The following is a 118,850-nucleotide window of genomic DNA, read 5'->3' on the forward strand; positions in this document are numbered from 1 at the left end:
GGAGGCCCCAGTCCCATTCTTCCAAGTCTAAACCGGCACCTCTCTTGGAGACCACGACCAACAGGTGGGGCTCTTGTTCAGTAGACATGGAATCGACCCATGGTTATATTTTAACACGCCCCCTCTGGCTCTTCTTACTGACCAGGTTGCTGGTGTTTCACATGATGGTTCCATCACTCTTGGTAACCACCATGACCAGCTGGGGCTTGTGGAGAACCACCTGTGTTATACGAACGAGGACCAGAATGGTTAGACTGTCTTGTGTTTTTAATGCTTAATTATTTATAGTGTAATGATAATATACACTGAGTATTTCCAATCGTTCCGTCTTGAGCAGAACCCCTGTCATTTTTGTTCCAGTGTTCTGACTAAAATTCTGAACCGGTTCAACATTTTTTAACTGTTCATATAGTTCCTTTGCGTTAATTCCTTACCTCTTGAAATCAACATAGTTCTTACATGTATCTCATTAATTTACTCAACCAATAAGCATGGATAAAGTAGCTTGCTATGGAATGGGTAAGCTAGATGTTTACGTGTACGATAGAAGGAGATGTGCAGACGCAAGATGCAAATGAAAATCCACAGGGGGGAGAGAGTGAGGGGTGGACCTGGAAGTGGATTGTCTTAAAGTGCTGAGCATCATGATGTGATGTGTGTTGGAAAAGGCTAATAATATCATCATAACTTCAATAAATTGCAGAATTATACACTGAGTGTACAAAACATTGAAGAACACATTAAGAATGTGCTTTTTCCATGACAGACTGAGGAGGTGAATCCAGGTGAAAGCTATGATTCCTTATTGGTGTCACTTGTTAAATACACTTCAATAATATGATATCCAGACCATCACCCGAAGGACGTCCAACCAACTTGACACAACTGTGGGAAGCATTGGAGTCAACATGGTCCAGCATCCCTGTGGAATTATTTTGAGTCCATGCACTGACGAATTGAGGTCATTCTGAGGGCAAAAGGGGGTTTCAACTCAATATTAGGAAGGTGTCCTTCATGTTTTGTACACTGAGTGTATACCAGACAAAATGAATCATCTTTGGGGAATGAAAAGGAACATTATTAACCAGTTCTCAAGATTTGAAAATAATGGTTCTGTTCCGGAACCCAAGAGATTACTTTCATTCTCGGTTCTGTTTCTCTTCCTCTTTTGTAATATTTTTATTTTTCGGTTTTTCGTTTCTGTTCCCTGAACCGGTTACAACCCCTGCTATAGACTCACCATGAACAACACCATCACACTGAGTAATCTTGATTCTTTCTAAAATGAAATGGATTTAATATTCTAATGTTTCAAATTCGTATTTTATTTTATTAAGTGCTGTATCATAATAAGGTGTGTCTGTCTACTTGCACGTTTTAATGTACAGTGAAATGCCTTTCTTGCAAACTCAACAATGCAATAATCAATAACAATGTATTACTAGAAAAAAACACATGAGAAATAAGAATAAGAAATACACAATAAAGTAAGTAAGTAAACATACTATATACAGGAAATGTTTAAAAAGTCAGTTCCAATACCATATTTACATGTGCAGGGAAACTGGAGTAATGGAGGTAGATATGTATTGGAATAAGGAGACTAGGCAACAGGATATAAGAAAAACAGAGCAGCAGCAGCTTGCATGTGAATGGGTGTGTAGTCAGTATCTAATCAAATCAAATGTATTTCTAAAGCCCTTTTTACATCAGCAGATGTCACAAAGTGCTATACAGAAACTCAGCCTAAAACCCCAAACAGCAAAGCAATGCAGATGGCTAGGAAGCACGTGGCTACGAAAAAATCACAAGATGGGTAGGAACCTTTGAAGAAACCTAGAGAGTAACCAGGCTCTGAGGGGTGGCCCGTCCTCCTCTGGCTGTGCTGGGTGGAGATTTTCAGGGTACATGACCATTAAGGCCAGATCATTCTTCAAGATGTTCAAAGTTTCATAGATGACTAGCACTGTCAAACAATAATCACAGTGGTTTACAGGGTGCAAAAAGTCAGCACCTTCGAATGTCAGTTGGCTTTAAATTGTCAAGTATTCAGAGATCGAGACAGTAGGTGAGAGTGAGTGAGTGAGTGAGTGAGTGAGTGAGTGAGAGAGAGAGTGAGTGAGTGAGAGAGAGAGAGAGAGTCGAAAACAGCAGGTCTGGGAAAAGGTAGCACATCTGGTGAAGAAGTCAGGGTTCCATAGCCGCAGGCAGAACAGCAGAAAGGATCAGCAGCTCGACCAGGTGGACTGGGGATGGGGACAGCCAGGAGTCTTCAGGCCAGGTAGTCCTGAGGCATGGTCCTAGGGCTCAGGTTCGGGTGGAGAGAGAGGACCTACTGAAGAGATGAGTCTTCAGTAAAGACTTAATGGTCGAGACAGAGTTTGCATCTCTCACATCCATAGGCAGACCATTCCATAAAAATAGCGTAAGTGTAGGTATATACGACCTTATGTAAAGGAATGAATAAGAATATGTACATAAAAATATATGAATGAGCCGAACGGCATAGGGAAGATGCAGTAGATGGTATAGAGTACAGTATATACAGAGGTGTACATATGAGATAAATAATGTAGGGAATGTAAACATTATATAAAGTGGCATTGTTTAAAGTCGCTAGTGATACATTTATTACATGCATTTTTTCATTATTAAAGTGGCTAGAGATGAGTCAGTATGTTGGCAGCAGCCACTCAATGTTAGTGATGGCTGTTTAACAGTCTGATGGCCTTGAGATAGAAGCTGTTTTTAAGTCTCTCTGTCCCAGCTTTGATGCACCTGTACTGACCTCGCCTTCTGGATGATAGCGGGGTGAACAGGCAGTGGCTCGGGTGGTTGTTGTCCTTGACAATATTTTTGTCCTTACTGTGACATCGGGTGGTGTTGATGTCCTGGAGGGCAGGTAGTTTGCCCCCCGGTGATGCGTTGTAGAGACCTCACTACCCTCTGGAGAGCCTTACGAATGTGGGTGGAGCAGTTGCCGTACCAGGTGGTGATACAGCCCGACAGGATGCTCTCGATTGTGCATCTGTAAAAGTTTGTGAGTGTTTTTGGTGACGAGCCGAATTTCTTCAGCCTCCTGAGGTTGAAGAGGCGCTGCTGCACCTTCTTCACCACACTGTCTGTGTGGGTGGACAATTTCAGTTTGTTCATGATGTGTACGCAGAGGAACTTAAAACTTTCCACCTTCTCTACTACTGTCCCGTCGATGTGGATAGGGGGTTGCTCCCTCTGCTGTTTCCTGAAGTCCACAATCATCTCCTTTGTTTTGTTGAGATTGAGTGGGAGGTTGTTTTCCTGACACCACCCTCTGAGTGCCCTCACCTCCTCCCTGTAGGCCGTCTCGTCGTTGTTGGTAATCAATCCTACCACTGTAGTGTCATCTGCAAACTTGATGATTGAGTTGGACTCGTGCATGGCCACACAGTCATGGGTGAACAGGGAGTACAGGAGAGGGCTGAAAACGCACCCTTATGGGGCCCCAGTGTTGAGGATCAGCGAGATGTTGTTACCTACCCTCACCACCTGGGGGTGGCCAGTCAGGAAGTCCAGGACCCAGTTGCACAGGGCGGGTCGTGACCCAGGGTCTCGAGCTTAATGACGAGTTTGGAGGGTACTATGGTGTTAAATGCTGAGCTGTTGTTGATGAACAGCATTCTCACATAGATATTATTTTTGTCCAAATGGGTGAGGGCAGTGTGCAGTGTGATTGAGATTGCGTTGTCTGTGGACATATCGGGGCGGTAAGCAAATTGGAGTGGGTCTAGGGTGTCAGGTAGGGTGGAGGTGATATGGTCCTTGACTAGTCTCTCAAAGCACTTCATGATGACGGAGGTGAGTGCTACGGGGCGATAGTCATTTAGCTCAGATACCTTCGCTTTCTTGGGAACTGGAACAATGGTGGCCCTCTTGAAGCATGTGGGAACAGCTGACTGGGATGAGGTTTGATTGAATATGTCCGTAAACACACCAGCCAGCTGGTCTGCACATGCTCTGATGACGTGGCTGGGGATGCCTTCTGGGCCGGCAGCCTTGCAAGGGTTAACACTTTTAAATGTTTTACTCACGTTGGCTGCAGTGAAGGAGAGCCCGCAGGTTTTGGTAGGGGGCCGTGTCAGTGGCCCTGTGTTGTCCTCAAAGCGAGCAAAGAAATTGTTTAGTTTGTCTGGAGGCAAAACATCGTGGTCCGCGCCGGGGCTGGTTTTCCTTTTGTAGTCCGTGATTGACTGTAGACCCTTTCACATACCTCTCGTGTCTGAGCCGTTGAATTGCGTCTCTACACTAACACTTAGCTTGTTTAATTGCCTTGCGGAGGGAATAGCTACACTGTTTGTATTCGGTCATGTTTACGGTCATTTTGCCCTGATTAAAAGCCGTGGTTTGCACTTTCAGTTTTGCGCGAATGCTGCCATCAATCCATGGTTTCTGGTTGGGGAATGTTTTAATAGACGATGTGGGTACAACATCAACGATGCACTTGCTAATAAACTCGCTCACCAAATCAATGTTATTATCCGACGCTATTCGGGACATATCCCAGTCCACGTTATCAAAGCAATCTTGAAGCGTCCAATTGGTCGGACCAGCGTTGAACAGACCTGAGCACAGGCGCATCCTGTTTTAGTTTCTGTCTATAGGCTGGGAGTAACAAAATGAAACAAAATGAGTCGTGGTCAGATTTTCTGAAAGGAGGGAGGGGAGGGCTTTATATGCATCGCGGAAGTTAGAATAACAATGATCTAGGGTTTTGCCAGCCAGGGTTGCGCATTCTATATGCCGATAAAAGTATTGTTGTTTTGTTTTGTTTTCAAATTAGCCTTGTTAAAATCCTCAGCTACAATAAATGCAGCCTCAGGATATGTGGTTTCCAGTTTACATAGAGTCAAATGAAGTTCTTTCAGGGCCGTCGATGTGTCTGATTGGGGCGGGATATACACGACTGTGAGTATGACTGAAGAGAATTATCTTGGTAGATAATGTGGCATTTGATTGTAAAGAATTCTAGGTCAGGTGAACAAAAGGACTTGAGTTCCTGTATGTTGTTATGATCACACCACGTCTCGTTAATCATAAGGTATACACCCCCGCCCTTCTTCTTACCAGAGAGATGTTTGTGTCTGTTACGGATACAGGTATCCTGTGTGTGTATCCTGGGTGTGCGTGTTTCTTTTCTCTCATTCTCCCCTCACAGGTGAAAATCATCACTCCCCAATCAGTCAACAATCAACCCATCAATCAGAAGACACACCTCCTCCTGTTTCCTACCCTATCACAGTTCCTTCCCCATGGTTTAAAAACCCCATCATTTGTTTGTTCAAGAGCTCAATCTTTGTAATGCCATGTTGGTAGATAGCTGTTCTTGGTAGATTTCAGGAGAGCTCAATCTTTGTAATGCCATGTTGGTAGATCGCTGTTCTTTGTAGATTTCAGGAAAGCTCAATCTTTGTAATGCCATGTTGGTAGATCTCTGCTCTTGATAGATTTCAGTAGCACAATCTCTTTGTAAATGCCATGTATGTAGATCTCTCTCTTTGTGTATTAATTAACCTCTTCTTTTGTTTGAGCACCTCCAAATCACTTTCATCTCCTGTGAGTATTGTTTTTGCTTATGGTGTTTGCTGGTGGGAAAAGGGGAAACCAAGACAAGTCGCCCATGGGCATACACTACCCGTAGGTAAACTTTGTTAAAACACACTAGTTAGAACTGGGCGGACCACCCACTGTATTTTTGGTTAGTTAGTTAGCTGTTGTTGAAATAGGCTAGTCTAGCTTAGGGGTGTTTTGAATACTTATTGTTTCTTTCCTTGGGTCCAGCTCAGCCCCTTTTTCCTGCTCCCCCCATTACCGTGTGTTTTACAATAAACCCTGAGTTTGACGGTATAATTTCAGTTGTCCTGGTTATTACGTTCACACTTTTACTTTGTCACAATTATAATTTACATGAGTTATGTTACGGGTCTCACTACCATCCCCCTAGACTGTCGGGCCAAAAGGGATTCGTAACATAAGTGGAGCCTCATCCGGGATCTGTCTTTACTGACACCCATGCCGCTCATGTAGATTGTTGTAGTGGTATAGTTCAGTGTTGAGCGTCATAGCTGAAGTAGCATTAGTGTTTGCTATTTTCGTTGGCTCTTGTGAAGTAGTGTAAGATGGCTACTATTGATTTGAAGTCCTTTTTGGATAACCCTTCGTGGGAGGTTTTTGACAAATGTCGTAGAGTTGATTTAATGACCTTGGCTGACCATTACTCAATATCGATTCCGCAGAGTGTAGTTAAGGCGGAGGTTAAACAGCTAGTGTTAAATGTATTGTTGGAAGAGCAGGTGCTTGTGTTACCGCTGCCTGAGCATACTACCACTGTAGGGGATGTTACTGCTCCTGTAAGCCCATTGGTGTCTGATAATGAGGGCGAGGCTAAAACACCAGCCACATTGTCCCATTTTGAACCACTCTCCCCACTGTCAAACGGTGATGCCAGGAGGGATGTCCGTTTAGCACAGTTACAACTAGAGGTGGAAGAGAGAGCCCAAATTAGGCGAGAGACTCTCCAGTTGGAGATGTGTAAAATTGAGGCAGAAAGAGAACAGCGGCATTTAGATTTGGAGATGGGTAAAATTGAGGCAGAAAAAGAACAGCGGCATTTAGATTTGGAGATGGGTAAAATTGAGGCAGAAAAAGAACAGCGGCATTTAGATTTGGAGATGTGTAAAATTGAGGCAGAAAAAGAACGAGAACGAGAACAGAGGCAGATGACGTTTAAAATGCGCCAGATGGAACTGGAGGCAGAGACAGCGAGGCTAGCCTTCGTTCCTGCTGTCACTGTTAGTGCGTCGTCCTCACCCGCTGTGTCCTCAAACACGTTTGACATTAGTAGGCAGATAGCCTTAGTACCTTTGTTCAGAGAGTCGGAGGTTGACTCCTATTTTTGTGTATTTGAGCGTATAGCCGTAGCATTGAAGTGGCCTGAAGAGGTATGGTGTCTATTACTTCAGTGTAAATTAACTGGTAAAGCCCAAGAGGTTTTGTCAGCGCTACCTCTAGAGGACAGTTTGAATTATGAAGTAGTCAAAGCTACTGTTCTTCGTGCCTATGAGCTTGTGCCTGAGGCATACCGACAGAGATTTAGGTCTCATAGAAAGTCTTCTAGTAAGACTTATGTGGAATTTGCTAGAGACAAGGGAAATCTGTTTGATAAATGGCATGCTGCTAGTAAGGTAACTGATTTCAACTCTCTTCGGGAGTTAATCTTGTTGGAAGAGTTTAAAAATTGCTTACCCGAACGCATTGTAGTTTACCTAAACGAACAGAAAGTATCCTCCCTGGCAGAAGCGTCTGTGTTGGCAGACGAGTTTGTGTTGACGCACGAGTGTGTTTTCGGCTCAAACTGAGAGTAGAACCACTGAGTTTCCTACCTTTAGCCCTAGTCGGCCAGCAGTAGTATATCAAGCACGGCAGAAGAATGAGCGTTCCTGTTTCTATTGTCATAAAGTGGGACATATGATTAATGATTGCTTCCTGCTTAAACGCAAACAAGGGATGCCTCTTCGTGCCAAGCCGCCAACAGGTGTTGCTCTAATTCGTACGGTTGTGAGGTCTGCAACAAAACAGGTGCCTCAGGGTAACTGTAGCTTGAAAGACCCAGTCCCCGACCGCAGTTATGAACCATTCATTTTCGAGGGGTTTGTGTCCCTAACGAATGACGAAGCGTCTCAGCGTCCGGTTAAAATCCTTAGAGATACTGGTGCGGCGCAGTCGTTTATATTGTCTGATGTGTTGCCCTTATCTGACGATACATACTGTGGTTCCAGTGTGTTAGTGCAGGGTATTGAAATGGGTTTTGTCCCAGTGCCGTTGCACTTTGTGAAAGTACACTCTGAGTTAATCAGTGGAATATTCAGAGTGGGGGTACGTCCTAAGTTGCCAGTGAAAGGTGTGACCTTTATAATGGGTAACGATATTGCCGGAGGAAAGGTAGTACCCGTATTGGAAGTATTGGATAAAAGTGACCACTCTCTCTCGAATGAGTTGGCACAGAGTTATCCACATGTGTTCCCCGCTTGTGCTGTCACTCGTGCTCAGGCACTACAAGAGGGTGACGTGATAGATTTGTCGAACACTGTTCTGTTCAAAGAGGATGATCAAGAGGATGGATTGTGTGATACCTCTGAGAAGCTGATCACCTCTGACAAACAGCCCAGGAAAGAATCAAAGTACGTTGAACTTATTGCTGATGCAATACAGTTACCAGTCACTCGTGAGCAGCTGATTGCTAACCAAAAGGTTGACGACAAACTTGTTAAATGTTTTTCTAGTGTTGTCTCGTTAGAAGAGGTGAAGAAGAAGAATGTGGCTTACTTCATTGATGGTAATCTCCTCATGCGTAAATGGAAATCCCATGTTGACGCGGGTGGAGATTGGAATGCTGTTTACCAAATAGTGATTCCTACAGCCTTTCGACAAAATGTGTTATCCCTTGCTCATGATCACCAGTGGTCTGGTCATTTAGGAATTACAAAGACGTATGATCGGATCCTTCGACATTTCTTTTGGCCGGGTTTAAAACAAGATGTGGCTCAGTTCTGTCGGACATGCCACACCTGTCAGATAACAGGAAAACCAAATCAGGTTATTCCTCCCGCTCCTCTGTGTCCTATACCTGTCATAGGTGAACCATTTGAGCATGTGGTGGTTGATTGTGTCGGACCGTTACCGAAGACAAAATCGGGTAACCAGTTTTTGTTAACGATAATGTGTATGGCTACAAGATACCCCGAGGCTATTCCTCTGAGAAGGATTACAGCTCCGATAGTGAGTAAAGCCTTAATAAAATTCTTCACGACATTCGGGTTACCTAAGGTGGTACAAAGCGATCAAGGTACCAATTTCCTATCCAAGCTCTTCAAGCAGGTGTTGAAATCCTTATCAATTACGCACCGTGTGTCAAGCGCCTATCACCCAGAGTCTCAGGGTGCGCTTGAAAGATGGCATCAGACACTGAAGTCTATGCTACGTAAATATTGTTTGGAATCTGAGAAAGATTGGGATGAGGGAGTTCCTCTAGTTTTGTTTGCTGCTCGTGAAACTGTGCAGGAGTCCCTAGGTTTCAGCCCGGCTGAACTAGTGTTTGGTCACACAGTAAGAGGACCAATGAAAGTCCTTAAAGAACAGTTCTTGTCCCAAGAGTTGTGTACCAGAGATGAGAATGTGTTGGACTATGTTAGTCGCTTTCGTGAGCGCCTACACCAAGCTTGTGCTCTCGCAAAGGAAGCTCTGTCTTCCTCACAGAGGAGCATGAAAAGACACTATGATAAAGAGGCTGTTTCTCGTCCACTACAGCCAGGTGACCAAGTACTGGTGTTATTACCTGTTCCAGGATCTTCACTGTCAGCTCGTTTCTCTGGTCCTTATTTAATTGAAAAGAAAATAAGTGAAACTGACTATGTGCTTCAAACTCCTGATAGACAACGCCAATCTCGTGTGTGTCACATTAACATGTTGAAAGCTTACCACACCCGACCCATCACACAGTTAGTTCAAAAACTGAGGAAGGTACTGCTGTCTCCTCTGCTACTACTGCTATGATAGTGGACTGTCAAATTGATGATGTTGATGGCTTGGAGTTGCGCAATACTCAACAGCAGTGTGTTAGATTGCCCAACTCAGAAATGCTGCTGTCTATCCAGTCAGGTCTGGTTCATTTAACGGATGGACAGGCTAATGATATTGTGAGGCTACTACACAGTTTTCCATGTCTCTTTAATGACGTTCCTACTCGCACAAATGTGTTGGAACATGACATTAATGTTGGAAATGCTACACCTATCAAGCAACACCCATATCGTATCAACGCTTCCAAGAGGAAGATAATGAGGGATGAGGTGAGATATTTGTTGGAGAATGACCTGGCTAAGCCAAGTTCAAGCCCTTGGAGTTCTCCTTGCATTCTGGTTCCTAAACCTGATGGTACGTCCAGGTTATGTACGGATTATCGAAAGGTAAATTCTGTCACAATGCCAGATTCGTTCCCGTTACCCAGACTGGACGACTGTATCGACACTATTGGTGCTGCTAAGTATGTAACCAAGTTGGACCTCTTAAAAGGTTACTGGCAGGTTCTGTTAACTTCACGTGCTTCTGAGATTTCTGCCTTTGTGACCCCAGACAACTTCCTTCAGTACTCAGTCATGGCTTTTGGGATGCGAAATGCACCAGCCACTTTCCAACGACTGGTTAACTCCGTATTAGCTGGCGTTCCTAATTGTAGTGCATACCTTGATGACCTAGTGATTTATTCGTCTGAGTGGTCAGATCATGTTGACTCGCTAAGGGTAGTATGTGAACGGTTGGCAGCTGCTTCTCTAACCCTGAACTTAGCAAAGTGCGAGTTTGGGAAGGCTACTGTTACCTATCTCGGTAAAGAGGTTGGCCATGGACAGGTGCGCCCTGTTGATGCCAAGGTCTTGGCTATAACTGCATTCCCTGCACCTACCACTAGACGAGAGCTACGCCGCTTTTTAGGGATGGTTGGCTACTACCGTAGCTTCTGTAAAAATGTATCTGCGGTAGTTGCTCCATTGACTGATTTGCTCAGTCCGGCAAGACCATTTGTGTTGTCCCCTGATTGTAAGAGAGCTTTTGAATCAGCGAAAGCACTCTTATGTAGTACACCTGTACTTGCTGCTCCAGATTTTGAACAACCATTCAAGCTTGAGGTAGATGCTAGTGCCAGAGGTGCTGGTGCTGTTCTACTGCAGCAGGACAAGAGTGGAGTAGATCATCCTGTTTGTTATTTTTCCCGTAAATTTAATAAATGTCAAACAAACTATGCGACAATAGAACAAGAAGCTCTTGCTTTGTTGTTGGCTCTGCAATACTTTGAAGTATACATTGGTTCCAGTGCCCTACCAGTGATTGTGTATACTGACCATAACCCCTTAGTTTTTCTCCACCGAATGTACAACCAGAACCAGCGCCTTATGCGTTGGGCGTTGATTGTACAAAATTATAATTTGGAGATCCGCCACAAAAAGGGTTCAGATAATGTGTTGGCAGATGCTTTGTCTCGTGTGTGAAGATGATTTCTGTATGTTTTGCAAGGTTGTTGCTTTGTTGTGAGTGTTCATTTAAATACTGTAGTCGCAACCCCTGGGGTTGCTCTTTTAAGGGTGGGAGTGTTACGGATACAGGTATCCTGTGTGTGTATCCTGCGTGTGCGTGTTTCTTTTCTCTCATTCTCCCCTCACAGGTGAAAATCATCACTCCCCAATCAGTCAACAATCAACCCATCAATCAGAAGACACACCTCCTCCTGTTTCCTACCCTATCACAGTTCCTTCCCCATGGTTTAAAAACCCCATCATTTGTTTGTTCAAGAGCTCAATCTTTGTAATGCCATGTTGGTAGATAGCTGTTCTTGGTAGATTTCAGGAGAGCTCAATCTTTGTAATGCCATGTTGGTAGATAGCTGTTCTTTGTAGATTTCAGGAGAGCTCAATCTTTGTAATGCCATGTTGGTAGATCTCTGCTCTTGATAGATTTCAGTAGCACAATCTTTGTAAATGCCATGTATGTAGATCTCTCTCTTTGTGTATTAATTAACCTCTTCTTTTGTTTGAGCACCTCCAAATCACTTTCATCTCCTGTGAGTATTGTTTTTGCTTATGGTGTTTGCTGGTGGGAAAAGGGGAAACCAAGACAAGTCGCCCATGGGCATACACTACCCGTAGGTAAACTTTGTTAAAACACACTAGTTAGAACTGGGCGGACCACCCACTGTATTTTTGGTTAGTTAGTTAGCTGTTGTTGAAATAGGCTAGTCTAGCTTAGGGGTGTTTTGAATACTTATTGTTTCTTTCCTTGGGTCCAGCTCAGCCCCTTTTTCCTGCTCCCCCCATTACCGTGTGTTTTACAATAAACCCTGAGTTTGACGGTATAATTTCAGTTGTCCTGGTTATTACGTTCACACTTTTACTTTGTCACAATTATAATTTACATGAGTTATGTTACGGGTCTCACTACCATCCCCCTAGACTGTCGGGCCAAAAGGGATTCGTAACAGTGTCTCTCTGGAAGGCAAGTTTCGGATTTTGTCTACCTTGTTGTCAAGAGACTGGACATTGGCGAGTAGTATGGTAGGGAGTGGTGCGCGATGTGCCCGTCTACGGAGCTTGACCAGAAGACCGCTCTGTCTGCCCCTTCTGCGGCGTCGTTGTTTAGGGTCGCCGGCTGGGATCCGATCCATTGTCCTGGGTGGTGGACCAAACAGAGGATCCGCTTCGGGAAAGTCGTATTCCTGCTCGTAATGTTGGCGTTGCTCTTATATCCAATAGTACTTCCAGACTGTATGTAATAAAACCTAATATTTCCTGGGGTAACAATGTAAGAAATAACACGTAAAAAAAACAATACTGCCTAGTTTCTTAGGAACGTGAAGAGAGGTGGCCATCTCTGTTGGCGCTGGATGTTGACATCTCTGCAGATAGTCTCAAACTCTGCCAGGTTGGATGGGGAGAGTTGCCGCAGAGCTATTTCCAGGTCTCTCCAGACATATTCGATCAGAATCAAGTCCAGGCTCTGGCTGGGCCACTCAAGGACATCCAAAGACTTGTCTCCAAGCCAATCTGGTGTTGTTTTGGCTGTGTGCTTAGGGTCGTTGTTCTGTTGGAAGGTGAACCTTCGCCACAATCTGAGGTCCTGAGCGGAGAAGGCTATCGTCAAGGATCTCACTGGAATTTGGTCTGTTCATCTTTCCCTCGATCCTGACTAGTCTCCCAGTCCCCACAGCATGATACTGCCACCACTACCATGCTTCACCATGCCAGGTTTCCTCCAGGTGTGACGCTTGGCATTCAGGCCGAAGAGTTCCACCTTGGGTTCAAAACAAATTAAAGTTTATTTTCAGTTGCACCGAATACAACAGAGAATCTTGTTTCCCATGGTCAGAGTCTTTAGGTGCCATTTGTCAAACTCCAAGTGGGCTGTCATGTGCCTTTTACTGAGGAGTGGCTTCCGTCTGGCTACTCTACCATAAAGGCTTGATTGGTGGAGTGCTGTAGAGATTGTTGTCCTTCTGGAATATTCTCCCTTCTCCTCTGAGGAACTCTGGAGCTCTATCAGAGTGATTACCGGGTTCTTGGTCATATCCATCTCCCCTGATTGCTCAGTTTGACAGGGTGGCCAGCTCTAGAAAGAGTCTTGGTGGTTCCAAACTTCTTCCATTTAAGAATGATGGAGGCCAATGAGTTCTTGGGGACCTTCAATGCTGCAGAAATGTTTTTGTACTCTTCCTCAGGTTTGTGTCCTATATCAGAGCTCTACAAGGGCAATTCCTTTAACCTCACGGCTTGTTTTTAGCTCTGACATGCACTGTCAACTGTGGGACCTTATATAGACAGGTGTGTGCATTTTCAAATTATGTCAAAACAATTGAATTTACCACAGGTGGACTCCAATCAAGTAGTAGAAACCTCTCAATGATTGCCAAAGTAAACAGGATGCACCTGAGCTCAATTTCGAGTCGCAAAGTGTCTCTTTGTTATTTTTTATATATTTGCTAACATTTCTAAAAACCTGTTTTCTCTTTGTGGTTATGGGGTATTGTGTGTAGATTTTTATTCAATACATTTTAGAATACGGCTGTAACGTAACAAAATGTTGAAAGAGTCAAGTGGTCAGAATACTTTCAGAAGGCAATGTATATGGGTATTTTTGAGGAAATGCTATTTCAATCTCAAGGGTATTTTCTGTTAAGTTCTACAACACAAACACTGCTAATGGTGACACGTGACTCGTCCACTTCCCATAAACCATCCATCACTGCTGCGCCGTACACACTCAAGTTGTACAACTGAGCTACAACGACTTTGGTGAACAATGACACAAGCTTAGTGGACAGTCGACACAGAACAATGGTTGTGTCAATAATTTTGTGCAGAAAAACTTTCTGTTGTTTGTGTCCAAAAATGTACTGTTGTTACAAACATTGTGTCAAGTGTGTTGTACATCAGTTGTACAAACTGAGTTTGTGCAGGTCTGTCCTGCCTACAGAGTCATTGGGGCATCTCTCCACCTCTCTCTCTGGCATCACTCCCCAGTCAGAGTTACAGTACACACCGTAGGGTTACATAAGAGTCCCTCCCTATCAGAGTTACAGTACATAGTGTGACATAAATGTCAATGGTATGTTATGTAAAGCAACTCAACCCAAATGAACATATTATGATCAGGACAGTGTGCAGGCCAGGCAGGGGTTCTGAGAACCATGACTACGTCCCACATGGCCTTTTAGTACCTACATAGTGCACTACTATAGACCAGGACCCTATAGAACCCTATTCCCTACATAGTGCACCACTATAGACCAGGACCCTATAGAACCCTATTCCCTATATAGTGCACTACTGTAGACCAGGACCCTATAGAACCCTATTCCCTATATAGTGCACTACTATAGACCAGGACCCTATAGAACACTATTCCCTATATAGTGCACTACTATAGACCAGGACCCTATAGAACCCTATTCCCTACATAGTGCACTACTATAGACCAGGACCCTATAGAACCCTATTCCCTATATAGTACACTACTATAGACCAGGACCCTATAGAACACTATTCCCTATATAGTGCACTACTATAGACCAGGACCCTATAGAACCCTATTCCCTACATAGTGCACTACTATAGACCAGGACCCTATAGAACCCTATTCCCTACATAGTGCACTACTTTTGATCAGGGCTCAAAGGACCACACAGACAAATTCACTAAACAAAAACCCAGAAACACTGAATGTAAAGAGCACTGCAGTCGATCGCATATTGGAAGATCATTAAGACACAACATCAACATGTAAAATCAACATTAGTTGAAAAATACATATATTAAATTAAGTAAATATTGTTACCAAAATGATAGAACCCAACTGTTATCAAATAAAACTTTTGAAAAGGAACTTAAGTTACTTCCAATTAATAAATCAATCAAATGTATTTATGAACCCCTTTTATACATCAGCAGATGTCACAAAGTTCTTATACAGAAACCCAACCTAAAACTCCAAAACAGCAAGCAATGCAGATGTAGAAGCATGATGTCTAGGAAAAACTCAGTAAATCACATAAGACAGGATAATTACACTAGAAAGGACAGACTGATCCTAGCCTCCAGCACATAGACTATTGCAGCACAGATACTGGAGGCTGAGACAGAGGGGGGGGGTCGGGAATACTGTGGCCCTGTCCGACGATACCCCCGGATGGAGACAACCATGCAGGATATATCCCGATCCATTTTTTCCAACGCAAAGCCCCCACACCACTCAACAAACCAACTTACTACACTGAGACAAGGCTGAGTATATTCCACGAAGATCTCCTCCACTGCACGAGCGCGAGGGGGTGCAAAACCGGACAGGAAGATCACGCCAGTGACTCAACCCACTCAAGTCGAGTCTGGCACGACGTGATGCACCCCTCCTAGGGATGGCATGGGAGAGTACTAGTAAGCCAGTGACTCAGTACGCAAAATAGGGTGAGAGGCAGATAATCCCAGTGGAGAGAGGGGAGCCAGCCAGGCAGAGACAGCAAGGGTGGCACTTCACTCTAGTGACTTGCTGTTCACCCCTGGGCCAGACTGCTCTCAATCATAGGACCTACTGAAGAGATTACTCTACTGAAGAGGTTACTCTTCAGTAAAGACATAAAGGACTCTCACATGTGTCTCTCACATGAATAGGCAGAACATTCCATAAAAATGGAGCTCTACAGGAGAAAGCCCTGCCTCCAGCTGTTTGCTTAGAAATTCTAGGGACAATAAGGAGGCCTGCGTCTTGTGACCGTAGCGTACGTGTAGGAATGTACAGCAGGACTAAATCAGAGAGATAGGTAGGAGCAAGCCCATGTAATGCTTTGAAATCAGCCCTAGCCTTAACAATAAGCCTTAAGTTAAAACCTTAACTCGTCCTCTCAGGAAAATTCACTCTAGAAGCTAGAATATGCATATAATTAGTAGATTTGGATAGAAAACACTCTAAAGTTTCCAAAACTGTTAAAACAATGTATGTGAGTATAACCTGAGAAAAATCCAACCAGGTTCTGGGAAATCTGAGGTTGGTAGTTTTTCAAGTGATTGCCTATCCAATATACAGTGTAAATGGGGTCAGATTGCACTTCCGAAGAATTCCACTAGATGTCAACAGTCTTTAGAACGTTGTTTCAGGCTTCTACTGTGAAAGGGGAGCGAATAAGAGCTGTTTTAACCAGGGGTCTGGCAGAAAGCCTTTAGTTTAGACATGCGTGTGGCCTTGAGCACGATCTCCATTCCCTTTCGTTTCTAATGACAAAGGAATTGTCCGGTTGGAATATTATTGAAGATTTATGATAAAAACATCCTAAAGATTGATTATATTTGTACCTGTTTCCTCCTGCATCTTCACAAGGTCCTTTGCTGTTGTTCTGGGATTGATTTGCACTTTTCGAACCAAAGTACGTTCATCTCTAGGAGACAGAACGCTTCTCCTTCCTGAGCGGTTTGACGGCTGCGTGGTCCCATGGTGTTTATACTTGCGTACCATTGTTTGTACAGATGAACATGGTACCTTCAACCGTTTGGAAATTGCGCCCAAGGATGAACCAGACTTGTGGAGGTCTACAAGTTTTTTTCTGAGGTCTTGTCTGATTCTTTTGATTTTCCCATGATGTCAAGCAAAGAGGCACTGAGTTTGAAGGTCGGCCTTGAAATACATCCACAGGTACACCTCCAATTGACTCAAATCATGTCAATTAGCCTATCAGAAGCTTCTAAAGCCATGACATAATTTTCTGGAATTTTCCAAGCTGTTTAAAGGCACAGTCAACTTAGTGTATGTAAACTTCTGACTTCAACTGTATGTTGTGACATTCTTAGATATTACATGTGAGATATTACTGCACAGAGATCGAAACACAGGAATTTCTCTACACTCGCAATAACGTCTGCTCAACACGTGTATGTAACCAATAAAATGATATTTCATTTTGTTTTTTTGTCCTGCTGAAAGGGGAATTTGTCTCCCAGCTTCCAGGTTCTCCTCTAGGATGTTGCCTGTGCCATAAATGCCTAAACTTTGATAATGATGTGCTGATATTTACCAGTTTCTTTATTTACTATAATAGCCAATGTCCCATAATGACTCACCTGACAGGGAGTCAAACAAATCAAAAATGTTCTGGCTCACGTTAGATACATGTTTACTATTCAATGTATCATTCAAGTTGTGAACTACAGGTTTCATGTTGTAACACAACCTAAGAAGACAGAAAACAACATTTAAATGTTACTGTACGTGGTTCCAGGATGACAGCCAGTGAGGCAGCACAGAACAGCAGAAAGAAATGTTTCATTTCTGAAGATGGAAGTGTTCAGTCACCTGATACTGTTAGTTGTTGAACTAGGTACTGTAGCTGGTTACTGGATTCAGAGTGAAAGACCACAGCTTCTAATACCAGTAGAGAGCGCTTCTCCTTCACCCCACTGAGTGTAGGGTGAAGTTTCACTTAGGTACAGATCTAGGATCAGCTTCCCCTCCCACAATCATAACCTTAACTATCAGTGAGGGAAAAACTGACCCAAGATCAGCACCTACTATATAAGCAACTTCCCACTACCGGCCCCTAGAGAGGAGGGAGGGGTGTCACACACCTTGTAATATACTGTGGACCTATTGACCTGATAATCCATAAGAACAACTGTTATTCTTTAGTCACTATGTTTTTTTGTTCAGTAATACTTAGATGAACACTTGCAGAAAAATACTTTACATACATGGCTCAAATGTTGTTGATCTCTGAATCTATAGCTTTATATTGTTTCATCTTATTTAATACAGAAATGTCGTGGGAAGGAATTGGATTTCTCTGTTGGGGAGATGCACATAAATACAGGCTAAATTTGTGTTAAAAAGTTGTCTTTACTTGCAAGACACACAATGAATCATCATGAATCACACCTATCCTGTTGGTGTTACTGCTGCCAGTGTGGGTTGAGCCAGAAAATAGCAGTTGCTCAACAGGAAACACAGACACAAGAAAACATTTCACATGTTAATCTGTCCGTCCGTCTACCTATCTATCATATTCATTGGAGCACCATCTCAACACCATGTCTCTCCTTTTAAGATTTGGATTGCTGACCTGCATAGCATCATCAGGTAGGCTTTTGTGTTTCTCTCAGGTTCTGTTGTCTGAGCCTCATAAAGAGCAGCAATACAATGGTAAATAAAGACATATTGATGGGGAAATATTGGACTACTTCTGATTCATCCATATTGTAATTATTATTATCTGAGAGGAATTCTGGCATTTTTATGAAATGAAGAACACATTTAAGTGTATTGGTTAAAAAGATACTGGATGTCATATTAGAATATATCTAAAACTGAAGTTAAATCGAAGGCACCATTATTTGACAATTAGGACTGTTTCTTTAAAGACTACAGTCACAGTTCTGAAGCTTCTGTGCATCTTCAGGATTCTTTACTTAGTACACGGTCTCTCCTCTACTCGTACATAACAGGCTACTCAGGAGAATGGAACTCGTATTCTCTACTTTGTACACGGTCTCTCCTCTACTCGTACAGAACAGGCTACTCAGGAGAATGGAACTCGTATTCTCTACTTTGTATACGGTCTCTCCTCTACTCGTACAGAACAGGCTACTCAGGAGAATGGAACTCGTATTCTCTACTTTGTACACGGTCTCTCCTCTACTCGTACAGAACAGGCTACTCAGGAGAATGGAACTCGTATTCTCTACTTTGTATACGGTCTCTCCTCTACTCGTACAGAACAGGCTACTCAGGAGAATGGAACTCGTATTCTCTACTTTGTACACGGTCTCTCCTCTACTCGTAAAGAACAGGCTACTCAGGAGAATGGTGCTTGTTTAATAAAGTCAGATCAAAGCTGAATCAATGTCTGCTAGATCACATCATGATAGTTTTCTACACAACCAAACATAATAACATAGTAGAACGTTACTTGAGGACAGAAACATCACCTCATTTCTGAGGATATTTTAGGATTGTGTGAATATTTGCATTTCTCTCTTATGTGGCCAAAACTCAAGAGCGCGAGTCACTAGGAAAATATGTGCTTTGATTGAAACTAAACACAGCAGTGATGTTAAAAGTACCCAATTGTCATACTTGAGTAAAGTAAAGATACCCTTAATAGAAAATGACTCAAGCAAAAGTGAAAGTCACCCAGTAAAATACTACTTGACTAAAAGTCTAAAAGTGTTTGGTTTGAAATATACTTAAGTATCAAAAGTAAAAGTAAAAGTATAACTAATTTCACCTAAATTATATTAAGCAAACCAGACGGCATTATTTTCGTGTTTTATTATTTAAGGATAGCCAGGGGCTGCACTTGTGTTTAGTGAGTCCTCCAGATTAGAGGCAGTAGGGATGACCAGGGATGTTCTCTGTTTAGGGAGTCCTCCAGATTAGAGGCAGTAGGGATGACCAGGGATGTTCTCTGTTTAGTGAGTCCTCCAGATTAGAGGCAGTAGGGATGACCAGGGATGTTCTCTGTTTAGTGAGTCCTCCAGATTAGAGGCAGTAGGGATGACCAGGGATGTTCTCTGTTTAGTGAGTCCTCCAGATTAGAGGCAGTAGGGATGACCAGGGATGTTCTCTGTTTAGTGAGTCCTCCAGATTAGAGGCAGTAGGGATGACCAGGGATGTTCTCTGTTTAGTGAGTCCTCCAGATTAGAGGCAGTAGGGACGACCAGGGATGTTCTCTGTTTAGTGAGTCCTCCAGATTAGAGACAGTAGGGATGACCAGGGATGTTCTCTGTTTAGTGAGTCCTCCAGATTAGAGGCAATAGGGATGACCAGGGATTTTCTCTTGATGAATGTGTGAATGGGACCATTTCCTGTCCTGCTAAGCATTCAAAATATAACGAGTACTTTTGGGTGTCAGAGAAAATGTAAGAAATGTATCTAGATCATCCTGAGTTATATAGTGTTGATTCAAAGTAGCCTACAGACATTCATTCAGCTTTGATCAAACTTTATTAAAGATGAATGATTCTCCAGAGTAGCCTGTTCTCCTCTAGTATAATGTGATTCAGGGCCATGTGTTTTGTGACATGACTGGATTTGAACCTTTATTTAAAGCTTTTTCATCAAACTCTCCTCCTTTATTTTTATGTCAGATCTAGCACCATCCTCAGACAATTACTTTCATTTTTGGTGAAATTATCATCTTGCTATGTCACATGATTGTGCAAAACATAGGGCCCTAATCAATACTTATGGAATTATGAATTCCATCCTCATTATGCCATCCTCATCATCCTCATCACATTCTTTGTTCTGTGTGTTTATTTCATAGAGTCCAGCTCTGTGTTTGTGCTGAAGGGACAGGATGTTCGTCTGGATGTCCAGGAAAATGTTCAACTGAAAGAGTTAGAGTTTTTTAAGTGGACCATCGGATCACGCAACATTCTAAGATGCACTGACACATTGTCAGTGAGAGTGGCTCCTGAGTACAAAAACAGGGTTGAGTTTTATAAGGGAAACTTCTCTCTGCTACTGAAGAACATACAGGAAGGAGACAGTGGACCGTATACTGCAGTAGTGAGTGGTGACAAAGACAAGACTATTATTGTACACCAGTTAGTTCTCCAAGGTATGTTTGACAGTTTTTTATAATTTATTATAACGTGACACAGTTACAGTATCAATCAATAGAGCTAAACATGGTGTTCAGGTTAGATGCATATTCATTAGTACTCTAGCTCCTGCACTCAGGTTAATATATAAACAATAATGGGGTTTTATTTGTTTTCAGAGAGAATTGAGCCTCCAGTCCTGACAGTGGACTCTAACTCCACCGTCAATGTCACCTGTAACGTGACTGTGGCCTGCAGAGGTCAGAACACCTCTGTCACCTCCAGCTGTAACAGCAGCACCTGTTCTCAGGTGGGAGGAGAGAGTAGAGGGGCTGAGACCTCCACTGTCCCCCTGCTCTCTGTCTATGTGGCAGGGGGTTCCATCATTTGTAACCACAGCAACCAAGTCAGCTGGGCCAACGACACCAAGGACATAGTGGAACTCTGTCCAATGAAATCTGGTAAGACACACACACACACACACACACGCACACACACACACACACACGCATACACATACACACTGCACACAAATAGACATCTTAAATACTGTATGTCTGATGTACACTGAGTGTACAAAACATTAAGAACTATTCTAACTATATATATGAATTAACATACCTGTGTGTCCTCACAATACATTAAGAACACCTCCATATATTGAGTTTCACCCCAACTTTTACACTCAGAACAGCAGAAATTCATCCAGGAATGGACTCTACAAGGTGTCGAATGCGTTCCACAGGGATGCTGGCCCATGTAGGCTCCAATGCTTCCCACAGTTGTGTCAAGTTGTGTGGATGTCCAAGCTCAACAATAAATTGTTCAGTTTGAAAAACCAAGCAGTATTGCAGTTCTTGACAAAAAACAGTGTGCCTGGCACCTACTAGCATCCCCAGACACAGAGGAGGAAGTGCACAGAGGAGGAAGTGCACACAGGAGGAAGTGTCTAATCTGTGAGAGGAACTGTAACATATTGTCTGTTTGTTGTGAACCAGTGTCTCCCCCTGCTGGTAGCATGTCTATGTGCATGCTGAAGATCATCCTGATGTCTGTGGGGCTGGTCATCATGATCTCTGCTGTCATCACTGTCCACATCAGGCACAGATTCCACTATGGATAGAATCATGTGTATTGCATTTTTAGACAACGTGATTCCTGCTCTGTGTCACTGTAAGATTAGGTCATAAAAGTACTTTTTACATTTGTCAGTTGCTAAATAAGTTATCAAAACGTAATATAACATAACATGGCGTTACATAATATAACATAACATGACATAGCATAGCATACAGTATCACATGACATAGCATAGCATACAGTATCACATGACATAGCATAGCATACAGTATCACATGACATAGCATAGCATACAGTATCACATGACATAGCATAGCATACAGTATCACATGACATAGCATAGCATACAGTATCACATGACATAGCATAGCATACAGTATCACATGACATAGCATAGCATACAGTATCACATGACATAGCATAGCATACAGTATCACATGACATAGCATAGCATACAGTATCACATGACATAGCATACAGTATCACATGACATAGCATAGCATACAGTATCACATGTTTATGGGCCATTTATTTCTTCTTAATACCCAGTATGATGAAAACAGTTCAAATTTGATTTGTCACATGCTTGGTAAACAACAGGTGTAGACTAACAGTGAAATCTTTACTGACGGGTCATTTTCAACAATGCAGTGAAAGATAAAGGTACAAAACTAAAAATAGAAATCGTAAGCTTTAAATATCGGAACAGAATGACAATGCACATCTCACTGTTAATATCCTCACTAGGATGAGGTTTTGACGTTCGTCCACTCTTGTTTATTTTCACCCCTCCTGTCCAAATCATCCGAAAGTATCTCAAAATTGATTGTGTAACTCAAATAAGTTACTTATTGATGATTTGGACATGATTTGGAAAATGTTAATATAGGTACCATTAACTTGCATTGATTTCCCCTGGGGGCTTTTTGCCCCAAACAATGACTTTCCATTTTTACAATTTATTAAAAACTGATTAAAAATGTTCCCTCTAACCAAATGCTATACTGATATACCAGTGTGTACCTGTGTGTACAACACATTAAGAACACCTGCCTTGTCCATGACATAGACTGACCAGGTGAATCCAGGTAAAAGATATGATCCCTTATCGATGTCACGTGTTAAATTCGTCTAGAAGAAGGAGAGGAAACAGGTTAATGAATGATTTTGTATGTGTTCTGTTCAGAGTGTGAATGGACAAGAGATTGATTATGTTACTTACTTACTTGTTATTCGTGTCAGATATTTCCATTTTGGGATAGTTGTTCTCTGAATTGCTAGAACCAGTTGCTCACGCTGCTATAGTGGCTACAAACGTCTCACGTGTTACTGGAATGTGAATGTGTTATCACATGATGCTGCCTCCGAATCCCATCCCAAATCGCAGTAATAGAATATTGAAAATAGTGAAAATTCACTTTGTCTGAAGATGACAGAGAATTAGTGTAGAGGTCTATGACTCTACTGTGATATATCATCTTATTCCATTATCATGTGAATGCTACAGGCCCATATCCCCAGTTCGTTTAGCCAAGGTAGCAAGCCTTGCTTCATCACTCAGAATAATGTAAGATGCACGTGTCTAGGTTTATTGTTATGCTATTATTAAGAGGTAATGGACAAGGTGATTGTGATGAACCTTTACAGTTAGACATTTCACTAAATAATAATTCAAGGAATATTACTTAGAAATGTGAGGAATACGGTTCTTATCAATTAAAAAATAATCAGATTTATTACAGTTACACAATAAGAATGTAGTTAGCGAATGGTACATACCAGAAATATTTACATTAAAAATAATACAACATATCCCGAGTCTTAACAGCATAGAAAATGTACCACCTAAAAAAGTACATCAGGAGATCGGTTAACCAAAGACTCCATGATCAACATTTAAACCCAGCTTTTATTCTTCCCAGAGCGCCCAATCCCAGTATCTCCCATTGTCTAATTAACATGACTTTGAATGACCCAAAACATAGGAACTAAAGGCATAAACTTCACACACGTTCTCTAATCTAATCCCTACACCCACTGTATGATAAGACTGTGTTGTTACTCTCTGAACTATCCGTCATCGGATAGTTGGAAACTGTAAACACTTATCCCCCTCACTAGCTTTAAGCACCAGCTGTCAGAGCAGCTCACAGATTACTGCACCTGTACATAGCCCATCTATAATTTAGCCCAAACAACTACCTCTCCCCCTACTGTATTTATTTATTTTCCTCCCCCATTATTTCTATCTCTACTTTGCACATTCTTCCACTGCAAATCTACCATTCCAGTGTTTATTTATTTTTATTTTTTTATGTTTTACTTGCTATATTGTATTTACTTCGCCACCATGGCAATTTAAAAAAAAAAAAATGTGCCTTTACCTCCCTTATCTCACCTCATTTGCTCACATTGTATATAGACTAATTTTTCTAATGTATTATTGACTGTATGTTTGTTTTACTCCATTTGTAACTCTGTGTTGTTGTACGTGTCAAACTGCTTTTCTTTATCTTGGCCAGGTCACAGTTGTAAATGAGAACTTGTTCTCAACTTGCCTACCTGGTTAAATAAAGGTGAAATAAATAAAATAAAATAAAAAATCAGACAAACAGAATAACACAGTGTCTCTATAACAATGAATCCATAGCACTTAAAGTATAATGAAATAAATCAACATACAAGGCTCTTTATGAACTAGTGAAACAATCCTAACATGACAAATTAATTCACACAATCACATTCAATTCAAATCAAACTTTATTTGTCATACGCGCCGAATACAACAAGTGTAGACTTTACTGTGAAATGCTTACGAGCCCTTAACCAACAGTTCAGTTCAAGAAGAAGAAAATATTTACCAGGTAGACTAAAATAAAAAGTAATGATAAAAAGTAACACAATAAGAATAACAATAATGAGGCTCTATACAGGGGGCACCGGTACCGAGTCAGTGTGCAGGGGTACAGGCTAGTTGAGGTAATCAGTACATGTAGGTGGAGGTGAAGTGACTATGCATAGGTAACAAACAACAGTGAGTTTAGTCATTTAGTCGACTCTAGTTTCATCAGTCTTCACATCTCTTTCGGTGACAGTTACCCCATGACGTCCGTGAGAACGTCTCCTCCTGGAGATTGACACGTCGAAGGTGTGACTCCTATGAGATGGAAATATACAGCCATCCACCCGGACAATGCCATATTGAATCAACATGCCAGGCTGGCGTCAGCAAGTCACTAGACACATCTTCATCACTGGCCTTCACCTTTGTTCTCTCTCTCTATTTCTCCAATACAACCTACTGGAAAAGTGTTACATACTAAGGTAGGTGCCTGTGGAAGTAGGTAGGAAGCAGGCAGCTAGCTGCCTTTTGATTGGTTAAGAGTACACCAACATTAGTTTCCATTCATACAAAGTGTCAAAACGATTGCCCAGCACTGGGAGCGAACTCGTGATGCTCGGATCTGAAGTAAGCCGTGAGAATACTTGATGGTATGAGGTAAGTTGGTTTGCAGAGCCTTCTTCAAACCATAGCCCCCTAGGTAAGGTACTGCATTGTATAGCCTAGAAACACAGTTTCATCAACGAGGGCCGCCACACATGGTTTGCCGAAGTGACAAAGCTCAGAAAGCACACTGACCTCCGTCACATATACTTACACATGTCCCCACTGGCTCTCTTTGTAGTGATCTGTCTTCTTTTCTTAGATAGTGTATCAGTCATTCAGCCTTATAGCCGGAGGCCCCAGTCCCATTCTTCCTAGTCTAAACCGGCACCTCTCTTGGAGACCACGACCAACAGGTGGGGCTCTTGTTCAGTAGACATGGAATCGACCCATGGTTATATGTTAACACACCCCCTCTGGCTCTTCTTACTGACCAGGTTGCTGGTGTTTCACATGATGGTTCCATCACTCTTGGTAACCACCATGACCAGCTGGGGCTTGTGGAGAACCACCTGTGTTGTACGAACGAGGACCAGAATGGAAATACCTTGTTAGACTGTCTTGTGTTTTTAATGCTTAATTATTTATAGTGTAATGATAATATACTCTGAGTATTTCCAATCGTTCCGTCTTGAGCAGAACCCTTGTCATTTTTGTTCCAGTGTTCTGACCAGCATGATAAAATTCTGAACCGGTTCAACATTTTTTAACTGTTCATATAGTTCCTTTGCGTTAATTCCTTACCTCTTGAAATCAACATAGTTCTTACATTTATCTCATTAATTTACTCCACCAATAAGCATGGATAAAGTAGCTTGCTATGGAATGGGTAAGCTAGATGTTTACGTGTACGATAGAAGGAGATGTGCAGACGCAAGATGCAAATGAAAATCCACAGGGGGGAGAGAGTGATGGGTGGACCTGGAAGTGGATTGTCTTAAAGTGCTGAGCATCATGATGTGATGTGGGTTGGAAAAGGCTAATAATATCATCATAACTTCAATAAATTGCAGAATTATACACTGAGTGTACAAAACATTGAAGAACACATTAAGAATGTGCTTTTTCCATGACAGACTGAGGAGGTGAATCCAGGTGAAAGCTATGATTCCTTATTGGTGTCACTTGTTAAATACACTTCAATAATATGATATCCAGACCATCACCCGAAGGACGTCCAGCACACTTGACACAACTGTGGGAAGCATTGGAGTCAACATGGTCCAGCATCCCTGTGGAATTATTTTGAGTCCATGCACTGACGAATTGAGGTCATTCTGAGGGCAAAAGGGGGTTTCAACTCAATATTAGGAAGGTGTCCTTCATGTTTTGTACACTGAGTGTATACCAGACAAAATGAATCATCTTTGGGGAATGAAAAGGAACATTATTAACCAGTTCTCAAGATTTGAAAATAATGGTTCTGTTCCGGAACCCAAGAGATTACTTTCATTCTCGGTTCTGTTTCTCTTCCTCTTTTGTAATATTTTTATTTTTCGGTTTTTCGTTTCTGTTCCCTGAACCGGTTACAACCCCTGCTATAGACTCACCATGAACAACACCATCACACTGAGTAATCTTGATTCTTTCTAAAATGAAATGGATTTAATATTCTAATGTTTCAAATTCGTATTTTATTTTATTAAGTGCTGTATCATAATAAGGTGTGTCTGTCTACTTTCACCTTTTAATGTACAGTGAAATGCCTTTCTTGCAAACTCAACAATGCAATAATCAATAACAATGTATTACTAGAAAAAAACACACGAGAAATAAGAATAAGAAATACACAATAAAGTAAGTAAGTAAACATACTATATACAGGAAATGTTTAAAAAGTCAGTTCCAATACCATATTTACATGTGCAGGGAAACTGGAGTAATGGAGGTAGATATGTATTGGAATAAGGAGACTAGGCAACAGGATATAAGAAAAACAGAGCAGCAGCAGCTTGCATGTGAATGGGTGTGTAGTCAGTATCTAATCAAATCAAATGTATTTCTAAAGCCCTTTTTACATCAGCAGATGTCACAAAGTGCTATACAGAAACTCAGCCTAAAACCCCAAACAGCAAAGCAATGCAGATGGCTAGGAAGCACGTGGCTACGAAAAAATCACAAGATGGGTAGGAACCTTTGAAGAAACCTAGAGAGTAACCAGGCTCTGAGGGGTGGCCAGTCCTCCTCTGGCTGTGCTGGGTGGAGATTTTCAGGGTACATGACCATTAAGGCCAGATCATTCTTCAAGATGTTCAAAGTTTCATAGATGACTAGCACTGTCAAACAATAATCACAGTGGTTTACAGGGTGCAAAAAGTCAGCACCTTCGAATGTCAGTTGGCTTTAAATTGTCAAGTATTCAGAGATCGAGACAGTAGGTGAGAGTGAGTGAGTGAGTGAGTGAGTGAGTGAGTGAGTGAGTGAGTGAGTGAGAGAGTGAGAGAGAGTGAGTGAGTGAGAGAGAGAGAGAGAGAGAGTCGAAAACAGCAGGTCTGGGAAAAGGTAGCACGTCTGGTGAAGAAGTCAGGGTTCCATAGCCGCAGGCAGAACAGCAGAAAGGATCAGCAGCTCGACCAGGTGGACTGGGGATGGGGACAGCCAGGAGTCATCAGGCCAGGTAGTCCTGAGGCATGGTCCTAGGGCTCAGGTTCGGGTGAAGAGATGAGTCTTCAGTAAAGACTTAATGGTCGAGACAGAGTTTGCATCTCTCACATCCATAGGCAGACCATTCCATAAAAATAGCGTAAGTGTAGGTATATACGACAGGACCAAATCGGAGAGATACAGTGCATTCAGAAAGTATTCAGACTCCTTGACTTTTTCCACATTTTGATCGGTTACAGCCTTATTCTAAAATTGATAAAAAAATAATCAATCTATACACAAAACCCTGTAATGACAAAGAAAAACGTGTTTTTAGAAATAATTTTTTTTTAATTGAAATATCACATTTACATAAGTATTCAGACCATTTACTCAGTAATTTGTTGAAGCACCTTTGGCAGCAACTACAGCCTCAAGTCTTCTTGGGTATGACACTACACGCTTGACACATCTGTATTTTGTTGGTCACATACACATGGTTAGCAGATGTTAATGCGAGTAGCGAAATACTTGTGCTTCTAGTTCCAACAGTGCAGTAATATCTAACAAGTAATCTAACCTAACAATTTCACAACAACTACCAACAACTACCTTATACCTTATAAGTGTAAAGGAATGAATAAGAATATGTACATAAAAATATATGAATGAGCCGAACGGCATAGGGAAGATGCAGTAGATGGTATAGAGTACAGTATATACAGAGGTGTACATATGAGATAAATAATGTAGGGAATGTAAACATTATATAAAGTGGCATTGTTTAAAGTTGCTAGTGATACATTTATTACATGCATTTTTTCATTATTAAAGTGGCTAGAGATGAGTCAGTATGTTGGCAGCAGCCACTCAATGTTAGTGATGGCTGTTTAGCAGTCTGATGGCCTTGAGATAGAAGCTGTTTTTAAGTCTCTCTGTCCCAGCTTTGATGCACCTGTACTGACCTTGCCTTCTGGATGATAGCGGGGTGAACAGGCAGTGGCTCGGGTGGTTGTTGTCCTTGACAATATTTTTGTCCTTACTGTGACATCGGGTGGTGTTGATGTCCTGGAGGGCAGGTAGTTTGCCCCCCGGTGATGCGTTGTAGAGACCTCACTACCCTCTGGAGAGCCTTACGAATGTGGGTGGAGCAGTTGCCGTACCAGGTGGTGATACAGCCCGACAGGATGCTCTCGATTGTGCATCTGTAAAAGTTTGTGAGTGTTTTTGGTGACGAGCCAAATTTCTTCAGCCTCCTGAGGTTGAAGAGGCGCTGCTGCACCTTCTTCACCACACTGTCTGTGTGGGTGGACAATTTCAGTTTGTTCATGATGTGTACGCAGAGGAACTTAAAACTTTCCACCTTCTCTACTACTGTCCCGTCGATGTGGATAGGGGGTTGCTCCCTCTGCTGTTTCCTGAAGTCCACAATCATCTCCTTTGTTTTGTTGAGATTGAGTGGGAGGTTGTTTTCCTGACACCACCCTCTGAGTGCCCTCACCTCCTCCCTGTAGGCCGTCTCGTCGTTGTTGGTAATCAATCCTACCACTGTAGTGTCATCTGCAAACTTGATGATTGAGTTGGACTCGTGCATGGCCACACAGTCATGGGTGAACAGGGAGTACAGGAGAGGGCTGAAAACGCACCCTTATGGGGCCCAAGTGTTGAGGATCAGCGAGATGTTGTTACCTACCCTCACCACCTGGGGGTGGCCAGTCAGGAAGTCCAGGACCCAGTTGCAAAGGGCGGGTCGTGACCCAGGGTCTCGAGCTTAATGACGAGTTTGGAGGGTACTATGGTGTTAAATGCTGAGCTGTTGTTGATGAACAGCATTCTCACATAGATATTATTTTTGTCCAAATGGGTTAGGGCAGTGTGCAGTGTGATTGCGATTGCGTTGTCTGTGGACATATCGGGGCGGTAAGCAAATTGGAGTGGGTCTAGGGTGTCAGGTAGGGTGGAGGTGATATGGTCCTTGACTAGTCTCTCAAAGCACTTCATGATGACGGAGGTGAGTGCTACGGGGCGATAGTCATTTAGCTCAGATACCTTCGCTTTCTTGGGAACTGGAACAATGGTGGCCCTCTTGAAGCATGTAAGAACAGCCGACTGGGATGAGGTTTGATTGAATATGTCCGTAAACACACCAGCCAGCTGGTCTGCGCATGCTCTGATGACGTGGCTGGGGATGCCTTCTGGGCCGGCAGCCTTGCAAGGGTTAACACGTTTAAATGTTTTACTCACGTTGGCTGCAGTGAAGGAATGCCCACAGGTTTTGGTAGGGAGCCGTGTCAGTGGCCCTGTGTTGTCCTCAAAGCGAGCAAAGAAGTTGTTTAGTTTGTCTGGAGGCAAGACATCGTTGTCCGCGCCGGGGCTGGTTTTCCTTTTGTAGTCCGTGATTGACTGTAGACCCTTTCACATACCTCTCGTGTCTGAGCCGTTGAATTGCGTCTCTACACTAACACTTAGCTTGTTTAATTGCCTTGCGGAGGGAATAGCTACACAGTTTGTATTCGGTCATGTTTCCGGGTCATTTTGCCCTGATTAAAAGCTGTGGTTCGCGCTTTCAGTTTTGCGCGAATGCTGCCATCAATCCATGGTTTCTGGTTGGGGAATGTTTTAATAGACGCTGTGGGTACAACATCAACGATGCACTTGCTAATAAACTCGCTCACCAAATCAATGTTATTGTCCGACGCTATTCGGGACATATCCCAGTCCACGTTATCAAAGCAATCTTGAAGCGTCCGATTGGTCGGACCAGCGTTGAACAGACCTGAGCACAGGCGCATCCTGTTTTAGTTTCTGTCTATAGGCTGGGAGTAACAAAATGGAGTCGTGGTCAGATTTTCTGAAAGGAGGGAGGGGAGGGCTTTATATGCATTGCGGAAGTTAGAATAACAATGATCTAGGGTTTTGCCAGCCAGGGTTGCGCATTCTATATGCCGATAAAATTATTGGAGCCTTGTTTTCAGATTAGCCTTGTTAAAATCCTCAGCTACAATAAATGCAGCCTCAGGATATGTGGTTTCCAGTTTACATAGAGTCAAATGAAGTTCTTTCAGGGCCGTCGATGTGTCTGATTGGGGCGGGATATACACGACTGTGAGTATGACTGAAGAGAATTCTCTTGGTAGATAATGTGGCATTTGATTGTAAAGAATTCTAGGTCAGGTGAACAAAAGGACTTGAGTTCCTGTATGTTTTTATGATCACACCACGTCTCGTTAATCATAAGGTATACACCCCCGCCCTTCTTCTTACCAGAGAGATGTTTGTGTCTCTCTGGAAGGCAAGTTTCGGATTTTGTCTACCTTGTTGTCAAGAGACTGGACATTGGCGAGTAGTATGGTAGGGAGCGGTGCGCGATGTGCCCGTCTACGGAGCTTGACCAGAAGACCGCTCTGTCTGCCCCTTCTGCGGCGTCGTTGTTTAGGGTCGCCGGCTGGGATCCGATCCATTGTCCTGGGTGGTGGACCAAACAGAGGATCCGCTTCGGGAAAGTCGTATTCCTGCTCGTAATGTTGGCGTTGCTCTTATATCCAATAGTACTTCCAGACTGTATGTAATAAAACCTAGTATTTCCTGGGGTAACAATGTAAGAAATAACACGTAAAAAAAACCAATACTGCCTAGTTTCCTAGGAACGTGAAGAGAGGTGGCCATCTCTGTCGGCGCATGATGTTGACATCTCTGCAGATAGTCTCAAACTCTGCCAGGTTGGATGGGGAGAGTTGCCGCAGAGCTATTTCCAGGTCTCTCCAGACATATTCGATCAGAATCAAGTCCAGGCTCTGGCTGGGCCACTCAAGGACATCCAAAGACTTGTCTCCAAGCCAATCTGGTGTTGTTTTGGCTGTGTGCTTAGGGTCGTTGTTCTGTTGGAAGGTGAACCTTCGCCACAATCTGAGGTCCTGAGCGGAGAAGGTTATCGTCAAGGATCTCACTGTAATTTGGTCTGTTCATCTTTCCCTCGATCCTGACTAGTCTCCCAGTCCCCACAGCATGATGCTGCCACCACCACCATGCTTCACCATGCCAGGTTTCCTCCAGGTGTGACGCTTGGCATTCAGGCCAAAGAGTTCCACCTTGGGTTCAGAACAAATTAAAGTTTATTTTCAGTTGCACTGAATACAACAGAGAATCTTGTTTCCCATGGTCAGAGTCTTTAACCTTTCTGATCTCCCCATCCCGGATCCGGGATCGTGAATACAGACTCAAGCTCATTACCATAACGCAACGTTAACTATTCATGAAAATCGCAAATGAAATGAAATAAATATGCTAGCTCTCAAGCTTAGCCTTTTGTTAACAACACTGTCATCTCAGATTTTCAAAATATGCTTCTCAACCATTGCAAAACAAGCATTTGTGTAACAGTATTGATGGCTAACGTAGCATTTAGCATTAGCATTCAGCTGGCAACATTTACACAAAAAAACAGAAAAGCATTCAAATAAAATAATTTACCTTTGAAGAACTTCAGATGTTTTCAATGAGGAGACTCTCAGATAGCAAATGTTCAGTTTTTCCTGAAAGATTATTTGTTTAGGACAAATCGCTCCGTTTTCTGCGTCACGTTTAGCTATGAAAAAACCCCTGTATCCAGGATTGTGTAAATCTATCAGCAAGCTCATTAGCATAACACAACATTAACTATTCATGAAAATCGCAAATGAAATGAAATAAATATGCCATCTCTCAAGCTTAGCCTTTTGTAAACAACACTGTCATCTCAGATTTTCAAAATATGCTTCTCAACCATAGGAAAACAATAATTTGTGTAAAAGTAGCTAGCTAGCGTTAGCATTTAGCGTTAGCATTTAGCGTTAGCATTTAGCGTTAGCATTAGCGTTAGCATCCAGCACGCAACATTTCAACAAAAACATAAAAGCCTTCAAATAAAATCATTTACCTTTGAAGAACTTCTGATGTTTTCAATGAGGATACTCTCAGTTAGATAGCAGATGCTCAGTTTTTCCAAAAATATTCTTTGTGTATTAGAAATAGCTCCGTTTTATACATCACATTTGGCTACCAAAAAAAATCCGAAAATTCAGTCCTCAAAACGCGAACTTTTTTCCAAAATAACTCCATAATATCGACTGAAAACATGGCAAACGTTGTTTAGAATCAATCATCAAGGTGTTTTTCACATATCTCTTCATTGATACATCGTTCTTGGACACATGGTTTCTCCCCTATATCAAATGGAAAAGTACGAGCAGCTGGCAATTGCGCACCGAATTCCACGCAGGACACCAGGCGGACACTTGGAAAATGTAGTCTCTTATGGTCAATCTTCCAATGATATGCCTACAAATACGTCACAATGCTGCCGACATCTTGGGGGAACGGCAGAAGGTCTAAGCTTATTCCTGTCGCATTCACAGCCATATAAGGAGACATTAGAAAACAGAGCTTCAGAAATTCTGCTAATTCCTGGTTGATGCATCATCTTGGTTTCGCCTGTAGAATGAGTTCTGGGGCACTTACAGACAAAATCTTTGCAGATTCAGAAACTGAATCAGAGTGTTTTCTTTCCAAAACTGTCAATAATATGCATAGTCGAGCATCTTTTCGTGACAAAATATTGCGCTTAAAACGGGAACGTTTTTTATCCAATAATGAAATAGCGCCCCCATAGACTCAGTTACTGCCAATTAATAAATTAATCAAATGTATTTATGAAGCCCTTTTATACATCAGCAGATGTCACAAAGTTCTTATACAGAAGCCCAACCTAAAACTTCAAAACAGCAAGCAATGCAGATGTAGAAGCATGTACTCTTCCCCAGCATGATGTCTAGGAAAAACTCCCTAAAAAGGCATGAACCTAGGAAGAGAGAGAGAGCGAGTCGAAAACAGCAGTTCCGGGACAAGGTAGCACTTCTGGTGAAGAGGTCAGGGATCCATAGCCTCAGACAGAACAGCAGAAACTGGATCAGCAGCACGACCAGGTGGACTGGTGACGTGGACAACCAGGAGTCTTCAGGCCAGGTAGGCCTGAGGCGAGGTCATAGGGCTCAGGTACTCCGGGAGGAGAGAGAGAGAGAGAGAGAGATGGGAAAATTGGGGGAGCATACTATACACAGTAAATCACATAAGACAGGATAATTACACTAGAAAGGACAGACTGATCCTAGCCTCCAGCACATAGACTATTGCAGCACAGATACTGGAGGCTGAGACAGAGGGGGGAGGGGGGGGGAATACTGTGGCCCTGTCCGACGATACCCCCGGACGGAGACTTTCCAAAACTGTCAACTTTCAAAAACTGTCAAGAATATGCATAGTCGAGCATCTTTTCGTGACAAAATATCGCGCTTAAAACGGGAACGTTTTTTATCCAAAAATGAAATAGCGCCCCTAGAGATCTAACAGGTTAAGTGCCATTTGTCAAACTCCAAGTGGGCTGTCATGTGCCTTTTACTGAGGATTGGCTTCCGTCTGGCTACTCTACCATAAAGGCTTGATTGGTGGAGTGCTGTAGAGATTGTTGTCCTTTTGGAATATTCTCCCATCTCCTCTGAGGAACTCTGGAGCTCTATCAGAGTGATTACCGGGTTCTTGGTCACCTCTCTGACCAATACCCATCTCCCCTGATTGCTCAGTTTGACAGGGTGGCCAGCTCTAGAAAGAGTCTTGGTGGTTCCAAACTTCTTCCATTTAAGAATGATGGAGGCCAATGAGTTCTTGGGGACCTTCAATGCTGCAGAAATGTTTTTGTACTCTTCCCCAGGTTTGTGTCTCTACACAATCCTATATCAGAGCTCTACAAGGGCAATTCCTTTAACCTCACTGCTTGTTTTTAGCTCTGACATGCACTGTCAACTGTGGGACCTTACATAGACAGGTGTGTGCTTTTTCAAATCATGTCAAAACAATTGAATTTACCACAGGTGGACTCCAATCAAGTAGTAGAAACCTCTCAATGATTACCAAAGGAAACAGGATGCACCTGAGCTCAATTTAGAGTCTCATAGCAAAGTGTCTCTTTGTTATTTTTTTATATTTGCTAACATTTCTAAAAACCTGTTTTCTCTTTGTGATTATGGGGTATTGTGTGTAGATTTTTATTCAATACATTTTAGAATAAGGCTGTAACGTAACAAAATGTTGAAAGAGTCAAGTGGTCAGAACACTTTCAGAAGGCAATGTACATGGGTATTTTTGAGGAAATGCTTTTTCAATCTCAAGGGTATTTTCTGTTAAGTTCTACAACACAAACACTGCTAATGGTGACACGTGACTCGTCCACTTCCCATAAACCATCCATCACTGCTGCTCCGTACACACTCAAGTTGTACAACTGAGCTACAACGACTTTGATGAACAATGACACAAGCTTAGTGGAAAGTCGACACAGAACAATGGTTGTGTCAATAATTTTGTGCAGAAAAACTTTGTTGTTTGTGTCCAAAAATGTACTTTTGTTACAAACATTGTGTCAAGTGTGTTGTACATCAGTTGTACAAACTGAGTTTGTGCAGGTCTGTCCTGCCTGCAGAGTCATTGGGGCATCTCTCCACCTCTCTATCTGGCATCACTCCCCCGTCAGAGTTACAGTACACACCGTAGGGTTATATAAGTGTCCCTCCCTATCAGAGTTACAGTACATAGTGTGACATAAATGTCAATGGTATGTTATGTAAAGCAACTCAACCCAAATGAACATATTATGATCAGGACGGTGTGCAGGCCAGGCAGGGGTTCTGAGAACCATGACTACGTCCCACATGGCCTTTTAGTACCTACATAGTGCACTACTATAGACCAGGACCCTATAGAACCCTATTCCCTACATAGTGCACTACTATAGACCAGGACCCTATAGAACCCTATTCCCTATATAGTGCACTACTATAGACCAGGACCCTATAGAACCCTATATAGTGCACTACTATAGACCAGGACCCTATAGAACCCTATATAGTGCACTACTATAGACCAGGACCCTATAGAACCCTATTCCCTACATAGTGCACTACTATAGACCAGGACCCTATAGAACCCTATTCCCTATATAGTGCACTACTATAGACCAGGACCCTATAGAAACCTATTCCCTACATAGTGCACTACTATAGACCAGGACACTATAGAACCCTATATAGTGCACTACTATAGACCAGGACCCTATAGAACCCTATTCCCTACATAGTGCACTACTATAGACCAGGACCCTATAGAACCCTATTCCCTATATAGTGCACTACTTTTGATCAGGGCTCAAAGGACCACACAGACAAATTCACTAAACAAAAACCCAGAAACACTGAATGTAAAGAGCACTGCAGTCGATCGCATATTGGAAGATCATTAAGACACAACATCAACATGTAAAATCAACATTAGTTGAAAAATACATATATTAAATTAAGTAAATATTGTTACCAAAATGATAGAACCCAACTGTTATCAAATAAAACTTTTGAAAAGGAACTTAAGTTACTTCCAATTAATAAATCAATCAAATGAATTTATGAACCCCTTTTATACATCAGCAGATGTCACAAAGTTCTTATACAGAAACCCAACCTAAAACTCCAAAACAGCAAGCAATGCAGATGTAGAAGCATGATGTCTAGGAAAAACTCCCTAAAAAGGCATGAACCTAGGAAGAGAGAGAGAGAGCGAGTCGAAAACAGCAGGTCCGGGACAAGGTAGCACGTCTGGTGAAGAGGTCAGGGATCCATAGCCTCAGACAGAACAGCAGAAACTGGATCAGCAGCACGACCAGGTGGACTGGTGACGTGGACAGGCAGGAGTCTTCAGGCCAGGTAGTCCTGAGGCGAGGTCATAGGGCTCAAGTACTCCGGGAGGAGAGAGAGAGAGAGATGGGAAAATTGGGGGAGCATACTATACACAGTAAATCACATAAGACAGGATAATTACACTAGAAAGGACAGACTGATCCTAGCCTCCAGCACATAGACTATTGCAGCACAGATACTGGAGGCTGAGACAGGGTGGGGTCGGGGAATACTGTGGCCCTGTCCGACGATACCCCCGGATGGAGACAACCATGCAGGATATATCCCGATCCATTTTTTCCAAAGCAAAGCCCCCACACCACTCAACAGACCAACTCACTACACTGAGACAAGGCTGAGTATATTCCACGAAGATCTCCTCCACTGCACGAGCACGAGGGGGTGCAAAACCGGAAAGGAAGATCACGTCAGTGACTCAACCCACTCAAGTCGAGAATAGAGGGGGAAAAAGTCTGGCACGACGTGATGCACCCCTCCTAGGGACGGCATGGGAGAGTACTAGTAAGCCAGTGACTCAGCCCGTATAATAGGGTGAGAGGCAGAGAATCCCAGTGGAGAGAGGGGAGCCGGCCAGGCAGAGAATCCCAGTGGAGAGAGGGGAGCCGGCCAGGTAGAGAATCCCAGTGGAGAGAGGGGAGCCGGCCAGGCAGAGACAGCAAGGGTGGCACTTCGCTCTAGTGACTTGCCGTTCACCTTCTCACCCCTGGGCCAGACTGCACTCAATCATAGGACCTACTGAAGAGATTACTCTACTGAAGAGGTTACTCTACTGAAGAGGTTACTCTTCAGTAAAGACATAAAGGACTAGACCGAGTCTGCGTCTCTCACATGAATAGGCAGAACATTCCACAAAAATGGAGCTCTACAGGAGAAAGCCCTGCCTCCAGCTGTTTGCTTAGAAATTCTAGGGACAATAAGGAGGCCTGCGTCTTGTGACCGTAGCGTGCGTGTAGGAATGTACAGCAGGACTAAATCAGAGAGATAGGTAGGAGCAAGCCCATGTAATGCTTTGTCGATTAGCAGTAAAAACCTTGAAATCAGCCCTAGCCTTAACAATAAGCCTTAAGTTAAAACCTTAACTCGTCCTCTCAGGAAAATTCACTCCAGAAGCTAGAATATGCATATAATTAGTAGATTTGGATATAAAACACTCTAAAGTTTCCAAAACTGTTAAAACAATGTATGTGAGTATAACCTGAGAAAGATCCAACCAGGTACTGGGAAATCTGAGGTTGGTAGTTTTTCAAGTGATTGCCTATCCAATATACAGTGTAAATGGGGTCAGATTGCACTTCCGAAGAATTCCACTAGATGTCAACAGTCTTTAGAACATTGTTTCAGGCTTCTACTGTGAAGGGGGAGCGAATAAGAGCTGTTTTAACCAGGGGTCTGGCAGAAAGCCTTTAGTTTAGACATGCGTGTGGCCTTGAGCACAATCTCCATTCCCTTTCGTTTCTAATGACAAAGGAATTGTCCGGTTGGAATATTATTGAAGATTTATTATAAAAACATCCTAAAGATTGATTATATTTGTACCTGTTTCCTCCAGCATCTTCACAAGGTCCTTTGCTGTTGTTCTGGGATTGATTTGCACTTTTCGAACCAAAGTACGTTCATCTCTAGGAGACAGAACGCTTCTCCTTCCTGAGCGGTTTGACGGCTGCGTGGTCCCATGGTGTTTATACTTGCGTACTATTGTTTGTACAGATGAACATGGTACCTTCAGGCGTTTGGAAATTGCTCCCAAGGATGAACCAGACTTGTGGAGGTCTACAATTTTTTTTATGAGGTCTTGGCTGATTTCTTTTGATTTTCCCATGATGTCAAGCAAAGAGGCACTGAGTTTGAAGGTAGGCCTTGAAATACATCCACAGGTACACCTCCAATTGACTCAAATAATGTCAATTAGCCTATCAGAAGCTTCTAAAGCCATGACATAATTTTCTGGAATTTTCCAAGCTGTTTAAAGGCACAGTCAACTTAGTGTATGTAAACTTCTGACCCACTGGAATTGTGATACAGTGAATTATAAGTGAAATAATCTGTCTGTAAACAATTGTTGGCAGAATTACTTGTGTCATGCACAAAGTCGATGTCTTATCCGACTTGTCAAAACTATAGTTTGTTAACAAGGATTTTGTGGAGTGGTTGAAAAACTAGTTTTAATGACTCCAACCTAAGTGTATGTAAACTTCTGACTTCAACTGTATGTTGTGACATTCTTAGATATTACATGTGAGATATTACTGCACAGAGATCGAAACACAGGAATTTCTCTACACTCGCAATAACGTTACCAGTTTCTTTATTTACTATAATAGCCAATGTCCCATAATGACTCACCTGACAGGGAGTCAAACCAATCAAAAATGTTCTGGCTCACGTTAGATACATGTTTACTATTCAATGTATCTTTCAAGTTGTGAACTACAGGTTTCATGTTGTGACACAACCTAAGAAGACAGAAAACAACATTTAAATGTTATTGTACGTGGTTCCAGGATGACAGCCAGTGAGGCAGAACAGAACAGCAGAAATAAATGTTTCATTTCTGAAGATGGAAGTGTTCAGTCACCTGATACTGTTAGTTGTTGAACTAGGTACTGGAGCTGGTTACTGGATTCAGAGTGAAAGACCACAGCTTCTAATACCAGTACAGAGCGCTTCTCCTTCACCCCACTGAGTGTAGGGTGAAGTTTCACTTAGGTACAGATCTAGGATCAGCTTCCCCTCCCACAATCATAACCTTAACTATTAGTGAGGGAAAAACTGACCCAAGATCAGCACCTACTATATAAGCAACTTCCCCCTACCGGCCCCTAGAGAGGAGGGAGGGGTGTCACACACCTTGTAATATACTGTGGACCTTTTGACCCGATAATCCATAAGAACAACTGTTATTCTTTAGTCACTATGTTTTTTTGTTCAGTAATACTTAGATGAACACTTGCAGAAAAAGCCTAAACATACACGGCTCAAATGTTGTTGATCTCTGAATCTATAGCTTTATATTGTTTCATCTTATTTACAGTTTCTCAGTCGCTTTGGTGCATTTTTCACTTCATATGTGCAAAATAATAAGTGCATTTTTCACATCATCCCTAACATGTGCAAAATAATAAGTGCATTTTTCACATCATCCCTAACATGTGCAAAATAATAAGTACATTTCTCAGAACAATTTGTACAAACTGCAATATACAATAGATATGTTTCTAAAGCTAGTCAGTCACTAAAAATCCTTAGTACATCTCTCAAAAGTAAATATTCATGCCAATGATCATGTCAGTGTCATCAGAATGATAAGTCATTGAGTCATTGTTCACGAACAAGGTCGTCAAAATGTTTAGGCATGTTGTCAATGTAACTGTGTACTTTGACAGTATTACCTGATGTAAACTTAGGCTACAGTTCGGATGACAGTTACTGTATTGAAAATGCACAAGGCTGCACTTCTATGGCATATATCAATTTCAACAGTACTATTTACATATTACTGTATGCGGGTTATTGATTGAAAGAGACTGGACAACCCAAGGGGCACAAAGGAAAAATAAATAAATTAGAAAGAAACACAGGAAACCACCCCTAAGGCACAACTTTGCCCGCAGCACTGTTGTGCTGTCTCTACACATCCAGACGTTCCTGTCTGTCGGCCCACATATTCTCATCCACATCACACCGGATATTTTCCCTTCCAATGCAACGTGGAAATAATCTTTTGGAATGCCTTATCCATCCTCTGCAGGCGTCTACTGTGACGTCCTCACATGCTGCATCCATTGCAGCCAGCAGGGTCATCTGTGTGTGTGGCTGACGATCGTACACCTTCCACCTCCATGCTGAAAATAAGTCCTCAATTGGGTTAAGGAATGGTGAATAAGGTGGGAGGAATTCTATAAGCATCCTCGGGTGGGTCACAAACCTTTGCCTTATGATGTTTGATCGATGGAAACTCACATTATCACAAATGACCACATACTTTGGCAAATCCTCTCTAAACAGACCCCTCTCATCATCAGGGATGCGAGCCCTGTAGAGAGTCTCTAAAAAGTTGAGTAGATGCTGGGTGTTGTATGGCCCTATAAGGGGGATGTGGGTTAGGACACCATGCTCCGAAATAGCAGCACACATGGTGATATTTCCTCCCCGTTGGCCTGGCAAATCCACAGTAGCTCTGTGACCGATGATATTCCGACCCCGCCTTCTGCATTTGGTCAGGTTGAAGCCAGCCTCATCCACCTATACAAAGTTGTGAGAGGGTTCTCTTGATTCCAACTCCATTATACGCTATATACCAGAACACACAGTTGAATTTGTTTTGGTAAGGAAGAGTGACATAAAATGTACATATATTGCATGTTCCTTCCACAGCAATGGACATGTGTGCAGTTAAAATGCTTACTGTACTATGTATCACTATAAAATGTTGCTGTAAAGTAGTTACATAGATATATGTTTTACCTGTACATACTGGTACTGTAGCTCCTTAACTCTGTCCTCATTCCTTTGGAATGGTACACGGTACAGCTGTTTCATACTCATCTGGTTTCTATGCAGCACCCTGTCGATGGTTGAGATGCTAACCGTATGGATGTTTTCAAAGACATTGTTGTCTTCTATAATGGTCCTTTGTATTTCCCTGAGACTCATGGCATTGTTTGCTCGGACCATGGTGCAAATAGCCTCCTCCTGTTGAGGTGTGAAAAGGCGTCCTCTGCCACCGGTTTGAGGTAATCTTGCAGTCCTATGTGGGAAAAATGTAGTGATGCATCACACACTTTCACATAGACAAAAACTATGTGAACACACATTTTACTGTAAAACAGGCAGGTGGGTGCATGTAAGGTGCAGTATGTATCTGTATAGAGTATATCTCTGTATGCTGTGAAATACAAGTGGACTACTGTAATATGAAGCATTGTAGGAAGTATACAGTATACTGCTTATATGCAGTAACAGTGCACTGTACATTGGTGGACATACCTGTTCTCTCTTCGAAACGTTTTAACTATTGAGGACACGGTTGATCTCCCAATATTCAGCTGCACCCTTCGACCCGCCTCAGCCATTGTAAGGCCATGATTGACAACATGGTCTACAATAGTGGCCCTTATGTCATCAGATATGCGCCTATGTCCTCTTCTGCCTCTTCCTCTGTTTTGCCTTCCACCACGCATCCTTGTTCCTCTTCTTCCTCCTCTTGGCTGTTGACCCTGTTCGTTTCCTGGTCCATCCATTATTGGAAAATTGCAACTCTGTGTTGTGGTCTGTCTATATATGCATGCCAATTGATTCTTCATGAGATGCACCTTTGAGCAATTTAGACAACTGGTTGATTGTTGGTTGAACTAACACTTTACATTCCTTCATGATTGAGGGTCAATTTCACCTGCACGATTCATCAATTCAGGTTTTTGTACAAAAGGTCTAATAGAAATGTGTAAAACTATGCTTGACAGTTTATGACAAATAGTTCAACAATTTTGCATGTAAAGGCTTATGCAAGGAACTAATGCCTAGATGTTTTGAGGGGTAAGACTATTCAACAGAGAACCATCTACTATATTTTGATCAACTAGACATGAGCAATTGATAATGTGGAAAAAGCTGACACTTGTACATTATCAATTGCAATTTGTTCAAAGGAATAAGAAATTGCTTTAATGATGTGCACAAGTGACTAGATTATTTGGAGATTGTACAAGTAGTATCAAGAATTGCACTTTTGATCTAAGCGACTGAGAAAAACTGTAATACAGAAATGTACTGTAAATTAATTGAATTTCTCTGTTGGGGAGATGATCATAAACACAGGCTCAATTTTAGTTAAAAGTTCATTAAGCATCATGAACCACACCTATCCTGCTGGTGTTATTGCTGTCAGTGTGGGTTGAGCCAGAAAATAGCAGTTGCTTAACAGGAAACAGACGCAAGCAAACATTTCACATGTTATTCTGTCTGTCCGTCCGTCTACCTATCTATCATATTCATTGGAGCACCATCTCAACACCATGTCTCTCCTTTTAGGGGTTGGATTGCTGACCTGCATAGCATCATCAGGTAGGCTTTTGTGTTTCTCTCAGGTTCTGTTGTCTGAGCCTCATAAAGAGCAGCAATACAATGGTAAATAAAGACATACTGATGGAAAAATATTGGACTGCTTCTGATTCATCCATATTGTAATTACTATTATCTGAGAGGAATTCTGGCATTTTTATGAAATGACAGAATATATCTAAAACTGAAGTTAAAGCCAAGGCACCATTTTTTGACAATTAAGACTGTTTCTTTAAAGACTACAGCCACAGTTCCGAAGCTTCTGTGCATCTGCAGGATTCTTTACTTTGTACACGGTCTCTGCTCTACTCGTACATAACAGGCTACTCAGGAGAATGGAACTCGTATTCTCTACTTTGTACACGGTCTCTCCTCTACTCGTACAGAACAGGCTACTCAGGATAATTTTTATAAAATCAGATCAAAGCTGAATCAATGTCTGCAAGATCACATAATGATAGTATTCTACACAACCAAACATATTAACATATGTGAACGGATCAGCTTGTCCGACACACAGACGGGAGGCGCAAAATTAAGAGACCAGAGACAGGGGTTGTGATTCCGTATCCTTTGTATTGTTTACTAAACGGGTATTCTTTCGCCCGACAAAATAACTCCAGTACAGGGTAACGTCCGAAGCCCAAACACCAGCGTAACAAAACAAATAAACATAAACTAAGACATTGACCAAAAGGCCGTGGCCAAAAAGGGAAAGCAAAACAACAAACGGGCTACTCCTGTCTTTAGAATATTTAAAATATGTGCTTTGATTGCAACGATACACAGGAAGGATATGCTACAGTTCAACAACACCATCTGCTCTAAAATGTGCTCACTGTACATAATTCAAAACAACACTGCAGGTTATTAACTCAAGAAGATATAAATTAAGATATATATGCATTTCTAGATCTTATTGATTTGTACAATGTTGATTCAAAGTAGCCTACAGACATATCTATATCTTCCTGAGTTATACAATGTTGATTCAAAGTAGTCTACAGACATATCTAGATCTTCCTGAGTTATATAGTGTTGATTCAAAGTAGTCTACAGACATATCTAGATCTTCCTGAGTTATACAGTGTTGATTCAAAGTAGTCTACAGACATATCTAGATCATCCTGAGTTATACAGTGTTGATTCAAAGTAGTCTACAGACATATCTAGATCATCCTGAGTTATACAGTGTTGATTCAAAGTAGTCTACAGACATATCTAGATCATCCTGAGTTATACAGTGTTGATTCAAAGTAGTCTACAGACATATCTAGATCATCCTGAGTTATATAGTGTTGAGTCAAAGTAGTCTACAGACATATCTAGATCTTCCTGAGTTATATAGTGTTGATTCACAGTAGTCTACAGACATATCTAGATCATCCTGAGTTATATAGTGTTGATTCAAAGTAGTCTACAGACATATCTAGATCTTCCTGAGTTATACAGTGTTGATTCAAAGTAGTCTACAGACATATCTAGATCATCCTGAGTTATACAGTGTTGATTCAAAGTAGTCTACAGACATATCTAGATCATCCTGAGTTATATAGTGTTGATTCAAAGTAGTCTACAGACATATCTAGATCTTCCTGAGTTATACAGTGTTGATTCAAAGTAGTCTACAGACATATCTAGATCATCCTGAGTTATACAGTGTTGATTCAAAGTAGTCTACAGACATATCTAGATCATCCTGAGTTATATAGTGTTGATTCAAAGTAGTCTACAGACATATCTAGATCATCCTGAGTTATACAGTGTTGATTCAAAGTAGTCTACAGACATTCATTCATTCATTCAGCTTTGATCTAACTTTATTAAAGAAGAATGATTCTCTAGAGTAGCCTGTTCTCCTCTAGTATAATGTGATTTGGGGCCATGTGTTTTGTGACATGACCTGGATTTTAACCTTTTAATTAAAGCTTTTTCATCAAACTGTCCCTTTTTATTTTTATGTCAGATCTAGCACCATCCTCAGATAGTTGCTTTCATTTTCTGTGTAATTATCATTTCTGTATAAGGCTTTAAATACAGGATAAAAGCTTGCTATGTCACTTGATTGTGTAAAACACAGGACCCTAATTAATACTTGTGGAATTATGGATTCCTCTTCTTCATTTCCTCTTCATCACATGAAGTATTCTCTGTGTTTATTTCAGAGCCCAGTGCTGAGACCTCTGTGTTTGTGCTGAAAGGGCAGGATGTTCGCCTGAATGTCCAGACAAATGTTCAACTGAAAGATGTTGATGTGCTATTCTGGAAGTTTAACACATCAGTCAATGTTGTAAAGTACCCCCCAAAAGTTACCTTTGTAAGGTACCGAGGTAGGGCTGAATGTAGTGAGGAAGACTTCTCTCTGCTACTGAAGAACCTCCAGGAAGAAGACAGTGGACTTTATGATGCAGTAGTGTCTGGTTTCAATGACAGAAATGTTGCTACATACGTGTTGGTAGTTCAAGGTAGATTTAACCTCGTTATTTGTTGTTCTTCTTGCTGTTGTTTGGTAGCACTTTACTTGACCAAACATTTTCTACTGGCATACAACTCTATTTATCCCTGTTTGTCTATTTGTTTTCAGAGAGAGTTGAGCCACCAGTTCTGACAGTGGACTCTGTCTCCTCCATCAATGCCATCTGTAAGGTGACTGTGACCTGCAGAGGTCAGAACACCTCTGTCACCTCCAGCTGTAACAGCAGCACCTGCTCTCAGGTGGGAGGAGATAGTAGAGGGGCTGAGACCTCCACTGTCCCCCTGCTCTCTGTGTATGTGGCAGGGAGTTTCATCATCTGTAACCACAGCAACCACGTCAGCTGGGCCAACGACACAAAGGAGATAGTGAAACTCTGTCCAATGAAATCTGGTAAGACACACACACACACACACACACACACACACACACACACTGCACATCTCCAATATTGTATGTTAGTTATACACTGAGTGCACAAAACATTAAGAACACCTTCCTAAAATTTAGTTGCACCCCCACTTTTCCCCCTCAGAAAAGCCTCAGTTAATTTGGGCATGGACTCTACAAGGTGGCCCATATTGACTCCAATGCTTTCCACAGTTGTGTTAAGTTGGCTGGATGTCCTTTGGTTGGTTGACCATTCTAGATGCACACGGGAAACTGTTGAGCGTGAAACACCCAGCAGCGTTGCAGTTCTTGACACAACCCGGTGGGATTGCCTGGTACCTACTACCATACTACTACCATACCACTACCATACTACTACCATACTACTACCATACTACTACCATACTACTACCATACTACTACCATACTATTACCATACTACTACCATACTACTACCATACTACTACCATACTACTACCGTACTATTACCATACTACTACCATACTACTACCATACTACTACCATACTATTACCATACTACTACCATACTACTACCATACTACTACCATACTACTACCACACTACTACCGTACCCCGTTCCAAGGCACTTCAATGTTCTGTCTTGCCCATTCACCCTCAGAATGGCACATCTCAATTGTCTCAAGCCTTAAAAATCCTTATTTAACCTGTCTCCTCCCCTTCATCTACACTGATTGAAGTGGATTTAACAAGTGACATCAATAAGGGATCGTAGCTTTCACCTGGATTCACCTGGTCAGTCTATGTCACGGAAAGAGCAGGTGTTCTTAATGTTTTGTACATTCTGTGTATTATTAATGGAAGAACTGTAACCTTGTCCCCAGACTAATCTCACACAGGAGGAAGTGTAATCTGTGAGAGGAACTGTAACATATTGTCTGTTTGTTGTGAACCAGTGTCTCCCCCTGCTGGTAGCATGTCTGCGTGCATGCTGAAGATCATCCTGGTGTCTGTGGGGCTGGTCATCATGATCTCTGCTGTCATCACTGTCCACATCAGGCACAGATTCCACTATGGATAGAATCATGTGTATTGTATTTTTTGTACCTCAGACAAAGTGATTCATTTCTGTGATGATTTTAATCAGCATTTTATCTCTGCTGTTTTCCTATTTGGAAGAAATGTTGGTCGTACTGGTCTTGACTGCTCTTCCCACATAAAGCCTCCAGTTCCCTAGATGGATGATCGATCAGTCAACCTACTTTTGTTGACAAATTTGACACCTTTTGGAAGCAGACAGTGCTCTATAAGGAGGATGGGATCCACCCTAATCACTTCTGTGTCTGGATCCTGTCTCAACACTACAAGGCAGCGCTGATGCATTGACTGATCAAATCAAGCTCCTCAAAGGTATTTACTGCCATTAAATAGCATTGCTATCATTCTGCCACAACTTTTCATGTTGATAGGGGCATTGTAAATAGTAATTTTGTGCCTGTTAATTTAATTTCCATTGATAGCTCTGTTGTTAGCTCCACCTATGCTATTAATAGTTTTACATTTATCAAGCTATCGTTTTGCTACATGTGCTCATAAGCATAGTGTTATTGTTAGTTTTTCTATTGTACTCATTTATCTGAATTCTTATATTAGCTCAAGAACCAGGAAGCCCATTGTGGCTAGCTCATCCAGTTCTATTGACTCTTGTGTCACCATGGATACTCCTGCTGTTTTCAAATCTCGCATAAGGCTTGGACTGTTACATTAAAATGTGCCTGATGTCTAAACTGGACGTTCTGGGTGTATGACACTAGTCCAGATGTTTTGTTTATCTCAACATGCAACAATTTCATAGATTTTACTGAGTTACAGTTCTTATAGGGAAATAAGTCAATTGAAATAAATTAATTAGATATTAATCTATGGATTTCACATGACTGGGAATACAGACATGCATCTGTTGGTCACAGATACCTTAAAATAAACGATTTGGGCGTGGATCAGAAAACCAGTCAGTATCTGGTGTGACCACCATTTGCCTTATACAGCGCGACACATCTCCTTCGCATAGAGTTGAACAGACTGTTGATTGTGGTCTGTAAAAATGTTGACCCACTCCTCTTCAATGGCTGTGAAAAGTTGCTGGATATTGGTGGGAGCTGGAACACGCTGTTGTACATGTTGATCCAGAGCATCCCACACATGCTCAAAGGGTGCAATGTCTGAGTATGCAGGCCGTGGAAGAACTGGGACATTTTCAGCTTCCAGGAATTGTGTACAGATCCTTGCGACATGGGGCCCTGCATTATCATGCTGAAACATGAGTTGATGGCGGAGGATGGATGGATGGCACGGCGATGGGCCTCAGGACCTCAGGACGGTCAACGAACACAATTGCATTTGATTGATTTGAATGCTCATGACAAGGTCCTGAGGCCCATCGTCGTGCCATCCATCCATCCTCCGCCATCACCTCATGTTTCAGCATGATAATGCACGGCCCCATGTCGCAAGGATCTGTACACAATTCCTGGAAGCTGAAAATGTCCCATTATGTCTGCCCATACCATAACCGCACCGCCACCATGGGTCACTCTGTTCACAATATTGACAGCACTTACCCACATGACGCCAGACACGAGTTCTGCGGTTGTGAGACCAGTTGGACGTACTGCCAAATTCTCTAAAACTACATTGTAGTTTACGGTAGAAATTAACATTACATTCTCTGGCAACAGCTCTGGTGGATGTTCCTGCAGTCAGCATGCCAATTGCAAATTTGGGACATCTGCTGTGGCATTGTGTTGTGTGACAAAACTGCACATTTTAGAGTGGCCTTTTATTGTCCCCAGCACAAGTTGCACCTGTGTAATGATCATGCTGTTTAATCATCTTCTTGATATGCCACACCTGTCAGGTGGATGGATTATCTTGGCAAAGGAGAAATGCTCACTACCAGGGATGTAAACAAATTTGTGACCGACTGCCTTGATTTACTTGACGTCAACAGTGAAGAAGTGACTCCAGGATAGTGGCCTTCTAGGCAGAGTTGCAATGAAAAAGCCATATCTCAGACTGACCAATAAAATAAAAGGATGGGCAAAAGACCACAGTCACTGGACAGAGGAACTCTGCCTAGAAGGCCAGCATCCCGGAGACGCCTCTTCACTGTTGACGTTGAGACTGGTGTTTTGCTGGTACTATTTAATGAAGCTGCCAGTTGAAGACTTGTGAGGCGTCTGTTTCTCAAACTAGACGCTCCAATGTACCTGTCCTCTTGCTCAGTTGTGCACCCGGGCCTCCCACTCCACTTTCCATTCTGGTTAGTGCCAGATGCGCTGTTCTGTGAAGAGAGTAGTACACAGCGTTGTACGAGATTGTACGAGATTTCTCAGAACAAGAATAGACTGACGAGTTTAAGAAGAAAGGTCTTGGTTTCTGGTTATTTTGTGCCTGTAATCAAACCCACATATGATGATGCTCCATATACTCAACTAGTCTAAAGAAGGACAGTTTTATTCCTTCTTTAATCAGGTCAACAGTTTTCATCTGTGCATAATTGCAAAAGGGTTTTCTAATGATCAATTTGCTCATCCAAGTTTATAATTTTAAAGGCTAACAAAACGTGCCATTTGGACACAGGAGTGATGGTTGCTGATACTGGGCCTATGTACACCTTTGTAGATATTCCATTAAAAAAATCATAATTTTCCAGTTACAATAGTCATTTACAACATTAACAATGTCTACACTGTATTTCTTACCAATTTGATGTTATTTTAAATGGACCAAAAATGTGCTTTTCTTTCAAAAACAAGGACATTTCTAAGTGATCCCAAACTTTTAAACGGTAGTGTACATTTTTGTACATTTGAATGTTGCAGCAATAGGACCTAGGCCTAGCGTTTGAGTGAGCGGGACGGAACATCATTTTGAAACAAGCCCTGATCCCAATGAATAGACTGCCCCCACATGGAGAAAAAGATAACTGCTCATTTTCAGCCACTCACAAGGCTCATTTGAATTTCCTTTTTTTTTTTGCATCCGCAAAATTATCTGCGACAAAAGAGTGAACAAGTTAAGATCTGACATCTGTAGGCCCATCTGACTTGTTCGCTGTTGTCACAGATGATGCAACCCCCTGCCACATAGACAGAGAGCAGGGGGACAGTGGAGGTCTCAGCCCCTCTACTCTCTCCTCCCACCTGAGAGCAGGTGCTGCTGTTACAGCTGGAGGTGACAGAGTTGTTCTGACCTCTGCAGGTCACAGTCACCATACAAATGCCATTGATGGGACTGGTGACTCAACTCTCTCTCTGAAAACGAATAGAAACCCGTTATTGTTTGTTTATTAACCTTAGATACCATAACAAGCTGGTGTACCAATGAATCTGAGGTACTAGTGGAAAGTATTTTACCTATACACTATGTTTAGCTCTATTGATTGATGTTTATACAAAAACATAATAGAATAACATCTCAGTTTAGCTTGTATCAACAAAAACATATCTACTTTATTACCAGGTAATCATACAAACATATTCCCCTCAAATAACAATATGTGTGAGCTTCTATAAAGATGAATCAAAGGTGCCCTCATCAGTTTTCCCACCCGCTTAAGTTACTGGGCACCAACTTTGTCGTATTTCATAAATGTGTCAAAGATCGGCTTGTATATACATTTTATGGAAATAGTTACAAATGTATATCTACTAGGAAGTTGAATAACTGGTTCAGCCTTGTACAGTATCCTTCTAATATATGGTTTGACACACATCACCATGGAAACTGTAAAGCAGCCTAAACTCTTAGATTTTTTTTTTTTTAAAAGGGTTCTTCGGCTGTCCCCATAGGAGAACCCTTTTTGGTTCCATGTAGTAACTTCTGTGGAAAAGGATGTAACTGGAACCAAAAAGGGTTCTTCGAAGGGTTCTCCCATGGGGCCAGCCGAATAACCCTTTTAGGCGTTAGAAAGCACCTTTTTTTCTAAGAGTGTATGGTGGGACTTTCCTGTCAAAACCACCACAAGGTCACACAGAATTGAAGAAGTTGTTATTTTCAGTGACAGATTGTTTCCTATGACTCACTGCAGTGACATCGCATGAGCCTTGAGCACACTGCAGTTTTATTTCTTCAAGAGTCCCAGGGCAGATCTGCTCTCGGCCCAAAATTCATTCAATTGGCTTTTTTGTGCTTTGAGCAAGGAAGCTAGAAAGCTAGCTACTTTAGGCTAATGCCATGATTTACAGGTTACTGCTAACATAGCTGAGGGATGTATGGGTGCTGCAGCACCCCCTGATAAATCACAATGAACAATAAAAACAAGTGCACTAGGCTTTTATTACTTCTGTCTGAGCAGAGAAAAATACCCGTCGACCAAAATGTTCCGAATCAAAAGCATTCCAAATCTCATACATGTCGTAGAAATACAATAATATGTCTACGACCCATACCTTCATCATCAAAACCATAATCTTCACTTCCAACAATTGTTTTCATTTTTAAAATTTAATATTTAAACATACAATCAAATTGTTACATGCATACAAACATGCAATCTACCTGCAGTGAAGCCACTCAACATATACATTATATTCAGTCATCTAGCAGACACTCCCATCCAGAGCGAACCACAGGAGCAACCAAGGTGAAGCACCCCGCCCAGGGCCACATCAAACAGATCTCCCACCAAGTCAAATCAGGGAGCCGGACCAGAGACTTATCAGCCACCGGGACAAGCTCCCAACCGCCAGGCCAACAACCATCCAAGATCCTCTAACAGTTCTCGAGAGCTGCCCCATAACTCTCCGATAACCCCCCTAACAGCCCCCCCACCCCGAAATAAACCACTCATTACACCCCCCCCCCCCCCCCCACCACCACCAAGCCACCGTCCCCCAATGCGCCAACAACCAATAAAAAAGAAGAAGAGGATAACAAAGGAAAACAATAGAAAGCAACACTGCAAAAAACAAAAGACATCAAGGACAACAAAACTCTAAACAGCAAGAACAACTGGATGCGTTTGAGTGCATGTGTGGCACTATTTACGTGTGTCTATCAAATCAAATGTTATTTGTCATATGCGCCGAATACAACAGGTACCTAACAGTGAAATGCTTATTTACAAGCCCTTAAAAGAACAATGCAGTTTTAAGAAAAGAGATGAGAATAACAAATAATTAAAGAGCACCAATGAATAACAATAGTGGGGGTTTATACAGGGTATTATGGTACAGAGTCAATGTGGAGGCTATATACAGGGTATTACGGTACAGAGTCAATGTGGAGACTATATACAGGGGGTACCAGTACAGTGTCAATGTGGCACCGGTGTTGAGGTAATTGCGGTAATAATGTACATGTAGGTAGAGTTATTAAAGTGGTTATGCATAGATAATAATGTGTGTTAATGTCTGTGTGTGTGTGCACATGTATGTGTGTGTATGTCTGTGTGTGCATGTCTGTGTGTGTATATCTGTGTGTGTATATCTGTGTGTGTGCATGTCTGTGTGTGTGCACATGTATGTGTGTGTATGTCTGTGTGTGCATGTCTGTGTGTGCATGTCTGTGTGTGTGTGTATGTCTGTGTCTGTGCACATGTGTGTGTGTGTGTGTATATCTGTGTGTATATATCTGTGTGTGTGCACATGTGTATATCTGTGTGTATATATCGGTGTGTGTGCACATGTGTGTGTGTGTGTGTATATCTGTGTGTATATATCTGTGTGTGTGCACATGTGTATATCTGTGTGTATATATCTGTGTGTGTGCACATGTGTATATCTGTGTGTATATATCTGTGTGTGTGCACATGTGTATATCTGTGTGTATATATCTGTGTGTGTGTGTGTGTGTGTGTATATCTGTGTCTGTGCACATGTGTGTGTGTGTGTGTATATCTGTGTGTATATAGCACATGTGTATATCTGTGTGTATATATCTGTGTGTATATATCTGTGTGTATATATCTGTGTGTATATATCTGTGTGTATATACTGTATCTGTGTGTATATATCTGTGTGTATATACTGTATCTGTGTGTATATATCTGTGTGTATATATCTGTGTGTGTGCACATGTGTATATCTGTGTGTATATATCTGTGTGTATATATAGCATAAACATTTCACTGTTAGTCTATACCTGTTGTTTCTCTCTGCATTGTTGGGAAGGGCCTGTAAGTAAGCATTTCACTGTTGTTTCTCTCTGCATTGTTGGGAAGGGCCTGTAAGTAAACATTTCACTGTTAGTCTATACCTGTTGTTTCTCTCTGCATTGTTGGGAAGGGCCTGTAAGTAAGCATTTCACTGTTGTTTCTCTCTGCATTGTTGGGAAGGGCCTGTAAGTAAACATTTCACTGTTGGTTTTAATAAATAAAAGGAACATAATACAAAACAAGAAACACGAACAACGCCCAGACAGGAAACAGAAACTGCAACAATGACGCCTGGGGAAGGAACCAAAGGGAGTGACATTTATAAGGCAGGTAATCAAGGAGGTGATGGAGCCCAGGTGAGTGTCATAATGAGCTGATGCGTGTAGTAACAATGGTGACAGGTGTGCGCCATAGAAAGCAGACTGGTGACCTAGTGGCTTGAGAGGGAGCAGACGTGACAGGAAGGGCCCGTAAGTCAGCATTTCACTGTTAGTCTACACCTGTTGTTTACGATGCACGTGACAGGAAGTGCCCGTAAGTATTTCACTGTTAGTCTACACCTGTTGTTTACGAAGCGTGTGACCATTTTTATTTAGTTGTTACCCGAACATGGGAACATTGCCTTTAAAAGGATTGAATAGAATCCCGGCCTAAGATGATGTTCAAATTCCTGATTATTGTTTGCTAGTCTTTTTCCCCACCATAGCATATAAACTCTCAGGCATGGAGGTCATGGGGGCCATGGTAGTCATGGGGAGGTCTACAGGTGGTTGGTGGTTCCCAGGCTGGGGTTGGGGATGTCCCACCATACTGTAGATGGTGGGTGATGTTGGGCCTGGACCTGGAGACACCTGCTCTTCACCACCTACTTGACTGTTATCTGGAGTCTGGAGAATAAAATTAGCTTAATTAAATATTTCTCAGTAGCTGTTCAATGCTCTACATATACGCACAAAATTAAGATGAGTTTGTTGTTAATTTGGAATTTATATGTTTTCCATGAACAACATTTTCAAAAAATGTTATCAACAGTATCAGTGATGTTAAATATCTTACCCCAACTGTAGCATAATCGGTGTTTATAATATCCTTTATGTCACCTATAAGTCAACCACATAAAAATCCAACAAATATTTAAAAGTTACATTTTCAGATTCGCTATGAGCACCTTTGGAAACTATTCAGACCCCTTGACTTTTTCCACATGTTGTTACTTTACAGCCTTATTCTAAATTGATTAAACAAATATACCTCAATCTACAAACAATTCCCCATAATGACAAAGCGAAAACAGATTTTAATTTTTTTTTAGCAAATGTATAAATGAAAGACAAACACCTTATTTATGTCAGTATTAAGACCATTGTGCTATGAGACTCTAAATTGAGCTCGGGTGCATCCTGTTTCCATTGATCATCCTTGATGTTTCTACAACTTGATTGGAGTCCACCTGTTGTAAATTCAATTGATTGGACATGATTTGGAAAGGCACAAACCTGTCTTTATAAGGTCCTACTGTTGACAGCGCATGTCAGAGCAAAAACCAAACCATGAGGTCAAAGGTATTGTCCATAGTGCTCCGAGACAGGATTGTGTCGAGGCACAGATCTGGGGAAGGGAACCAAAACATTTCTGCAGCATTGAAGGTACAAGAACACAGTGGCCTCCATCAGTGTTAAATGGAAGAAGTTTGTAAACACCAAGGCTCTTCCTGGAGTTGGTCGCCCGGCCAAACTGAACAATTGGGGGAGAAGGGACTTTGTCAGGGAGGTGACCAAGAACCCGCTGGTCACTCTGACAGAGCTCTGGAGTTCCTCTGTGGAGATGGGAGAACCTTCCATAAGGACAACCATCTCTGCACCACTCCACCAATCAGGTCTTTATGGTAGAGTGGCCAGAAGGAAGCCACCCCTCAGTAAAAGGCACATGACAGCCGGCTTGGAGTTTGAAAAAAGACACCTAAAGGACTCAGACCATAAGAAACCAGATTTTCTGGTCTGATGAAACCAAGATTGAACTCTTTGGCCTGAAGGCCAAGAGTCACGTCAGGAGGAAACCTGACACCATCCCTACAGTGAAGCATGGTGGTGGCAGCATCATTCTTTGGGGATGTTTTTCAGTGGCAGGGACTGTAAGACTAGTCATGATCGAGGGTAAAGATGAACGGAGCAAAGTACAGATAGATCCTTGAAGAAAACCTGCTCCTGACCGCTCAGGACCTCAGACTTGGGCAAAGTTCACCTTCCAAAAGGACACTGAACCTAAGCACACAGCCAAGACAATGCAGGAGTAGCTTCGGGACCAGTCTCTGAGTCTCTTTGAGTGGTCCAGCCAGAGCACGGACTTGAACCCATTGTAACATCTCTTGAGTGACCTAAAAATAGCTGTGCAGCAACGCTCCCAATCCAATCTGACAGAGCTTGAGAGGATATGCAGAGAAGAATGGGAGAAACTCTCCAAATACAGGTGTGTAGAGCTTGTACTTGTACCAGAAAGACTCTAAGCTGTAATCGCTGCCAAAGGTACTTCAACAAAGTACTAAGCAAAGGGTCTCAACATTTATGTAAATGTGACATTTCAGGTTTTATTATTTATATATTAGCAGAATTTTCTAAAAACCTCTTGTTTTGTCATCATGGGGTATTGTGTGTAGATTGATGGGGGAAAACTATTTAATACATTTTAGAATTAGGCTGTAACATAACAAAATGTGGAGAAAATGGGTCTGAATACTTTCCTGAATGCACTGTGTAAATAATGTGAAATCATCCTGTTTATTAGCAGCATTAGGTAGTTTACCTCCATTTTGCTTCTGCCGAATCAAAACAATTATGATGATGATGATGGCAATGCCACAGACTGTGAGAATGAGTATGACACTGTAGGTGTGGTCTTCTTGATCTGGAAATAGTCAGAAATCATCAAAATCACTACACCCTGAGTGTTACTTTGTGTGTCTGAATGTGTGTGCAAGTTGATAAAACATGTTGACACACCCTACTTGTAGAAAAACTCATGTTGATGAAATGGTCTGATGTTTTTGTGGTCTACGCTACCTGGCTAAATGCTCGCTAGCCTAATGTGTACATGCATTTGTGTCTTACCAGACTTCCCAGAATTAGATACACAAATTATTTTGATTTCCTTGGTGTCGTTGGCCCAGCTGACTTGGTTGCTGTGGTTACAGATGATGGAACCCCCTGCCACATAGACAGAGAGCAAGGGGACAGTGGAGGTCTCAGCCCCTCTACTCTCTCCTCCCAACCGAGAGCAAGTGCTGCTGTTACAGCTGGAGGTGACAGAGGTGTTCTGACCTCTGCAGGTCACAGTCACGTTACAGGTGCCATTGATGGAGGAGACAGAGTCCACTGTCAGGACTGGAGGCTCAACTCTCTCTGAAAACAAATCGAACCCCATTATAGTTAATACAGTGCCTTGCGAAAGTATTCGGCCCCCTTGAACTTTGCGACCTTTTGCCACATTTCAGGCTTCAAACATAAAGATATAAAACTGTATTTTTTTGTGAAGAATCAACAACAAGTGGGACACAATCATGAAGTGGAACGACATTTATTGGATATTTCAAACTTTTTTAACAAAGCAAAAACTGAAAAATTGGGCGTGCAAAATTATTCAGCCCCCTTAAGTTAATACTTTGTAGCGCCACCTTTTGCTGCGATTACAGCTGTAAGTCGCTTGGGGTATGTCTCTATCAGTTTTGCACATCGAGAGACTGACATTTTTTCCCAATCCTCCTTGCAAAACAGCTCGAGCTCAGTGAGGTTGGATAGAGAGCATTTGTGAACAGCAGTTTTCAGTTCTTTCCACAGATTCTCGATTGGATTCAGGTCTGGACTTTGACTTGGCCATTCTAACACCTGGATATGTTTTTTTTTAACCATTCCATTGTAGATTTTGCTTTATGTTTTGGATCATTGTCTTGTTGGAAGACAAATCTCCGTCCCAGTCTCAGGTCTTTTGCAGACTCCATCAGGTTTTCTTCCAGAATGGTCCTGTATTTGGCTCCATCCATCTTCCCATCAATTTTAACCATCTTCCCTGTCCCTGCTGAAGAAAAGCAGGCCCAAACCATGATGCTGCCACCACCATGTTTGACAGTGGGGATGGTGTGTTCAGCTGTGTTGCTTTTACGCCAAACATAACGTTTTGCATTGTTGCCAAAAAGTTCAATTTTGGTTTCATCTGACCAGAGCACCTTCTTCCACATGCTTGATGTGTCTCCCAGGTGGCTTGTGGCAAACTTTAAACGACACTTTTTATGGATATCTTTAAGAAATGGCTTTCTTCTTGCCACTCTTCCATAAAGGCCAGATTTGTGCAATATACGACTGATTGTTGTCCTATGGACAGAGTCTCCCACCTCAGCTGTAGATCTCTGCAGTTCATCCAGAGTGATCATGGGCCTCTTGGCTGCATCTCTGATCAGTCTTCTCCTTGTATGAGCTGAAAGTTTAGAGGGACGGCCAGGTCTTGGTAGATTTGCAGTGGTCTGATACTCCTTCCATTTCAATATTATCGCTTGCACAGTGCTCCTTGGGATGTTAAAAGCTTGGGAAATATTATTGTACCCAAATCCGGCTTTAAACTTCTTCACAACAGTATCTCGGACCTGCCTGGTGTGTTCCTTGTTCTTCATGATGCTCTCTGCGCTTTTAACGGACCTCTGAGACTATCACAGTGCAGGTGCATTTATACGGAGACTTGATTACACACAGGTGGATTGTATTTATCATCATTAGTCATTTAGGTCAACATTGGATCATTCAGAAATCCTCACTGAACTTCTGGAGAGAGTTTCCTGCACTGAAAGTAAAGGGGCTGAATAATTTTGCACGCCCAATTTTTCAGTTTTTGCTTTGTTAAAAAAGTTTGAAATATCCAATAAATGTCGTTCCACTTCATGATTGTGTCCCACTTGTTGTTGATTCTTCACAAAAAAATACAGTTTTATATCTTTGTTTGAAGCCTGAAATGTGGCAAAAGGTCGCAAAGTTCAAGGGGGCCGAATACTTTCGCAAGGCACTGTATATTAACCTGAGTACATGAGTTAGAGTACTTATGAATATGCATTTAACCTGTACACTATGTTTTCTCTATTGATTGATACTGTAACAGTGTCATTATATAATAAAATAGAAAAAACTGTCAAACATACCTTGGACTCTTATCAAGTATGCAGCTACGTTGCTGTCTTTTTCACCACTCACTACTGCATCATAAAGTCCACTGTCTTCTTCCTGGAGGTTCTTCAGTAGCAGAGAGAAGTCTCCCACAATAAATTCAGCCCTACCTCGGTACCTTTTAAAGGTAACGTTTGGGGGGTACTTTACAACATTGTCTAATCTGTTAAACTTCCAAAATAGCACATCAACATCTTTTTTCAGTGTAACATTTGTCTGGACATTCAGGCGAACATCCTGTCCCTTCAGCACAAACACAGAGGTCTCAGCACTGGGCTCTGAAATAAACACACAGAATACTTAATGTAAAAAAGATGAAAAAGCCCATCAAACAATGTGACAAATACAGCAGTAGGATATATGAATTTAGCAACGCAACCTCCTAAAGGAATATGTGCAAAATGATTGTTTTTGCAAATAGCCAAACTGGCTGACACATCGTAATGATCCAATTTGCAGGCTTTGTAGTTTGGGCAGGAATTTCTCTATACACCCTATTTGCTAAACGGTTTAAATATTAACCCATTAAAAAGATCAGCTGCCTTTAGATCAACAGAGTCACAACCTTTGTTACAAGTCATACAGAAGTACTTTTGCAATAAAGAACTGGGATATGATACACACTATCAACTGTTCAGTTGGGGAGGCAGGTTGGGCCAATAACCAAAAGGTTGCTGGATCGAATCCCCGAGCCGACAAGGTAAAAATCTGTCGTTCTGCCCCTGAACAAGGCAGTTCACCCACTGTTCCTTGGTGGGCCGTCATTGTAAATAAGAATGTGTACTTAACTCACTTGCCTAGTTAAATAAAGGTTAAATAAAAATGAAGTTCAGTTTCAGAAACCGTTCAGTAAAAGCAACTTGATGAAGTATAACTACAGGAAGTACAACCTAATCTGCCTAAAAGCACAGATAACTTGGGTGCTCAAATGTGGGCATATTTCTGGTTGATTCTAACAGACATGTCTGAAATCAAGTTGAGCTGTGCATTTCCGGTAGTGAGAAGTTTTCTTGCTTCAAATGGCATTGTGGCGTAGTTTCCTGTCAGTAGCCTTCTTGTAACTGACATTGAGAACCTTTTCCTCACAGTATACTATCAGTATACTATCACAACCCAAAATTGTTGTATTACTCATTACTTGTAAACACGTGTATAGCTTCAACATGTGTTTAAAACTACAGTATCATCCAAAAAATGTTGCCCTAAAGTTAATTACATATTTTCAATTTAAAAGTCAATGAATTACTTGAATGTGGTAAAGTTCAACACATCACAACACATGAATTAAAAGTTCAGTAAATCACATAATTTCCTTTTTCACCCACTGATTCGACCGGTTAGACAACCAGTACACTGGTTGGACTGGTTATAAGCAGAGTAATCAGTACAAATTATACTGCCTGTTACTTACTAACCTACTAATCAGATTATAGACATTTGTCTAATCAATATAATCTATATCACTATACAGATGTCTTATAAAATGTTTTTACCTGAATGATGGAGGAGAGTTAGTAGAATAGAGAGGGTGAAATACATAGTCGCCATACTTTGACAAATGACTAAACCTAAATGAGGAAGTATTGTCACATAGGCCTAGACTTCCTCTTCCTCTAGAAGGCTTTTATATCAATAACCACAATTCTAACATGTCCCATGGCATTTGAAATTACTTGATAACCTGTTTCCAATACACTACGCTTATATAGGTACTGAAAATGCTCTCCAAACTCAGGTGTTCGTGAAATAAATTAAAGACATGGTAGAATGCATTTCTATCATGTTACAAATCAACTTAAAAATATTAGATTTGCTATTGTGTAATTATAGTATTTCTAACACGTTTTTAACATGTACATTTCTGGTAGGGCTCTACAATAAAATGCTAATTAATTACTTAAACATCATACAATGTGATTTTCTGGATTTTTGTTTTAGATTCCGTCTCTCACAGTTGAAGTGTACCTATGATTAAAATTACAGACACCTACATGCTTTGTAAGTAGGAAAACCTGCAAAATCGGCGGTGTATCAAATACTTGTTCTCCCCACTGTATACACAATAACTCATAATGACAAAGCAAAAACAGATTTTTAGAAATGTTTGAAAATTTATTAAAAAATAATCCCAACGGTATTCGATGGGGTTGAGGTCAGGGCTCTGTGCAGGCCTGTCAAGATCTTCCACACCGATTTTGACAAACCTTTTCTGTATGGACCCCGCTTTGTGCATTGGGGCATTGTCATGCTGAAACAGGAAAGAGCCTTCCCATAATCGTTGGAAAAACAGAATCATCTAGAATGTGAATATATGCTGTAGCGTTTCGATTTCCCTTCACTGGAACTAAGGAGCCTGTACTATGAAAAACAGCCACATACCATTATTCCTCCTCCACCAAACTTTACATTAGGCACTATGCATTTGGGCAAGTTATGTTCTCATGCACTACATGCTTCAGCACTCGGCAGTCCCATTCTGTGAGCATTTGTGGCCTACCACTTCACGGCAGAGCTGTTTCCAATTTACAATAACAGCACTTACAGTTGACTGGGGCAGCTCTAGCAGGGCAGAAATTTTACGAACAGACTTTTGGAAAGTCCTATGACGGTGCCACGTTGAAAGTCACAGAGCTATTCAGTAAGGCCATTCTACTGCCAATGTTTGTCTATGGAGATTGCATGACTGTGAGCTTGATTTCATACACGTGTCAGCAATGGGTGTGGCAGAAATAGCTGAATACTCTAATATATATGCAGTACTAGTCAAAAGTTTGGACACACAAACTCATTCAAAGGTTTTTCTTTATTTTTTACTATTTTCCACATTGTAGAACAATAGTGAAGACATCATGTTTTACCAAATAGTGCTATCGTCTGTATACTACACCTACCTTGTCACAACACAACTGATTGGCTCAAACACATTCATATTTCATGCCTTGTTACTATGGCAACGACATTGCCTAATGTCTCTCTCCTTCCTTCCTGTTTTACTTACAGATGACATCTGCTACACTCCTTCTTCCCGAAGCTCCTCCCCTCAGAAGGTGTCACTTCCAGATACAGACAGACATTCTAAAGCCCCTATTGGGGGGCAGGCAGCCTTGCAGAGTGCCCCGGCGGGGGCGGGACTCTGAGGAGGCGTGTTCTATCTAAGGATGGATGCATTAACATACTCATTGAGCACATCAGTGGGCGGTCGGCCCTGTACATGTGCGACCTCTGGAAGACCTTCCTGGATATGCAGTGGCATTAGGAGTTCTTCCTCCTCAGGCTTACCTTCATGGGGGCGTGGTTCCTGTTCAGGATTCTGTGGTCTCTGGTGGCGTTTGTGCATGGAGCTCTGCTGAGTGAGAGGATGGAGACTAACTGCCTCTCTCTCTGTGTGTGTGTGTGTGTGTGTGTGTGTGTGTGTGTGTGTGTGTGTGTGTGTGTGTGTGTGTGTGTGTGTGTGTGTGTTTAACTGCCAGTGTAGTCTTTTTGTGTCTTTTGCCAACAGTTACATTGTGACATCAGGTTCTTACCAACCAACTACGAACAAAACATTCTCCTGTAAATGGGATTTACCTCATCGTGTCCCAGACAAATTTCCCCTTGAGGGCAATAGGGAGCCAATTGGGACGCACTCCCAACGTGACCCCCTAGTGAATGTGACGGAACGTTCCCTTCCAGGTGGACATGTCCAGCGACAGCCCCTTCCTCATCCTCCACCCTCACCTTCTATCACATCATAGATGGCAGCAGCCCGCTCAGGACCTGGGCTACCAAGGCTACGCTACACCTGGTTACGGCTGTTCCCTTTATAGTGCACTACTTTTAACTAGGGTCAGGGTCAAAAGTAGTGTACTACGTAAGAAATAGGGTGCTGGTTGGAATGCACACTAGAAATGTGTGTCAGTGCTTTTTCCTGTCCTGAAACAGTCTTTTCCCTCCCTCCCTCCTCAGGTTGGGGATAGACAGACTGAGTTGCTGGTGATCATGAGTGCCACGGTGAAGCCCTCCTCTGTCACCTACCAGGTGCACACCTCCTACCTGCCTGATGAGGTCCTGTGGGGGTACGAGTTCCACCCCCCGTGGTCTCTCTGTCCCTGTGAGGGAAAGACATGGCTGACATCGCATTTCTTTGACAAAGTGGCTAAGACCAAGACCATGCCCCTCTTCAAAATGTCTTGCCCACAGAATTACCATGGCAACAGAGGAGGAGTTGGGAGTGGGGTGGCACTGATCCAGAGAAGATCCGATTGGAGCAGAGTTACATGGAGAGAAGATAGGGAGGGTGAGGGAGGGTCAGAGACAGTAGGGCCAGAGTCAGTGTCCGAATCAGCAAAGTCTGAGAGCCTACACACAGACACAAACAGCAGACCTGGGTTCAAATACTATTTGAAATAATCTCAAATACTTAATCTGTGCTTGATTGATCTTTCCTGTCTTAATGGAACCAATAGAATAGTCCCGACATTGGTCAACTCTGCCCATTTGGCACTTCAGGTAGACTCAAGCGAATTCTCAAAGTATTTGAAATATTTTAAATATTATTTGAACCCACGTCTGGCATACACTGGATTCTAAGCAGGGTCTGTTACCGTTTACTACAACTCTTCAAATGATGAATTCATTACTTGTTGTTAATTTACATGATATTGGTATGTAGAGAGAGATGTAAAGGAGTTCAGTGTGTTGTGGACGGAGGAGGCCATGGAAATGCCCTGAATGCTTCTGCTGTGTCCCAAATGCCATCCAATTCCCTTTATAGAGCTCCATGGGCCCTGGTCAAAGTAGTGAACATTATAGGGAATAGAGTGCCATTGGGATGCACGTTAGTCTTTCTTCTGGATCATCTGTCCGTCCATACACTTTCAAAACATATACATATGTAACACTATAGATTTCATGATGATGATTTTGTTATTGTTGTCATGTGCCAATGTACTGTAGAATATGCTAGCTAAAGCACTGGTCTGACTGGAAATGAAGAAGACAGGAGAACATGCTATTTTAAGTTGCTGTGTATATGTGTCAGTCTGCGTTGTCTGCACAGATGTATCTGTTATTGTCACGACTTCTGCCGAAGTCGTTGCCTCTCCTTGTTCGGGCGGTGCTCGGCGTTCGACGTCACCGGTCTTCTAGCCATCATTGATCTATTTTTCATTTTCCATTGGTTTTGTCTTGTCTTCCCACACACCTGTTTTCAATCCCATTCATTACCTGTTGTGTATTTAACCCTCTGTTTCCTCTCATGTCTTTGTCAGAGATAGTTTTATTGTCAGTGTCGTTTTATGTTGTATAGGTGCGCGTCGGGTCCTCTTACCCATGTTTTTTCATGTCTGTACTTTTTAGTGTTATGGAGCATGTTCTGTGGACAGTTATTAAAAGACTCCATTTACACTCTATTTCGACTCTCCTGCGCCTGACTTCCTTGCCACCTATACACACAACGCTGACAGTTGTCGATACAGAGGACCGCAGTCAGCACTTTATTAAGTACGTTGGCACCTCAGGAACTTTTGTAGCACTCATTACTGGATAGAATATAGAGTTGTGATTTTAACCTTACAGCACTTTAACGATGAAGGAAAGGTTTTAATTATACTTTCTATTCATATTGTATGTGATTGTGTATCATTGTGAAATAACAACGATGATTTAGGATGATTTTTGTCTCTTTAGTCGGTTTGTTTTTGTGGCTGTAAGCACATTTTGTATTGGTCACATACACGTTTAGCAGATGTTATTGCGGGTGTAGCGAAATGCTTGCATTTATAGGAAATAATATTTTTCTAGGTAATCAAGGAGAGCTAATTGGAGGAATCAACAGATAGCAGAAGGATGCGTTCTAGGTCTATTCTGTTGTAGGTCACAACTCTGTCTTAAACCAGAGAGCCTTTAGACTCAAATAGCACACTATTCCCTATGTAGTGCCCTACTTTTGAACAGGGTCCTTCGGGTTGTGGTTAAATGTAGTGCACTACATAGGGAATAGGGTGCCATTTGGGACAAAGTCACCCAGTGACTCTTACAAGTACACACTTCTATTTCTGCCTCTGGTGGTAACCATGGTTTTCATGTGTCAAGTTAGTTTTGGGGAACTTCCTGTCGGGTAAACTGAGTTGAAAGAGATGTGTCAGGACTGGATCAGTGTCAGCACTTGAGAGAGATGTGAAGATGTGTGTCAAGAGATGTGGCTTTGGATATTGACCTATTATTGGTAACACGCTATGCATGAAGCCTTTTTAGTCATAAGAGTCACACGTAGTGGACAGAAACTCAGCAAAAAAAGAAAATGTCCTCTCACTGTCAACTTTATTTTCAGCAAACTTAACATGTGTAAATATTTGTATGAACATAGCAAGATTCAACAACTGAGACATAAACTGAACAAGTTCCACAGACATGTGACTAACAGAAATGGAATAATGTGTCCCTGATCAAAGAGGGGGTCAAAATCAAAAGTAACAGTCAGTATCTGGTGTGGCCACCAGCTGCATTAAGTACTGCAGTGCATCTCCCCATGGATTGCACCAAATTTTCTAGTTCTTGCTGTGAGATGTTACCCCACTCTTCCACCAAGGCACCTGCAAGTTCCCAGACATTTCTGGGGGGAATGTCCCTAGCCCTCACCCGCCGATCCAACAGGTCCCAGACGTGGTCAATGGGATTGAGATCCAGGCTCTTCGCTGGCCATGGCAGAACACTGACATTCCTGTCTTGAAGGAAATCACACACAGAACGAGCAGTATGGCTGGTGGCATTGTCATGCTGGAGGGTCATGTACAGGCCTCGGTGTAACGCTCATTCCTTCAACGATAAACGCAAATCTGACCATCATCCCTAGCGAGACAAAACCGCGAGTTGTCAGTGAAGAGCACTTTTTGCCAGCCTTGTCTGGTCCAACGACGGTGGGTTTGTGCCCATTGGTGTCGTTGTTGCCGGTAATGTCTGATGAGGACCTGCCTTTACAACAGGCCTACAAGCCCTCAGTCCAGCCTCTCTCAGCCTTATGCGGACAGTCTGAGCACTGATGGAGGGATTGTGCGTTCCTGGCGTATCTCGGGCAGTTGTTGCCACCGGAACTGTTCTCAGATATTATCCATGCAAATCACCTTATACCACCCACCACTGCAACCTCTATGCTCTAGCCGGCTGGCTCTCACTACATATTCATCGCCAGACCCACTGGCTCCGGGTCATCTATAAGTCTATTCTAGGTAAAGCTCCGCCTTATCTCAGCTCACTGGTCACGATAACAACACCCACCCATAGCACATGTTCCAGCACTGATCATCCCGAAAGCCAACACCTCATTTGGCCGCCTTTCCTTCCAGTTCTCTGCTGCCAGTGACTGGAATGAATTGCAAAAATCGCTGAAGCTGGAGACTTATATTTCCCTCACCAACTTTAAACATCAGCTATCTGAGCAGCCAACCGATCGCTGCAGCTGTACATAGTCCATCTGTAAATATCCCACCCAATTTACCTACCTCATCCCCATATTGTTTTTATTTTACTTTTCTGCTCTTTTGCACACCAGTACTTGCACATCATCATCTGCTCATTTATCGCTCCAGTGTTAATCTGCCTAATTGTAATTCTTCTCTACTATGACTTTCTTTTTTTCTTCTGTGTCATTGACTTGTTTATTGTTTATTCCATGTTTTTCCATGTGTAACTCTGTGTTGTGGTCTGTGTCACACTGCTTTGCTTTATCTTGGCCAGGTCGCAGTTGTAAATGAGAACTTGTTCTCAACTAGCCTACCTGGTTAAATAAAGGTGTTCTCAACTAGCCTACCTGGTTAAATAAAGGTGTTCTCAACTAGCCTACCTGGTTAAATAAAGGTGAAATAAAGAAAATAAATGCAGAAGCCCCCATCTCATCTAAAGGTTAATGAAATGTGATAAAATGAATAAAGCAGCAAATATTAAAAAGCAAATAATACAAAGAAATTAAAAAACGTGACACTGTCTATAGGATGACAACTTTCCAACAAGTCAGTTCGTCAAATTTCTGGCCTGTTAGAGCTGCCCTGGTCAACTGTAAGGGGTGTTATTGTGAAGTGGAAGCCATCTAGGAGCAACAACTGCTCAGCCGCAAAGTGGTCGGCTACACAAGCTAGAAGAACAAGAAACGCACACCTTTTAAGGCGAGGTGCTGGCTAGCGGAGTAGAAACTTGAAAATAAAGGAGAGCCGCACACTCTAGGAGCTCAGATGCAAAAATGTAATACCAACGTTTCGACAGCCAAGCTGTCTTCATCAGGGTGACAGAACGGGACCGCTGCGTGCTGAAGCACGTAGCGCTTCCTACCGAGTTCAAAACTGTCTCTGGAAGCAACTTCAGCACAAGAACTGTTCGTCAGGGGACCTTGATGAAATGGGTTTCCGAGGACCTGCACACGACACCATATTCATAAAGAAAAGAATGTACTTTACACTCAACATTTTCCCTGACACACAAAAGTACTTGTTACATTTTGAATGCTTAGCAGGACAGGAAAATGGTCCAATTCACACACGTATTGAGAGAACACGTGGTCATCCCTACTGCCTCTGATCTGGTGAACTCACTAAACACAAATGCATCATTTGAAAATGATGTCTGAGTGTTGGAGCGTGCCCCAACAAGAAAATGGTGCCGTCTGGTTTGCTTAATAGAATGAATTTCAAGTGATTTATACTTTTACTTTGTATACTTGTTAAGTATATTTAGAACCAAATACTTTTAGACTTTTACTCAAGTAGTATTTTACTGGTTTACTTTCACTTTTACTTGAGTAACTATTAAGGTTACTTTTACTCAAGTATGACAATAGGGTACTTTTTCTATCACTGCACACGAGCGTAATATCACCATGCACAACGCCAAGCATCGGCTGGAGTGGTGTAAAGCTCACTGCCATTGGACTATGGAGCAGTGGAAATGAGTTCACTGGAGTGATGAATCACACTTCACCATCTAGCAGTCCAATGGATGAATTATGGGTTTGGCCGATTGCAATAAGTGCCATGTGATTTTTAATGACCACAGAGAGTCAGGACACCCATTTAACATTCCATCCAAAAGACTGCACTCTACTCAGGGTGATGTCCTCATCACTGTCCTGGGGTATTGGCATGAGATCTGTAGTCCAGAGTGCCTCCTCCTGGCCCTCCAACACCACCATTGATGCCATAAGTCAATTGTGCAACCTGTAAATGTTTGAGAGAGCAGGATAATTATGGATTAAATAGTTTAACTGTCCAGATTCCGTCTACACTTGCAATATATCCAGACACAATGCGTGGCTGACTACCTCCAGGGGTGGGCAGGAAGATCCCAATCAGATCTCAATTTGACTTTGATTGTGTCCACAATTTTAGACAGGTGTAGACAATCCAAAAGTGGACAAGACCAGGACAAAGGACACATGTGAGAACCAGTTATAAACAGAGCTATTGAGAGTAAGGGCTAGATTCAATCCGGACCACGGAAGATCTGAGTTATAGTGCAACTGAAATATAAAGGTAATTTCTGATCGAGCCGACACATGACACAACGTTCACTGTGAATGCCGTCTCCATAAACTTGAGACAATTGCCTTTCAATTTAATGATCTCAATGCAATCACACATTGTCATCTAGGCACCACTTACAGATGATTTCCGTCTCCCTCCATGGTGGGGTAGTTCACACAGCTGGGGTTGGGGTAGTCCCACCTCACTGTAGATGGTGGGTGTTGTTGGACCTGGAGATTCCTGCTCTTCACCACCTACATGACTGTTACCTGGAGTCTGGAGAATAAAAACATACAGTAACAACTTCACTGTGAATTTATGAACGGTGACCCGGTTATAAAACAAGGTCTTAAAGCTGCAATCAGCAGTTGAAACAAAGTGTCCTCCCCGTCCCTGTTTTGGTAAAAAGCTGAGCGATGAGGCTGGAGAAATGTAACCACTCTTAAATTCATAGACAGAGCTATGGATTAAAGAACTGACCATCCATGTTTTGAACCATGTTTTGAGGCTACAGTGGTGTCCTAAATGATTTACAACCTTGATAAAGTTGAGCAATAATGACTGGCCAGGGTCTGTAATTTATATTATACTAATACAATTGCTCAGAGAAAGAGATTTTGTTTAACAACTACTTTTCTCTCTCTTTTTGAGAGGGGTCAACATTATTGACACGCCTAAAGATTTGTTATAAATAAAGTAGTTAAAAGCTTAGTATTTGGTCACAAAACATTACTACTCAGTGACTAGGTCAAGCTTGTGACTCTTCATACTTGTTGGATGAATTTACAAATAGTTTTGGTTGTGTTTCAGATTATTTTGTGCCCAATAGAAATGAATGGTAACTAATGTATTGTGATTTTGGAGTCACTTTTGTTGTACATAATAATAGAATGTTTTTAAACAATTCTACATTAATGTGGATGCTGTCATGACCTCGGAAAATCCTTAAGGATTCGTGAATAATGATTAGTGAGAAAGCTAAAGGGTCAAAGATCATAACCATACCCTCAAGACATGTTAACCCCTTGTTATTGGTAATGGTGAGAGGTTAGTATGTCTTGAGGGTATTGTTTTTAGAGTGACAATTCTGACACCTACCTTTGTGAGAAAATTATTAAAAAAATATATGTTGCAATTGTATTAGTAGAAATGAATATGATTCCCCTTTTTTTTCATTATTGAGGTTGGCAATCATTTCTGATCCCACTGTATTATAATGTTTGTTTACATTTGCTTTGTTTACAAACTGAGTCCAAATATGGATGCAGCAACTGCAGATTGACCCTTTAACGACCTCAAATAAATAAATAAAATGTATCTGTGTCTGTTCAATAATCTACAATATGAGCATGAAATTAACTTGAGTTTACCAGTCATTTGGAATTTATTTCTGTGAATACAATGTTTTCACCAAGAATGACACAGTATCAGTAGTGTTAAATATGAGGTATCTTACCCTGACAGTAGCATAATCTGTGTTTATACTATCCTCTTTGTAACCTATAAATCAACCACATAAAAGATCTATAAAGGTTTGCTATGAGTGTACATACATACAGTATATATATATATAATGTGAAATCATTACAACTTGTTATCAACAGTACTCACAGTGGTTTAATTAATAAAATGAAGTTTCTGTATTAAGAGTGATCCTGCAGCAAGAACAGTGAGCTTACCTTTATTCAGCTTCTGCCAAGCAATCAGGACACATCCAACGAAGATGATGATGATGATGAAGATGATGATGCCGACTTTGTAGTTTTGGTTCTCTTCGTCCCGCTCTGGTTCTGCAATATAGTGACATAAAAATCACAACGTCAACATAGGATATAACATCTAGTCTAGTGTGCATGTTCGTGTGTGTGTGTGCGCACGAAAGTGTGTATCCACAAAAGTGTGTGTGCATGCATGGGTGCGTGTCTTACTAGAATTGGATGCACAAATCGTTTCGATCTCCTTCATGTTAGGGGCCCAGCTGATTTGGTTGCTGTGGTTACAGATGATGAAACCCCCTGCCACATAGACAGAGAGCAGGGGGGCAGTGGAGGTCTCAGCCCCTCTACTCTCTCCTCCCACCTGAGAGCAGGTGCTGCTGTTACAGCTGGAGGTGACAGAGGTGTTCTGACCTCTGCAGGTCACAGTCACGTTACAGTTGCCATTGATGGAGGAGACAGAGTTCACTGTCAGGACTGGTGTCACAACTCTCTCTGAATACACAACAGATAAACAGGCAAATAGACATGGTTAGAAAACCACACAAATGCACACATGCACACCTATCCATTTACACACACACACACACACAAACAACAAAGCTGATAATTTTTCTAGTCACCATTTAATGTGGTTGACATTTTCTGTACCTTACGAGGCAGTACATTTAAATGCATTTAACCAGAGATAGAATTCATATTTCACTATTGATTGCTACTGTAACCATATCGATACAAAGAGAAGGATGGCAGGAAGGAGGACAACCTACCTTGAACTGATATCTGGTACTTGGCAACATCTTTGTTTTCTTCACCACTCACTCCTGCGTCATAAAGTCCACTGTCTCCTTCCTGTAGGTTCTTCAGTACTAGAGAGAAGTTTGCCTCACTAAACTCAATCCTGCCTTGGTATTTAGTGTATACTTTCACTGTTGATGATTCATTGGAGTATTTTACTAAAGTGTGAGATTTGTTAAAAGTCCACTTTAAATCCTCAATATTATTTAGTTTAGCATATCCCTGGACGTGCAGACGAACATTTTCTCCCTTCAGCACAAACCGTTTCAGAGTCTCAATGCTGGACTCTGAAATAAACAGACAGAAAACTTCATGTAAAAATGAAACAGTCTACCAAGAACACGTTATACAAAAAAATATGGTGATTCAATGTACTGTACAATTGTAAGTTAACCAGGTGCAATAGGATGGTGCGATTGCTCAACATTTGGGCATATACAGGGCCTTCAGAAAGTATTCTACCCCTTGACTTTTTCTACATTTTGTTTTACAGCCTGAATATAAAATTGATTAAATTAAGATTGTGTGTAGGCCAGTGACAAAACAATACCCCAGAATGTCAAAGGAATTATGTTTATTGAAAAATTTTGCAAATTCATTAAAAATGAAAAGCTGAAATGTCTTGAGTCAATAAAGATTCAACCAAGTTTGTCATGGCAAGCCTAAATAAGTTTAGGATTAAACATGTGCTTAACACGTCCCATAATGAGTTGCATGGACTCACTCTGTGTGCAATAATAGTGTTTAAAAGGCAATGAATGTTCCTGAGTGGCCGAGTTACAGTTTTGACTTTAAATCTACTTAAGTATGATCAGCAACCAATTTGACAGAGCTTGAAGAATTTAGAAAATAATAAGGGTAAAATGTTGAACAATCCAGGTGTGGAAAATGTAGACTTTCCCAGAAAGACTCAGATGTAATCGCTGCCAAAGGTTATTCTACAATGTATGGACTTGGTGGTGTGAATACTTATTTATTTCATACTGTATTTCATTTTCAAAACATTCCTAAATTTCTAAAAACATGTTTTCACTTAGTAATTATGGGGTATTGTGTGTAGATGGGTGAGAAAAAAATATATATATTTCATGCATTTTGATTTCACAACAAAATGTGGAATAAGTCAAGGGGTATGAATACTTTCTGAAGGCACTGTAGCTGAACCAACATACAAACTTAGAATTTTAGAGGGAGGGTCCTAAGCTGACATATGGCATTGTTTTAAGATGTATCATGTAGCTATTTGATTTAGAACCCTTTAGGACCCTTTAGGTATGAAAAATATATATATATAAAAACAATTATTTGATATAAAATATTAAATTTGGCTTTGACTACTATTGCCCATAGAAATGCATTGAATGACACATTTATAAATGGCAAAAAAGACAGTCAAAAAATAAATCATAAGGAATGCAGTTTAAGTGCCTGTCCTATATCCAGGAGATATAAGAACATTCAGGAAATATATATATTTTTACACATATTTTGGCCCTTTTTTTAGGTAGGCAAAATCGGTTTACTTCCATAAATGTTTTACGGAGACCACCGGAGACAACCTTCGTGTTCGTGAGACTCTCCTCTTTCCATAGAGTGGTTCCATTAGTTTCTAGGCCAAAATGTTCGGACGCTACAAACGTTTGCGTGAGAAGACCGATTGTCAGGATGTTTCCTACAAACACCGCTGTAGCTCGGCCACCTTCCATCGCACATGTGGAAGGCCGCCATAGGATGTGATGCATTAAGACGCAGCCCATGCAAAAACACAGATATCTCTAGCTTGAACTGACTGATTTTGTTTTGATTGACAGCGGTGCGTCAACAAACTCTAGGGGTCAAATAAACCTTAACACATTAGCTGAAATTGTCCTTTAGAAGTCCACCAAATTCACAGAATTGAGCAATTACTTAAGTTAACTTTTTTTTACAGTGCAACAGTATGTTTATGGTAACTATAGTTGAATTAGCATTAATTACAAAACACTTAATTCAATTCAAAGACCTGTTCTAAGATACAGTATGTTGGGTGATGTTTCATGCATTAAAGTGTTTATGTTCATTGTAGAGTTTGTGGTCTAAAATACAGTACATATCCATCATGAAACCAGTTGGCTTATAAATGGATGTCAACGTTCTGTCAATATCACCCCACCCTCGTGCTGAAGCTGTGGTTTCCACATCCTGTAGCTCAAGGTGTTTCTCACACTTTTATACTAACTCTAAAACGCTATACGTTTGCTACTTGTAATACACAACAGTATGATTCAACAAATTACTACTAATTAACCAATTGATCAATGTTAACCGATAGAGCTACTTTCAATGAAATATCATAATATCCTAATTCTATTCCATTTCAAATATCATAATATATATTTAAAATATCAGAATTTAATGACTTGCCTAGTTAAATAAAGGTTAAACAAAACAAAAATAGTGTTCTTACCCCCTATCCCCATACAGAGTGAACCTCTGTGATACTGTTGTTTGGGATATGACATCAAGGCAAGTGGTAAAGTACAGTAGGAAGCATGACATATCAGGTATATGACTGGATATCCAGTATATATAGATTTTTAGTTTTTGTTGGTTTTACAGGATAGTGACAATTATCTGAAGAACAGTGACTCATGGACTCTGTGGACTCTTGTCTTGTGTGTCCTGGTAGGACCCAGGCTACCCTGCCTTGTCCTTCCTACTTCTTGTTTATCATGTGAATGTTTTTTGTCACTGTGCTGTTGTTGTTGCGTTTGTAAATAAAACATACAAATTATAAATAGCAAAAAATGACTCATCAACATGTGCGTAGCTCATCCCTAACATCAAGTGAAACTATCAGCACAAACCTATTGCCTGTCACATGCCTGCCTTTCTGATCAGATTATTGGTAAACATATTTAATCAATGCAGCCAATACTAGAGCAAAGGTAGAATATTTACCTGATCCTTGGACTAGAGCTGATAGAAACACTATGTAATGTAGGAGAGCTGCCATACTTTTTGTTGAACATACCCAGTAAAACAGGAAGTTAAAGTAAGTTCCTCAACTTGTGTAGCACATTATAAGTCACACGATGGGTGGGTTACATATCTTTCAGTCTATGAAGACATGACTTGGGTAAATTCGAATTGGAGGCAGTCAATGCAGGAAGTAAACTGAAATTCCAATTCAATAATTTAAAAAGGACTTCTATTTACAAAGCCTTCTCTGTAAACTGAAAATGAGAAACTATTTGTGAAAAGTTTTCCATTTTATGATTGTAGATTAAAATCACTTCTTGCATTGACTGTCTTTTAAATTAAAATATACCACAACCATGCAATAAGGAGTCAACATCGTAATGCATTTTCAAATTATACAAGTATTTTGTCTTATTTTGCAAAAGACGTTCTGAAAGTCTGAAACCCTACTGTACCTCTTCAAATAAAATCTTAAATAACACAGTAAATCAGGCAATTGGCCAGTTGAGACGCTAGCGTCTCCCTATCAGCTCAGGTGAGAGATTTGTCTGCTTGCAAAAATCAGATTATTCCCCAGTGTCGTGTCTTTGGCTATGCCGGATTAAGTGATATGACATGCTATTCTATAAAATAATTTCTCTGTAATTAATATTACCTGATTGAGCTAATCATGTAAATGTAACTAACTAGAAAGTCGGGGCACCACAAAATAATATTTATAGAGCTGTTATCTTCCGAATAAACTCTTAAAGACCTACTAACATTTTACATCAATAGCAGTCAACATTAATCTTCATTTTACTTCAGTCTCATCTGAAAGTTGTAAATTCTTGGTTATCTTCACGAACCCTGGCTAACAAGTTGAATCAGCAATACAAAATCGGGTTTAATCATTTATTTACTTAATACCTAACTAATCACACATAATTACATATACACAGAATGAATCATACCTTGATTACAAATTATGTCATAAAGGAAAACGTCCCTTACTGACGGAACAGATACGACAGTTGGTTACACAAAAGAAAAGGGGGCTGGGTTTGAGTGAAGCGGGAAGACTTGGGGAACAAAGGGAGAAGCCGTGCTTTCGTGAATACAGTATCTTATGCATTTTAAATTACCATTTGGAAAAGGAAAATGCAATAAATATTTACTCTGAGCTGCGCTTTGGTAGGTTGGTGGTAGATGGTAGATGGAAGGCTGTGTTGCCCATCCGAGTCCTTTGTCCTTTGAAGAATGTCTCTGGTGGTAAATTGATCCATTGTAGTAACGTCGTTGTGTGGTAGACGGGATACTCTGTCTGTTCTTTCCTAGCCCACATTTGCAGCTGCTGTTGCTAACTCAACGGCTAGGAGGTATCACTTCTGTAGTGAATAAGAGTTCAAAGTTCATACCATTCACAACCTAAGCTCACGCTGAGGTTGGCTTCGTTCTGTTGTTATTATCTGAACCATTTTGACATCAGATCGTCATCCTAATGTACCCAGAACATGAGGTTATAGGTTGTCAAGGGCTTATATTAGTGGAGGGAGAAGGGTGTGTTTCACAGGTCTACAGCCCATGTCCCTTCACAGTGGCGGGTCACTGATTGAGCAGAGCCCTAACCTTATGAAAACCCAAATCTCTCATTTGGAAGCTAAAATTATATTTAATCTCTTCACCAATACTTTTATATTTAAACATTTAAAAAGCCCAACAATTCCATGGGAATCTGATAACTATAATGTGTAGCCTTTCTACTGTAGAGTTTATGTCACACTATCATTGATGAGAATGTCTCAGATGACAACCGAACTGACATCATATTCATTAAGTACCAATGCATATGTCCATCTGGTTGGATTACCAAAATATGGTTCATTTCCCCCCAACTTCTGATGATCCCAGAATCTCTATGTTAACCAAGGGATTTTCAAATGTCACATCAGTAGGGTAGAGAGAGGAAAAAGAAGGGGAGAGGTATTTATGACACTGATCTTTCAGTCCATGGAGTCCATGGAGAATAAGAGCACCTCCTATGCCTTTCGCAACAAAAGCTACAGCTGAAATATCATTGCCAGAATCCATAAATTAAATTGTATAATGAAGCATATGTGTAACTGCATGAATCGACGGTCTAAAGCTATGGTTATACACATTTCATGTGATGGAACATTGTATCATGTGAAAAGACAGCCTTGAAAATGTTCATCTTGTCTTTTGTGTCATAAACAATCCTGGTTCCTGGGGGGCAGAACGCCCAGAAAATGTTCTATATGTTCAAATAGGAGACGGTGCCAGACACATACAGGAACCAAACCTATGTAACTTATCTGCGGAAGCAGTATAAGACATCTAACGGGACTGCCCTGAGGGGAGCTCACTTCAGACCAGTACTGTCATATTATCCAGGTCTGTGCCCAAACAATTCGAGCTTCTACTTTTAAAAATCCACCTTTCCAGAACAAGCCTCTGACTGTAGCCACTTGTTGTAGACCCCCTCAGCCCCCAGCTGTGCCCTGGACACTATATGTGAATTGATTGCCGCCCATCTATCTTCAGAGTTCGTACTGTGACCTAAACTGGGATATGCTTAACACACCGGCCGTCCTGCAATCTAAACTAGATGCCCTCAATCTCACACAAATAATCAAGGAATCTAACATGTCCAACCCTAAATCAGTAACCATAGAAATCATCCTAACCAACCTGCCCTCTGCTGTCTTCAACCAGGATCTCAGCGATCACTGCATCATTGCATGGGTCCACGGTCAAACGACCACCCCTCATTACTGTCAAAAGCTCCCTGAAACACTTCAGCGAGCAGGCCTTTCTATTCAACCTGGCACAGGTATCCTGGAAGGATATTGACCTCATCTCGTCAGCAGAGGATGCCAGCTTCCTCTTTAAAAGTATTTTCCTCACCATCTTAAATAAGCATGCCACATTCAAAAAAATGTAGAACTAAGAGCAGATATAGCCCGTGGTTCACCCCAGACTTGACTGCCCTCGACCAGCACAAAAAACATCCTGTGGCATTCTGCATTAGCCCTCACGATATGCAACTTTCCAGGGAAGTCAGGAACCAATATACACAGTCAGTTAGGAAAGCTAAGGCTAGCTTTTCAAAAATAAATTTGCATCCTGTAGCACTAATTACGTTTGGGATACTGTTACTGTAATTTAATTATAACAATGTGTTTTCATTAATTGAATTCCCTTAATCTATTTTATGAGAATTTGTAAGATTCTTGTTTGCATAAAATAGACGGAGACCAGTCCTTTCAATGATAGGTAACAGAATTTATTCTCGGAGCGCGCTGCCACGTTACCACGAGCAACAGTTTATATACAATAACATGACGTCATTTCATTGCTTAAAAAATTAATCTCCTCCTCCAGACCGAGACAAAGGGAACTTTAAAAGTTCATTCTGACCACACCTAGCACATACACAGGACACACAACACAGCTGAATTAACTTTTGACTCCTCACCATTATCGATCACCACTTAGCTGACAGTTCTAATTAACAGAAAACCTAGGAATGCACTCACAGCCTTATCTAAAACACCCCAGAGCTCAGTTTTGTTGGATCAACCATAGGTTAACTACCTTATCTGTTTACTTAAACCACAAACCATTCCTTTCTTCCTAGTTGGAATGGTGTTCATTAACTTTAATTACTCCTTGTCTGTGTCACACAATCCCTTCTTATGAACTCATATTGTTAATCAGATATAATAAAACAGAGTATAAGTTTACTTAGTGACAGTTTCATTTAAAATAAGTCTATTGTTCAGTCATTTAATCCTAATTTTCCTAACAGATACTAAAGTCCATGGAGAATAAGATCACCTCCTCCCAGCTGCCTACTGCACTGAGGCTAAGAAACACTTTCACCACCGATAAAGCTACGATAATTGATGATTTCAATAAGCATTTTTCTACGGCTGGTCATGCTTTCCACCTGTCTACCCCGGCCAACAACTCTGCACACCCTGTAGCAGCTTGCCGAAGCCCCAAGTTGCCAGTCCAAACAACAGGACAAAATAGTCCGGAGAATAATGACACTAACAAATAACACCATCAAACACAGAGTAACCAGAAACAAGCCCGCACAAATACCCAGCGGGCCTAGTGCCCTTAAATACCCTACAAACAAACCCTAATACAAAACAGGTGTACCCAATTACCCAATAACCAAAACAAACGGAAAGGGAATCGATGGCAGCTAATAGGCCGGTGACGACGACCGCCGAGCACCGCCCGAACAAGAAGAGGCACCATCTTCGGCGAGGTTCGTGACAGACCCTCTCTCTCTTTCTAAAATTATCAGCCAAAAATGTTAGCCTGTTCAACCTCTATTTCGTATCGTCAGAGATACCCAAATATTTGAAGCTGCCACTTTCATCCCCATCTTCAAAGGTGGAGACACTCTAGACCTAAACTGTTATAGACCTATATCCATCCTGTCCTGCCTTTCTAAAATCTTCGCAAGCCAAGTTCTCATACAGATCACCGACCATTTCGAATCCCACCATACCTTCACCACTATGCAATCTGGTTTCCAAACTGGTCATGGGTGCACCTCAGTCACGCTCAAGGTGCTAAACAATATCATAACCGCCATCGATAAAAGACAGTACTGTGCAGCCGTCTTCATCGACCTGGCCAAGGCTTTCAACTCTGTCAATCACTGCATTCTTATCTTCAGACTCAATAGCCTTGGTTTCTCAAATAACTGCCTCACCTGGTTCACCAATTACTTTTCAGATAGAGTTCAGTGTGTCAAATCGGAGGGCCTGTTGTCCGGACCTCTGGCAGTCTCTATTAGGGTGCCACAGGGTTCAATTCTCGGGCCGACTCTTTTCTCTGTATGTTGCTCTTGCTGCTGGTAATTCTCTGATCCAGCTCTACGCAGACGACACCATTCTGTATACATCTGGCCCTTCTTCTTCGTCTCTCCCAACTTAGATAATTTATGACCCGAGCCAAGGTCTGCCTGTGTAGATAATCATTCTAGCCAGTCTGACGATAAATTAATTCATTTCTACCAAGGAACAGACAGTCATTGTTCTACTTCTTGATTATATTTACACACATTATATTCAGTACTAGGATAAAAAGAAAATTCATACATATACAGTAACATAATAGTATTCTGATTAGTCAGTCCTGATTGAAATGTATACATAATTAGTCAGTATTGATAAAAAACAATCCCTTAACACCTACCGGTACTTGATTTAGGCAATGTCATTTACAAAATTGCCTCCAACACTCTATTCAGCAAACTGGATGCAGTCTATCACAGTGCCATTCATTTTGACACCAAAGCCCCATATACTACCCACCACCGCGACCTGTATGCTTTCGTTGGCTGGCCCTCGCTACATATTTGCCGCCAAACCCACTAGCTCCAGGTCATCTATAAGTCTTTGCTAGGTAAAGCCCCGCCTTAACTCAGCTCACTGGTCACCATAGCAACACCCACCCGTAGCACACGCTCCAGCAGGTATATTTCACTGGGAACCCTTTGGCCACCTTTCCTTCCAGTTCTCTGCTGCCAATGATTGGAACGGATTGTAAAAATCACTGAAGCTGGAGACATATCTCCCTCTCTAACTTTAAGCACCAGTTGTCAGAGCAGTTTACCAATCACTGTACCTGTACACAGCCAATCTGTAAATAGCACATCCAACTACCTCATGCCCAAATTGTTATTTATCTTCTTGCTCTTTTGCACCCCAGTATCTCTACATGCACATCTCTCACTCCAGTGTTAATGCTAAATTGTAATTATTTATTCTATTTATTGTCTTACTTCCCTAATTGTCTTACTTCCCTAATCGTCTACATTTGCACACACTGTATATAGATTTTTCTATTGTGTTATTGACTGGGCGTTTGTTTATCCCATGTGGAACTCTGTGTTTTTGTCGCTTTGCTTTATCTTGGCCAGGTCGCAGTTGTAAATGAGAACTTGTTATCAACTCGCCTACCTGGTTAAATAAAGGTGAAGTAAAATAAAATGAATCTAAATTTGACTGTGACATCTCCAGCCTGTTGTTAGTTAATAAACAATTATTAATTTAAGATTGACTTTGAGTGTCCCTGTGTAGAATTTCCACGACTATCTATATATATATATATATTTAAAAAATCAGAGTGCCTTCTGACCCCTTGACTTTTTCAGACCCCTTGACTTTTACCACATTTGTTACATTATAGCTTTATTATAAAATGAATTTTAAAAATCCTCACCAATCTACACACAATACCCCATAATGACAAAACAAAAACAGATTTTTAGAAATGTTGATGAATGATTTATTTCTGTTTAATACCCACTATGATAAATGATTTGAACATGTTCACTTTTATGTACTTTTACAGCATACTGTCATGATATCATTTTCAGAGAGCTAATCATTTGTACCACTATGACTTTGAGGTGTATTTGATTTTAACCTAAAAGTGAATAAAATATTGGTACATCAACTCAAACGTCTAATTTAAATTTAATTTTGGTGAAGAAATATGTTAAGTTATAAAGCTCCCATGCCTCAGCGGGATCATCGGGCTTTCACACCTGAGCCGGTTCGTCGGGCTTCTACTCCCCCAGCCAGCTTGTCCACCGCCCATGCCTGGCACCCCCAGAGGGGAGGGGGGGGGGGGGGGGGGGGGGGGGTACTGTCACGCCTGCTCCCTCGCGTGCTAGACTGCCTTCAGTATACACCTGTCACCATCATTACTCACACCTGTGCATCATCACCGGTCATGATCACACACAGCAGCACATCATTGGACACACCTGGACTCCTTTAATTTGTTGATTGCCCCTCCTATATCTGCCTGTTTCTTTGGTTAGATATTGTTAGATCCCTGTGTCAGCATTAATGTCGTTATGTGTTCTTGTCCAGATGCTATCCTGTCATGTCTGTTGAAATGTAGGAAATTAGATGCTATCCTGTCCTGTGTCATGTCTGTTGAAATGCAGGAAATTAGCTTTAAAACTGCAAAAAAAGTTTCTCAGCTCCATGCAAACTGTGTAGAATTGCTGGAAATTTAGTTTAAAACTACAGAAGCAACGTTCTCTATGCCGCTAAGGTACTTTTCTAGCTGATAGACAATGTTAGAGTTTACACTTCCTCTTGTACTGTGAGGAGGTCAGAGTAATCAAACTATATACCAAATGTATTCATTTTAATATGTATTACTTCTCCTTGCCATTATCACTCATCTGATTATAAGATGTGACTTTTTTTTGTTGCAAACCTATGATGGGGTCGCCAGTTTGCCTGGATGGGTGTCCCTGGGCAAGAGAAGTTTGAAAACACCTGTTCTACAGTACATTTGGCATTTACCAATAAGAAAATAATTATGAAATCTAGTGTTATATACGTATTTGTATGTTTTTACAGTGTATGTATGGATGACTGTTGACAGTGAAGCTGCTTCACTACAAACACTAATGTCTGTCACAAATGCTACCCTGTTGTAATGTTTTTCCTCCTCTTCTGAGGAGGAGTAGGAAAGATCGGACCAATGCGCAGCGTGGTAAGTGTCCATATTTTAATGAAATAACCGAACACTGAATACAAAAGAACAAAAGAAATAAATGAAAACCGAAACAGTTCTGTATGGTAAAACACAGACACAGAAAACAACTACCCACAAATCATAGTGGGAAAACAGGCTGCCTAAGTATGGTTCTCAATCAGAGACAACGATTGACAGCTGCCTCTGATTGGGAACCATATCAGGCCCAACACATTAAAATATAAACACACAGAACAAAACGTAGAATGCCCAACCCAACTCACGCCCTGACCAAACTAAAATAGAGACTTAAAAAAGGAACTAAGGTCAGGACGTGACACCTGTGTCCTGTATAGTTCCCTAATTTTGACCAGTAACCGAGAAGCTCTATAAAGGGAATAGGGTGCCATTTGGGGGTACATTCTAAGTATTCAGGGACTCTCCATGGCCTCCTCCGTCCCCAGCCAAAACACACTGAACTCCTTCACATCTCTTTCTACGTACTAACATCATGCTTAGAATCTAGTGTTTGTCAGAACTGGATTCAAATACTATTTCAAATCTTTCAAATACTTTTGAGCATTTGCTCGAGTCTGCCTAAAGTGCCAAATGGGCAGAGTTTATCATGTCTGGACTATTATTTTGGTTCCCTGAAGCCAGGCAAGCTCAATCAAGCACAGATTTGAGTATTTGAGATGATTTCAAATAGTATTTGAACACAGGTCTACTGTTTGTCTCTGTGTGTAAACTCTCAGACATTGCTGATTCGGACACTGACTCTGACCATACTGCTGTCTCTGATCCTCCCTCACCCTTCCTCTCCTCTCTCCCTGTAACTCTGCTCCAATCGGATATTCTCTGGGTCAGTGCCACTCCGCTGCCATGGTAACGAGATGTTTTGAAAAGGGGTGTGGTTAGGTGGGGGGAGAGAGAGAGAGATAACGTGATATACAGACTCAATGTGATCTATTTGATTTCAAGGACAGGAAAAAGCCCTGATGAACACACAGATCCATTCCTGCACTTCTAGATTACATTCCAAATGGCATACTATCCATTACATAGTGCAGTACGTACCAGGGCCCATAGGGCTTTGGTCAAAAGTAGTGCAAAAAATAGGCAGTAAAAAACCACTGCCTGTGCCCCTTTGACTTGTCATTTAATTATTTTACAAACTTCTACAGATGCGCAATCGAGAGCATCCTGCCGGGCTGTATCACCACCTGGTACGGCAATTGCACCGCCCTCAAACGCAAGGCTCTCCAGAGGGTAGTGCGGTCTGCACAACGCATCACCGGGGGAAAACTACCTGCCCTCCAGGACACCTACAGCACCCGATTTCACATGAAGGCCAAAAAGATCATCAAGGACAACAATCACCCGAGCCACTGCCTGTTCACCCTGCTATCATCCAGAAGGCGAGGTCAGTACAGGTGCATCCAAGCTGGGACCGAGAGACTGAAAAACAGCTTCTACCTCAAGGTCATCAAATTGTTAAACAGCCATCACTAACATAGAGAGGCTGCTGCCAACTTACAATCTCAAATCTCTGGCCACTTTAATAAACAGACTTAATAAAGGTATCACTTGCCACTTTAATATTGTTTACATATCCTACATTACTCATCTCATATGTACATTGGGGAGAACTAGTAATTGATACACTGCCAATTTTGCAGGTTTTCCTACTTACAAATGCATATTAATTACTTAAAAATCATACAATGTGATTTTCTGGATTTTTGTTTTAGATTCCGTCTCTCACAGTTGAAGTGTACCTATGATAAAACAATTACAGACCTCTACATGCTTTGTAAGTAGGAAAACCTGCAAAATCGGCAGTGTATCAAATACTTGTTCTCCCCACTGTATATACTGTATTCTACACCATCTACTGCACCTTGCCTATGCCGCACGCCATTGCTCATCCATATATTTATATGTACATATTCTATTCATACCTTTACATTTGTGCGTATTGGTGTGTATAAGGTAGTTGTTGTGAATTTGTTAGATTACTTGTTCGATATTACTGCATATGTAATGGTTGTCGTCGGGAGAAGGAGAAAAGGACCAAGGTGCAGCGTGGTTCATAATACGTTTAATGAATACAAAACACTAGAACAAAAACAACAAACGAACAGTTCTGCAAGGTGTAATACACAAAACAGAAAACAACTACCCACAAACACAGGTGGGAACAGGCTACCTAGGTATGGTTCTCAATCAGAGACAACGATCGACAGCTGCCTCGGATTGGGAACCATACCAGGCCAAACACATTGAAATACAACACACAGAACAAAACATAGAATGAAAAACATAGAATGCCCACCCCAACTCACGCCCTGACCAAACCAAAATAGAGACATAATAAAGGAACTAAGGTCAGAACGTGACAGCATAGTCGGAACTAGAAGCACAAGCATTTAGCTATACTCGCATTAACATCTGCTAACCATGTGTATGTGACCAATTAAATTTGACTTGATTAGATTTGTATTTTTTTGTACCGTTTGTATGTTTAATTTTAATTCGCATGGATTTTAAAGAGAAATTGAAATGGACGAGCTGATAAAAGGGAATGCCGTATGGAACTAAACTATAAATATGGATTGATGTCTGGAAACTACTATGTTTTATTGAGAAAACCGTGCCTTAAAAATACATTTTTTTAAAACTATTACATTGTTGTCTGCCTCTACCTCACACTGCCCAGATTTTAAAGAACATTCACATTCCACTCCCTCCAGTCTATTCATCCTGAACTGCTTCAGTCAATAAATCAAATCCAAAATCAAATGTATTTATGTAGCCCTTCGAACATCAGCTGATATCTCAAAGTGCTGTACAGAAACCCAGCCTAAAACCCCAAACAGCAAGCAATGCAGGTGTAGAGGCACGGTGGCTAGGAAAAACTCCCTAGAAAGCCCAAAACCTAGGAAGAAACCTAGAGAGGAACCAGGCTATGTGGGGTGGCCAGTCCTCTTCTGGCTGTGCTGGGTGGAGATTATAACAGAACATGGTCAAGATGTTCAAATGTTCATAAATGACCAGCATGGTCAAATAATAATAATAACAGGCAGAACAGTTGAAACTGGAGCAGCAGCACGGCCAGGTGGACTGAGGACCGCAAGGAGTCATCATGCCAGGTAGTCCTGAGGCATGGTCCTAGGGCTCAGGTCCTCCGAGAGAGAGAAAGAAAGAAAGAGAGAGTTAGAGAGAGCATACTTAAGTTCACACAGGACACCGGAGGGACAGGAGAAGTACTCCAGATATAACAAACTGACCCTAGCCCCCCGACACATAAACTACTGCAGCATAAATACTGGAGGCTGAGACAGGAGGGGTCAGGAGACACTGTGGCCCCATCCGATGACACCCCCGGACAGGGCCAAACAGGAAGGATATAACCCCACCCACTTTGCCAAAGCACAGCCCCCACACCACTAGAGGGATATCTTCAACCACCAACTTACCATCCTGAGACAAGGCCGAGTATAGCCCATAAAGATCTCCGCCACGGCACAACCCAAGGGGCAGCGCCAACCCAGACAGGAAGATCACATCAGTGACTGAACCTACTCAAGTGACGCACCCCTCCTAGGGACGGCATGAAAGAGCACCTGTAAGCCAGTGTCTCAGCCCCTGTAATAGGGTTAGATGCAGAGAATCCCAGTGGAAAGAGGGGAACCGGCCAGGCAGAGACAGCAAGGGCGGTTCGTTGCTCCAGAGCCTTTCCGTTCACCTTCACACTCCTGGGCCAGACTACACTCAATCATATGACCCACTGAAGAGATGAGTCTTCAGTAAAGACTTAAAGGTTGAGACCGAGTTTGCGTCTCTCACATGGGTAGGCAGACCGTTCCATAAAAAATAAAAAAGCCCTACCTCCAGCTGTTTGCTTAGAAATTCTAGGGACAATTAGGAGGCCTGCGTATTGTGACTGTAGCGTATGTGTAGGTATGTACGGCAGGACCAAATCAGAGAGATAGGTAGGAGCAATCCCATGTAATGCTTTGTAGGTTAGCAGTAAAACCTTGAAATCAGGCCTTGCCTTGAAAGGAAGCCAGTGTATGGAGGCTAGCACTGGAGTAATATGATCAAATTTTTTGGTTCTAGTCAGGATTCTAGCAGCCGTATTTAGCACTAACTGAAGTTTATTTAGTGCTTTATCCGGGTAGCCGGAAAGTAGAGCATTGCAGTAGTCTAAACGAGAAGTAACAAAATCATGGATTCATTTTTCTGCATCATTTTTGGACAGAAATTTCAGATTTTTGCAATGTTACGTAGATGGAAAAAAGCTGTCCTTGAAACAGTCTTGATATGTTTGTCAAAAGAGAGATCAGGGTCCAGAGTAACGCAGAGGTCCTTCACAGTTTTATTTGAGACGACTGTACAACCATTAAGATGAATTGTCAGATTCAACAGAAGATCTCTTTGTTTCTTGGGACCTAGAACAAGCATCTCTGTTTTGTCCGAGTTTAAAAGTAGAACGTTTGCAGCCATCCACTTCCTTATGTCTGAAACACAGGCTTCTAGCGAGGGCAATTTTGGAGCTTCACCATGTTTCTTTGAAATGTACAGCTGTGTGTCATCCGCATAGCAGTGAAAGTTAACATTATGTTTTCGAATGACATCCCCAAGAGGTAAAATATATAGTGAAAACAATAGTGGTCCTAAAACGGAACCTTGAGGAACACCGAAATTGACAGTTGATTTGTCAGAGGAAAAACCATTCACAGAGACAAACTGATATCTTTCCGACAGATAAGATCTAAACCAGGCCAGAACTTGTCCGTGTAGACCAATTTGGGTTTCCAATCTCTCCAAAAGAATTTGGTGATCGATGGTATCAAAAGCAGCACTAAGGTCTAGGAGCACAAGGACAGATGCAGAGCCTCTGTCTGATGCCATTAAAAGGTCATTTACCACCTTCACAAGTGCAGTCTCAGTGCTATGATGGGGTTTAAAACCAGACTGAAACATTTTGTATACATTGTTTGTCTTCAGGAAGGCAGTGAGTTGCTGCACAACAGCCTTTTCTAAAAATGTTGAGAGGAATGGAAGATTCGATATAGGCCGATAGTTTTTTATATTTTCTGGGTCAAGGTTTGGCTTTTTCAAGAGAGGCTTTATTACTGCCACTTTTAGTGAGTTTGGTACACATCCGGTGGATAGAGAGTCGTTTATTATGTTCAACATAGGAGGGCCAAGCACAGGAAGCAGCTCTTTCAGTAGTTTAGTTGGAATAGGGTCCAGTATGCAGCTTGAAGGTTTAGAGGCTATGATTATTTTCATCATTGTGTCAAGAGATATAGTACTAAAACACTTGAGTGTCTCTCTTGATCCTAGGTCCTTGCCGAGTTGTGCAGACTCAGGACAACTGAGCTTTGAAGGAATACGCAGATTTAAAGAGGAGTCCGTAATTTGCTTTCTAATAATCATGATCTTTTCCTCAAAGAAGTTGATGAATTTATTACTGCTGAAGTGAAATCCATCCTCTCTTGGGGAATGCTGCTTTTTAGTTAGCTTTGCGACAGTATCAAAAAGGAATTTCGGATTGTTCTTATTTTCCTCAATTAAGTTGGAGAAATAGGATGATCGAGCAGCAGTAAGGGCTCTTCGATACTGCACGGTACTGTCTTTCCAAGCTAGTCGGAAGACTTCCAGTTTGGTGTGGCGCCATTTCCGTTCCAATTTTCTGGAAGCTTGCTTCAGAGCTCGGGTATTTTCTATACCAGGGAGCTAGTTTCTTATGAGAAATGTTTTTAGTTTTTAGGGGTGCAACTGCATCTAGGGTATTGCGCAAGGTTAAATTAAGTTCCTCAGTTAGGTGGTTAACTGATTTTTGTCCGCTGACGTCCTTGGGTAGACAGAGGGAGTCTGGAAGGACATCAAGGAATCGTTGTTGTCTGTGAATTTATAGCACGACTTTTGATGTTCCTTGGTTGGGGTCTGAGCAGATTATTTGTTGCAATTGCAAACGTAATACAATGGTGGTCCGATAGTCCAGGATTATGACGAAAAACATTAAGATCCACAACATTTATTCCAAGGGACAAAACTAGGTCCAGAGTATGACTGTGACAGTGGGTAGGTCCAGAGACATGTTGGACAAAACCCACTGAGTCGATGATGGCTCCGAAAGCCTTTTGGAGTGGGTCTGTGGACTTTTCCATGTGAATATTAAAGTCACCTAAAATTTGATTATTATCTGCTATGACTACAAGGTCCGATAGGAATTCAGGGAACTCAATGATGAACGCTGTATATGGCCCAGGAGGCCTGTAAACAGTAGCTATAAAAAATGATTGAGTAGGCTGCATAGATGTCATGACTAGAAGCTCAAAAGACAAATTATTTATTCATTTTTTGTAAATTGAAATTTGCTATTGTAAATGTTAGCAACACCTTCTCCTTTGCGGGATGCACGGGGGCTATGGTCACTAGTGTAGCCAGGAGGTGAGGCCTCATTTAACACAGTAAATTCATCAGGCTTAAGCCATGTTTCCGTCAGGCCAATCACATCAAGATTATGATCAGTGATTAGTTAATTGACTATAATTGCCTTTGATGTGAGGGATCTAACATTAAGCGGTAGTGGTCGATAAGGGCCCTGTCGTTCCATCCCGCTCCTGCGGCCAGGGTCCGAAATTCCAAGGCGAACTCCTTGGTGCTCCTCATCCCCTGCCTCAGGTGGAAGAGACGTTCACATGTCGCTCTACCCTCGGGCAGGTGGTCGAAGACTGCCCGGAAGTGGTGGGCGAACTCCTCGAAGTCGTCCAACGCCGGCATCTCCTTCTCCCCACACGGCGTTAGCCCACTCCAGAGCTCTCCCTGAGAGGCATGAGACAAGGGCGAACACCTTCTCCCTTCCCGTGGGAGCCGGGTAAACGGTGGCCAGGTATAGGTCCAGCTGTAGCAGGTAACCCTGGCACACAAAATAATGTACAACAACACAATACCACAGGTTCAAAACAATGCCCAGAAAAAAACTGCCTGACGTGTCACACAATAAACGTCACAAACAATTACACACACAGACATGGGGGGGGATCAGAGGATAATATACATGTAGAGTGATGAGGGGATGTAAACCAGGTGTGCGGGAAAACAAGACAAAACAAATGGAAAATGAAAGGTGGAGCATCGATGGCTAGAAGAACGGTGACTTCGACCACCAAGCGCCGCCCGAACAAGGAGACGAGCTGACTTCGGCGGGAGTCGTGACATCAATATACACATCAATAACACACATCAATATACACATCAATCAATACACATCAATATACACATCAATATACACATCAATCAATACACATCAATAATGCACATCAATATACAAATCACAATACACATCAATAATACACATCAATCAATACACATCAATATACACATCAATATACACATCAATCAATACACATCAATAATGCACATCAATATACACATCAATAATACACATCAATATACACATCAATCAATACACATCAATAATACACATCAATATACACATCAATAATACACATCAATATACACATCAATCAATACACATCAATATACACATCAATATACACATCAATCAATACACATCAATCAATACACATCAATAATACACATCAATATACACATCAATAATACACATCAATATACACATCAATAATACACATCACAATACACATCAATAATACACATCAAAATATACATCGATATGCACATCAATAATACACATCAATAATACACATCAATATACACATCAATCAATACACATCAATACACAGAGATTATTCCATAAGTAAAAAAACTCAAGCAGATTTACCAAACTCAGTGGAGATCAAAGGGATCTCCAGAGTTCTCCATCTCTGAGATCGGGTCTGGTGTCTCGTACGTCTGGAACAATGAAGTAAGGTACGGCGGAGGTTTATGCAGGATGGCGGTATAAACTAAAAGAGTGCAATGCATCGACAAATGAGACTTCAGAGAGGGCCACCCTCATTTCTGATACAGAATGCAGTGATGTGTACTGAACCTGTCGTCCTTAATAAAGTGCAGTGATGTGTACTGAACCTGTCGCCCTTAATAAAGTGCAGTGAGGTGTACTGAACCTGTCACCCTTAATAAAGTGCAGTGAGGTGTACTGAACCTGTCGCCTTAATAAAGTGCAGTGAGGTGTACTGAACCTGTCACCCTTAATAAAGCACAGTGAGGTGTACTGAACCTGTCGCCCTTAATAAAGCACAGTGAGGTGTACTGAACCTGTCGCCCTTAATAAAGCACAGTGAGGTGTACTGAACCTGTCGCCCTTAATAAAGCACAGTGAGGTGTACTGAACCTGTCGCCCTTAATAAAGTGCAGTGATGTGTACTGAACCTGTCGCCCTTAATAAAGTGCAGTGAGGTGTACTGAACCTGTCGCCTTAATAAAGTGCAGTGAGGTGTACTGAACCTGTCACCCTTAATAAAGCACAGTGAGGTGTACTGAACCTGTCGCCCTTAATAAAGCACAGTGAGGTGTACTGAACCTGTCGCCCTTAATAAAGCACAGTGAGGTGTACTGAACCTGTCGCCCTTAATAAAGCGCAGTGAGGTGTACTGAACCTGTCGCCCTTAATAAAGTGCAGTGATGTGTACTGAACCTGTCGCCCTTAATAAAGTGCAGTGATGTGTACTGAACCTGTCACCCTTAATAAAGTGCAGTGATGTGTACTGAACCTGTCACCCTTAATAAAGTGCAGTGATGTGTACTGAACCTGCCGCCCGTAATAAAGTGCAATGAGGTGTACTGAACCTGTCGACCTTAATAAAGTGCAGTGAGGTGTACTGAACCTGTCGCCCTTAATAAAGTGCAGTGAGGTGTACTGAACCTGTCGCCCTTAATAAAGTACAGTGATGTGTACTGAACCTGTCGCCCTTAATAAAGCGCAGTGAGGTGTACTGAACCTGTCGACCTTAATAAAGTGCAGTGAGGTGTACTGAACCTGTTGCCCTTAATAAAGCACAGTGAGGTGTACTGAACCTGTCACCCGTAACAAAGTGCAGTGAGGTGTACTGAACCTGTCGCCCTTAATAAAGTGCAGTGAGGTGTACTGAACCTGTCGCCCTTAATAAAGTGCAGTGAGGTGTACTGAACCTGTCGCCCTTAATAAAGCACAGTGAGGTGTACTGAACCTGTCGCCCTTAATAAAGTGCAGTGAGGTGTACTGAACATGTCGCCCTTAATAAAGTGCAGTGAGGTGTACTGAACCTGTCGACCTTAATAAAGTACAGTGAGGTGTACTGAACCTGTCACCCTTAATAAAGCGCAGTGAGGTGTACTGAACCTGTCGCTCTTAATAAAGCACAGTGAGGTGTACTGAACCTGTCGACCTTAATAAAGTGCAGTGAGGTGTACTGAACCTGTCGCCCTTAATAAAGTGCAGTGAGGTGTACTGAACCTGTCGACCTTAATAAAGTGCAGTGAGGTGTACTGAACCTGTCGCCCTTAATAAAGCGCAGTGAGGTGTACTGAACCTGTCGCCCTTAATAAAGTACAGTGATGTGTACTGAACCTGTCACCCTTAATAAAGCGCAGTGAGGTGTACTGAACCTGTCGCCCTTAATAAAGCACAGTGAGGTGTACTGAACCTGTCGCCCTTAATAAAGTGCAGTGAGGTGTACTGAACCTGTCGCCCTTAATAAAGCACAGTGAGGTGTACTGAACCTGTCGCCCGTAACAAAGTGCAGTGAGGTGTACTGAACCTGTCGCCCTTAATAAAGTGCAGTGAGGTGTACTGAACCTGTCGCCCTTAATAAAGTGCAGTGAGGTGTACTGAACCTGTCGCCCTTAATAAAGCACAGTGAGGTGTACTGAACCTGTCGCCCTTAATAAAGTGCAGTGAGGTGTACTGAACCTGTCGCCCTTAATAAAGTGCAGTGAGGTGTACTGAACCTGTCGACCTTAATAAAGTACAGTGAGGTGTACTGAACCTGTCACCCTTAATAAAGCGCAGTGAGGTGTACTGAACCTGTCGCTCTTAATAAAGCACAGTGAGGTGTACTGAACCTGTCGACCTTAATAAAGTGCAGTGAGGTGTACTGAACCTGTCGCCCTTAATAAAGTGCAGTGAGGTGTACTGAACCTGTCGACCTTAATAAAGTGCAGTGAGGTGTACTGAACCTGTCGACCTTAATAAAGTGCAGTGAGGTGTACTGAACCTGTCGCCCTTAATAAAGTGCAGTGAGGTGTACTGAACCTGTCGCCCTTAATAAAGTACAGTGATGTGTACTGAACCTGTCGCCCTTAATAAAGCGCAGTGAGGTGTACTGAACCTGTCGACCTTAATAAAGTGCAGTGAGGTGTACTGAACCTGTTGCCCTTAATAAAGCACAGTGAGGTGTACTGAACCTGTCACCCGTAACAAAGTGCAGTGAGATGTACTGAACCTGTCGCCCTTAATAAAGTGCAGTGAGGTGTACTGAACCTGTCGCCCTTAATAAAGTGCAGTGAGGTGTACTGAACCTGTCGCCCTTAATAAAGCACAGTGAGGTGTACTGAACCTGTCGCCCTTAATAAAGTGCAGTGAGGTGTACTGAACATGTCGCCCTTAATAAAGTGCAGTGAGGTGTACTGAACCTGTCGACCTTAATAAAGTACAGTGAGGTGTACTGAACCTGTCACCCTTAATAAAGCGCAGTGAGGTGTACTGAACCTGTCGCTCTTAATAAAGCACAGTGAGGTGTACTGAACCTGTCGACCTTAATAAAGTGCAGTGAGGTGTACTGAACCTGTCGCCCTTAATAAAGTGCAGTGAGGTGTACTGAACCTGTCGACCTTAATAAAGTGCAGTGAGGTGTACTGAACCTGTCGCCCTTAATAAAGCGCAGTGAGGTGTACTGAACCTGTCGCCCTTAATAAAGTACAGTGATGTGTACTGAACCTGTCGCCCTTAATAAAGCGCAGTGAGGTGTACTGAACCTGTCGCCCTTAATAAAGCACAGTGAGGTGTACTGAACCTGTCGCCCTTAATAAAGTGCAGTGAGGTGTACTGAACCTGTCGCCCTTAATAAAGCACAGTGAGGTGTACTGAACCTGTCGCCCGTAACAAAGTGCAGTGAGGTGTACTGAACCTGTCGCCCTTAATAAAGTGCAGTGAGGTGTACTGAACCTGTCGACCTTAATAAAGTGCAGTGAGGTGTACTGAACCTGTCGCCCTTAATAAAGTGCAGTGAGGTGTACTGAACCTGTCGCCCTTAATAAAGCACAGTGAGGTGTACTGAACCTGTTGCCCTTAATAAAGCACAGTGAGGTGTACTGAACCTGTCGCCCTTAATAAAGTGCAGTGATGTGTACAGAACCTGTCGCCCTTAATAAAGTACAGTGAGGTGTACTGAACCTGTCGCCCTTAATAAAGTGCAGTGCGCTATGATAAACAGTGTCCAATGACTTCAATACAGTGGCAGCTGCATTCATATAGACAATATCACCATAATCTATGACCGGTATGAACGTCGACTGAATTATTTGTTTTCTGCTTGTTAATGAAACCCATGGCTCCCCTATTTGGGTGTCAGTAATTTGGTAAGGGCTGCCCTATCAGAAATGTACATGTTAAAAACGCGTTGGAAATACTATAATTACGCAATAACAAATCTTATAGTTACACAAGTTGATTTGTAACATGCTAAAAATACATTCTACCGAGTCTTTAATTTCACAAACATCTGAGTTTGGAGAGCATTTTCAGTTCCTATATAAATATCTATCAAGTAATTTCAAATGCCATGGAACCTGTAAAAATTGCAAACAGAATGTGTTAACCTTCCGGTTATGGGTGTAAAAATCTACTGGAGGAAGAGGAAGTATAGGCCTATGTGACAATACTTCCTCATTTAGGTTTAGTCATTTATCAAAGTATGGCGACCTTGTGTTTCCCCATCGCTATTCTACTAACTCTCCTCCATCAAGCAGGTAAAAGCATTTTCTAAAACATCTGTATAGTGATATTTATTATATTGATTAGACATGTGTGTCTATAATCTGATTAGTAGGTTAGTAAGTAACAGGCAGTATAATTTGTACTGATTACTCTGCTTATAACCAGTCCAACCAGTGTACTGGTTGTCTAACCGGTCGAATCAGTGGGTGAAAAAGGAAATTATATGATTTACTGAACTTTTAAGTCATGTGTTGTGATGTGTTGAACTTTACCACATTCAAGTAATTCATTGACTTTTAAATTGAAAATATGTAATTAACTTTAGGGCAACATTTTTGGATGATACTGTAGTTTTAAACACATGTTGAAGCTATACACGTGTTTACAAGTAATGAGTAATACAACCATTTTGGGTTGTGATAGTATAGTGATAGTATACCGTACTGTGAGGAAAAGTTCTGTGTCAGTTACAAGAAGGTTACTGACAGGAAACTACGCAACAACGCCATTTGAAGCAAGAAAACTTCTCACTATCGGAAATGCACAGCTCAACTTGTATTCACATGTGTCTGTAAGAATCAACCACAAATATGTGCCCATATTTATAAGCATCCAAGTTATCTATGCTTTTTGGCAGAATAGGTTGTACTTCCTGGAGTTATACTTCATCAAGTTGCTTTTACTGAATGGTTTCTGATACTGAACAGTTGATAGTGTGTATCATATCCTAGTTCTTTGCTGTAAAAGTACTTCTGTATTACTTGTAACAAAGGTTGTGACTCTGTTGATCTAAAGGCAGCTGATCTTATTAATGGGTTAATATTTAAACCGTTTAGCAAATAGGGCGTATTGTTACGTCCGTCGATGAATGAATTAGACTAAAGCGCAGCGTGGAAAGTGTTCATGATATGCAATGCTGAAACACCGACAAAACAACCAAATATAAAGGAACGTAAAGTTCTGCAGGGCTCTACAGCTACTGTGTAAAAACAAGATCCCACAAACTCAGGTGGAAAACAGGCTGCCTAAGTATGATTCCCAATCAGAGACAACGATAGACAGCTGCCTCTGATTGGGAACAATATCCGGCCAACAAAGAAATAGAAAACTAGAATGCCCACCCAAATCACACCCTGACCTCACCAAATAGAGAAATACACAGGCTCTCTCAGGTCAGGGCATGACACATATAGAAAAATTCCTGCCCAAACTACAAGCCTGCAAATTGGATCATTACAATGTGTCAGTCAGTTTGGCTATTTGCAAAAACAATCCATTTCCACATATTCCTTTAGGAGGTTGCGTTGCTAAATTCATATATCCTACTGCTGTATTTGTCACATTGTTTGATGGGCTTTTTCATCTTTTTTTTACATGACGTATTCTGTGTTTATTTCAGAGCCCAGTGCTGAGACCTCTGTGTTTGTGCAGAAGGGACAGGATGTTCGCCTGAATGTCCAGACAAATGTTCAACTGAAAGAAGATGTTGATGTGCTATATTGGAAGTTTAACAGATTAGACAATGTTGTAAAGTACCCCCCAAAAGTTACCTTTGAAAGGTACCGAGGTAGGGCTGAATTTAGTGAGGAAGACTTCTCTCTGCTACTGAAGAACCTCCAGGAAGGAGACAGTGGACTTTATGATGCAGTAGTGACTGGTAACAATGACAGAAACGTTGCTAAATACTTGATAAATGTCCAAGGTATGTCTGACAGTTTTTCTATTTTTTCACAGTTTAATTAAACAAGCTAAACATGGTGTACAGGTTAAATGCATATTCATTGGGACTCTAGCTCATGTACTCAGGTTAATAAACAAACAATAAAGGAATTATATTTGTTTTCAGAGAGAGTTGAGCCTCCAGTCCTGACAGTGGACTCTGTCTCCTCCATCAATGGCACCTGTAACGTGACTGTGGCCTGCAGAGGTCAGAACACCTCTGTCAACTCCAGCTGTAACAGCAGCACCTGCTCTCAGGTGGGAGGAGAGAGAAGAAGGGCTGAGACAACCACTGTCCCCCTGCTCTCTGTCTATGTGGCAGGGGGTTCCATCATCTGTAACCACAGCAACCAAGTCAGCTGGGCCAACGACACCAAGGAGATCAAAACAATTTGTCTGGAAAAAGGTAAGACAGATTTATACAAACACCGTGCACACACACACGCTCACACACACACACACACACACACTCACACACACACACACACACACACACACACACACACACACACACACACACACACACACACACACACACACACACACTAGACTAGATGTTATATGCTGACGTATGTTGACGTTTAGATTTTGATGTCATTGTAATTCCAAAACCAGAGCGGGACAAGGAGGACCATAACTACGCTGTCACAGTCGGGATGCCAGGTCCCATCATCCACGTCATCATCATCTTTGTTGGATGCGCCTTGATTGGTTGGTGAAAGCTAAATAAAGGTAAGCTCACTGTTCTTGCTTATTACAGAAACCGTACAGTTGTGAATAAAACGGTTCCCTGGAGTAGGGAAGGAGGTATAACATACTCAGGAGAGTCAACAACCAATCCTATTCACCTGAAGCAAACTGAAATCGTGCCCAACGTGCCAATGGATGCCAAGCCCACCCTCGGAAGCCCCACAATTCTGGCTATAATACCGGGGCTCGCATCCATTTCCAAAATTCATTACAGCACTTTAGTAAGCCCAAACCCCCTGACTGCACAAGGCCAAAATATGTTATACCACATTCTCTCCTTCAGGGAACAGTACTTATATTCATAACTGTACATTCCCTTTCAGACGGTCACTCGGTATAAAACATGCAGACATACAATCAAGCCCCAAGCCGGCTCAGACGGTACCAAACTAGGAGACCCGCCCAAGCACCCACAGGTTCCACTGGATCCAAAAAGGGTCACAGAAACCACCTTTTCCCCCTACCTTAATACTTACCAGAGAAGCCTGAATTGTCAGTACCTCATGGGGCCTGAACTGTCAGAGCCCTATATAACAAACCAGAACCTGCTACAACACGGTTATGTATACCGACACGCTGCCTCTGCAGCCCAAGTCCCCAGACCCCACCGTTCCAAGAATAACACTAACTTTGTGAGCCTAAAATGTCAGAACTCGTACAAGGAACCGCAAGTCCAAAACAACAGAACACCAAGTCATGACTTGGTAAAACGCACGCACACTGCATTAGTGTCAAGTAGTGTCACTGAAACCCACAGGACACCTGCAGTAACCTTGGAAGGGTGTACCCGCACACTGCCACGGCAGCCCAATGCTCAAACCCACAGGGAATTGTGGCAACCCGGATAAATGTGTTCTGTCTGCTGCAGCACATCAAGGCAGCCAAAGGCTTAAACCCACAGGGAAACTGTGATAAACCGAATAAATGTTGCCTGACATCAACCATGACGACCCAACATTTTCCATACACACAAAAAGTTTTTTTTTCTCAAATGCCTTGCACAAATATGTTTACATCCTGTTAGTGAGCATTTCTCCGTTTCCAAGATAATCCATCCACCTGACAGGTTTGGTATATCAAGAAGCTGATTAAACAGCATGATCATTACACAGGTGCACCTTGTGCAGGGGACAATAAAAGGCCACTCTAAAATGTGCAGTTTTGTCACACAACACAATGCCACAAATCAAGTTTCAGGTTGAGGAGTGTGCAATTGGCATGCTGACTGCAGGAATGTCCACCAATGTAATTGTAGAGAATTTGTCAGTACGTCCAACCGGTCTCGCAATGTGTTTGGCGTTGTGTGGGTGAAAGGTTTGCTGAGTTATTTGTACTTTTTTATGGATCCCCATTAGCTGCTGTCAAGGCAGCTGCTACTCTTCCTGGGTAGTTCTTGTATGCATGTGTCTGTGCCAATGTTTGTGTTGCTTCACAGACCCCGCTGTTCCATAAGGTTTTTTTAATCAGTTTTTTAAATATAATTTTACTGCTTGCGTCAGGTACTTCATGTGGAATAGAGGTCCATGTAGTCATGGCTCTGTGTAGAACAGTGTGCCTCCCATAGTCTGTTCTGGTCGTGGGGACTGTGAAGAGATCTCTTGTGGCATGTCTTGTGCAGTATGCATGGGTGTCCGAGCTGTGTGCCAGTAGTTTAGACAGACTCTCATATATAAAAGTAGTGATGAAGTCAATCTCTCTTCCACTTTTAGCCAGGAGAGATTGACATGCATATTATCGATATTAGCTCTCTGTGTACATCCAAGAGCCAGCCGTGCTGCCCTGTTTTGATCAATTTACAATTTTCCTGAGTCCTTTTTTGTGGCACCTGACCACACGACTGAACAGTAGTCAAGGTGCAACAAAACTAGGGCTTTTAGGACCTGCTTTGTTGATAGTGTTGTTAAGAAGGCAGAGTATCGCTTTATTATAGACAGGCTGCTCCCCATCTTAGCTACTAAATCTTAGCTACTAAATCTTCGCTACTAAATGTCTTTTTTGCTCGCTTCGAGGCAAGCAACACTGAAGTATGCACAAGAGCACCAGCTGTTCTGGATGACTGTCTGATAACTCTCTCGGTAGCCGATGTGAACAAAACCTTTAAATAGGTCAACATTCACAAAGCCGCTGGGCCAGATGGATTACTAGGACGTGTACTCAAAGCATGTGCAGACCAACTGTCAAGTGTCTTCACTGACATTTTCAACCTCTCCCTGACCGAGACTGTAAACCTTCAAGCAGACCACCATAGTCCCTGTGCCCAAGGAAGCTAAAGTAACCTGCCTAAATGATTACCGCCCCGTGGCACTCATGGAGCAGTTGCCATGAAGTGCTTTGAAAGGCTGGTCATGGCTCACATCAACAGCATCCAACAGATCCACAGATGACGCAAACTCAATCGCACTCCACACCGCCCTTTCTCACCTGGACAAAAGGAACACCTATGTGAGAATACTGTTCATCGACTACAGCTCAGCGTTCAACACCATAGTGCCCAAGAAGCTCATCACTAAGCTAAGGACTCTCGCACTAAACACTTCCCTCTGCAACTGGATACTGGACTGCCTGACGGGCCGCCCCCAGGTGGTAAGACTAGGCAACAATACGTCTGCCACGCTGATCCTTAACACTGTGGCCCCTCAGGGGTGTGTACCTAGTCCCCTCCTGTATTCCCTGTTCACCTACGACTGTGTGGGCAAACATGACTCCAACACCATCATTTAGTTTGCTGACGACACAACAGTGGTAGGCCTGATCACAGACAACGATGAGACGGCCTACAGGGAGGAGGTCAGTTAACTGGCAGTGTGGTGCCAGGACAACAACCTCTCCCTCAACGTGAGCAAGACAAAGGAGCTCATCGTGGACTACAGGAAAAGGTGGTCTGAACAGGCCCCCATTAACATCGACGGGGCTGTAGTGGAGCGGGTTGAGAGCTTCATGTTCCTTGGTGTCCACATCACCAATGACTGATCTTGTTCCAAACATACCAAGACAGTCGTGAAGAGGGCATGACAAAACCTTTTCCCCCTCAGGAGACTGAAAAGATTTGGCATGGGTCCCCAGATCCTCAAAAGGTTCTACAGCTGCACCATTGAGAGCATCCTGACCGGTTGCATCACCGCCTGGTATGGCAACTGCTCGGCATCTGACCGTAAGGCGCTAAAGAGGGTAGTACGAATGGGCCAGTACATCACTGGGGCCAAGCTTCCTACCATCCAGGACCTATATAATAGGCGGTGTCAGAGGAAAGCCCATAAAATTGTCAGAGACTCCAGTCACCCAAGTTAAAGACTGTTTTCTCTGCTACCTCATAGCAAGCGGTACTAGAGCGCCAAGTCTAGGACCAAAAGGCTCCTCAACAGCTTCTACCCCCAAGCCATTAGACTGCTGAACAATTCATAAAAATCTCCACCGCACAATTTACATTGACCCTTTTGTCTTGTACACTGATTGTCTTGTACACTGCTGCTACTCGCTGTTTGTTTGTTACCTATGCATAGTCACTTCGCCCCCACCTACATGTACAGATTACCTCAACTAGCCTGTACTGCACACTGACTCGGTACCGGTGCCCCCTGTATATTGCCTCGTTATATTTTATTCCTATTGTGTTACTTTTAATTATTACTTTTTGTTTTTGCCTACTTGGTAAATATTTTCTTCTTCTTGAACTGCACTGTTGGTTAAGGGCTCGTAAGCATTTCACGGTAAAGTCTACACTTGTATTCGGTGCATGTGGCAAATAAAGTTGGATTTGATTCGATCAATATGTTTTGACCATGACAGTTTACAATCTAGGGTTACTCCAATCAGTTTAGTCATCTCAACTTGCTCAATTTCCACATTATTTATCCAATATTTAGTTGAGGTTTTTCGGGTTTACTGAGTGTTTTGTTCCAAATACAATGCTTTCAGTTTTAGAAATATTTAGGACTAACTTATTCCTTGCCACCTACTCTGAAACTAACTGCAGCTCTTTTTTGAGGGTTTTCAGTCATTTCAGTCGCTGTAATAGCTGACATGTAAAGTGTTGAGTCATCCGCATACATAGACACTCTGGCTTTACTCAAAGTCAGTGGCATGTCATTAGTAAAAATGGAAAAAGCAAGGGGCCTAGACAGCTGCCCTGGGGAATTCCTGATTCTAACTGGATTATATTTGAGAGGCTTCCATTAAAGAACACCCTCTGTGTTCTGTTAGACAAGTAACTCCTTATCCACATTATAGCAGGGTGTTTAAAGCCAAAACACATACGTTTTTCCAGCAGCAGACTATGATCAATAATGTCAAAAGCTGCACTGAAGTCTAACAAGACAGCCCCCACAATCATTTTATCATCAATTTCTCTCAGCCAATTATCAGTCATTTGTGTAAGTGCTGTACTTGTTGAGTGTTCTTCCCTATAAGCATGCTGAAATTCTGTTGTCAGTTTGTTTACTGTAAAATACCATTGTATCTGGTCAAACCAAATGTTTTCTAGAAGTTTACTAAGAGTTGGTAACAGTTTTAGCCAGTAAAGGGGGCTTTACTATTCTTGGGTAGCGGAATGACTTTAGCTTCCCTCCAGGCCTGAGGGCACAGCTCTCTAGTAGGCTTAAATTGAAGATGTGTCAAATAGGAGTGGCAATATCGTCTTCTATTATCCTCAGTAATTTTCCATCCTGATTGTCAGAACCTGGTGGCTTGTCATTGTTGATGATAGACAGCAATAATTTTTTCACCTCGTCCACACTGACTTTACGGAATTCAAAAGTACAATTCTTGTCTTTCATAATTTGGTCAGATATACTTGGATGTGTAGTGTCAGCGTTTGTTGCTGGCCTGTCATCCCTAAGTTTGCTCATCTTGCCAATGATAAAGTCATTAAAGTAGTTTGCAATATCAGTGGACTTTGTGATGAATGAGCCATCTGATTCAATGAATGATGGAGCCGAGTTGGCTTTTTTCCCCAAAATGTCATTTAAGGTGCCCCAAAGCTTTTTACTGTCATTCTTTATATCATTTCTCTTTGTTTCATAGTGTGGTTTATTTATTTGTAAAAATTTAGTTACATGGGGCGGCAGGGTAGCCTAGTGGTTAGAGCGTTGGACTAGTAACCGGAAGGTTGCGAGTTCAAACCCCCGAGCTGACAAGGTACAAATCTGTCGTTCTGCCCCTGAACAGGCAGTTAACCCACTAGGCCCACTAGGCCGTCATTGAAAATAAGAATTTGTTCTTAACTGACTTGCCTGGTTAAATAAAGGTAAAAAAGTTTGCCTATCATTTGGGCTGCCAGACTTAATTGCCATAACCTTTGCCTCATCAAAACATAGAATGCCCACAACTCCCCCCCCCCCCCCCCCCCCACAAAGGTGCGTACTCCGGCCACAAGGGGGAGGGTCTGGGTGGGCATCTATCCGCGGTGGCGGCTCTGGTGCTCTGGTGGAGTTACTAGAGGCGGTGGCGCCTCTAGAGCGGGGACCCTCGTAGCGGGCCCCGGACTGGGGCGACTCTGGAAGCTCCGGGCTGGAGGGCGACTCTGGCGACACACAGGAGACCTGGCTCTGGGAGCCAGTACAGGACTCACCAGGCTGGGGAGACATGCCTTGGCCGAGGCACCGGATACACTGGGCCGTGGAGGCGCACTGGCACTCGAGCGCAGAACCATACCCGGCCAAACACAAAGAAATAGAAAACATAGAACACAAAACATAGAATGCCCACTCCAACTCACGCCCTGACCAAACCAAAATAGAGACATTAAATGGATCTCCAAGGTCAGGGCGTGACAACACCACAGACAGATCACCACAGATCATCAACATATGAATCACTACAAAACGTATTGTATGACCTTTTATACAGTATATTAGGAACTTTGGTTTTCCTAGATATGGCTGTTATATTGTGATCACTACATCCTATGTATTTGGATACTGCTATAAAGCACAATTCTGCAGCATTAGTAAAGATGTGATCAATACATGTTGATGAAAACTTTGGTTTTCCTAGATATGGCTATTATATTGTGATCACTACATCATATGTATTTGGATACTGCTATAAAGCACAATTCTGCAGCATTAGTAAAGATGTGATCAATACATGTTGATGGCTTAATTCCTGTGCTGTTTGTAACTACCCTGGTAGGTTGACTGACAACCCTGATCCAGGTTGCAGGCACTGGTTACAGTTAAGTTTTTTCCTGAGTGGGCAGCTTGATGATAGCCAGTCAATATTTAAATCACCCAGAAAATATATTTATTTGTTGATATCATATACATTATCAATCATTTCACACATATTATCCAGATACTGACTGTTAGCACTTGGTGATCTATAGCAGCTTCCCACCAGAATGGGCTTTAGATGAGGACAGATGAACCTGTAGCCATATTACTTTAACAGTATTTAACATTAGATCGTCTCTAGGCTTTACAGGAATGTGGTCCTGAATATAGACTGCAACACCGTCCCCGTTGGCATTCATGAATATGAATGTCATCTGCTACAAGCAAGTTATTGACTTCATGGACCTTGTTTCTTAATATGGGCTATTTTTAGCACTTTTCTGGGTTGCTTGATTGTTTTTAATGCTTTACTGGGAAGCTTACCAGAGGTAGACTTACTCACGTTATTTACATTAGAGCTGATAGTGCAGGGTGAGCTGCATAATGTGGTCTTCCTACTATTGCACATGGCCTTAGTGCTAACAGTGTAACTCTGGTTCATAGGCTCATGATTACGGCTTACAGTAGCTGTAGGATAAACAGATGTATTCGGTGAAATTAGGGGTACATACATTAAATGACTTACATTGTGTTTACCAATGCCTCTAAGATCACGTACATTTGATGCAGCATTATGACGACTCATTGTCACAATGGTAGGGATTAACTGAGCTGGTCCTGGATCATTTACCAGTCATTGTTTCAACGCAGACGAGACATGCGTGGACAGAGTCCAGGAGTCAAGATGATTTGGATGGACTGTTGTTACAGAATGGAGGACTGGGTAACTAACAGAATGGAGGACTGGGGAACTAACAGGATGTTGTTACAGAATGGAGGACTTGGTAACTAACAGGATGTGTCATTCCTGTAGAGTATCTTCTGTTTCCAGAAGGTGTTAAAGTTGTCGATAAAAGTGACTTTTAGCCAGATGTGTAATGCCACCAGTCTGCCGAATATTTCACACTTTCTTTTTCACATGTAGTCATGTTTCTATGTAGTACTGTGCGCCTCCCACAATCTGTTCTGGACTTGGGGACTGTGAAGAGACCTCTGGTGGCATGTCTTGTGCGGTATGCTTGGGTGTCTGAGCTGTGTGCTAGTATTTTAAACAGACAGCTCAGAATCTTTAGCATGTCAACACCTTACAAAGACAAGTAATGATGCAGTCAATCTCTCTCCACTTTGAGCCATGAGAGATTGACATGCATGTCAGTAGCGTTAGCTCTCCGTGTACTTTTAAGGGCCAGCTGTGCTGCCCTGTTCTGAGCCAACTGCAATTTTCACAAATCCTTCTTTGTGGTACCTGACCACACTACTGAACAGTAGTCCAGGTGCACCAAAACCAGGGCCTGTAGGACCTGCCTTGTTGATAGTGTTGTTAAGAAGGTAGAAACCAGGGCCTGTAGGACCTACCTTGTTGATAGTGTTGTTAAACTAGGGCCTGTAGGACCTGCCTTGTTGATAGTGTTGTTAAGAAGACAGAGTAGCGCTTTTGTTTCAATATGTTTTGACCATGACAGTTTACAGTCCAGCATTACTCCACCTTGTCGTGTCTCTACTATTATTAAATTGAAGACTTGTAGTTTTTATCAAAGATTCTCTGTAATTAGTATTACGCGATCAACTGATTAATCATGCACATGTAATTAACTAGGAAGTCGGGGCATTTCCTAAAATAACTTTTCAGATATTTTATCTGATCAATTAGTCTTTGAATTAATGAATTATTTACTTTACCTCACGTTAGTCTCATTTCAAACGTCGTAAATTGTTGGTTATCTGCACAAACCCAGTCTTCACTATGAATCATCCATAAATCAATTGTCAATTCACAGAAATGCATAAACAAACAGTAAATATGGTTACAAGAAATGATAGGAGAATGTGCCCTAGTGGGCTGAACCGGCATGGCGGCTTGTTAGACAAAAGGGAAGTGGGGGTCGACTAAGAAGTCATTACAGAGTGATAATTATAATAATTGAAATGTTAATCCTTTGCACATGAACGCTCACTCATTCGGGAACAATTGCAATCAATCAATATATTTACGCTCAGTGTGTCGTCTTGATTGCTGGTGAAAAGTTTATTTTGTAGAATTGTCCGTCTCTCTCCCTCTCTCTGTCTTGGTTATAGGGGATAGTTCAGAGTGACATTCATTCATTTGTTACAGAATGAATGTTTCGGCGGTTGTCGTTCTTCGCGTTCAATGATACCGAATTCCTAGCTGCAGACTAGTAATTCATATCAAAGACTTGTTCATATTCTGTCGGTATCAATAGTCTAAGAGTTTGACCACGTGGTATGGTTAAAAGGTTCAGCAATGGTCTGCAACCTTTGTCCTCCCCCAATGGAGAAAAACATGGTCTGGTGATAATTTCTCAAAGTTGGGTTTTATTCGGAATGGCAGAAAAGGGCTGTCCCAGGACGCCTGACCCTAACTGGGCTCAGGGGCGGTCCTCTGATTTAGTTAACTCCAATCCCCTTTTTGAGTTTTCCTTCATTAAACAGTCCAAAATCACATTGTACAATTGTGTAAACAGTATCATCCTCACTCATTCATCTTATACAACAATTAGATGTAAACCTCATATCTGAGGCTATTATATAAACAGCGTTATGGTAATGGGTCCACACCGTCTCCCATGAGCTTCCCCAAGTTGTAACAAACGGACCAGTTCGTAGCTGGATTCTTCACCGATCTTTTATACTTTCTCCGGAACATGACATTTGTTCGTACCTCAAGTTCTGTGAGGTGGAAGAAATTCCTTTGTGCTCCATGAACATTTACTCTGCCTCTTATACTATGTGGCCATGTAGGCAGGGTCTTCTCAGGAATTTACAACCTCTCTCTGATCACAGCAGCATAGTTGAAGGAGGTTTAGGGTTTAGTGAATGATTTGTCCCAAATACAATGCTTTTAGTTTTGGAAATATTTAGGACTAACTTATTCCTTGCTACCCACTCTGAAACGAACTGCAGCTCTTTGTTAAGGGGTGCAGTCATTTCAGTTGCTGTAGTAGCTGACGCGTATAGTGTTGAGTCATCCGCATACCAGAAATTCCCACATATTTTGAGCACTTGTTGTCTGCTTTTCCTTCATTCTGCAGTCTAACTCATCCCAAACCATCTCAATTGGGTTGAGGTCAGGTGATTGTGGAGGCCAGGTCATCTGATGCCCCACTCCATCACTCTCCTTCTTGATCAAATAGCCAATACTCCGCCTGGAGGTTTGTTGGTGTGCTGTTGAAAAACAAATGATTGTCCTACTAAGCGCAATCAGATTGGATGGCGTATCGCTGCAGAGTGCTGTGGTAGCCATGCTGGTTAAGTGTGCCTTGAATTCGAAATAAATCACAGATAAATCATTGGTCGTTGACTCCCTAGTGTGTTATACCTCGTGAGCGACTGAAAGTTAACACATTATGTTAATTAAACTTTTGTGAAAACGGTTGAAAACAGGATGTAGTAATTTCACATTATTTATATTCATAGCTCATTTTATTGTATTTTTATGTAGTTGATTTAAAGGTGACAAAGTGGAAATTATAATCACAGAGTATGCTATATTCAGGGTAAGATACCATATATATTTAACACCACTGATACTGTGTCATTGTTGATGCCATTTTTTAAAATGCAGTTAGTGGAAAATGTATACATTCTAAAATGCTGAGAAATTCATGTTAATTTCTTATATTATAGAGCATTGAACCACTGAGAAATATTAAATTAATTGATTTGAGGTGATTAATGACCTTGTTCTATAACCGGGTCACCGTTCATAAATTCACAGTGAAAATGTTACTGTATGTTTTTATTCTCCAGACTCCAGGTAACAGTCATGTAGGTGGTGAAGAGCAGGAATCTCCAGGTCCAGCATCACCCTCCATCTACAGTATGGTGGGACTACCCCAACCCCAGCCTATGAACCATTCCACCATGATGGGAGACCAGTCTCCACCTGAGGACTTCCCCATGACCTCCATGACCATGCCTGAGAGTTTAAATGCTACTGTATGGTGGGGGAAAAAGAGAAGCAAACAATAATCAGGAATTTTAACATCATCTTAGACCAGGATTCTATCACATAGCTTTTTGTCAGCTATACACCTTTGAAGGCAATGTTCCCGCGTTCACTGAGAAAACATTCAATTCAGTTCAGTCGGGAAATTGTGTTTAAATGTACATAGCTGACAAACCATGATCAAATTGAATCTTGGCCTAAGACCGCGTAATATCTGTGCTGTAGCGTGATTGAAATTTAAAGGCAATGTACCTGCTTGTGTGGGGACTGCATCGGTAAACTCTGCAAATGTCGGCTCAATCGGAAATGACCTTTACATTTCTATCGTGCTACAATTCGGATATTCTTCCAAACAACGACCAACTACAGATGAAGGATCTTAATTTGACCACACTGTTGTTGCAGGAAATGCAAACTTGTAGTGCATTCAAGGTTTAAAAATGCTTCTAAAGTTTGGAATTTACACTTTAAAATATCAAACTTGATTTGCCAATACAAAAAATCTAAAACCTACACAAACATTTTCATTCATTATATCCCCATAATCCTGATGCTTCAGGATATTTTCCTGCTGTGAGAAACTGGTCAAATTAAGATCCTACATCTGTAAGCACAGCTGTCTTTGAAAATGTTAAATAATTTTTTTTTTCCCTTGTAAAATTGTTTTAACCATCATGACGGTAGTATGCTGTAAAAGTACAGAAAAATAAGTGAACATTTCAAATTATTCATCATAGTGGGTATTAAACAGAAACAAATCATTAATCATAGTGGGTATTAAACAGAAACAAATCATTAATCATAGTGGGTATTAAACAGAAACACATCATTAATCATAGTGGGTATTAAACAGAAACACATCATTAATCATAGTGGGTATTAAACAGAAACACATCATTAATCATAGTGGGTATTAAACAGAAACAAATCATTAATCATAGTGGGTATTAAACAGAAACAAATCATTAATCATAGTGGGTATTAAACAGAAACAAATCATTAATCATAGTGGGTATTAAACAGAAACACATCATTAATCATAGTGGGTATTAAACAGAAACAAATCATTAATCATAGTGGGTATTAAACAGAAACAAATCATTAATCATAGTGGGTATTAAACAGAAACAAATCATTAATCATAGTGGGTATTAAACAGAAACACATCATTAATCATAGTGGGTATTAAACAGAAACAAATCATTAATCATAGTGGGTATTAAACAGAAACACATCATTAATCATAGTGGGTATTAAACAGAAACACATCATTAATCATAGTGGGTATTAAACAGAAACACATCATTAATCATAGTGGGTATTAAACAGAAACAAATCATTAATCATAGTGGGTATTAAACAGAAACAAATCATTAATCATAGTGGGTATTAAACAGAAACAAATCATTAATCATAGAGGGTATTAAACAGAAACACATCATTAATCATAGTGGGTATTAAACAGAAACACATCATTAATCATAGTGGGTATTAAACAGAAACACATCATTAATCATAGTGGGTATTAAACAGAAACAAATCATTAATCATAGTGGGTATTAAACAGAAACACATCATTCATCTTAATGGGTATTAAACAAAAACAAATCATTTATCATAGTGGGTATTAATCAGAAAAAAAGAATGTGTAATGGTCGGTATTAAACAGAAACAAAACTTTCATCATGGTGGGTACTAATCAGAAACAAATGAGCCAAAAACATGTGATACTGTATAGTCAGATATTCTTATATCATGTTATGCTGTGCATTATACTATGTCATGTAATGCTATATTATGGCAGGCCCTAATAATATGCCTTGAAATGCTATGCTATCTTACATTAGGCTAAAGACATGCTACGGTACTTTGGCGACTGGTAAGTGTTTTTTTCCTTTGGGCTGTATGTTTCAATGTGTAGTTCATACATGCATAATCTATACGCAGAATTAACGTTTTACCTCAATAAGCAACTGTTGTCTGGAAGCTGTGCGGCACCATTTTCCCTACATTTACCTCAACGTGCGCCAGCCCGCTAGAAATTCGAGTTTCAGCCAATGAGCTTCAGCCCCTTGCCATTTGAGTGACAGCTAGACACACACAGCAGAGCGAGAGAGAGCAATGAAGTGTTACACATATCTGCACATTTGTGGAGTAGCACGCAATTTTCAGGTCCCACTTTTGGCTTGTGAGCGTTACTTTCAGAACTACTTCCTAAAAAAATATAACAAATAAAAAAATAATATCTAAGGTATGTTATTTATATAGCAACAAATGAAAAGAAAAAGTAAATATTTTTTTTAACGTTTTAAATTACCCAATCTGGTTTACATGTGCAGGCAACATCCTTCTGTTTCTGTGTACATTGTTACATAAAAAGGAACATAATTATTAATCTCATGATTATACTATCTGCTGCTGTATGGGGTGGCAGGGTAGCCTAGTGGTTAGAGTGTTGGATTAGCAGTCGAAAGGTTGCAAATTCAAATCCCCGAGCTGACAAGGTACAAATCTGTCATTCTGCCCCTGAACAGGCAGTTAACCCATTGTTAACTTGGCCGTCGTTGAAAATAAGAATTTGTTCTTAACTGACTTGCCTAGTTAAATAAAGGTAACAAATAAAAAATAAAATTGTAAATAATATCGTCACTGTGGGAAGCCCTGTCAATTGTAAAAATACAATAAACATCATTCTGTCACTCGTGGGCTTAAAGTGTTGTTTGTAGAATGTATCCCTGATGTAGAGGGTGATGACAGCAGAGATCATGATGACCAGCCTCACAGACACCAGGAGGATCTTCCACATGTACACAGACACGCCAGCAGGGGGAGTCACTGGGTTACAACAGTTAGACATTATGTTACAGTTCCTCTAGTCCAGCACGTCAGACAAAAGGGTTTGGACACTTCCATTTCAATTCCAGTCAATACAGAGAGCAAACCAAATTCCAATTCCTAATTTTCCTAATTGAAAAGCATTGAAATTAACTGGAATAGAAATGGAATTGACCTGCTAGACACTTCAACACTTCAACAATTAACCCTGAGTTTACAGTTCCTGTAATGTGCATAGTTTTTTACAATAATGTGTGCTCTTACTTTCAATATGAATCATTATTAAAGATGGGGCAGTGGGGCAAAAAAGTATTTAGTCAGCCAACAATTGTCCACGTTCTCCCACTTAAAAAGATGAGAGAGGCCTGTAATTTTCATCATAGGTACACTTCAACTATGACAGACAAAATGAGAAAAAAATCCAGAAAAAAATAATAATTGTATTTCACGTATGTTCCATTCCGAGAACAAATAACTTTTCCAGAAGTGTCATTCTAAAGCATTATAAATATGTAAATACGTGTGGATTTGATTAGCGCTTTGATCGGCATGAGGCCTGATGAGCCTTTAAGAGCCCAAGCCAGAGAAAAGCCCAAATGGTTGTGTTGTTATCCAATGCATAGCCTATAATATACTGTATAGGCTACCGCACATTACGTACAACAGAAAAGCCCATAGATATAGCTATGCTCTCTTGGGTAAATAAATGGAACATCTTCAGTAATCTTTGAGTGTAGATTGTATTACTGTATTGTATTATATGGACTGGAATTATGGACCTCATTCAAACCATGAAGCAGGGAGAGAACATGTGATTCTGGTGCAACACATGCCGCCTACAAAGTTACAATTATAAGCTATCAAATTTGATTTTAATTTAGAAATATAATAGGGCCTATTATACATTTTTATAATTAGCAGGCTGACATGTAAATACCTTTAGTAATATTTCCCCCAACGTTGTGCGGCGTGTGCATTAGCGTGTCTCCTTTAAATCTCTATTGTTGCTTCAATCCTTCTTTGCTTTCAACAGTTAAATGAAATACGTTTCGTTGTCCTTATCTTCATCAGTGTAATGAATAATGATTAATAATATGGGACTAGTATAAGATGCTGACAACTATCACTTCTCTTCACAAGTATTGAATGGTTATGGGTCTGAATAGATTACTGCAATAGCCTACCGCCATCGCGTGTTCTCTTCTTTCAAACACCCCATGAGTGCTATTGGCTGATGTATCTACCATTCAGCATCCCTCTTCGAATAGTCTATTAGTATATATACACACTACAAATTATGTGGACATCTCAAACCAAAATCCTGGGCATGAATATGGACTTGGTCCCCCTTTTTCTGCAACAATAGCCTACACTCTTCCACGGAGGCCTTCCACTAGATGTTAGAAAATTGCTGACTTACTTCCATTCAGCCACAATAGCATTAGTGAAGTCGGGCACTGATGTTGGGCGATTGGCCTGGCTCGCAGTCGGCGTTCCAATTCATCCCAAAGGTGTTCGATGGGGTTGAGGTCAGGGCTTGTGCAGGCCTGTCAAGTTCTTCTACACCCATCTCGACAAACCATTTCGTACGGATCTCGCTTTGTGCACGGGAGCATTGTCATGCTGAAACAGGAAAAGGCCTTCCCGAAAGTGTTGCCACAAAGTTGGAAGCGCAGAATCGTCTAGAATGTATTTTTATGCTGTAGCGTTAAGTTTCCCACTGTAACTAAGGGCCCAAACCAAACTTTACAGTTGGCACTATGCATTTCGGGCAGTTAGTGTTCTCCTGGCATCCGCCAAACCCAGATTAATCCGTCGGACTGACAGATGGTGAAGCGTGATTCATCACTCCACAGAACGCATTTCCACTGCTCCAGACTCCCATGGTGGCAAGCTTTACACCACTCCAGCTGACGCTTGGCATTGCACATTGGTGATTTTAGGCTTGTTTATGACAGATTATGTGGAAATGGGAAGACAACTGTGAATAATGTTGGTAATGTATGTTGTCAACAACAGTGATATTTGAAGCATGACACTGGTATAAGACATTACAGGTACTGTGACCAATTAAGAGGCACAAATACCATTACTACTCACTGGGGAAGTGGGTATCACTATCTTGGAAAATTATTAATAGAGGGCGTGTATTAGAGCCATGACAGAGAGGACATCTAAACACATTAGACCCAGTCGAGGGAGGTGAAGAAATAACCACCATTGAAATGGCATCAACATTTTGCAAACTGGATAAAACTGGTCAGCATTTCCCTGCTGACGGAAAATACCAATCTAATTTTTTATTTTTTATTTAACTAGGCAAGTCAGTTAGGTTTGTAGTTTTTCAAGTCTTAGACTATCGAATATACAGTGTCTGTGGGGTCATATTGCACTTCCTAAGGCTTCCACTAGATGTCAACAGTCTTTAGAACCTTGTTCGATGCTTCCACTATAGAGGAAGGGGGAATGAGGGCTCTTTGAGCCAGGTGTCTGCCAGAGTGGCATGAGCTGATGACGCGCGTTCACATGAGAGTTAGCTTTACATTTCGGAAGACTAAGGAATTCTCTGGATGGAACATTATTGAAGATTTAATCATTATTGAAGACATTATTGAAGATAAAAACATCCTAAAGATTGATTCTATACATCGTTTGACATGTTTTTACGAACTGCAATATGACTTTTCTTCTGAACTTTCGCCTGGACCTGCCTGCGCGTCGTGAGTTTGGATTTGTAAACTGAACGCGCTAACAAAAGGAGGAACTGGGATTCCTGGGAGTGCATTCTGATGAAGATCATCAAAGGTAAGTGAATATTTATAACGCTATTTCTGACTTCTGTTGACTCCAATCTGGCGGAATCTGTATGGCTCTTGATTTGTTGTCTGAGCGCTGTACTCAGATTATTGCGTGGTTTGCTTTTTCCGATAAAAATAAATAAATCTGACACAGTGGTTGCATTAAGGAAAAGTATATCTCTAATTCTGTGCATAACACTTGTATCTTATGTTAAAGTTTATGATGACTATTTCTGTAAATTGATGTGGCTCTCTGCAAAATCACCGGGTGTTTTGGAAGCAACACATTACTGAATTTAACGCGCCAATGTAACTGAGATTTTTGGATATAAATATGCACTTTATCGAACAAAACATGAATGTATTGTGTAACATGAAGTCCTATGAGTGCCATCTGATGAAGATCATCAAAGGTTAGTGATTCATTTTATCTCTATTTCTACTTTTTGTGACTCCTCTCTTTGGCTGGAAAAATGGCTGTGTTTTTTTGTGAGTAGGTGCAGACATGGGTAACATAATCGCATGGTATGCTTTTGTCGTAAAGCCTTTTTGAAATCGGACACTGTGGTGGGATTAACAACAAGTGTATCTTTAAAATGGTTTATAATACATGTATGTTTAAGGAATTTTAATTATGAGATTTCTGTTGTTTGAATTTGGCACTTTCACTGGATGTTGGTCAGGTGGGACGTTTGCGTCCCATGTACCCTAGAGAGGTTAATACAGCCACAGTGAAAGTCACCAACAGTGGTTTCAATGGTCAAGGTAAGACAACATTTAAACAGGGAGGAAAGGGCAGTGAATCGGTCCCAAGGTCAAAGCACCTGTTTTAGGTGTGGGGCTGTTGGTAAAGGGAGTGTGGGATGTAAGGGAGCCTACTGCACTCGCTGCCTTTGGAGGGAATGCTAAGAGGCTGGCCTCTATATGGTCGATTGTGGATCGGCGAGAGGACAGTTTCTATATGGAGGGGGATGTAAGAAGCCTCGTCTCACACAACTTTCTAATAGATACTGGCGCTCAGACATCACTGATTTCTTGCATTGAGAAATTGTCTAGAATTGCAACAGGAAAAAGTATTACATTTAGTGGGGTAGTGGGAAGAATCAAAAGCGATTAGACTAATACCCATGTCTCTGACCATAGGACCAGTAACAATACCCAGATCATTATACATGGCGATGGGTGTGGAACCAATTTTGGGGTTGGATAATCTATGCAAAATGACTGGGGAATGGGTTCTAAAAGGTAACAAGGCAAGCTCAGAAAACCATTTATTTTTTATTTGTTTTATTTTAATTTCCAATGGAGATTGGTAATAGTATATGCAGTAACCGTGGGGATGGATTAAAACACAAATGATGAATGAGTGGAGGGAGGTCAGTGGACTGCCGGTGAACAGAAGTTATCATGTTTTGTTTTGTCTGTAATTGAAACTTTTGTGTTGCTGATTAACATTTGGCAAAGGGAATACTAACGAAATGTACATGTTCTCTTCCAGGAGAGGATGGGGTGTCCCTATCTCTCTCTTTGAAATGTTTCCAGAGGCTGTTGTCTTGGGAGGGTAGTTAGTGAAATTCTGCAGTTTTATTAAATATAAAAGTACCCGGATTCGGGTGTAAAGGGAGCTCCCAATTAAGTAAGACCTGGCCATTTGTTTGTTTTTGCCTTACGTTTTACCACACACACCATCACACAAACATAAGCCACCGGTTATGAATATTTGTTAGTGGTGTTAATGCCGTGTCTCATTTAATTGTGTGCAGTCTTTAATTTAGTTTTAGTAGGTTATTCACAGGTTAGAAAGGATGCACCTTAAAGGGCACACAAATTAAATGTAGTAAGTATCTAATAAGGATTTTGGGTTGCACACATGTAAGTTCTCCAGATAAGAAATGTACTGAGAAACCCAATGTAAACCTGGTACACAGAATGTTTTAAATGTCTTTAAATAAGTAGAAGTACAGGGAAAGAAAAGGAAAAGAACATACTCACTTAATCACCCTCGCCAGAAAGCCAAGAGACATTGGGTTAGATTTAACTATAATATGAAGAAGTTGTTGTTGTTTTGGTTTTGTCTTGCTTCAATACAAATCTCACCAAATTGGGTCTGCTGTCTGGTCGGGATTTCTCTGCGAGGGTTAGCCCTCTAACTCCTTGACCCTGTAATTCTGCAGTGAGGTCGCCAATATGATAAGGGAGTATAAACCAATATGCAAAATGGTTTCAACAGTGTGTTGTAATGCTCTTTGACATTTGTCTTATCAATATTGTATTAAGAAAATTGGGAATTTAATAATTAGTGATACGGTGAGTAGTTTGTCTGGATTTCCTGAATCAGAAATGCCCTAACCTGCTCTAGACTGTCCTCTCTCGAAGTTATGGCAATAGTAATTCCAGATGTTATCTAGAAGCATGGAAGGGAAAATTCGACAGAGAACAGTGTGAGCCTCACCCCATCTAACCGGCTGAAGTAACGGCAACAATGGCGTTCACTACGGCCCTGTACCACCTCAATTATAATTGTTATAATTTTTTTTACTTTTACCCCTTTTTCTCTCCAATTGGTAGTTACAGTTTTGTCCCATGACTGCAACTCCTGTACAGACATTAGGAGAGGCGAAGGTCGAGAGCCATTAGTCCTCCGAAACTCGACCCTGCCAAGCCGCACTCCCCCTTGACACACTGCACGCTTAACCTGGAAGCCAGCCGCACCAATGTTTCGGAGGAAACACGTACAGCTGACGACCGAAGTCAGCATGGAGGCACCCGGCCCTCCACAGGAGTCGATTGGAGCGTAATGGGACAAGGAAATCCAAGGCCGAATAAATCCTCCCCTAACCTTTCGACGACGCTGGGCCAATTGTGTGATGCCTCTTGGGTCTCCCAGACACAGCTGGCTGTGTCACAGCCCAGGATCTAACCCGGGTATGTAGTGATGCCTCAAGCACTTGCCTTAGACCGCAGTGCCTTAGACCGCTGAGCCACTCGTATGGCCTTCCTGCACCACCTAAGACCTACATTTGAAGTTGGAAGTTTACATACACTTAGGTTGGAGTCTTTAAGACTTGTTTTTCAACCACTCCACACATTTCTTGTTAGCAAACGATAGTTTTGGTAAATCAGTTAGGACATCTACTTTGCGCATGACACAAGTAATTTTTCCAACAATTGTTTACAGAGATATTATTTCACTTATAATTCACTGTATCACAGAAGATTACATACACTAAGTTGACTGTGCCTTTAAACAGCTTGGAAAATTCCAGAAAATGACGTCATGGCATTAGAAGCTTCTGATAGGCTAATTGACATCACTTGAGTCTAATGGAGGTGTACCTGTGGATGTATTTCAAGGCCTACCTTCAAACTCAGGGCCTCTTTACTTGACATGGGAAAATCAAAAGAAATCAGCCAAGATAAATTGTAGACCTCCACAAGTCCAGTTCATCCTTGGGAGCAATTTCCAAACGCTTGAAGGACCACGTTCATCTGTCCAAACAATAGTACGCAAGTAAAAACACCATGGGACCATGCGCCGTCATTCCGCTCAGGAAGGAGATGCGTTCTGTCTCCTAGAGATTAACGTACGAAAAGTGGGTGGTGTGTGAAAAGTGGGTGGGTGTGAAAAGTGCAAATCAACATCAGAACAACAGCAAAGGACCTTGTGAAGATGCTGGAGGAAACAGGTACAAAAGTATCTATATCCACAGTAAAAACGAGTCCTATATCGACATAACCTGACAGGCCGCACAGCAAGGAAGAAACGACTGCACCAAAACCTCCATTAAAAAAATAGACTACGGTTTGCAACTGCACATGGAGACAAAGATTGTACTTTTTGGAGAAATGTCCTCTGGTCTGATGATACAAAAATAGAACTGTTTGGCTGTAATGACCATTGCTATGTTTGGAGGAAAAAGGGAGAGGCTTGCAAGCCGAAGAACACCATCCCAACCATGAAGCACGGGGGTGGCAGCATCACGTTGTGTGGGTGCTTTGCTGCAGGAGGGACTGGTGCACTTCACAAAATAGACGCCATCTCAATTTATTGTGGGGAGCTTGTGGTAGGCTACCCAAAACATTTGACCCAAGTTAAACAATTTAAAGGCAATGCAACCAAATACTAGTTGAGTGTATGTATACTTCTGACCCACTGGGAATGTGATGAAAGAACTAAAAGCTGAAATAAATCATTCTCTCTACTATTATTCTGACATTTCACATTCTTAAAATAAAGTGACCCAAGACAGGGAATTTTTACTAAGGTTTAAATGTCAGGAATTGTGAAAAACTGAGTTTAAATGTATTTGGATAAGGTGTATGTAAACTTCCGACTTCAACTGTAAATGCCTAAATTCCTCAGATAATACTTAGAATCTCATGCAGTATTTTTGCCCATCAGTATGTTTTTATTTACCATGAAATTGCTGCTCTTTAAAAATAGAACCTTAGAGATATACAAAAGTCTACCTGATGATGCTACGCAGGTCACCAATCAAAACCCTAAAAGGAGAGACATTTTCAACTTCATGGTGTTAAGATGGTGCTCCAAACAAGATATGATAGGTAGACAGACAGATATATGCAGCAGAAGAGAGGATAGCCACTAAATAGTCTGTTCGCTTGTGTTGGTGTTTCCTGTTGAGTTAATTAAAATAAGAGGAACTTCTCTTCCTGGCTCAAACCACAGCAGTAACACCAATAGGCTACGTGTGGTTCATGGTGACACATGGGTATCATGTAAAACATTTCAGTTAAATAAACACGTTCAATGTGCAACAAATTTGAGCGTTCAGTGTTACTGAAAAAAACATGACTACAGTAAGTTTATAAAAGGACATATGAAATAAACTCAGCAAAAAAAGAAACGTCCCTTTTTCAGGACCCTGTCTTTCAAAGATAATTCGTAAAAATCCAAATAACTTCACAGTTATTCATTGTAAAGGGTTTAAACACTGTTTCCCATGCTTGTTCAATAAACCATAAACAATTAATGAACATGCACCTGTGGAACGGTCGTTAAGATACTAACAGTTTACAGACGGTAGGCAATTAAGGTCACAGTTATGAAAACCTAGGACACTAAAGAGGCCTTTCTACTGACTCTGAAAAACACTAAGAAAGATGCCCAGGGTCCTTGCTCATTTGTGTGAACATGCCTTAGCATGCTGCAAGGAGGCATGAGGACTGCAGATGTGGCCAGGGCAATAAATTGCCATGTCTGTACTGTGAGACGCCTAAGACAGAGCTACAGGGAGGCAGGACGGACAGCTGATTGTCCTCGCAGTGGCAGATCATGTGTAACAACACCTGCACAGGATCGGTACATCAGAACATCACACCTGCTGGACAGGTACAGGATGGCAACAACAACTGCCCGAGTTACACCAGGAACGCACAATCCCTCCATCAGTGCTCAGACTTTTCGCAAAAGGCTGGGAAAGGCTGGACTGAGCTACTGACTGTTACTTTTGATTTTGAACCCCCTTTGTTCAGGGACACATTTTTCTATTTCAGTTAGTCACATGTCTGTGGAACTTGTTCAGCTTACATCTCAGTTGCGAATGTACTGTACTGACACATTTTCTAAAACAATGTTGCTAGAGAAATTAACATGAAATTCTCTGGCAACAGCTCTGGTGGACATTCCTGCAGTCAGCATGCCAATTGCACATTCCCTCAAAACTTGAGACATCTGTGGCATTGTGTTGTGTGACAGAACTGCACATTTTAGTTGCCTTTCGTCCCCAGCTCAAGGTGCACCTGTGTAATGATCATGCTTTTAAATCAGCTTCTTGATATGCCACATTTCAGGTGGATGGATTACCTTGTCGAATGAGAAATGCTCACTAACATGGATGAAAACATTTGTGCACAAAATGAGAGAAACTAGGTTGCACAGGACATTCACTTAATGTTGTAATAATGAAATACATTTGTTTTTAGGATGTTCACTTCATATGTTTTAGGTTTAACATTGATATTTACACAATATACATTTTTACATTGTCTGCTCAAGCTATGTGGATCCATCTGTTGGAGGCTTCAAACACCCAACACTCCAGCTGACAATTGTTGTAGTCTAGACCTATGCTATAGAAACTGAATAAATCATTGAGTCTGAGCAAAATCCTCTTAAGGATTAGCCCCGTTTTTAAAATTCTCGCCTAAAATAACATACCCAAATCTAACTGCCTGTAGCCCAGGCCCTGAAGCAAGGATATGCATATTATTGGTACCATTTGAAAGGAAACACTTTACAGTTTATGGAAATGTGAAAGTAATGTAGTAGAATATAACACAATAGATCCGGTAAAAGATAATACAAAGAGAAAAACTTTATTTTGTATTTTTTTGTACCATCATCTTTGAAATGCAAGAGAAAGGCCATAATGTTTTATTAGTCCTTAGATTTTCAAGCCGATATAACTCAACTGTAATTAAGCCACTCAGGAAAATTCTATGTCGTCTTGGTAAGCAACTCCAGTGTATTTTTGGCCTTGTTTTGGGTTATTGTCCTGCTGAAAGGTGAATTTGTCTCCCAGTGTCTGATGGAAAGTAGACTGAACCAGGTTTTCCTCTAGGATTTTGGCTGCGCGTAGCTCTATTCCATTTATGTTTAAACAAACTCCCTAGTCCTTGCAGATGACAAGCATATCCACAACATGATGCAGTCACCACCATGCTTGAAAACATGAAGTGGTACTCAGTGTGTCACGTTCTGACCATCGTTCGTGTGTGTTTTCCTTGTTTTAGTGTTGGTCAGGACGTGAACTGGGTGGGCATTCTATGTTGGATGTCTTGTTTGTCTATTTCTATGTCTGGCCTGATATGGTTCTCAATCAGAGGCAGGTGTTAGTCATTGTCTCTGATTGGGAACCATATTTAGGTAGCCTGGGTTTCACTGTGTGTTTGTGGGTGATTGTCCTTAGTGTCCTGATGTCATTGTTCTGTGTTAGGTTACACAAGTATAGGCTGTTTTGGTTTTTGTTAAGTTTATTGTTTTGGTAGTGTTTGTGTTTAGTGTGTTTCTTCATTAACATGGATTGCAATAGACAAGCTGCATTTTGGTCCGACTCTCCTTCACACCTAGAAAACCGTTACACAGTGTGTTGCATTTTCCCCAGACATAACGCTTTGCATCCAGGACAAAGGTAAACTGTTTCTATAAAAAATAATAACTTCATCTGATAAAACAGACCACCATAGTCCCTGTGCACAAGAAAGAGAAGGGAACCTGCCTAAATTATTATCGACCCGTAGAACTCATGTCGGTAGTCACGAAGTGCTTTGAAAAGCTGGTCATGCTTCACATCAACAACATCATGCCGAGACTCACCTCAATTCGCGTACCACCCCAACAGATCCACAGAGGACGCAATCTCAATCACACTCCACACTGCCCATTCCCACCTTGACAAAAGGAACACCTATGTGAGAATGCTGTTCATTGACTACAGCTCAGTGTTCAACACCATAGTACCAACAAAGTTCATCACTAAGCTAAGGACCCTGGGAGTAAACACCTCCCTCTGCAACTGGATCCTGGACTTCCTGATGGGCTGCCACCAGGTGGTGAGGGTAGGCAACAACACATCTGCCACCCTAATCCTCAACACTGGGGCGCCTCAGGGGTGTCTGCTTATTCCCCTCCTGTACTCCCTGTTCACCTACGACTGTGTGGCCAAGCACGACTCCAACACCATCATTAAGTTTGCTGATCACCGACAACGATTATACAGCCTATAAGTGGGAGGTCAGAGACCTGGCAGTGTGGTGCCAGGACAACAACCTCTCCCTCAATGTGAGCAAGACAAAGGAGCTGATCGTGGACAATAGGAAAAGGAGGCCAAAATGGCCCCCATTAACATTGACAGGCCTGAAGTGGCAGGGGTCAAGAGATTCAAGGTCCTTGGTGTCTACATCACCACTGAACTATCTTGGTCCAAACACACCAAGACAGTTGTGAAGAGGGCACGACAACAACTTTTCCCCCTCAGGAGACTGACAAGATTTACCATGGGTCCCCAGCTTCACCTGGAATGTTTTTTCAACAGTCTTGAAGGAGTTCCCACATATGCTGAGCACTTGTTGGCTGCTTTTCCTTCACACTGTGGTCCAACTCATCCCAAACCATCTCAATTGGGTTGAGGTTGGGTGATTGTGGAGGCCAGGTCATCTGATGCAGCACTCTCCTTGGTCAATTAGCCCTAACATAGCCTGGAGGTGTGTTTTGAGCCATTGTCCTGTTGAAAAACACGATAGTCCCACTAAGCGCAAACCAGATGGGGTGGTGTATCAC

The 118,850-nt window shown here is 41.6% G+C and overlaps 3 protein-coding genes and 1 long non-coding RNA gene across 5 annotated transcripts; 2 read left to right on the forward strand and 2 right to left on the reverse strand.

The window, feature by feature from the left end:
- Positions 1–18,061: 18,061 nt before the first annotated feature.
- Positions 18,062–105,689, forward strand: LOC139387477 (SLAM family member 9-like). Of its 2 annotated transcripts, XM_071133715.1 has the most exons (5): positions 92,168–92,242; positions 93,610–93,912; positions 94,057–94,335; positions 94,545–94,661; positions 104,717–105,689. In XM_071133715.1, exons 1-4 carry the CDS (start codon positions 92,188–92,190, stop codon positions 94,646–94,648), a joined length of 741 nt encoding a protein of 246 aa, XP_070989816.1. In that variant the 5' UTR covers positions 92,168–92,187; the 3' UTR covers positions 94,649–94,661; positions 104,717–105,689. The 2 variants fall into 2 exon arrangements, with proteins under 2 accessions (XP_070989815.1, XP_070989816.1); XM_071133714.1 differs by lacking the exons at positions 92,168–92,242; positions 93,610–93,912; positions 94,057–94,335; positions 94,545–94,661; positions 104,717–105,689 and adding exons at positions 18,062–18,192; positions 20,381–20,677; positions 20,840–21,121; positions 21,659–24,343.
- LOC139387363 (SLAM family member 9-like) lies at positions 42,490–47,366 on the forward strand. Its single transcript, XM_071133495.1, has 4 exons — positions 42,490–42,608; positions 44,771–45,070; positions 45,190–45,471; positions 46,404–47,366. The coding sequence occupies exons 1-4, from the start codon at positions 42,560–42,562 to the stop codon at positions 46,526–46,528; spliced, it is 756 nt and encodes a 251-aa protein (XP_070989596.1). The 5' UTR covers positions 42,490–42,559; the 3' UTR covers positions 46,529–47,366.
- On the reverse strand, positions 52,813–55,458 carry LOC139387399 (uncharacterized). The gene is made up of 3 exons (XR_011629156.1): positions 55,406–55,458; positions 53,663–53,706; positions 52,813–53,493 (listed from the first exon to the last, which is right to left on the reverse strand). It is a non-coding gene; the product is annotated as an uncharacterized lncRNA (long non-coding RNA).
- On the reverse strand, positions 64,089–72,838 carry LOC139387476 (SLAM family member 9-like). Its single transcript, XM_071133713.1, has 8 exons — positions 72,749–72,838; positions 69,781–70,095; positions 69,224–69,505; positions 68,975–69,085; positions 68,752–68,795; positions 67,434–67,571; positions 65,627–66,989; positions 64,089–65,560 (listed from the first exon to the last, which is right to left on the reverse strand). The coding sequence occupies exons 1-7, from the start codon at positions 72,801–72,803 to the stop codon at positions 66,894–66,896; spliced, it is 1,041 nt and encodes a 346-aa protein (XP_070989814.1). The 5' UTR covers positions 72,804–72,838; the 3' UTR covers positions 64,089–65,560; positions 65,627–66,893.
- Positions 105,690–118,850: the final 13,161 nt, after the last annotated feature.

Source organism: Oncorhynchus clarkii, chromosome 28, assembly GCF_045791955.1.
Source record: "Oncorhynchus clarkii lewisi isolate Uvic-CL-2024 chromosome 28, UVic_Ocla_1.0, whole genome shotgun sequence".
Lineage (NCBI taxonomy): Eukaryota > Metazoa > Chordata > Actinopteri > Salmoniformes > Salmonidae > Oncorhynchus > Oncorhynchus clarkii.

Excerpts from the sequence above, each read along its gene's own strand:
- LOC139387363 (XM_071133495.1), top strand. The coding sequence starts at position 42,560 with ATGTCTCTCCTTTTAGGGGTTGGATTGCTGACCTGCATAGCATCATCA. Across the intron at positions 45,071-45,189 it reads ATACGTGTTGGTAGTTCAAG|AGAGAGTTGAGCCACCAGTT; the intron begins GTAGATTTAACC and ends ATTTGTTTTCAG. Across the intron at positions 45,472-46,403 it reads ACTCTGTCCAATGAAATCTG|TGTCTCCCCCTGCTGGTAGC; the intron begins GTAAGACACACA and ends GTTGTGAACCAG.
- LOC139387476 (XM_071133713.1), bottom strand. The coding sequence starts at position 72,803 with ATGGCAGCTCTCCTACATTACATAGTGTTTCTATCAGCTCTAGTCCAA. Across the intron at positions 70,096-72,748 it reads AGCTCTAGTCCAAGGATCAG|AGTCCAGCATTGAGACTCTG; the intron begins GTAAATATTCTA and ends TGTTTATTTCAG. Across the intron at positions 69,506-69,780 it reads GTACCAGATATCAGTTCAAG|AGAGAGTTGTGACACCAGTC; the intron begins GTAGGTTGTCCT and ends TTGTGTATTCAG.
- LOC139387477 (XM_071133714.1), top strand. The coding sequence starts at position 18,144 with ATGTCTCTCCTTTTAAGATTTGGATTGCTGACCTGCATAGCATCATCA. Across the intron at positions 18,193-20,380 it reads GACCTGCATAGCATCATCAG|AGTCCAGCTCTGTGTTTGTG; the intron begins GTAGGCTTTTGT and ends TTTATTTCATAG. Across the intron at positions 21,122-21,658 it reads ACTCTGTCCAATGAAATCTG|TGTCTCCCCCTGCTGGTAGC; the intron begins GTAAGACACACA and ends GTTGTGAACCAG.